Here is a 143,837-nt window from a genome sequence, read left to right as displayed (position 1 = left end):
TACACGGGAAGTCAGAAGCACACCCAGATTTGAAGGACCAGCACGCACACGTCACCTCTTCATAAGAGGACCATCAAGGTCCTGTTGTGAGTCGCGTGTGAGATGGAGACTGTTGTGCCGCCATGGTTGTTCAAACTGGGAACAGTGACACACACAGTCTACCCTGACTCGAGGAGCTTGTTCCAAGTGTCATCTGTAAGACGCTGTACTTCTCAAGGTGAACGTTTCCACAACCTCCGCCTGGCGGCATTTTCTAAGCCTCAGAATAAAGAGAAAGGAACGAATCGGGTAACAAGTGGGCCTAGAAAGGCTCCCACTCCAAATAATGGCTCAGTTGTTGAAGTTAGATCCCTCATGACACAACAAAGACCCCATATGCCACAAGTGAGACCCGACACAGTCAAATAAATAAGTAAATATTTAACAAAATGACGTCTGATGGCACTGGAATGGGAGAGCTCCCTCAGAGAAGACTCTGGTGGGAAGAATGCGATCCACACATAACCGGTGTAATCTATGCAACACTACAGAAAATCCAAGACCACCCTCAACAGAAGTCATCCGGCCAAGGGGCCTCATTGAGTAGAGTCGGAAAATATCCAATGCCATCTGGACACCCTAATTGAATTTTGTAAGTACTCCACTGATTTAATAACACACTAAACAGATTTTTAAAAAATAAGAAAATGTTGCATGACAGTTCAATAAATAAAAATGCCCAATCATCTTGAATACTCTCTATCATAGTTTGAAAAGAAAAAACCTCCAATAAGGGAGCAGAGGAGGAATAGATTGGGAGTTTGGGGTTAGTAGATATGAACTATTACATACAGAATGGATAAACGATAAGGTCCTTCTGTATAGTACAGGGAACTGTTCAATGCCCTGTGAGAATCATAGTGGAACAGAGCATAAAACATGTATATATGTATAAAACCGTGTCACTTTGCAGTACAGCTGACATGAGCACAACATTGTAAATCAACTACACTTCAGTAAAAAATAAATTTAAAAATAATAGAAAAATAACCTACAATAATTTTTCCTGGGGTGGGGTGAAGAAAGCAAAACCATCAGGCACAAAATATAGCTCTAGGGCTTCCCTGGTGGCTCGGTGGTGAAGATTCCACCTGCTAATGCAGGAGACGCGGGTTTAATCCCTGATCCGGGAAGATCCCACATGTCGCAGAGCAACTATACCCATGGGCCTCAACTACTGAGCCTGCACTCTAGAGTCCGCTTGGCCGCCACGAAGAACTGCAGCACCTCACCCCCTCTCCAGTTACTGGATCGGGCCACGGGCTAACAAGGGCTCCCCCGCACAGTGAAGCTGGGGAACCCGGCCCTCTGCTAGCGGAAGCAGAGACTTTGCAGCAGAAGCGCTCTCCGTAGGGACGGGGTAGGCAGCCTTCTAAGTCCCCAGTGATCCCTGCCTCCGGGTATTTACCTCCTTATGTAATCCAACCTCCCCGTCCAGTACTGTGAACTGGACGGAGTGACTTGCTTCTAAAAATAGAATACGGTGGGAATTCCCTGAAGGTCCAGTGGGTCAAGACTTCTTCCAATGCAGGGGGTGTGGGTTTAATCCTTGGTTGGGGAGCTAAGATCCTGCATGCCTCAAGCCCCCCAAAACTGAAACATGACAGGGAAACAATGTTGTAACAAGTTTAATAAGGCCTTTTAAAATGGTCCACATAAAAAAAAATCTTAAAAAAAAATTAAAATAGAATACAGAGGAGGGATAAGTTGGGAATTTGGGGTTAACATACAAACACTACTATATAAAAAGCAGATAGCCAACCTACTATATATAGCACAGGGAACTCTGCTCAATATTCTGTAATAACCAAAATGGGAAAAGAAACTTAAAAAGAAAAAAATGAGTAGACACATGTATATGTGTAACTGAATTGCTTTATTGTACACCTGAAACTACCACAGCATTGTAAATCAACTGTACTTCACTATAAAATAAAAATAAAAGTAAGAATAGAATATGACAAAGCGATGGATGCCGCCGCTGAGATTCTGTCATGCAAGACTAACATATCTTCCTCACACTCTCTCTTTCCAGCTCTTCTTATCTGGTCACCCTGATCAATGGTTAGCTATGTTAGGAGCTGCCCTGTGGAGAGACACTCCTGTGGTCAAGAACTTGCTGTCTGAACAACAACCAGCAAGGAACTGGATCCTGCCAACAAGCAGTGCATGAGGTCAGAGCGGATCTTTCCCCCAGCTGTGCCTGGAGATGACTTCAACCACACCCGGCACCTTGACTGCAGCCCATGGAGACCCTGACGCAGAGAACCCGCCTAAGCTGCATGCAGATGTCTGACCCACAGAAATGTGAGATAATAAATGTCGTCATTTAAGCTGGTAAATTTTACGGTAATTGGCTACTCAGCAGTTGATGACTGACTAATAAAGGGGACAATCAGCAGATCGGGACACTGAAAATTCATACCTGTCCAAATTCCCCCAACGTCATAGGGACCTAACAGACCTGTGGATAAATAAACACCAGCCAGTAGAGCCAACAGGCTTCCCAGGTGGCGCTAGTGGTGAAGAACCCGCCTGCCAGTCCAGGAGACATAGGAGAGAGACTGTGCTCCAGTCCCTGGGTGGAGAAGGTCCCCCAGAGAAGGAAATGGCAACCCACTCCAGTATTCTTGCCTGGAGAATCCCATGGACAGAGGAGCCTGGAGGACTACAGTCCACGGGGTCGCACAGAGTCAGACACGACTGAACGCACACACTGTGAGCAGTAGAACCGACAGCTGGGAATTTCCAAAGGAAATCTTTGAGTCCACGGTGAGTATGAAGCTGAAAACAATGGGATTGATTCAACGTTTGCATAAGTGAAGCAGTAGGTCCCACCCAGATCCCACCCTCCAGCGAGGCTTTATAATAATCAGTGCCGCTCCCTAGAGCGTCCCAACACACACACACACACACACACACCCCTCCAGTCAGCTTTCTAATACTTCACTCAGATATAAACAGAGAACAGTGGATCACTAGACTTTTGAGGGAAGAGGCTACCATATGGAAAGGAAACAGAAACTAAGAACAATACAAGACGCAAGAAAAGCACTTTATAATAGGAGAGAGAAGAGAAGATAGAGCACCCATGAACTAGGATGCTACAAAAAAGAAACAGAAAAAGCAAGAATTACTGAGTAATAAAGACAATGTATGAAATTGTATTGGAAAAATTAGAAAGCAAAGAAACAATTATGCAGAACAGAAATACAAAAAAAAAAAAAAAAAAAAGACTTTACAAGCAGTTTTTTTAAAAAAAAACTTCGAGATTAATCCAGGAGGGACTTCTCCAGCTGTCCAGAGGCTCAGACTTCACTTTCCCATGCAAGAGTTTGTCCCTGGTTGGAGATCCAAGATCCCAAATGCCTCGCAGCCAAAAAACCAAAACATGAAACAGAGCAATATTGTAATAAATTAAATACAGACTTTAAAAATAGTCCACATCGTTTGGCAGAAACCAACACAATACTGTAAAAGAATTATGCTTCAATTTAAAAAAATCTTAAAAAAAAAAAAAGATTAATCCAGGAGATATAGTAGGAGTTCTGGAAAGAAAATGATCAAAGAAATAATTCCAGAGAATTTTCCTGGAATTAAATGAAAGAGTTTCCAGATTAGAATACTCTCAGATTATGCTGCACAGGTAATAAAAAAAAAATTAATTTCAAGACACATCATGGTGAAATTTCAAAGCATCAGGGACAAAGAAAGAATAATAAAAAACATCCAGAAAGAAAGATCAGATCACAGGCAATATGATCACATAGAAATCAGACCATCATGAGACTTCTCAACAGTGGCAGTGAACGCCTGGGAATGCCTTCCAATTTTTGAAATAAAAATACTTCACCACAAAACCCAACTGAACCATCAGTCACGTGCAAGGGTAGGATAAAGATAATTTAAGACAGATAAAGTTTCCAAAAACTCCCTGTCTAGACATCTTCTCCAGAAGGTTACTAAGGTGATGTAACATAGATTAGAAAGATGGAGGGAAGAGGAGTGTATGACGTGTATGTTGCAGGGGGAGGAGTAGACCCAGACATGTCAAGGTACGGGAGGAAGACATGTATGTGATAGAGAAGTGTTATTTATTTCATTCTCGTCCTTACAGGAAAAAAAAAAAAAAAACTGTACAAACTTTTTGGCCAATTCAATAGAAAGTCGATAGATAATGCCTGAAACTTGTGAGTAAAAGCAATAGCATTATAAGGAAATCATTTAGAAATACTGAGATACTATACAATGTCACGAACCTCCGTCCATAGATCATCAGGCACTCTGTCTATCAGATCTAGTCCCTGAAATCTATTTCTCACTTCCACTGTATAATCATAAGGGATTTGATTTAGGTCATACCTGAACGTACCTTAGGTCTAGTGGTTTTCCCTACTTTCTTCAATTTAAGTCTGAATTTGGCAATAAGGAGTTCATGGTCTGAGCCACAGTCAGCTCCCAGTCTTGTTTTTGCTGACTGTATAGAGCTTCTCCATCTTTGGCTGCAAAAAATATAATCAATCTGATTTCAGTGTTGACCATCTGGTGATGTCCATGTATAGAGTCTTCTCTTGTGTTGTTGGAAGAGGGTGTTTGCTATGACCAGTGCATTTTCTTGGCAAAACTCTATTACTCTTTGCCCTGCTTCATTCCGTATTCCAAGGCCAAATTTGCCTGTTACTCCAGGTGTTTCTTGACTTCCTACTTTTGCATTCCAGTCCCCTATAATGAAAAGGACATCTTTTTTGGGTGTTAGTTCTAAAAAGTCTTGTAGGTCTTCATAGAACCATTCAACTTCAGCTCCTTCAGCATTACTGGTTGAGGCATAGGCTTGGACTACTGTGATATTGAATGGTTTGCCTTGGAAACGAACAGAGATCGTTCTGTCGTTTTTGAGATTGCATCCAAGTACTGCATTTTGGACTCATTATGGCTACTCCATTTCTTCTGAGGGATTCCTGTCCACAGTAGTAGATATAATGGTCATCTGAGTTAAATTCACCCATTCCAGATTACTGTCACTCTGCTTATTTAACTTACATGCAGAGTACATCATGCGAAACGCTGGGCTAGAAGAAGCACAAGCTGGAATCAAGATTGCCGGGAGAAATATCAATAACCTCAGATATGCAGATGACACGACCCTTCTGGCAGAAAGTGAAGAGGAACTAAAAGCCTCTTGATGAAAGTGAAAGTGGAGAGTGAAAAAGTTGGCTTAAAGCTCAACATTCAGAAAACAAAGATCATGGCATCTGGTCCCATCACTTCATGGGAAATAGATGGGCAAACAGTGGAAACAGTGTCAGACTTTATTTTGGGGGGCTCCAAAATCACTGTAGATGGTGATTGCAGCCATGAAATTAAAAGACGCTTACTCCTTGGAATGAAAGTTATGACCAACCTAGACAGCATATTGAAAAGCAGAGATATTACTTTGCCAACAAAGGTCCATCTAGTCAAGGCTATGGTTTTTCCAGTGGTCATGTATGGATGTGAGAGTTGGACTATGAAGAAAGCTGAGCGCCAAATAATTGATTCTTTTGAACTGTGGTGTTGGAGAAGACTCTTGAAAGTCCCTTGGACTGCAAGGAGATCCAACCAGTCAATCCTAAAGGAGATCAGTCCTGGGTGTTCATTGGAAGGACTGATGCTAAAGCTGAAACTCCAGTACTTTGGCCACCTCATGTGAAGAGTTGACTCATTGGAAAAGACTCTGATGCTGGGAGGGATTGGGAGCAGGAGGAGAAGGGGACGACAGAGGATGCGATGGCTGGATGGCATCACCAACTCAATGGACATGAGTTTGAGTAAACTCCGGGAGTTGGTGATGGACAGGGAAGCCTGGCATGCTGTGATTCATGGGGTCACAAAGAGTCAGACATGACTTAGCGACTGAACTGAAGGAGATACCGAGAGGCTGAAAGCTGGGGACTGAAGGATGGGGAGGATAGGGCAGGGTATTTCTGTTATTTATCATAAGCCACGTAGGGCCATGTGATTTCTTAAAATAGGTGAATTCATTAGTTTGATGAAAATAAAAGTTGCTTTAAAAACAAGAACTTTCATTAGCGGATGTAAACTATTATACACTATTATAATATTTACATGTATATTATATACATATAAACCCACACAACTGAGTGGGTGGACAACAGGTCCCACTGAACAGCACCGGGAACACTGTTCAGTATCTTATGATGGACCATCATGGAGAAGAATATGAAAAAGGATAAATATGTGTGTACGACTGAGTCACTTTGCTGGACAGCAGTAATTAACACAGCACTGTGAATCAACTACACTTCAGTTAAAACAAACTGAGGAAAAAACTGTCCAATTCCCCTTAAACACCACAATCTTTCAAGGATTAAATAATACAAGCATCTGAATTATTCGATGTTTGAGTTGCTTTCTCACTGTCTCCATTTATGGACAGGGTATCACTGGTGAAAATCAGTCTCTTTCTTCCAAATTGAAAGAATAAAGAAGCCTTGGCACTAAACTCCATTTCTGGCACTCAAGCCTAGCGAAATTATTCTAAAAATAGAAAAATCTTTATGTGAAATGATGTATAGCACTGTTTATATATTACTATATAATAATGCCAACAAAGGTCCATATAGTCAAAGCTATGGCTTTCCCAGTAGTCATGTATGGATGTGAGAGTTGGACCATAAAGAAGGCTGAGTGCCAAAGAATTGATGCTTTTGAACTGCAATGTTGGAGGACTCTTGAGAGTCCCTTGGACTGCAAGGAGATCCAACCAGTCCATCCTAAAGGAAATCAGTCCTGAATATTCATTGGAAGGACTGATGCTGAAGCTGAAACTCCAATACTTTGGCTACCTGATGTGAAGAACTGACTCATTGGAGAAGACCCTGATGCTGGGAAAGATTGAAGGCAGGGGGAGAAGGGGACGACAGAGGATGAGGTGGTTGGATGGCATCAGGACTCAATGGACATGAGTTTGACTAAGCTCTGGGAGTTGGTGATGGACAGGGAGGCCTGGCGTGCTGCAGTCCATGGGGTCGCAAAAAGTCGGGCACAACTGAGCGAGTGAATGACAACAATATATTACTGTAAATCTGGCAAATCTTTAACTGCCCAAACATAAGAAAATTTGAATTCTCCTCAGTCTTTAAAAAGAATGTTTATGAAGGTGAAGTAATAACATGAAAATATTGATAATTTACTGTTAAGTGACAAAATCAGTGCAAAAATTGCATATGAAATAGTATTACAACTATTTTTTTAAATATCTGTACATAAAAAGATTGGGAAAATATATCAAAAGATTTACAATAGTCTTGTTTCAATGATATTATGGATAATTTTTTATTTTTACTTTGTATATTTTCAAAAATGTTTCAGAATTTTTATTACTACTATAACAAAAATATGAATTAAAAATACTTTAAAATATGAATTAAAATCAATTTTTATATTTTTAAAACTTTGGAGCTTACCATTTTGATTTTGCCAGTTAAAGTTTATTGAAGTACAGTTAATTTGCAATGTTGTGTTAGCTTCAGGTGTACGGCAAAGTGTTTCAGTTATACATATACACGTATCCACTCTTTTTAAGATTCTTTTCCATATAGGTCATTACAGAGTATTGAGTAGAGTTCACTGTGCTATAGAGTAAGTCATTTTTAGTTGTATGTTTTATTTATAGTACTAAAACCTATGGACTTTTTAAAAAGTCTTATTGGAGTATAGTTAATTCACAATGCTGTATGAGTTTCAGGTGTACAGAAAATGATTCACTATACATATACATATATCCACTCTCTTTTTTAAAAAAGTTTTTCTCATATAGGCCATAACGGAGTAATGAGTAGAATTCCCTGTACTACACAGCAGATGCCTATTAGTTATCTATTTTATACATCAACATCAGTTCAGTTCAGTTCAGTCGCTCAGTCGTGTCCGACTCTTTTCGACCCCATGGACTGCAGCACGACAGGTTTCCCTGTCCATCACCAACTCCTGGAGTTTACTCAAACCCATGTCCATTGAGTAGGTGATGCCATCCAACCATCTCATCCTCAGTCATCCCCTTCTCCTCCTGCCTTCAGTCTTTCCCAGCATCAGGGTCTTTTCCAATGAGTCAGTTCTTCACATCAAGTGGCCAAAGTATTGGAGTTTCAGCTTCAGCATCAGTCCTTCCAATGAATATTCAGGACTGATTCTCTTTAGGATGGACTGGTTGGATCTCCTTGCAGTCCAAAGGACTCTCAAGAGCCTTCACCAACACCATAGTTCAAAAGCATCAATTCTTCAGTGCTCAGTGTTCTTTATAGTCTAACTCTCACACTCATACATGACTACTGGGAAAACCATAGCTTTGACTAGACAGACCTTTTTGGCAAAGTAACGTCTCTGGTTTTTAATATTCTGTCCAGGTTGGTCATAACTTTTCTTCCAAGGAGCAAGTGTCTTTTAATTTCATGGCTGCAGTCTCCATCTGCAGTGATTTTGGAGCCCCCCAAAATAAAGTCTGTCACTGCTTCCATTGTTTCCCCATCTATTTGCCATGAAATGATGGGACCAGATGCCATGATCTTAGTTTTATGAATGTTGAGCTTTAAGCCAATTTTTTCACTCTCCTCTTTCACTCTCATCAAGAGGCTCTTTAGTTCTTCTTTGCTTTCTGCCATAAGGGTGATATCATCTGCATATCTGAGGTTATTGATATTTCTCCCAGCAATCTTGATTCCAGCTTGTGCCTCTTCCAGCCCAGCATTTCTCATGATGTACTCTGCATATAAGTTAAATAAGCAGGGTGACCTTATGCAGCCTTGATGTATTCCTTTCCCGATTTGGAACCAGTCTGTTGTTCCATGTCCAGTTCTAACTGTTGCTTTTTGACCTGCATACAGATTTCTCAAGAGGCAGGTCAGGTGGTCTGGTATTCCCATCTCTTGAAGAATTTTCCACAGTTTATTGTGATCCACACAGTCAAAGGCTTTGAAAGTGAAAGTGAAGTCACTCAGTCGTGTTGGACTCTGCAACCCCTTGGACGGTAACCTACCAGGCTCCGAGGTCCATGGGATTTTCCAGGCAAGAATACTGGAGTAGGCTGCCATTTCCTTCTCCAGGGGATCTTCCCAACCCAGGGACTGAACCCCGGTCTCCTGCATTGCAGACAGATGCGTTACCGTCTGAGCCACCAGGGAAGCCCTCAGCAGAGGCTTTGGTGTGGTCAGTAAAGCAGATGTTTTCCTGGAACTCTTTTGCTTTTTCTATGATCCAACGGATGTTGGCAATTTGATCTCTGGTTCCTCTGCCTTTTCTAAAACCAGCTTGAACATCTAGAATTCACGATTCATGTACTGCTGAAGCCTGGCTTGGAGACTTTTGAGCATTACCCTGCTAGCATGTGAGATGAGTGCGATTGTACAGTAGTTTGAGCATTCTTTGGCATTACCTTTCTTTGGGATTGGAATGAAAACTGACCTTTTCCAGTCCTGTAGGCACTGCTGAGTTTTTCAAATTTGCTAGCATATTGAGTGCAGCACTTTCACAGCATCATCTTTTAGGACTTGAAATAGCTCAACTGGAATTCCATCACCTCCACTAGCCCTGTTGGTAGCGATGCTCCCTAAGGCCCACTTGACTTCGCATCCCAGGATGTCTGGCTCTGGGTGAGTGATCACGCCATCTACATGCAGCAGTGTGTGTATGTCCATCCCAGCCTCCCGAATCACCCCTCCATCCTTGCCCCCTCTCCTTTGGGAACCATAGGAGTGTCCTCATGTCTGTGAGTCTGTCCCTGTTCTTTAAATAAGTTCATCCATATCATTTATTTGAGATTCCACATAGGAGTGACATTTTTTCTCTGTGTGACTCACTTCACCCAGCACGATTCCATAGGATTTTTTAATGGCAGTCATTTCAAACCCATAGACAGTTGATTCTCTGACAAGCTTATGAATACATTTTAGTCAGAATTATCTTGACATGGATACATTTTCAGCAGGAAAGTATTGACTGGACAAATCCAGTTTTGAGTAATTTATTGCTGAACTAATCAATAATTGACCAGTTTTGGGTATGGTGAAGTTGAACTATTTCAAATAGTTCCCATTTTCACTTTGTTTGCTGGAACTGTTTTCATAAAAATCCAATTTCTCCCTGAAAATCTTAAAAGAGTTGATTCATTGATTATTTTTTTTCCCAATCAGAGTTTCAACTATTAAGATTTCTGTCAATGACTTATTTTGTCCGTCTGCCTTATCAAGTTTTGCAGATTTTCCTTTTGCCAAGATTTAATTCTGTTATTTTTGAGTCAACAATAAATCTTACCATGTTTAGTTTTAGCCATTGTCAGTTTTATTTTAAAGTCATTATGAATTTTTTTTTTTTTGTAGCCTACTGATTATCTATTTTTTAAAAATCTAGGGAATTCCCTGGCAGTCCAGTGGTTAGGACTCCTAGCTTCCACTGCAGGAGACAAGGGTTTGATCCCTGGCCAGGAAACTAAGATCCCATATACCATGGAGCATGGCCAAAATGTTAAAAATAAAAATTAAAAAAATACCTCGCCTTCCGCTCTCTCTGACTTCCTGCTTCCCTGGCTTCCTTTCCTCATCACCAACCTCCCAAGCTCATTCCCAACTCAGGGCATTTGCATCTGCTGTTCCTTCTGCCTGGAATACTTTTCCCTCAAATCATCATAAGCTGACTCCTGTCCTCCACATGGCACCTCAACATCCTCTCCTTCTGGAGAAAGGCCCGATTTCTATTTAATTCCACCCTTGCTGCACCATTCTTGTCCCTGCCTGAAACTGTTTCTCTTATTTACCTGTGTATTATCTCCACTACTAAATACAGAATACATGGGAGCAGGGACATTTCATTCTTCTGACACATGTGTATTCCTCAATACATCTTTTTTTCTTAATAAATACTTGTGGAATAGACGAATGATGTATAGAAAGACCAGCGACGGAACAAGGAACAAATGTCATGGAAGAGTCAGAAATGCCATCACTAAAGAGGTGTCTTGTGATTGAAGGATGAGGAGAAATTCAGGTGGTGGGGGCAGGCAGTTCAGAAGGGGAGCTAGTGCATGAACAGAGATGAGAGAAAGGAACACGAGGTCTGGGAAGGTGAGGTCTGTGCAGATGTGTCTAAATGAGAAAGAAGGGAGAGCTTTACTGAGCACTGAGACAGCAATATGGTTGAAGCTTAAATGGTTTCATTACTGCCTGACAGTCACGGCAGCAAGCAGAACAACACACCCAAAGGCATGCTCAACTGTGCCATAATTCCCCGGAAACTCGGAGCATCTTACAGCTCACGAGAGCAGGGATTAAGCTTGCAGATAGCATTCAATTTGCACATCAGCTGACCTTAAACCTAAGAGGTTAGCCTGGGTTATGCAAGTGGACCAGTGTAATCACCAGAGTTCTTTAAATGAGGAATTACGGGGCAGGCTGAGAAAGACCTGGCTGGCCGTTGCTGGCTTTGAAGATGGAAGCGAACCACCAACGAGGAATGGGGGCAATCTCTGGAAGGTGGAAACGACAAAAAAAGTCTTCCCCTAGATGCTCTGGAAAGAAACACAGCCTTGCCAATACCTGGATTTTCACCTCTCAAGACCCTCTTTGGACTTCTGACCTCTGAAACTGGAAGATCATAAATTTGTATTGTGTTACGACACCGAGTTGTGGTTCCTCATTACAGAAGCAGCAGAGAACAAATAGAGACACCAAACACAGATGCTTCATCACTGCAGTCAGATGAGGAAGGGAGAAGCAATGCTCACGGCTCATTTGAGCCCACATTCTGGGGGATGGAAAGTCTTCAGTAGCAACAGAGAAGCAGAATCCCACTACTAGAATGCTGACTTTACCCCGTTCACCTGTGCTTGCATAAGCTGCAAGAACAACCTACAGGGCCTGGGAATCTCAGATCACCTTGCAAGGGTCAAGAGAAAAAGTGAACCAGTGAGCCTGGATGGAGTCCTTGGGGGCAGTCAGCACCGTTTAACCTTACAGTTTCCCCAAGATTTAGAAATCACTTATTACATGCATCCCTTAAGCAATCTTTTATCAATTTTTATCTATCAAATCTATCAACATTAGATAATAAGTCTTCTGATAGTCTGAGTTTGTTTTGTTTTTTTAAAATGAGAGAACAAGAGTGGATGCTTTCATTGAAAGAAGAGGAATACAATCTCTGAGGACTGTTTTATTCTCTCAGGAAGATGGGCAAACTGGGACTGATCACCATTTTGCACTAATTCTGCAGAGTTGGTCCTTATAGATCCACCGGATCCCTCTCTTTTGCTCTGTAAATTGAGCCAAAATTGTTCCTGCGACTGGAGAGTGCTGGCTGCCTGCCCAGAAGGGTTGCCTCTGCAGGCTCTGTATAACGAGGCAACCCACACGGCTGACCTCAGCATAAATAAAAGTTCAAGCTGGGACCTAAATTGTTAGCACATTTGCAGTATGAAAGCCAAATAGCCAGAGGAACTGCAGCAGGATGACATCATTCGAACAACTCGCATGATCCTTCAGTCATTCAGAGAACCAGCTTCACAGGTGGCGTTCCGCGCTTGGGAATGACAGCGCGGACCACAGCTGCCCAAGGGCAGGCTTCCTTCTCACTGCAGACCCAGGACAAAACGTTAAGAACGCAGCCACGCTTGCTGTTTGCTTTTGGTCTGTTGGAATGGCTTGTCTGGAGGTGAGGAAAGGTACAAAGATGTTTCATTTCTCTTCGTGAAAAAAGGTTTCTGCAGGTGAATGTGGCAGGAAGAAAGCCCAGATGATACGCTGCTTGCTGCACGACAGACCTAATCGAGAGACAAATTATTGGGGCAGGGAAGAGCCACTTACATATGTCTTTATTTTTGATTATTTATTTGACTGTGCCATCTTAGTTGTGGCACTCGGAATCTTTGATCGTCATTGCAACATGCAGGGTCTTTGGTTGCGGCATGCGAACTCTTAGTTACAGCATGAGGGGTCTAGTTCCCTGACCAGGGATCGAACCCTGGCCCCCTGCATTGGGAGCTTGGAGTCTTAGCCACTGGACCACCAGGGAGGTGGCCCAGGAATAGTGACTTTATCCGGAAGCCAGCTGACAGAGAAGATGGTAGACTCATGCCCCCAAAGACCCATCCTTCCTGAGTTAGAATTCAGGGTCCTTCTATACCAAAAGGGAAGGGAGTCAAGTCAAACACTTCCTGGTTTCATCAGCCTCTACAGGGACCGTGGTAAATTTTTCTGCCCTGCAGTCATTCACAGACGGCCCTGTTAGGATGTTTCATGCTCATGACCAGGAGGCAGGATTCCCAGAGATGGGCCTCTGTGTATAATTTAAGTTTATAGGCACATCCCTTTTGTAGCAAAAGCAATGGAAAGGCTAAAGTAAAAGAAGTGGATCCAATATGGAGTCAGATTTGTTCTTCCTTATTGCACACAAGTACAAACCCTCCACATTTCTTCTGGGCTAATAGAGAGTTCTGGTCATTACTTTGCCTTATCTTGAGCTAACTTTAGAAACCTCTGTTAACCTCTATCCATTCAACTACTAATGTCACTGAAAAAAAAAAGAAGGAAACCTTTCTTAACCATGTTAATAAATGTTATATAAATAGGTAAATTTTGAAGTATTCTTAACGGAAAACAACAGTATATTGTGGTGTGAAACTGAAAATATTCTATTTTAGAATGTCTAGTATTTGTGATTATATTCATTACTGTGGCATTCTACTAGATTTTCCTTCTTCAAATTAATGACCTGTCCTAGAAGAAGAGGTGAAAAAACAGTAGAAAACACCTTAAATTAGATGTTAGAATTTGAACGGCATGTTTGTATATCTTTATGTCCATTTTTTAAAAATCCATAAGCATACATATTTTAAACAATTTGCTAGCTTGCAAAAACATTTATTCATGTTCTTCGCTACACAATACAGCAACTATTCTAAAAGCTTATGGCTACATTTCCCCGGAACCTAACAAAAAACAAAAGATCAGAAGAAAAGAACATTGCTGGAGAAGACTGATGGCACACTTCAGTGGAAGGCAGTGTTTCCCAACACTTTTTTTTATTGTCATTCACCTACAGGGAAAAAACTAAATATTTAAATTGTCTGTAATGGAAACAATGAAATACCAAGGAATAAGATTTTGTCACGTGGGCTTGAGTTTCAGAGGGCCACAAACCATTGTAATATTTGTATCTTTTTTGCCCCTCAAAAACCAATTTTCATCCCCTTGGAGGCACTATTTCCTTCCCCACTTGGGAATGCATGGAATAATCAAAGCAAGACAACATTCTTGCTCCACCTACCCACCCACTCAAAAAAAGGCAGGGGGAAGGATGAAGGAAGGGATTTGAATGTAGGCCCTTCTCCCCCAACCCCATCTATTCTGTGTATAAGCTGATGTGTGTGTTGAGCTGGGTTTTCCAGGAGTGATGCTATGGACATTTGGGGCTGGATAATTCTTGGGTGAGGGTGGGGGTGGGGGGGGTGGAGAGCTGTCCTGTGCATTATAGGGTGTTTAGCAGCATCCCAGGCTTCTACCCTCTAGAGATGCCAGTAGCAAACTCCCAACTCCCAAGCGTGACAAAAATATCTCTGGTGGCTCAGATGGTAAAGAATCTGCCTGCAATGCAGGAGACCGGGGTTCGATCCCTGCTTTGGGAAGATCCCCTGAAGAAGGGAAAGGCTACCCACTCCAGTATTCTGGCCTAGGGAATTCCATGGACTGTATAGTCCATGGGATCGCAAAGAATTGGACACAACAGAGCAAATTTCACTCAATCATGCATCCAAAATATCTCTCAGTTCAGTTCAGTCACTCAGTCGTGTCCAACTCTTTGCAAGCCCATGAATCCCAGCGCTCCAGGCCTCCCTGTTTATCACCAACTTCCGGAGTTCACTCAGACTCACATCCATCAAGTCAGTGATGCCATCCAGCCATCTCATCCTCTGTCGTCTCCTTTTCCTCCTGCCCCCAATCCCTCCCAGCATCAGAGTCTTTTCCAATGAGTCAACTCTTCGCATGAGGTGGCCAAAGTACTGGAGTTTCAGCTTTAGCATCATTCCTTCCAAAGAAATCCCAGGGCTGATCTCCTTCAGAATGGACTGGTTGGATCTCTTTGCAGTCCAAGGGACTCTCAAGAGTCTTCTCCAACACCACAGTTCAAAAGCATCAACTCTTTGGCGCTCAGCCTTCTTCACAGTCCAACTCTCACATCCATACTAACTGTTGCCAAATGTCCCCTGGCAGGGGGGTAGGGGGCAAAATGACCCCCATCGAGAAACACTGGCCTAGAGTGACTCACAGAGCGGCCACAGTGGGCAGAAGCAGAGCTATGGGGTCTGGAGCGGGAGAGAGACCCGGGGACATATGCAAACGGCAGGACCACTCTGTGGAATGCCTGCCGCCACTGGAACCAGGGGCTGCGACTTGGTGGCTTACCAAAAGGCACGCTTGCTGTCTTACAGTTCTGTAGGTCAGAAGTCTAGCATGGCTCTCCCCAAATTTAAAATCAAGGCGTCAATGGGGCTGCGGGCCTTTCCAGGGCCTTGAGTGGGGAACCTGTTTTCTGGCCTCCCCCAGCTTCCAGAGGCTGCCCAAGGGCCTTAGCTCATGCTCTGTCCATCTTCAGAACCAACAATGTCCGGTCAAGTCCGTCTCATGTGCCATCTCTCTGCCTCTGAGGCTCGTTGCCCTCCCTCTCATATTAAACAGACCCTTGTGACCACACCGGGCCCACCCAGGTCATCGCCCCATCGCCAGGTCAGCCGATCAGCAAACTTATTCCACCTGCACCCTTAATCCCCCTTTGCTTTGTGACTTAACATACGCGCGGGATTCAGGCATTAGAAGGAGAAATCTCTGTTACTGTTGTTTGCTTATGTACTGGGGGCTTTTCTGGGTCTTGGTTGCTACATGCGGGTTTTCTCTAGTTGTGGCAAGTGGGGGCCGCTCTCTAGTTGGGGTGCATGAACTTCTCACTGTGGTGGTTTCTCTCGTTGCAGAGCACGGGCTCGGTCTTTGGGGTGCACAGGCTTAGTTGCTCCTAGGTATGTTGGGACCTTCCTGGAGCAGGAATTGAACCCATGGCCCCCACAATGGCAGGAAGATTCTCACCCACTGCAGTGCCAGGGATGCCCAGGATGGGATGTCGCTGGGAGAGGGCATGAGCCTGCCCGCCACAAGTAAGTCTGCAACGTCCCCACAGACAGCGACCTTCCTGACACTCAGCCCAGAAATGCACGCCGTTTTGAAGGAAAGAGTCCGAGTAAAACACACACTGATTCCTGCTCTTCCTGGTAAGAGACTCTCTGCCCCTTTCTTTATAAAACAACAGAAGTCATTTTTCATCAGGTGATAATATATGGGCCTCGTGTGGACTGTTTCACTAGGGTGTACCCTTCAGCTTGGGAAGTCTCAGGTTAAGGCAAAGACCACTAGACAGAGGGGTGGATAAAGAAGATGTGTTACGTATGTACAACGGAATACTACTCAGCCATAACAAAGAACAAAATAATGCCATTTGCAGCAATATGGATGGACCTAGAGATGATCATAATTGAAGTAAGTCAGACAGAGAAAGACAGGTATCATATGATATCGCTTATATGTGAAATAAAAAAAAAAGGATACCAACAAACTTATTTACGAAACAGAGTCACAGATGTAGAAAACAAATCTATGGTTACCAAAGAGGAAGGGGAGGGAGGGATAAACTAGGAGGTCAGGATTAACATGTATACACTGGTGTGTGTGTGTATTATAGTATATAACATATATACACTGTATATAAAATAGGTAATCAACAAGGACCTCTACCCACTACTCTGTAATGACCTCTATGGGACAAGAATCTAAAAAAAACCCAGTGGCTATATATATATGTGTGTATATATATGTGTGTATATATATGCATAACTGAATCACTTTGCTGTACACCCAAAACTACACAACATAGTAAGTCAACTACAGTCCATTTAAAAATAAAAAGATGGAGCCCTCCAGGCATCGTTTAGTATAGTATGGAAATGGCTGGAGTTTCACTGTGTAATTTCTTTAGTTGTTGAATACCCCTTAATTAAGCCCGATTTAATAAGCATTCTCACAATAGCTGTTATTGGAAGGCTGCCTCCCTCAAAACACCCCTCAAAGCTGTGCCAGGTCTGTGATGACTTCTGACACTTCTATTTAGCTGTGGGGTTCGGGGGTCCATAAACCCCTCACATTGCAAAGAGAATCGAGGGCTTTAAGCCGTTCTGACTTCTAAGCACCTGCCATCAATTGGCTATGTGGTGATATAACTTACAGAGGTTCTTCCCTGTCTCTCCCCTCAAAATTAACCTCTCCACTTACAAAAACCACAGAGTCCAGCGGCAGGCCCCACCGACCAATAATAAACAACACTGTGGTTAGTCGCTCAGTCGTGTCCGACTCTGTGACCCCCCTGGACTGTAGCCCACCAGGCTCCTCTGTCCATGGATTCTCCAGGCAAGAGTACTGGAGAGGGTTGCCATGCCCTCCTCCAGGGGATCTTCTCGACCCAGGGATCGAACCCAGGTCTCCTGCATTGCCGGAGGATTCTTTATCAGCTGAGCTCCTAGGAAGGTTCTCTATTTACATATGTATACTTTTTCATATTCTTTTTTATTATGGTTTATTACAAGATATTGAATATAGTTCCCTGTGCTGTACAATACGGTTTTGTTTTTTATTTGCTTTGTATATAGTAGTTTGCATGTGCTAATTCCAAGTTCCTAGTTTAACCCTCCACATCCTCTCCCCATCAGTAACCATACATTTATTTTCTATGCCTGTGAGTCTGTTTCTGTTTTGTAGAGAAGACCACTTGTATCGTATTTTAGATCCCACATATGAGAGATTTCTGTGGTATTTGTCCCAAGTGTTTCTGAACTCACTGGTTGGCTGAGGGCAAGAAGATGAATCTGAGTCTGGTGACCCTCTGTCGCTTCCTGAAGCCCACCCTTCTTTCCCTTCCCCGAGTCCCTCTCCTTGCTTCTTCTTGGCCATCCCTCTCTTTTCTTTTTTTTACTTTTTGAAAGACACTATATTTAAAAAAAAGGTAAGCCACAGACCAGGAGAAAATATTTATAATACATAGTATCTAGGGAAGGACTTGTATCAAGGATATACAAAGAGCTCTTCCAACTCAACAATAAAAAGACAAACAACTCCATAAAAAATAGGCAAAATTTTGAGCATTCAAAGACACGTGAATGCCAAATGGACTCGTTAATATATGCTCGTAGCATTAAGGAAACACGGATGGAAACAGGATGTTCTCCTGGTGCTGGGGGTGAGTCACAGCATCCTTGGGATCTGTTGGAGAAAGTCAGATATCCAAACACGTTTGGGGCTCCGTTAGGAAGGAAGAGACGGGGAATGGCTGAGACCTGGCAGTGTCCCCGTGCTTGCCAAACTCACAGTCTAGTTGGTGGTAAAGTCTACAGTCTTATTTCATAATCAATCACCACCTCCACAAACATGACACCCAGCTTCCTCATAAAGAAGGAGACAAAAGCTATGCTATCTTTTTTCTGAACAACTCTGACTTTTTCGAATGAAATTTTCTTTATTATAAGTAGTTATGTGGATTGCCTACTGTGTTTCAAGTTCTAGGCGTAGGTCCATTTGGCTTGTGCTGTGCTCAGTGGTGTCCGACTCTTTGTCACCTCGGGAACTATAGACCGCCAGGCTGCCCTGTCTAAGAGTTTTCCAGGCAAGAATACTGGAGTGGGTTGTGATTTCTTCCTCCAGGGGATCTTCCTGACCCAGGGATGGAACCCACAGCTCCTGAACTGGCAGGCAGATTCTTTACCCCTGAGACACGTGGGAGGCCCGTGGGTCCATGCCTCTGTGTGTTTATTGCAGGAGCACATGCGTAAACTCTGCAGCCCCTCTCCTTCTGTAACACTCACTGAGCTTCGTAGTGGACCAAACAGGACTCCAGGCTGCACCAGGCCTAGAGCCTCTGGGGGTGGAGGGTGGCCAGATAGACAATAAATAAGCAAAACAAAGAGAATGTCAGGCGTGCCTGCCGAGGGGGAGAATAAAGACAGGGGAGGAGAGGGAAGGCCAAGGTGCAGGGTGAGGGGATTTTATATGAAGCGTCCAGGAGGGCCTCGCTGAGAAGGTGACGTTTAAGCAAAGACCTGAAGGTGAGGGAGGGAGTCATGTCTGCATTTGCAGGAGGGGTGTTCCGGGTGAAGAGAAGACGGCACGACCACTGCAAAGACCCGAAGGTGGAGTGTGTGTCATCGATTTAAGGAACAGCAAGGAGCCCAGGAGGCACAATGGTAAAGAATTTCTGCCTGCCAATGCAGGAGACACAAGAGACACAGGTTCAATCCCTGGGCTAGGACGATCCCCTGAAGAAGGAAATGGCAACCGACTCCAGTATTCTTGCCTGGGAACTTCCATGGACAGAGGAGCCTGGTGGGCTACCATCCATGGGGTCACAAGAGTTGGACACGACTTAGTGACTAAACACACACACACACACACACACACACACACATGAGGAGGCCAGGCTCAGAGGCAGGAGCAAGGGAGAATGCAGTGAGAAATTAGGTCAGGGAGATAACTGTGCCCCGGGTCACTCTCAGAGCAGCTCTCAAAGACAGTTGTCCCTCCATCTCAGGGGTTTTCTTTTAATTAAAAAAACTTTTCTGGCCACACCACGAGGCATGCAGTCCCCATGGAACCCCACGGATCCCAGCAGGATCCAGCCCTTGCCCCCTGCAGTGGAAGCACGGAGTCTCAACCACCAGACCTCCAGGGACGTCCCATCTCAAGGACACTTTGAAAATTGGTGGGAGTGTTTTATGAAAAACATTTTGTCACCATGATGACAAAGACGCTCCTGGTATTTTATGCGGAGGGGCCAGGGAAGACAGAAGCCCTGCCAATATGTGGGACAGTCCCACTCCTTGGGGAACTGTTTTGTGTTTAACAACTTTCAAATATCTTGCTACATTTTAAAAGGGGAAAGACAAATCAATTTTGTTGTATTTTAAAAGTTTTTATTGGAGTGCAGTTGATTTACAATGTTGTGTTAATTTCATGTGTACAGCAAAGTGATTCAGTTATGCACACACATATCCCCTGGTTTCTAGATTTTTTTCCCACATAGGTCATTATGGAGTATTGAGTAGACTTCCCGGTGCCATACAGTAGGTCTGTATTGGTTATCTATTGTGTACGTAGCAATGTGTGTATGTCAATCCCAGTCTCCCAGTTTATCCCTCCCCCCTTTCTCCCTGGTCACCATTATATTGTTTTCTACATCTGTGACTCTATTTCTGTTTTGTAGATAAGTTGAAAAATCTGTCTTATTATATGAGCCTGGGACTTAACTTCATTTCACGTATAAACACAAACTGCTTTTTGCACAGTTTGAATGTATACTGTGTTTTCTAGGAGTGTGACTTCCTTGTGAAGCCAGTGAAGCTCCCTGTGGGTTTTGTTTGGAACTTCACTGAGAGTTTTTTTTAATGAATTAATTTATTTGTTTGTGGCTGTGCTGGGTCTTCATTTTGAGCGCGTGGGCTCTTCATTGCTGCGCGTGGACTTTCTGGTTGCAGGGAGCGGGGTCTGCTCTCCGGGTGGGTGAGTGGGGGCCGCTCTCTGGTTGCGGTGCAGGGGGCTCTCACTGCAGGGGCTTCTCTTGTTGTGGGGCACGAGCTCTCGAGTGCAGGCTCAGTACTTGTGGTGCTTGAGCTTAGTTGCTCCTAGCAATGTGGGATTTTCCTGGACCAGGGATCAAACCCACGTCCTTTGCATTGGCAGGTGGATTCCTAACCACTGGGCCACCAGGGAAGTCCTTACCAAGAATTTTGAAACCGTTCAAAAATCAGAGCACCGGAGGCAACACTTTTCTATGGTATCTGAGCAGCTTAAGATACCTGTATCAGCTTATAGTCACAGGAATTCTGTACAAAGGAATGCATACCTTCTTAGTGTTTCATAGTACATCCTGATCGAGCTGTATGCAGAAATCTATATTTTGCAATACATATTGTTTTATTATACCTTTATTTTTCCTCTTATTACAGCTTGGGCACTATATTGATTTTTCTGAAATTACATTTGTAGATTAGTTGTCATACATAAATTTTATGATAGTCAAGAGGGCACTATAAATCCCTATTACAAAAGAGGGTGTTGAGTCCTTTGGACACAAAAATAGGGTTGAAAACTGCTAGTGTAGGAGTCCTGAAGTCCTTTAAAAATTTTTTTTCTTATATTTTCCTCTGAGAATTAAAGTTACTGGTGAGTTTCAAGCCCAAGAGTGCCGTAGTCCGCGAGTGTCAGCAAGGCCACTCTTGCTGCTTCTGTGGAGAGCAGATGTGGGGGACGCCCAGCGCATCGAGTCGCACACGACTGAAGCGACTTAGCAGCAGCAGCAGCAGCGCTAGTGTGGACGGACTGTCGGCCTCCTGCTCCCGTCGTGCCTGGCCTGGGGCTCTCCACCTTTCCCCTGTCACCCAGCAAGCGTGTCAGAGCGCCGCTCAGCCTCTCTGCCCCTCAGCTGCCCCTTCCAGAAGCAGCTCTGTGTGCTCCCCGCTTTCTCAGCTCCCTCGGTCGTCCTGGGTCTGGGCTCTGTGATTCTCCATGGCTTCTGAGCTCATATATATGTGTGTGTGTATAGCATATATATGCACATATATTTACTTTGTCTATGTGCTTATATTTATTTTACATACTTATGTGTGTGTGTGTGTGTGTGTGTGTGTGTGGATGTGTGTGTGTGTGTGTGTGTGCATAAATATATCCTGGAGAAGGAAGTGGCAACCCACTCCAGTATTCTTGCCTAGAGTTCCAGGGACAGAGGAGCCTGGTGGGTTACAGTCCATGGTGTCACAAAGAGTCAGACATGACTTAGTTACTGAACATGGATATATATAGAGAGAGAATATTATATACATGTAAAATGTACTCTACTTCTCTTAATTGTCCTCAGAGAGAGAGCTTGTCCAGATTACCTATTCCACCAATTACTGACTGTCATCATGACAGGTGGCAATTTTATAATTATTTTTTTTTATAATTATTTTTTAATTTACAAAAAAGAAGCTAGAAGAAAAGAAACCAAAATAACATGGTTCTCTCTGAAGAATGGCATTCACAAAATTTTTAATTTTCTATACTTTGCATATTTTCTATAATTAAGAAAAACACTTGCTTGTTTTAGCATTAAATTTAAGAAGTTTGAGAGTCCCACACATTGTAAGCATATTTAAAAATAGAAATAATTTTATAGATAATCTAGAACATGGTTTTTGAAGTTAATTTACATTTTAAATATTCCCTTAAATATTCATGTGAAAAATTTAAAGCAACTGAACTATTCCTTAGAATATTCTCCACACTTGATTGGCCAGTAAGTCAAACATATGTTTACCACTTACTCAAAATTAAAAGTGATTTATGGTAAGCTTGTTAAGAATGCTTTCATTCATTTTGAGATATGTGAGAGCTTCGTGAACATCCTTGGCTTAGAAATTACAATATTTAGTTGACTAGAAACTTACTGTATAGATAAACAACAAGGTCCTCCTGGATAGCACAGAGAAGTATATATTCAATATCCTATAATAAACCATAATGGAAAATGACACAAAAAAGAATACGTATACATGCATAACTAAATCACTTTGCTGTACACCAGAAACTAACACATTATAAATCAACTGCACTCCATTAAAAAAAAATAAAAATTCATCGTATGTAGGAGAGACTGCTGCTGCTGCTGCTGCTGCTTCTGCTGCTGCTAAGTTGCTTCAGTCGTGTCCCACTCTGTGCAACCCCATAGACAGCAGCCCACCAGGCTCCCCCATTCCTGGGTTTCTCAAGGCAAAAACACTGGAGTGTGTTGCCATTGCCTTCTCCAATTCATGAAAGTGAAAAGTGAAAGTGAAGTTGCTCAGTCGACTTCCACTCCTCAGTCCATAGGATTTTCCAGTCAAGAGTACTGGAATGGGGTTTGCCTTCTCTGTAGGAGAGACTACATGTACCTAAAAAATTTTACTCCCCCACTGGAGGCAGGAATGTAAACATATTTGTGGAAACACCACATTCAAATATTTACCTAAAACTGGTTACTTTTACAAACAGCTTCAAAACACCCAAAGCTAGTTAATTCATGCAGGACTGTTTGCTGATTTTATTATACTTGAAATGTTGGCCAAAGAACTTGTTGATCATGACAATGCTTTCTTTAAGAACAAAAACAAAAGCAGCTACCAAGGGGGCAATGGAATCCCTGTGTTGCTGGGGGTGGAGTTGTGGGTGCTGCGCCAGAGGCGTCTGGATCTCGCTGATGCCCGCCCCCCAGCTTCTGGGCACCTGTGACCCTCAGCGAGGCTGCCTTGGACTTACAGGGGCCGCTTGGCCTCCTGGGTCTCCTTGCCCGGGGTAACCCCAGCCCGTGACCGGCTGGTGCAGGGAAAAGTGTGAAAGCCCAGTTTCCCTGCCATGTGTCAGGATGCACTCTGAGGCACATTCCAGTGCTCCCCATGGAATCGGGCAGAACCCCCGCTGTGAGACTGAGACCCCTGGGACTTGGCTTCTCTCTTTCTGTCCACTTCCCGGACAGTACACACATCTGTGATAAACCACACACAGGGACTCCCAAGCTGGAATCCGCTTCTGTCTCAAAGTTCAGCTTCTTTAGGGAAAAATGTTAGTATAAAAATTTCTTCTGATTGTACTGAGGACACAACAGGATTTATTTTTATACCAAGTTGATTATGACATACGCTGGAGTTAGAGACATTTTACATATCTAGAAACGATGCTAGGTCACTGAGGAACTATTAGGATTAGGGGCTACTGAGAACTAACAACGTTTGGATGAGAGCATTTTATACCAGTGACCCATAAATTGACAATCCAGGTCTTTGGTCTGCAGAAAAAGGGCTCTTGGGACCCACTCTTGGGGGCTTCCCTCGTAGCTCAGTCAGTAAAGAATCTGCCCGCAATTCAGGAGACAACCTGCAGGAGACCTGCAGAAAAAGGGCTCTTCCTGGTCCACTTGGAAGACTCAGTATTTGACGAAGTGGTAACCTGGGGAAAACCATAGTCAGGGGAAAGGGAATCGGCTCTTAAGAGAAGTTTCACACAGGTCGTCATGACGTAATAGACCCCTTTGTTCGCCTACAGAAATGCTTCTCTCTACCAAGTCTCACTAGACACCCAGACTCTTGGAGTATTCCTTCTCCCCAGGTGGCACTGAGAAATGCTGACTGACCCTGGGTGGACTTTTACCTACTTGACAAATGACAGGGTTTATACTGAAAGACGCGAAGCCACTTCCCCAGGATGATTTGTCCAGGAAATGGGAGTGCAGGGGGTGAACTCAAGCAGTCTGACTCTGGCGTCCTTGTCTTTAACCGCTGCCCCCAAAACTCACAGCGTTGTCTCATGTTTATCATGAGAGGTGCACGCACAAGGCTGAGCAAAGAAGCTTGCCGAAGGCATCGGTGATTTAGTTGCTCAGTCGTGTCCGACTCTTTGTGACCCCATGGACTGTAGCCCTCCAGACTCCTCTGTCCATTGGATTCTCCAGGCCAGAATACTGGAGTGGGTTGCCATTTCCCTCTCCAGGGAATCTTCCCGACCCAGGGATCAAACCCGAGTCTCCTGCATTGCAGGCAGATTCTTTACCGACTGAGCTACCAGGGAAACCCTCAAGAGTGGGTCCCAAAAAGTATTCTTTGTCTTGTAAAACTAGTTGGGTGTATGCCTTTCCTTCCTCTAATTAATTAATCCCTCATAATTAAACCCTCTTGGAGAAGGAAATGGCAACCCACTCCAGTATTCTTGCCTGGAGAATCTTGTGGATTGAGCAGCCTGGTGGGCTACAGTCCATGCGGTCTCGAGTGTCAGACACGACTTAGTGACTAAACCAAACCAATTAAACCCTCTAGATTCAATAAAAGTCTTCTTTAAATAATTTCTCCTGGTCCCATCTACACTACAGAGTATTATCAGGGTGGGTGGGGGGGTGTCAAGGAGGTGGCCATGGTGACCACTAAAAGCCCTCAAAAGTCAAAGGAATCTCGGCTAGTCCAGCCTCCCGATCCTACTTAAAATCTGTTACAAGTCTGCCAGACCTCGAGATGAGAGTTTTATTTTATTAAAAAAGGCAGCGGCTTTCCTAACACCTCATGATATTCATGAAGACCAAAGGCACCATTTTGAAACAATGAGAATGCTGTTACTCAAAGCATTTCCAGAACTTCAGACGTATTTTACAAATCACAGAAAAATAATCAATGAGGGACTTCCCTGGTGGGCCAGTGGTTAAGGCTCTGTGATTCCAATGCAGGGGGCACTGGTTCCATCCCTGGTCAGGGAACTAAATCCCACATGCTGCATGGTGGGGCAAAAAAATGAAAGAAAAAAACCCACCAAAAACACCCAAATAGAAAAAAAAAAAATCAATGATATTGTTGCATAACTAAACATACCAATTTCTACTGTTCCATTAGGAAAGCGTAAAGCTTTTCTGTTGGCAGCTAACAGCTTTGTATGGTGGTTTCTAGCTTTGGGTTTGGCCCTTCCTAGTCTTGCCCTAGGCTTTTTTGTTGATCTGACTCTGGAGGCCTCCAGTTCTCCACTGACGGACTATTTAAAAAAAAAAAAAGAGAAGAGAAGAAAAGAACGGAGCATAGAGGCGCAAAATCTGTGAACAGTCACTGTGCCAACATATCTCATACAAAAACGAAACAAGAATGAACACATCAGAGAACTACTAAACTGGGAGGAAGGCAGAGAATTTACACATTTTTCGTTCTGGTCTCAATGTTACACTAGACGTGTTGACAGCAATGGATTCTAACAGGTCCTCCCCACAGAATCTACCTACCTAGAAGCCGACGGGCTGCAGATAATCAGTTCTTCAATTTTCCTTTCTGATAAGTGAAATTTCCTCACTCAGCTAATAATCAACCTCTGGAACCTAAATAGTATGTTTGTTGTCTCTGCAGAAAGAAGTTTAGTGATTAGATAATTATATTACCCATCAATTACTGTTTCTAAACCAACTAGGACTGCCAAATAATGAAGCTTTCTCTAAATGACAATGAGAATTGCAAGCGCCTGAGTTCAGATGTTCCTAGCATACCAATTATATTAAATGATTAATCAATTTCTGTGGGTGGGGGCAGGGAAGTGCCCTTTCTGAGGATTTGAGAGCGAGCTGTGAGCTGCGTGTTTTAGCTGCTTCATTAAATCTGAGTGCTTTGACGATGTGTTTTAAAGGTACAGGCTAACTGTGCCACCTCTGCAGCAGATTTTGTTTTTTAGGAAACTTGATCAGTGTTTCCTAGCAGGCTCTAAGTTTATTTTTCCTGTATGGAAATGGTTGAAAACTACATATATACTGATTATTTTCACTGCAGCATGAATAGCAACAGCTAAAAATCTATGAACAGGCTAAACATCCAACCCACATTCCCAAGGCTGAACTGGAGGAGGATGGTGGAGAAAGGATTCCTGGGTAAAAACCACCACTGTGGGTGAGTCTGTGGGGTGGTCAAGACGTAGCTGGTGGCATACAGATGTCGCATGTCACCTCACTGCTGGTATGTCAGGCTGTTTGATGCTTCCAGGACAAATCCAAATAATGCAAAATTTTCTCCAAATGATGGATATTTATAAAAGCTCAACTGTTCACAAATATTCGGTTCTCTCTCTTACCTGGTGAAATCTCACTTCCCTACATCGAACTCAGGTAGAGCCATGGAACTTGCTTCAGATGACTTCCTGAGAAAAAGCTCTAAAGGCTGGGGTATGCTGTACCACGCTCCCTTTGCCCTTTGCCATGGAAGGCTGGTGATGTGCTAGAGTGGCTATTCCAATAGCCTGGTTTCTGAGATGAGGACCATGACCAGCCCTCCATGAGCATGTAGGTTGTTCAAGAAAGAAACCTTTTTATTTATTTATTTATTTATTTTTTGCTTGTTTTTTGTGTTTTTTTTTTTAATTTTATTTTATTTTTAAACTTTACATAACTGTATTAGTTTTGCCAAATATCAAAATGAATCCGCCACAGGTATACATGTGTTCCCCATCCTGAACCCTCCTCCCTCCTCCCTCCCCATACCATCCCTCTGGGTCGTCCCAGTGCACCAGCCCCAAGCATCCAGTATCGTGCATTGAACCTGGACTGGTGACTCGTTTCATACATGATATTTTACATGTTTCAATGCCATTCTCCCAAATCTTCCCACCCTCTCCCTCTCTCACAGAGTCCATAAGACTGTTCTATACATCAGTGTCTCTTTTGCCGTCTCGTACACAGGGTTATTGTTACCATCTTTCTAAATTCCATATATCTGCGTTAGTATACTGTATTGGTGTTTTTCTTTCTGGCTTACTTCACTCTGTATAATAGGCTCCAGTTTCATCCACCTCATTAGAACTGATTCAAATGTATTCTTTTTAATGGCTGAATAATACTCCATTGTGTATATGTACCACCGCTTTCTTATCCATTCCTCTGCTGATGGACATCTAGGTTGCTTCCATGTCCTGGCTATTATAAACAGTGCTGCGATGAACACTGGGGTACACGTGTCTCTTTCCCTTCTGGTTTCCTCAGTGTGTATGCCCAGCAGTGGGATTGCTGGATCATAAGGCAGTTCTATTTCCAGTTTTTTTAAGGAATCTCCACACTGTTCTCCATAGTGGCTGTACTAGTTTGCATTCCCACCAACAGTGTAAGAGGGTTCCCTTTTCTCCACACCCTCTCCAGCATTTATTGCTTGTAGACTTTTGGATCACAGCCATTCTGACTGGTGTGAAATGGTACCTTGTAGTGGTTTTGATTTGCATTTCTCTGATAATGAGTGATGTTGAGCATCTTTTCATGTGTTTGTTAGCCAGAAAGAAACCTTTTTAATTTTAAGCCACTGAGATATAGAGGTTGTTACTGTAGCCTAATCTAGTCTACCTGACTGATGCAATATACCTAACTAATTTCCCTTAGGGATTTCAGAATTTGGAGATGGAATGAGAGCTTAGAATTGAAAGCATAAAACAAACAGTTGAACTTTTGAGAACTTACTCTACATAAGTGAAGTAAAATGAAGGGAAAGTAGCTCAGTTGTGTCCAACTCTTTGAGACACCATGGACTATACAGTGCATGGAACTCTCCAGGCCAGAATACTGGAGTGGGTCACCTTTCCCTTCTCTAGGGGATCTTCCCAACCCAGGGATCGAACCCAGGTCTCCCGCATTGCAGGCAGATTCTTTACCAGCTAAGCCACCAGGAATACTGGAGTGGGTAGCCTAACTCCTCTTCAGCGCACCTTGCTAACCCAGGAATTGAACCTGGATCTCCTGCATCACAGGTGGATTCTTTACCAACTGAGCTCTCAGGGAAGCTCATTATGTAAAGTCACCCTCAAGAAACTTAAGAGCAGAGAAATGATGCAACATAGCAACAGTAAGGTAGCAGCCAGCCTACAATTCATTTAATATAGCATCATGGTACTTAAAGGTGTATGGATTTTAATAGAAAAATGGCCAAAGGATTACAACAGGTCACCATAAGACAAAGTAAGACAAACATAAAAAGCAGGCTCGACTTCCTTTATTCGTCAGCGTCAAAAGAGGCTATGCTATCATAAGAAAGAGTGCAATTAACAGTAGCTTAACGCAACAAAGCTTTCTGGTTCGTGCGGGCTGATGGGGTTGAGCAGCTTTTTCTACCACTTTCTAGCTACGAGATCAGAATCACTGGCTTTCATTGACTTACCAGCTCTTGATTGCCTTGGAAGATGTGTCATTTGTTTTCACGTGTTGGCAAGAATGTCACTAAGACCCCTACCTAAAGTAGGGCCACTGGGTGAAACATAGGTCAGCTGTATGCCCAGGAAAAAGCTATGGCGTGTGGCTTTGCTTCTGCCACACTCAGAAGAGTAAAAATAAAAGTAGATGACAATTCTATCAGACTGGACGAGATGTCTCTGTCAGTACATCTTTTTTTTTTTTTTTGCTTGCTTGCTATTTATGATAAACAGTTTTTTGAAGTTTTAAGTTCACAGTTAAATTTCTCATAAACCCTCTGCCCTTACATGCGTATAGCCTCCCCCATCATCAGTATCCTCTTCCAGCACGGCACACTTGTTACAGCTGATGAACCAGCATTACAATATTATCACTAAATACCATAGTTCCCAGTAGGGTTCGCTCTTGGAGCTGTACATTCTGGAGGCTTAGACAAACGTATAGTGATATTACAGAGCATCATACAGCGTGGCTTCCGGCCGTAAAATATCCTCGGTACTCTGCCTATTCCTTCCTTCCTCCCTCTGACCATTGGCAACTGCAGATACGCAGATGACACCACCCTTATGACATAAAGCAAAAAACCAAAGAACCTCTTGATGAAAGTGAAAGAGGAGAGTGAAAAAGTTGGCTTAAAGCTCAACGTTCAGAAAACTAAGATCATGGCATCCGGTCCCATCACTTCATGGGAAATAGATGGGGAAACAATGGAAACAGTGACAGACTTTATTTTGGGGGGGCTCCAAAATCACTGCAGATGGTGACGGCAGCCATGAAATTAAAAGACGCTTACTCCTTGGAAGAAAAGCCATGACCAACCTAGACAGCATATTAAAAAGCACAGACATTACTTTGCCAACAAAGGTTCGTCTAGTCAAAGCTATGGTTTCACCAGTGGTCACGTATGGATGTGAAGAAAGCTGAGTGCCGAAGAATTGATGCTTTGGAACTGTGGTGTTGGAGAGGACTCTTCTTGAAGAGTCCCTGGGACTGCAAGGAAATCAAACTAATCAATTAGTTCTGAATATTCATTGGAAGGAAATATTCAGGAAATATTTCAGGACGTGACTGAGTGACTGAACTGATCCTGTTTACTGTCTCTGTAATTTTGCCTTTTCCAGAATGTCATATAGATGGAATCATACAGTAATATACATACTGTATATTAACTCTGCCATTGTGCTTCTAGGAATTAATCCTACAGATAAACGAAGATATATGCAAAAAACTTTCTGTAAAAGAGACTGGAAAAAATATTCATCAGTAGGGGCCACATTATGACAAAATACTGTGCACTCATAAAAAGAACAAGGAAGCTCTTGATGAACCGGTGTAGAATAAGCTCAGATATGTTGTTGTTCAGTCGCTCGGTCATGTCCAACTCTTTACGACCCCATGGACTGTAGCACGCCAAGCTTCCCTATCCTTCACCATCTACCAGAGCTTGCTCAGACTCACGTCCATTGAGTGATACCTTCAGAGATATAGAACTACATGAAAAAAAAAATCAACATGTATAACATCCTACCATTTGGGTAAAAAAGGAAAAACACATATATATTCTATTTATAGGAGTTATCTCCTGATGGGAAAAACATGCTGATCACACTACCTCCAGAATGGGAACTGGAGAGGCAGCGAGACTTCTACTGTAGTCCTTAATTTTATTTTGAATTTTTAGCCATATCAGTGTATTACATAACCAAACTAAATGTTTAAGAGGCTAGTAATTCAGACTGCCACCGGGCGACCTTGAGCAATTGCTTCATGTCTGCTTCCTTAATGACAAGTCTTCATCTTCTGGGGTTGTAAAAATCCAACTGCCCTACTGCTGAAGAAAATCCTAATAATCAATTGGGGTGTATCTGAACCAACACAACTTATGGGCTTATCAGGGAAAGCTTCTGAGGTGACATGTATTACCTGATGAGTGTTCCTGTATACAGGCATTAGAAAGGGCCTGAAGTGCCTGAGAAACTGCCAGGAGAGTGGGATGACCTATTACAGAATGAGGTCAGCTGTGAGAGCACAGGGTGGGGCAAGGAAGACCGTGGAAGCTATTCAGACTGTGATCTGAATATAGGGAACCCCGACCTTTGACCTCCCCTCCCCAAGTGGCAACCCGAATAGTTGGGAAAAAAACTTTCAAACAAGTTTTTCTAATTCATGCAAGGACCAAAGAGGTGTGAGAAAAACTAAGTACTATACATTTCCCCTGAAACTGTTGACTGTTTCTGCCATCATTTTGTGGTCTTCTTGCAGGCTGGTTTGCATTAAAGCCTACTAGTATTAAATGACAAAAGATAACAGAAGGTCCATTTGTTTTGGTTTAATAGACATTTATTCTGTTATTATGTAGTTGAACAACCTCTACACACAAAATAATATGGTTTAAGATTTTTTTGAGTTGGAAGGAATTCGGGTCTTAAAAGGTTTTGCAAGCCTGTTTTCTGGAAATCACTTAAGCGGGCCTTTTTAAAGACCCTTGAAGAAAAAAAGTTGGTTCAAGAAAACCACCGATTAAGTTTCAAAATCAAACTATTTATGCAGATAGCAAGCCAAGAATTGGGTTAATTCCTCTTCTGCATTTCCTACACTCACATCCATCCTGGGAAACAGACGCCTGGTCTACGGGAAGACATGACGGAACCAGCAGAAGGAGGCGGTAAGGGCAACCAGAGCTGGCGGCCCAGCAAGTCTGGACTGTGAGGCTGGTTTGCACAGGGATGGGAACTGTAGACAACATGCAGTTGGAGGCCAACTGAACTTGCATTGACACCAACCATGAGTTTTCTCAATAGCCTTTTAAGAATGGAGTGACTTGACCCTAGAGAACAGATTACACTTAGCAATGATACTTTTAAATATAACCACCCCAATTTCCCCCATCCCCTAATGTGGCTTAGAGAGTTCATGATGGTCACAACTAATACTACAGAGAAAACATTGAACTTTTGGATCCAAGTTTTTCCTATCGTCCTACACTTGAAGGGATCTGATGAACACCAAGCTCGCAATCCTATCACTACCTTACAAACCTTAGGGCTAATTAACTCCCCCCTCACTTATCTAATGTTCTATTTCCATCAGTTTTAATCAACACCAGTGTAAATACGACCATCTGCACGAAGTTCAGTATTCTACAGATCCCAAAGCCCGAACCAGGAGCTTTATATGAACTTCAGTGGTACCATGGAGGCCAAGGCCATTTAATTTAGGTAAACCAGGATTTGATTCGTCAGAACCCTCTTGCAACAGGTCTATTCAATTCTCTTAAAAATGGTGGCATTACTTTACTTTTTGCCTTTCAGAAGCAGCAGTTACACAAATGTAGTATTAGATTAAGCCTAAATGTGGGCCCTACTCACAAATATCATTATTTTTCTGCATATGATCATGAGAAAGGATCAGGACACCCTTCACATTTCCAATGAAAATCCAACTGAAAACGTTGTCCCTGCCAAACTCCGTAAAACTGCAGAGTGTTGCATCACCCCAATAAGCTGCAGGTCTCACCACATGCATCAACAAATCTACAGGGTTAAGCTTCTGCACTCCTCTTTTACAGAATTTTACACCTATTGTACCAAACAGCACTTTAAACACAGACACATCAACTCCCTAATAAAGCAAACACAAAGGCATTTCCCTTATTAAAAACAAGATACACCATCACTTCATATACACTTATATGTGTAAGTAACTTCAATAAGTCTTCAAACAGTATTGCACTTTAACTTTCATAATTTGACAATGCATTCAATGAAGCAATCTGCAGACAATTAGTTTTAACAGACAAATTAAAAACACTTTTAAGCAGACAAGAACGTCCTCAATTGTTTATTAGGTAAGAACTTTACAAACATTACGTGTATTAGCGGTAGCGGTGGAGCTGGAGAGTATTGCGCCTTCTCCACGCTGCACGGCGAGAGCCACCAATAGTGTGGTGGAACTTGTGGCCCTTGCCCAGGCCGCGGCTCTTTCTGCCTGCAGACGTCAGCCCCCGCATCTCCCTGTGCTTATGGACTGGTTTGGTGATCCACTGGGTGTCAGGGTTTCTTCTGATAGCTTTATGGAATGGATCAATGAGGATAACCTCAAAGAATTTGTACGTAGAATCTTCACCAACCCAGTAGGAATTCAGGACCCTCAGGGCCCCACAGTGGCGGCCAGCACGCTCCTAGGACAGGAAACAAAGGCCCAAGGTCAGCCTTCCACACATCCCAGGAACAAATCAGTCAGCAAATTCAGTAGACAAGAGACGAAGGCTTCTGACTTAAACTACTCAAATACTCAGCATCTCCCCTTAGGCTGGGACCCCAAGTAGAAGGAAGACTTACTAGAAAATAACACAACATGCTTATTTGAAACCTTTCTTATTACCTTCTTGCCAATTAAGGTGTGAAATATTAATATCTAGCTAACCAAACTTAGTATTCTGGAACCCTGCACTTTTCTAGTACAAGAAGGGTTAGCAAACTTGAGAGAATTCTGAAGGCTACAAAGGTCTCTTGCATGATCTTCTATGCCTTTTCTTTTAAACAAAATTCTTTTAGCTTATGGCGGGCAACAGGCCCATGTTGGCCAACCTCTTCAACAGAGCATAGCTTAATTTACTAGCCAAGAAAGACAATTCATAACCAGTAACACCTGGGGAGACTTCCTCTTTAAGATGTTTAATTGCCCTTTAAAAGTTTAGGCTCCACAGGTTCACATTAATTTATATGACCTATGAGAGATTCCCAAATGAAAACTAAACTCTGGTAGCAACTCAACTAGATTGCATGTTTGTGCTTAGTCCTTGTCTTTGCAACTTTTTTGTGGCCCCAACTGTAGCCGACCAGGTTCCTCTGTCCACAGGATTTTTCACGCAAGAATACTGGAGAGAGTTGCCATTTCATCCTCCAGGGGATCTTCCCCACCCAAGGATCAAACCTGTATCTCCTGCACTGCAGGCAGATTTGTTTACCACTTAAGCTGGGAGGAGGGTCGGGGGAGATGGGCGAGAAACCCTTTTCTGTATCATGTCAGAACCTAATTCCACCTACTCATTTATGTGTTAGAAAATGGGAATTCTATCATTACAAACCAAACTGGATGACACCTAACACAATGTTATGTATCTCTCTTCCCCTTACAAAAGGCTTTATCTCCCCACGTGTCCAATTTTAATGTTGATGGAGAGTTGTCTTAAAAAAAATACTGCATCTATAAAGATCTGCACTTTTTTCCCTAAGTAGGTGTTGGAAAAAATTTACTGAGGTTATCAAGAATAAAACTCACCAAGCCACGTTTCAAACACAACAGGGCTCACCTAGGTACAAATAAACCACCGAACAGCGGCCCAGATCCTTCTCCATCACCTCCAGCAGGTGACCAGCACTCAAAGTCTCTTACCTCCGCAACCGACTGCAGGCTTCGAGCAAACTTGAGCTGGTTGACACCATGGTGGACAGGCTTGCCGTAGGTGGCACCCTTAGGAACTGGGCGTTTGCGGCCCCCGCGGCGCACACGGATCCGGTATATGACATAGCCTATTTGAGTGGAGGGCACGGAGGCCGTGAGGGTGGAGGCCTCGGGGCGGGTTTCCCACGCCGCCCCCTCAGGCGCGTCCCCGGCCGCCGGACGGTCAGCGCCCCCCGCCCCGGGGCCCCTCACCTTGTTTGGCCTTGTAGCCCAGCCTGCGCGCCTTGTCGGGCCGGGTGGGGCGCGGGGCGCGGTGTAGCGCCGAGAGCTGGCGGTACTGCCAGCAGCGCACCCGCAGCAGGAAGCGCATCACGTCCGACTGCTTCTTCCTCCACAGCTCCTGGATGTACTTGTAGGCGCCCATGTCGGCTGACCCTGGGGACACGCGGGTGTCAGCACGCGCGGCGCGGACAGCCGCCCGCCTCAGCGCCCGCAGACACAAGGCAGGCGCGGTGACGGCGCGGCGCGGATCAAGACGCCTGCTCCTCCCGGCCCGCCGGCCTCGCCTTCGGACGCCCGAGGCCCGGCTTCCCGGACCTCAGCCCCCGCGCGTCCCTCTCCTCCGCGCCCCGGGCCCAGCTCGGGTCCGCGCCGCCATCACCGCATCCCCCCCAGCCCGCTCCGGGGGGCCGCCTTTCCGCGTCCGCGCTGCCCCGCGTCGCAATCGAACCCGCGCCGCGCAGGGGGCAGGAGAAACTCCCAGGACGCAGGGCCCCCAAGCCTGGATGGCCGACGCGAAGGGAGATCGGCGGCGGATGAAGCGGCGAATATCCTGACGCTGCCTACCTGATGGCTGCCGCCTGACGGAAAGGACTGAACCTTTCTCCCACAATCCCTTTGGCGCTCCGCCCCCTCACGACAGGGAGCCTCCTTCCGTTGGAAAGCGGCGGTGGCGCAGGGCCTCTTGGGATATGTAGTTCCGGCAGCGAGCCCGGGTGGGCGGAGTTCGGCCAGGATTGGGCGCGACCTGCCTCAGGGTCCCGCCCCCTGCTGCCCGGGACGCGCGCCTCAGAGCCGGCGGCGACCGTCCGCGGCGAGGTTCGGGCAGCCGAGCATCTGCGGCTGAGAGGCAGGTTGGGGGCGGGGCTCCCGGGGCCGCGGCGCTCCCGGGCGGGTTTGCTGGGGGCTGCCGGCGCCCCCTCTCCCTGGACGGACGCGCGCACAGGCCGGGGGTCCCGCCGGGTGGGTCGCTGGAGGCGCGGGGGCTTCGCGGCGGCGGCTTCGCCCCTCCCGGAGCAGTTGGGGTCGCACACCCCGCTCTGAGGGGTTTCCTCCAGATGGGGTTGCGGGGGCGCGGGGCGGGGACGGGGCCCGCCCGGGTGGCGCTTTTCCTGCGTGCAGGTTTGGCCCTGGGTTTGCTCCGTCAGAACCACGGGTTTGGTTTTTTGGGTTTTTTTTTTAACCTATTTATATACCACAATCTGGTCGGCAGGTGCGAGCGTTTTCGAGGGTGGGGAGAAGCCGAGAAAATGCAGACATTTTGTGTTGCGTTCTTCATTGACAGTTTATATACTGGCTTTTCTTTTTTTTTTTTTTTTTTGCACCTCCAGAATATTTTCATTTTAGAGAAATGAAGTGGTTTAACTCTTTTACACATTCTAAGTTGAAATGGGGCGAAGGTGTAGGAGACTCCTTTGTCGTCTAAATTAACGGGTTTGCTTGGTCTCCAGCCCCGTTCCCGATCTTGCTTGTTTTCTTGCCTGGTTGCAGTGGTGCCCTTGGAAAAGTCCTGACAGGGGCTGATTTACGAAGTGCCTCGTGTGCGCCCAGCTGCTGGGAAGGTGGCTGGGGTCGTGGCAAAGACTCTAGCTTCTTGGAATAGGGCAATCAACATACATATATTGTATTCTGTGGTAAGTGCTAAGGACAGACGTTGACAGGAGCGAAGCGGTAGGGAGTATTGGGATGGGGGTAGAAATTTCGGCCGGAATCTTCAGGGTGACATTTGAGGAAAGACTTGAGCCCCGGGCCCTATCTCGGTCAGAGGGAACAGTGCCAAGCTGGCGAGTGCCTGCGTTAATAAAACAGCCGTGTGGCTGGAATCGAGCCACGGGGGAAACGAGCAAGCGACATCAAAGAGGTGGAGCTCCTTATGAGGACTGTGGGTTTGCAGGCTTTCTGAGATTGGAAACCGCTGGAAGCGTTTGAGCAGAAGGGTGACTTCATGTGACCTACATTTTAAAAAGGATCGTTTGGGGGAATTCTCTGGCTCTGCAGTGCTTTCAATGCTATGGCCCGGGTTCAGTCCCTGACTGGGGGGAATTACTAGAAGATCCCACAAGCAAGCGCAGCCAAAAAAAAGAAGATCATTTGAGGCTAAAAGGAAGAAGGAAAAAAGTGGCCAGTTAGGAAGTTGTGTTCATTTTTCTATTGTTGCTGAAACAAATTACAGCAGCTTCACAGACTTAAAACGGTACCTATTTGTTGTCTTACAGTTCTGTAGGTCAGAAATCTCACTAGGCTAAAATCGGGTTGTCTCTTTGGCTGTGTTTTCTCTTAGAGGCTCTAGGGGAGAATCCATTTCCTTTCTTTTCCAGCTTCTAAAGGCCACCTGCATTCCTTGGCTCCTTACTTCTTCATTGGCAAAACCAGCATTGTAGCATCTTCAAATCTCTGTCTCTTTCTTTCTGACCCTCTTGTCCCTCCTTGTAGAGACACTTGTGATGATGTTGGGCCCACTCAGATAATCCGGGGTGAACTCCCCCTCTCAGGTTCCTAATGTAGTCACAGCCTCAGAAGTCTTGTAACCTAGAAGTCCATGTAAAGAACACTCACGGACTTGGGGAATATGACACGGGCATCTTTGAGAGACCACGTGAGAGAAGATGGTGCCTTCGGCTACTTCATTAGTGATGGAGGCGCTAACTGGTCCAGCCATGGATGTGTTCCAAAGATAGACGGTTTACTGATCAGATGTGGGGTGTGAGAAACATTAGTCAAGAACTATGGCAACCCACTCCAGTACTCTTGCCTGGAGAATCCCATGGACGGAGGAGCTTGGTGGGCTACAGTCCACGGGTCACAAAGAGTTGGACGCGACTGAGCGACTTCACTTTCACTATTGATTGCAAAGTTGGAATCATCATTTGGAAAGAGGATTCTGGCAATGTAATTAATCACCGCTAATTTCTTAATTAGGTTTTGCAGTTTTGTTTCTTAATTTGCAGTGTCTCATGTAGTAATTTTGCAAGATTTGGATTGGTATTTTCAATTGATTTTGAAACTTCTGGGGGCAGTGATCATTTCTGGTTTTGTGCTCTGCTTTATCCCTAATGCTTGTCATTATGGTGTTAAGTGTTAGTGGCTCAGTTGTATCCGACTCTTTGCAATCCCATGGGCTGTAGCCCGCCAGGTTCCTCTGTCCATGGAATTTTCCAGACAAGAATACTGGAGTGGGTTGCCATTCCCTTCTCCAGAGGATCTTCCCAATCCAGGAATTATGGCAATCCCTCAGTAAATATTTACTGAATGAGTAGAAGAATGGTAAGCTGGAATGTGCTTATTGTATTTACTATGTGTAATGTTGTTTGCAAAACCCTTAAGTATATATTTATGTAAGTAAAATGTATTCATATGTGGCTAAGTGCAAGTGCTGCACACAGTCCATTACATTTACATAAACCAGTGCGCGGGAGTAGAAAGTTTCCTCCTGCTATGCTTACATGGTAAGATCCCTAACATCTCTTTATGAAGTCAGCAGTGTTTCAGTGTTAATATTTTTCTGGTTACATAAAAAGTTGTATTTTACTTTAAAACTGGAATGATTTCCTTAGAACAGCGGTACTGACAATTTGGGGTCGTCAGCTGTCTCCAATGGCTCTTCAGAGAGAATACTGACAGGGCTCAGTGTTTTCAACAGGATGGATTAGATCACATTTTTATTCTCTAGCCATGTTATTGAAGCCTGGAAGACAAACCAATATGTATTTAAGACTATCGGACTTTGTCTGTTAAGCACATTTTCTTAGTCATTTATTAATCCATCAGAGTATTAGGGGTGCATAGATCCCAGATTGAATTTTATTGTCCAGCAGTTTCTTAGGGTAGGGACTGTACAAGCATCCTTAGCTACCGCTTTGGGTGTTAACCTCGTGTTGACATGGTTTCTGGGTAAGAAGTATCCGCGCTTGTAGCTTCAGTGTTAGAAGGAGCCTTGGAGGTCAGCTGTCTAGTCTGGAGCCTTTCAGACTTTTCAAAACCTGGTTTTAGTAAGCAGCTTGGCCACCCTGTCTCTTCCTGTGACTCCCGGCCCATTTAGGGCATTGAAGACGACCTCCTTTTATATTTGGAAGGAAATGGTGCATATTTATTATGTTTGGGAATTATGAAATATTATAATGCTTAGAGAACTAAGCTTTTAGTAATTTTTGTTTGTAAATATGAGTATATATAAATAAGTGTGAGAACAGGTTCCTTGTATGTCATGAGAGTCCCTGCCATCATCATGCATAGAAAATGAAGTGTTTTTGTGTGTATTTAATGTTATTCATTCAGAATCTTACCTTAGATGTTAATTTTTTTGAAGGATTCATACTTTTAAGAAATGAATTTTATAGAGGCATGGTTGACGTACAATATTATATGAGTTTCAGGTGTACAACAGTGATTTGCAGTTTTAAATTATATTCCATTTATAATTATTAGAAAATATTGGCTATATTCCCTGTGCTGTACAATGTAGCCTTATAACTTATTTATTTTACACACAATAGTTTGTACCTCAGAATTCATGTTTTTTTATTTGATGATAAAGCAGGTCACTGATCTTCAGGTTTATGTAGTATTATTGTTTTCCACGTGAAGACAGCTAAGAACCTGGACTGTTTCAGGTATGTTTTAAGTAATCACACTCTCATCTTTGTTTTGTTTTTGGTGTAAAATATTTACCATGGTCTGTTCTGTTCTCTTTCTTTCCTTCTCTCCTTCCTAAAAAACCTTAAAATCCTTATCTAGTGTCTGAATTACCTCTTTTTCAGTTCCTTTTGCTGTTTGCCCTTGATAAAGTTTCCTCTGAGGTATTGAAATAACTCCTGCAATTTCTTATACACAAATACAAAATAATGCATATTTTTAACATACTTTATCTGCCAGTCACAAGTGATTAAAGTACAATTGTAGTGTACCACTTTTAAAGCAGATAATTAAGACTACTTCCAAAGAGTCTCAGGAATATTTGATTTCTGGATTTCTCAGGAGTCTGTCGATTTCAGCATTTTCTCAGTTTTGTACAGTCCCTAGCACTCATACCCACCTCCCTTTCACAGAGTCTATTGCTGTTAATCATTGGACTTTTTTTTTCTTCTTAAAACAGCGGCTTCCCTCAACTACAGTATGTACCTACCCTTTTAAAGCACTTGAATTTTTTTTGAAGGTTGGTATAGTATGTGGTAATGGGGGACTTTTTTGATTGAACAGTAAGGGGAGAAGAGGTGAGGATTGGTATTTACAAATTCTGTGGGACTGAGATGTTTTGGAGCAAGGGAAGTAACAGTAGAAAATAGTAGAAAAATCAGAATTTAGATTCCAACGGCAAACTTTTCTGACAACAGAAATAGTTTGTGCTGCCATCAATTTCTTGTTCTCTTCTCTCATAGGTGGCAACTTTATTTAAATTTTAACTATTACTATTATTTTTTTTTAATAATTCTCACTTGGCATGCAAATCCCATTAAAAAAAAACTTATTTGGCTGCACCAGCTCTTAGCTGCAGTATGTGGGATCTTTAGTTGTGGCATGCAGGTTCTAATTCCCTGACCAGGGATCAAACCCAGGGCTCCTGCATTGGGAGCACAGAGTCTTAGCCACTAGACCACCAGGGAAGTCCCAAATTTTAACTAATACTAAAAACCCTTTGAAAGAAAGATTCAGTAGTATAACTTACAGAAGACCACAATATGGAAAGAGGGTAGAATCCTATGATAAAGGAAATGACATTAATCACAAATTCAGAAGTATCTGTAGAAAACTTAATATAGGCCATAGTCGCTGACATAGGTGTTACCATACCATAGACGATTAGTGTTACACCAAACCCTGCCCTTATAAAGACAGACTGAGAATTTTTCTGTTGCAAGTACTCTGAAACTGAAAAGAAAGTCCCCTAAGAGAAGTGGTTCTCCTGGAAGTAGGTGATAAATATTCTTGGGAAGATTTCTCAGAAAGATTGAGAGCATGCCACCTAAGAAATAATGGTTATATCACGTAAGTGATGATTATTTATCTACTGGTAAAATGTAGCATACCGCTCTGGAAATGAGTACTGTGTTCTTACTGCACTATAATAATATTAGCTTTAAAATGTTCCATGTGGTTAGTGTTGTGGCTGATTTGGGTTATACATAGTTGTAGACTTTGACAATCTATGACAAAAGAAAGAATATATACAATGGAGGAAAAAAAAGTCTCTTCAGTAAGTGGTGCTGGGAAAACTGGATAGTTGCATATAATAGAGTGAAATTAAAACATTCCCTAACATAATATACAAAAATAAACTCTAAACAGACTAAAGATGCAAGATTGAAAACTATAAAACTCTTACAAAACATAGGCAGAACACACATAGGCAGAACACTGACATAAATGTTAGCAATGTTTGTTTGAATCTGTTTCCTAAGGCAGAGGAAACAAAAGGAAACAAACAAACGGAAGCTGTTTAAACCTGAAAGATTCTGCTCAGCAAAGAAAACCATTGACAAAATGAAACAACGTACTGAATGGGAGAAAATATTTGCAAATAATATGACTGATAAGGGTTAACATCCAAAATATAACAGTTCATTATCAAAAGACCCACACAATCCAATTTAAAAATGAGTGACGGATCTGAATAGACAGTTTTTCAAAGAAGACACAGGTGGCCAACAGGCACATGAAAAGATGCTCAGCGTCATTCATCATCAGAGAAATGCAAATCGGAGCCCCAGTGGGGGATCACCTCTCATCTGTCAGAATGGCTGTCATCAGGAGGTCTCCAGATGGCACGCGGTGGTGAGGAACTGGGGAAAAGAGGACCCTCCTCCACTGCTGACGGGAGTGTAAATCAGCGCGGCCACTGTGCAGAACGACACGGCGGCGTCTCAGACCTAAAAGCAGAGCTAGCACGTGAGGCAGCACTGCCACTGCTGGGTCCCCTTCTGAGAAAACAAAACCACGCGTGTGAAAAGACACACACACCACAGTGTCCACTGCAGCGTTACTACAACAGCCGAAACACGGAAGCAACCGAAGTGTTCATCCACAGGTGAGTGGATAAAGTAGACACGGTACACACACGCAATGGAATGTTACTCAGCCAGAAAAAAAGAAGGACGTTTTGCCATTTACCACAACGTGGGTGGACCTGGAGGGTATAAGAGACAAGGACAAATACTGTATGTTATCACTTACGTGCAGAATTAAAAAAAAAGACTAGTGAGTGTAACAGGAATGAACTCACAGATCCAGACAACAAGCTAGTGGTTGCCATAGGGAGAAGGAAGGAGGGGGCAATGCAGGAGGAGGGGGTTAAGAGGAACAACTGTTATACAACTTACGTAAATATAATCCAAAAGGGTATATTGTACAGTACAGGGAATATAGCCAATCGTTCATAATAACTTGATGGAGTATAATCCATAAAAATTTCGAATCACTCTGTACACTTGACACTAATGTTGGAAATCCGTTCCGCACCTCGTGCGTGCTCGGTTGTGTCTGACTGCAGCCCTGTGGACTGTAGCCTGCCAGGCTCTTTGCGTGGAATTTCCCAGGCAAGAATACCACAGAGGGATCTTCCGGACTCAGGGATTGAACCCTCACCTCTTGTGTTTCCTACATTGTCAGGTGGATTCTTTACCACGAGTGCCACTTGGGAAGGCCCAAGGAAATCGGCTATACCTCAGTTTAAAAAAATTACAGACTTTGAGAAAGTAGAGAAGGCTGATGGAAAGTTCGTTTTCGCTTAGTGTTTTAGATCTTGGTTAAAAACGAGTGGTGTGCGACATGCACATATAGAAAGATGTCCATGGATCTCCCTTATCGGATGCTTATTTGAACACGTTTGTTGTTTTCTGCCTTGGAGTTGTGGCATCCTTTTTAAGTCAGAGTTGCCGCATGCTCCACACTTCTGATTTTGTTGTTATTTAGTCACTCAGTCATGCCCAACTCTTGTGACCCCACGGGCTCTATCCCTCTAGGTTTCTCTGTCCATGGGATTCCCAGGCAGGGATACTGGGGTAGGTTGCATTTCCTGCTCCAGGGGATCTTCCCAACCCAGGGATCGAACCCATGTCTCCTGTGGTGGCAGGTGGGTTCTTTACCACGGAGCCCCCTGGGAAGCCCCTCCACACTTCTAGGTAAGGGAACTGGAGGACATGATGATTAAGGTTTGTGTTGGAAGGTGACAGCAGGCAATGTGGAATCTGAATTCTCTTGGCTGTTTTGTTGTAGTTAATGAGTCTTTTTTCCGTTTCTGCCTTGTCTTCTGTTACCTTGCCTTCTGGAAGATAAAAAAAAAAAACCTTGAGGAAAATTCAATAAAATGTTTGTTACCTGATCTCTCTCTTCCTTGGATATGTGAGGAAGCAAAGAGGAATGAGTTTTCCTTTTCTTTCGGTTTAAAGTGCCTGAGCAGTTTTTCTAGCATGAAGAACCGTGACTCAGAAAGAGTTGTGACTAAGACAGCCCCAATCCAGTGTCTTCCTCTCCTGAGAAAAGGCCTACGCTGGCGTTGATGGTGTTAATGCTTCCTGTAAAAAATGACGTCCATTCTCTATCCAAATTTTTAATGATGTCCATTCTCTATCCAAATTGTTATCTTCATGGCTCCTTAAAGTTTTACTTAAATGCTTGTTTCTCCAGGTAGACATTGATGAGCAGGCAGTCTTTCAAGGATTGGATTTATCTAGGATTCTGTTTGGATTGCTGTAGACTTAATTAATATTAAAATAGTCTTTAAGATGTCTCTATTCTTTTTGAAAACAAGCGTGTTTATATGTGTATTCTTGCATTTCTCTAGGTTACCTCTGCAGGGATATATACTGAACCATAGCACTGATTGCTCTAAGGGAGCATGTGGGAACCAGGGAATGGGGTTTGGAAGAATAAACTTTATTCTGTATTTCTTTTTTATACTTGAAATACCCAGTATCCCCCTATGTACATATTACTAATTACATTGAAACATAGAAAAAGGAAAGGATTTTTTTTTCTTTTAAAGATCTTCTCTTCTCTTCACAGCGATCTCTGAAGAGAAGATGGGGAAAGGCTGCAAGGTGGTGGTCTGTGGCTTGCTATCTGTGGGGAAGACGGCGATTTTGGAGCAGCTCCTTTATGGGAATCATACTATTGGTAAGATTTTTTTTCTCTAGTTTCTCTGTAGGCTCTGGGAACTGGTTGGGGTCTTTGGTTGGCCGCGCTGACCTAGAGATGGGTGAGCTGTCGTCTAGAGGGACCAGGAAGGTTGTAGAAGTCGACAGAGACTGAAGGGGGACGTAGGGGCAAGGAGAAAACGTTTTTGTATTGTCGACATTCAAGAGTGCTCGCACTTACTCTATTAAAACAGGAGTTATAATAGGCAAGACAGTGTTGTCTGTGGTTTCCAGTAGAGTATTTACATCATGAATAGCAGTCTTGGAGTCACAGACTACTGACTTCAGGATACACTGATCCCTCATTCTCATTTCATACACGACTTTCCAATACCGCTGAATGGGTTTTAAGAATGGAAGAGACAGCTGTTTGCTGCAATATGACCTACTTTTGTGAATTGGATTATCTCATTCATCTATGCGTTCATTGAGTTAAAAATTGTTCTGTATTTCCTCTGTGATCCAGCCCATGATGAGGCCTCTCTGGCTTTAAGGAGGTCACAGACACAGCTGAAGGAAATGAGGCTTCTCTTAGGTAGAATCATGGATCTTTGAAGTGTTTGTCAGTGGCAAGAACCCTGGAGCACTTTTCTATCTTATTTTTATTGACCATTTTGATGAGGTCTGATTCTCTTCTACCTTCTTCCCAAAATAATATTTAACAACTCTGGTTAACTCCACATTCGGTTTTTATCATGATGTGCCTGCGTCAGAAATTCCGAAAACCTTTTGATTTCCCCAAAACCATCGCTCCTGTCATAAATGCTGCATTAACGGTTCTGAATTTTTTACCCTCAGATTCTAATTTGTACAAAAAACAAATTATGCCCAAGGGGGAAAAAAGAATCCCTTTATCCTGTCAAAACCCCCACAGCTTTTGTTTATGTAGGCTATGTCTTACGACATTTCTATTACATTAGAAATTAAAACTGAGGAAAATTTTAAATGTACTACTTAGAGTAAGAACAATAAATTTATTACATGCTAAGGGAACACATTTTTATGAAAAATAATTATATTTTCAAAAGCAGTTTAGTGAGAAGATGATTGTGGATTTACACTTCTGAAAATCGAATGTCCAGCCTAGTAGGAGGCGGCTGGGTTAGCGTAACCGATTGTGTCTGCATTCAGCCTGCTGTTGTGTGCTGGTTTAGTCGAGATAGGTGAAGAGCATCTGGCCCCACACAAGTATGACTGAAAAAGATAGGAGTATCTCAATAGCTTTGCAGATAGTTCAGGATTTGCTTGGTATGTCACTGAAGCTCGGCGGTGGTTATGCAGTGTGAGCCCCGGAAGCACATCAGTGAGCTTGTGTTACATTAGAATCACGTTGCTCTGTCTTGCACATCAAATGGGTTTTTTACCCAAGCATGGTTTTTTATCATGAACGGGTCATTTGGAAAATACTGGTTAACCTAGATAAGCAGATCTTCCGAATAACATTTGTTAATGTCATCACCAATGTCATTGCCATTGGGAGGCTATCAAGTTTATGCCAATGGATAGAATTCTCCTTTTTGCTTGAAAGCTCACAAATCTTATCATTAACCACATATATTGTCAGTTATTTTTCTTGAAACAATAGATTCCATTTATTCATCTTTGAGAAAATGTCTGTCAGATACCCAAAAACCCATGGTTTTTTGTGTGTCATTTAAAAACAAAAAAGCCTGGTTCAGCTTGCAACTCGGACACAAGAACTTTTCCTCCAGTCACCGTTATTCATTAAGTGAACTACTTAATGCAGACTTCCCATTAATCACATAGAATACTGAAAAGATAAAGATACGTACTCAAAGATTGGGATTTAATAAATTTGGTAATTCTTCCTGCTTTCTCAAGGACACTCTTAAATGCAATTGGCTTTTTCTCTTTAGAGCAATAGGAGGTGGTGAGGAACGCAGCCACTAACACCGTTGGTGCCCCTGCCTGAATTGGTACTAAAGCCAACACTGGTTTTACCCACCGTTACTTCTGCATCATCAGCAAATGTCAACATAGTGCAAAAGGTGAACGCCTTAGTATTGTTACGAAAGAAGTTTTGCCCATGTTGTTGTGTGTGGTTGCTCACTCGTGTCTGACCCTTGGCCCGTGTGGGTTCCCTGGAGGGAGGCCTCGAGGGATCCCTGGCAGACCACACTTTGAGCTGCTGGCACCCGTGGGTGTTCTCAGCTGAGCAGCATCATGCACCGTGTCTCCTTTCTTCTTTTTCTGTTGATGGAGGCTAACATTTGCCCTGTTTATTTCTTCAGTTTGTTTACACCTTTCCTAACTCTTATGCATGTCCTGATGTCTCTGTCTCCTGTGAGGTCTGCTGTGTCAGATAGCGCCCACCACGCGCACGCGCGCTCTTTGCTGAGGCCTCTGGGACCTGGCACCTCTCGGCCTGTTGCACAGCTCTCACCGCACGACTTCCCTTGGCTTCTTTCTTCTCTCTGGGTTTCAGTTCCCGTTTCTAGACCTGTTGTCATCTTTTGTTTACGCCCTTCTTCTGCTGGAGCACATCTTCCAGTCCTTTCTTTGGGTGAAGAATGTTTCACGATGAAGTGGGGCCCTGGGCGGTGACAGCCTCAGACGGCCCTCTGTGCCCAGGCACAGTCGCGACCCTGGGGCTTCCGAGCACAGCTGTTTACTGTTGTCCCTGTGGCTGTCTCTGCTGGAGACGAGGCTTCGGTCCCGGGGTCGGGACGATCCCCTGGAGAAGGAAATGGCAGCCCACCCCAGTACCCTGGTCTGGAGAATCCCATGGACAGAGGAGCCTGGCGGGCTACAGTCCATGGGGTCGCAGAGTTGCACACGACCGAGCGCATACACGCTGAGGTGGTTTTCCGAATCTAACGTCTTTCTGTGATCACATGCTGTCTTTTAAATGCTTTGGCTACACCGCATGGCGTGTGGGGTCTTAGTTCCTGACCAGGGATCGAACCCTCACCCCCTGCGTTGCACGTGCCGAGTCTTAAGCCACGGGACCTCCATGGAAGTCCCAGAACTCTCTTTTTGGATGCTGGATCTTCTGGCCTAACCCTCTGATGTTAGTTTCTCCTCTCCTGTTTTCTGTCTCGGTGTTTGGTTGTACTTTATGGGGATTTTCCTCATCTTTACGTTTTGGCCCTTATATTCAGTTTTCACTTCTTCGTATCCTGTTCTTATTTCATGAATGCACCATCTTATCTCTCTAAGTGTGGTATTTGGTAGTTTTTGGTTTGTTTTCTTCTCTTTGCACAGTCTCTTTCTTTCCAGGCTCTCTTTCCTGCTTTTTGGTCTCTTTCTCAGGGGTCTGGTAACCCTTGGTTGTCTGCTTAGTAATTAACAATGGCGAACTGAAAAGCTAATTTAAAGCTCTGAGCACGTGGGTAGGATTTGTGACTTTGCTTCATAATAAGGTGACCTGGGTGGGGCATTTGTTATTAATAGTTAACCCTAGAGGTTAGCATATTTAGGGTTTTTAACTTTTTCAGTGGTCAGATTCCCCAGATCCCTCTGCCTAGAGGGTGTAGAGCTGGACCCACAGTGTGGGAGCAGGCCACGGACTTGCCCGTTCTCACTCTGCCCTGTTTCCATCCTAGCAGCCTCTGTTTTGTGCTTTCCAGGAGTGCAGCTTAGTCTCCTGCTGGGATGGGGCAACATGGAGTGGGAGAGGCGATCAGAGAGCTGGCGAGGAGTCTGACTTCACACGCTTTATAGGATGACAAAATCTCAGAAAGTCTAAGCCTAATGGGAGGAAGGGAACCAGACTGGCTTTTGGTGGATAAAACATCCACCATGACCAAAGTCTTGGTAGTTTTTGTTTTAAAATTTTTTTGTAATCAAAGCCCTGCCAAGTTTGTGTCTTCATGGACTTCCTATCACACTAGTCACTGAAATTCAGAGTGTTCATCTTCTCATCTTAACCTCCTTGTCAGCAAACTGTTGTTGAATACTTGCCGTGTACACCAAATGGGTGTTTCTCTCAAGGAAGTTATGGACGAGTTGCAGAGACAGAACGCACCCAGATGGAGCAGAGTAAGATGCCCGTTTCAAGGCTCATCATTCCCGGGAGCAGGGGGTTGAAATCAGGGCGCCAGGCATGAGCTCACTCACTCATTCATTCCACTCAGATGATCTCTGAGGACTTTCTACATCCGTAAGTCAATTTGTTGGTCCTCAGAACTAGAGAGAGATTAGCCACAGTCCTGGCTCTCGAGGAGTTTACCCTCCAGTTTTGGAGGGGACAGATATGAAAAGATGGACGGGTGAAATGGTCTTACTGTGCAAGACACAGGAAGCACAGGATGGAGAATAGAGGATAATCCAAAGAAAACCTACAGAGCTGACATTTCAGCAGAGTCTGGAGAGGATGAGGTGTTGACCAGGTGTTTCCTGAGCTGTTGGCATTGGTTTAGGAGAAGGGCACAAGCCAGGGGAGTGGGAGCAGGCGGTGGATTGAGCAGAGCTCGTAGCAGCCGAGGGGCTGGTCTGGGACCATATTCACCTGTACTTCCATCCGTGTTCACCAGGCTTCCCTGGTGGCTCAGTCAGTAGAGTCTGCCTGCAATGCGGGTGACCTGGGTTTGATCCCTGGGTTGGGAAGATCCACTGGAGAAGGAAATGGCAGCCCACTCCAGTATTCTTGCCTGGAGGATCCCATGGACAGAGGAGCCTGGTGGGCTACAGTCCATGGGGTCGCAAAGAGTCGGACATGACTGAGTGACTAACTTTCACTTTCACCCATACTTGCTTCATTCAGAGAGAACACTCAGGACTGAGCAGATGGATGGCGATCACGGGACAAAGCGGGGAGGAGCGACAGGTGTGGGCGGGAGGGTAACAAGTCTTGTCAGTGTGAAGGACATGCAAGACGTCACACAAAAGTGCACAGTAGGTACCTGGGAATTAAGGCCTGGTGCTTAGACCCAGACTGGACATATGCATTTTTGAGTCCTTTAAACAGACCCTGGAAATGGTGGACGTTGTACAGAGAAAAATCAAGATTACCCAAGTCCTGTCCTTGACTCTGATGAAGAAGAAAACAGGGCCACTTAGTTGAAACTACTTTAAAAGTCAGACTTTAATTACCATTTTAGACATTAAGTTCTCTGACTCTTGTAAGTTACTTTTTAAAAATAATAGTAAATCTCATTGCCAAATTTTTATCTGTTATTCCTATATGGAGATATATATTTTATAGATATATATATCTTTTTATCTTTTATTCCTAAATATTCCTATATGGAAGAAAGAATCTTAACTACTTTTCATTTTAAATAAGTTATTAAGTGGAAATATGATTCTTGGGTGTAGTAAATAAGGAACCTAGAAAGCCAACTTGTACATGATGACAAAATACTCAAAAATTGGTAGAGTTGTCCAAAAACTAATAGCTTTTTCAAAAAATGGGGATAAAGTTGACATAACATTATTCGTTTCAGATGAATAACGTGATGATTTGATACTGGTATATACAAAAGTAATTTCCAGGGACTTCCTGGTGGTCCAGTGGTTGCGACTCCGCCTTCTGGTGCAGGGGCTGCGAGTTCAGTCCCTGGCCGGGGAGCTGAGATCTTGCACGCCAGGCAGCCAAACAGCAGAGGCAGCGGGGTAACGGGTGCAGTAAAGGCTTAAAAGAGAACGACTGGCCTCTCGCCCAGGACTGGGGGACTGCGAGACGCTGGAGGATGTGTACATGGCATCGGTGGAGACGGACCGAGGCGTCAAGGAGCAGCTGCACCTCTATGACACCCGAGGCCTGCAGGAAGGCGTGGAGCTGCCCAAGCACTACTTCTCATTTGCCGACGGCTTTGTTCTTGTGTACAGCGTGAACAACCTGGAATCCTTTCAAAGAGTGGAGCTTCTGAAGAAGGAAATTGATAAGTTCAAAGATAAAAAAGAGGTAAGTGGGGCTGTTAAAAAAAAAAAAGCCAACTGTGAATTCTGTTTAAATTGTAGCATGGACTTCCGGGCAATTAAAATGTTTTAAAAGCATTCAGTTGTATTCATAATATCTGTAATCGTCATGACTTTTTTATTCCTAGCCCAGGAAATACAGGACTGACTGGGTTCAACCAGGACCAGAGCTTAACTCTCTGCCTTTGCTTGTTTACATGTAAAGTTGAACTTTAATGACTCCATATCTCACATACATCGTTCATTTCATATCATTTAGGACCACTGTTTCCTAGGACTTTTTATTTTTTTATTGTCTTCTTGGATAAATAGGATTGTCTTCAGCCTTAAAAAGAAAAAAAAAAAGGAAAGAAATGGAAAAAAATGAATAATTACTGGGTTCTATTGACGTACCACTTGAAAATAAGATTCTTACTACGGACTGTGAAGCCCTTGATGATCTGGCCCATGTCTGTTCCTCTGTCCTGGTACCCAGGGCCGCTCCAGGGGCCTGCTTTCTGCACTTTGTCAGCAGGATGGTTCTGTCCCCTTGGCAGTCCTCCTCAGCCACTGGCTCCCCGCCTGGAGCTCTCTTGTTGCAGGCTTTTCTCCAGGTCAAGACCACCTTCTCAGTGCCTAGGGAACTGTGTCATGAACCTGTTAACACCACTGGATGGTCTTAACCTAATTTTCATATATTTTTTCATGTCAAACTTTTAATTTTGAGATGATTGTAGACTCACATGCAATTTTAAGAAACAGCAGAGATCCCTCACCAGTTTCCCCCAATGCTGGTAACACCCTCCAAAACTATTGTAGTCCCTGCTGGCTCAGTGGTCAAGAATCTGCCTGAAATGGCAGGAGACACGGGTTTGATCCCCGAGTCGGGAAGATCCCCTGAAGAAGGAAATGGTAACCCACTCCAGTATTGTCGTCTGGATAATTCCATGGACATCCTGGTGGGCTGCAAATAACAGGGTCACAGGAAGTCAGATACGACTTAGTGACTAAACGGCAGCAGCAGCATCGTAGATGACACAGCTGAGACACTGACGCTGATACAGCTGGGGGGCTTCCCAGCACTGCAGGGGGTCCCTCAGGAGAAGGAAACGGCAGCCCACTCCAGTGTTCTTGCCTAGAGAATCCCAGGGACAGAGCAGCCTGGTGGGCTGCTGTCTGTGGGGTCGCACAGAGTTGGGACACGACTGACACGACTTACCATGCATGCATGCATTGGAGAAGGGATGGCACCCCACTCCAGTACCCTTGCCTGGCAAGTCCCATGGTCAGAGGAGCTGGTGGGCTGCAGTCCACGGGGTCGCTGAGGGTTGGACATGACTAAGCGACTTCACTTTCACTTTTCACTTTCATGCATTGGAGTCGGAAATGGCAACCCACTCCAGTGTTCTTGCCTGGAGAATCCCAGGGATGGGGGAGCCTGGTGGGCTGCCATCTATGGGGTCGCACAGTCGGAGATGGCTGAAGTGACTTAGCAGCAGCAGCAGCTGGACCTCTTACGTCCACATGCGTTCCCCACCCAGCCCTCCCTCCTTAGTCACTGACTCACCTGTGCTCCATTTCAGTAACCTTGTCATTTCAAGAATGCTGACATAGGTGGAGCTGTAGTTTGTAACAAACTGCTGTATGCCAGGACCTTATTTCTCTGATCTGTGCATGAAGGCTGACCCCTTCTATCTGCTGACCCCGCCCCCCACCCGGCTCCTTCCCCAGTCGTCTCCCCTCGACAGCCGCAGGTCTGTTCTCCAGGTCTGTTCTCCGAGAGTCTGCTTCTGTGTCAGGTCATGTGTTATATTTTAGATTTCACATATAAATGATTTCCTGTGGTATTTGTTTTCTTCAGACTTCAGTTATGACAATCTCTAGGTCCATCCATGTTGCTGCAGATGGCATTATTTTGTCCTTTTTATCTATTTATTCCTGCCCGTACTGGGTCTTGCTGCTGCATGGGTTTGCTGTAGTCGCAGCGAGCCGGGCGCTCTGTAGTTGCGGCGCGCGACCTTCTCCCTACACTTCTCCTCCTGCGGAGCCGGCTCTGGGGCGCGCGGGCATAGCTGCTCTGTGGCGGGTGGGATTTGCCTGGGTGGGGGGGGTGGAACGCGTGTCTCCCGCGCTGGCAGGCGGACTGTACCGCCGAGCCGCCAGGGAAGCCCATCTACAGACTTTTAGTGACAGCCCTTCTGCCCTGGCCGAGGTGGTAGCTCCGTGTAGGCGAGTTTGGACCGCAGACGTTTCCCGGGCTGTGGGCCGGCACTGTTCTGGTGAGGGGCCGGGGACACGGGAGACATGAAACAGTCTGCTCCCACAGAGCTGCTGGCGGGAGGCGGGAGGCGGGAGGCCACGCGGGAAGGCCTCCCTCCTGCGGAGACTGTTCGCTGAGATCCAGGACCGGAGGGGCTGCTCCGGGGGGGCGGGGATGGGGTGGGGGTGCCGGCTGAGGCCCCGGGGAGGGGTGGCGGGGAGACGGGTCGGGGGGGAGGCGCCTGTCACGCTGGGGGCGGGCGGGCGGGAGGGGAGGGTGGCTGCAAAAGGAGGACAGGGTGTAGCCTGGGTTAGATGACTTATTTTCATGTTTTTAAGAAAATGAATGTTTGCACATGGTTCATAAAAAGGACTCCAGTGAACTCTGGTTCCCACCTATCCACAGCCATCCATTTCTGGTACCCAAGTGTGTTTTTTAAATATTTTCCCACCTTCCTAGTCGAGGGGCACCCGTGCAGAGTTTCTTCATATAAATACAAGCAAATAGAAATGTACATATTTTTTTCTTATTCTTCTGTTATACCTGAGGTGGCTTATTGTTCTACACCTTGTATTTTTCACGTAATACATCTTGGAGTCCTTTCCCTAGGAGTACTCAGGATTCCTTTAAGTTTGCCTCGTATTCATTGTGTGACTATAGATGTATCATATGTAATTAGCCTCCGGTTGATGGGACACGGGTTATCTCGGGTTATGTGCTATTATGAATCATGCTACAGTGAATAATCTTAGACTTTTATTTTTTTGTGCATACATTTTAGCCGATAGTTGAAGATCCACCAGCACGTTAGGATCTTGAGTTGAGGGTAAAGACAGTGCGGAGTTGCCCTCTGTAGGAATACAGTGAGAGCGCCTGTTGTGCAGCCTTGACAACCCTGGGCTTAAATGTCTGGATTTCGTGACTCTTCTAGGTGAAGGGTGTTTTCGTAGCTTCGTTTTTGCTTCATGTGAAGGAAGCTGAACCTCCTTTTGACTTAGTTTTAAACTGACCGCTCTGTGCTGACTCTGACCGTGGGGGACAAGCTGCAAAGCCGTGCTTTAGTGCAATAGCTCGCTCTCAAGCACACTGACTTTTGGTGGTTAGCACTGAGGAGACCGCGGCTGAGGAGTCTGCACAGGAAGTGGCCTCTGAAGCAGGAGGAAGACAGGAATGAGGGCAAAGAGACAGGAAGGCAAGTGAAGTCGGCGCTTTAAAAAGGAGGGAGTGACCAGGCTGTCAGATGCTGAAGGCAAATCAACAAAGCCGAGAAGTCGTGTTTAAACGCGGAGCACTTCAAAGTCTGCTGGACTGGCTGAGGGGGCTGAGCACAGCAAACACAGCTCGTCAAGAGCCTGGAGTCAGAGGGTAAATGTTCTGTCCCATAGAGGGGGCAGGGCTTCCCAGGGGCACAGTGGTCAAGAACCTGCCTTCCAGTGCAGGAGACACAGGAGACCCGGGTTCGATCCCTGGGTGGGGAAGATCCCCTGGAGAAGGACATGGCAGCCCACTCCAGTATTCTTGCCTGGAGACCACCATGGACAGAGTAGCCTGGCAGGCTGCAGTCCGTAGGGGTGCAGAGAGTCAGGACTGAAACGACTTGGCACACAGCACAAAGCGGGACTGGAGCTGGAGAAGGATGTTGAGAAGGTTTGTTTCTGAGACAGTTGTTTGTGTGCAGGATGGCTCAGTGGAGAGGTGCAGGAGCGAGGGGATGGTTGGTGGAGCGACACCCGATCCTAAAGGGTGGACGTGGGCTTAGAGGATGCGGAGGGCGGTTAGGTGCGGTGGTGGAAGTACACATAAGTTCCCTTCCCGTTGCTTCTGTCTTCTTGCTGGAAGCATGCCGACGGGTCATCCACCGGGCTGAACGCATCCCGACGGGCGGCGCGTGGGGTGACCATGGGCCGCTCGGCGATGAGCGGTGGGGACGGATCGGGGAAGGACGCGGGCGGGGGCGGCGCGGAGCCGAGGGGACCGCCTCCCCACCGCCGGCACCACAGGGCAGGGCCTGTCCCACTGGCCGCAGGGGAGGCCTCTGTGCAGACGCCGGCCGCGGGGACGTCTGCGGGCAAAGTGCGCCGCCTCTGCTGTCGGGAAGAGCAGACAACAAGGATAGGCGCAGGTGAAGCTGGGGGGCGGGGAGCGCGCCCGGAGGGCGGCTCCTGCTGAGAGGCAGGCGTTACAGACCAGCCAGGAAGACCGGGCTCCGGGCGCTGCTCCGTCCAGGCTGGACGGCCAGAGCGCCTCTGATGGTGGGACGGGCCGGGCCGCCCAGGGCTCCGAGCTGTGCCCCCGCCGCCTCCCCACCTCCGGCTTGAGTCAGCTTGGCAGGCGCCTCAATACCCAGATGCCATTTCCTCCCCCGGGCTTTGGCTGCCCTGTGACTGCTGCCTGCGTCGCCCAGCGTAGCGAGTGTTCAGAGAGAAGGCTCACTCGCCCTGCCTTTAACGCACAATGCTCCCGTTGGGGCACGCGCTCAGCAGGTACTTCAGTGCGTGCCTCAGGCACTTTGCTGTGATTTGGATGAACCTGAGTGGAGAGTAAGCTCCCCCGAGTGCAGACCTCTCCTGGTCCGGGCGCCCTGTTGTGTTTTCAAGGACATCTCGCCGATTTCCCAGACAGCAGGTAAGAGCTCAACTGAGACGCAGGCACGCTTGTCAGACCGTGATCTGTACCCCAGGCATTGATTTCCCGTCTCCCTTCCATTCACACCCCAGGCATTTCACAGGTTACAGCATTCCTGTTTTTAACAAAATGCACCGAGGTGGCAGTGAGGTGCTGCCCCGCCGTCTTACCACGCAGGTCACGTCTGAGAAGCGGCCTGTTACACGGTACAGTCTTCCTTCTCCGTTTGGTCTAGGAGCTCCTAAGTGTGACCTCTCCCTCCGTCCCTCCTCCAGGTGGCGATCGTTGTTCTAGGGAACAAGATCGACCTTTCTGAGCAGAGACAGGTGGACGCCGAGGTGGCACAGCAGTGGGCCAGGAGCGAGAAGGTGCGCCTGTGGGAGGTGACGGTCACCGACCGCAAGACCCTCATTGAGCCCTTCACCCTGCTGGCCAGCAAGCTCTCGCAGCCCCAGAGCAAATCCAGCTTCCCTCTGCCCGGCAGGAAGAACAAAGGGAACTCGAGCTCGGAGAACTAGGACTTGAGGCCGCCAGCGTCCTTCAGTCGGGACTGCCTCTAGGTACCTGTGAACGTGTTCAAGCCAGGCCGTTTGTGTCTGCCTTGGTCCTTAGGAAGCCTCTGATGCACTTTCAGTTATCATCAAGTTACTTGGGCTAAGTTGTATTGCCTGATTTGAAATCATGTATTTGCACCCTCATTGTTTGAAACTTGTCCCTGAATTGAGCACCTGTGCCATTACATCACGTTGTACTTGAATAAAGCTTGGCTGTATGCAGAGGACCCGAGTAGCTCTGCTCACCTTTAACCTTTCTCAGAAGCGGTCATCCTGTGTCACTTTATGCAGACTTCGAATCGTCTCATGTCTAGGGTTCTAAAATGACACCTCACATGTGTCCAGATTGGATCACAAACAGTAAACAATTGGAGTACTGAGTTAAGCTAAACTTCATCTGGTGGAGATCTTGCTGAACAGAACAAAATGCATGATTTAACTCTGTCGAAATTATGTTTAGCATGAATTGAGTAGGTGGTGTAAATACGTTCAAACTGGTTCTTCCTTCTTTAGGAAGCTGCTAAACACTAGTAAAGCTTCCGCTGTGAACAAGTCAAAGTTACCATATAACTACTTGGAAAGTAAGCAGCAAGCCACTCAAGTCATTTCAACCATGAGAGCAGTTAACTATTGGTTTTAAATGTGAGATAAGTGGTCCAACAACAAAATAATAATTTAAAAGGTCTAGTAAACAGTAGTTATCTTGAATACTTTCTAAGATGATGAAGCTAAGGGAATTTAAACTCAATTGGCTGTTAAGTGACTGGAAGGCAAGAACTACAGCATATAAGATACAAAACTTACACGATGGCAGCTCTGGCCGATTTATAATTACTATTTCTCATCACTTATTTTTGGTTAAAGAACTATCACTCGGATGGTTAAATTATTCCCTGCCTTCTCTTGTAGTTACTGAGTGTTGAACCTCTAGTTCCCTCCCCCCCAACACAAATACTTTTACAATTATTTAAAGCTGAGACGGTAAAGAATCCGCCTGTAATGTGGGAGACCTGGGTTCAACCCCTGGATCGGGAAGATCCCCTGGAGACTGGAAAGGCTACCCACTGCAGTATTATTCTTGCCTGAAGAATCCCACAGACAGAGCTGCCTGGTGGGATACAGCCCATGGGTCACAGAGAATCAAACTGAGCGACTAAGCACAGCACACAGCATTTACAAGGAATATATGGGGGTAGGGGGCTTCCCTGGTGGTCCAGTGGTTAAGACTCCACGCTCCCCCATGCAGGGGGCACAGGTTCAAGTTCGGGAACTAAGATCCCTCATGCCACAGTGTGGCGAAGAAACCCACAAAAAACCATCCTGCAGTTTGCTCCTCTGCTGAACTCGGCTTGGCTGTTAGTGTCAGCGTGACTATGTTCTTTTTAAACATGTAGTGAATGGATATGAACCTCCACTCTGGACCCTACAGCTCCTCCCACTGTGGCTGTAGTTACTTCTCCACGAGAGCCACTTCTCATGTGGAGATACCAGGTTGGTGCAAATGTGATTCGGACTTGTCACCCCAACAAAACAATGAGCTCTTTGAAGGCAGTGACTATCTTAAATCATTTTATATATATATATATATAGCTTTATATTCTCCCTAATCTAAAGAGGGGAGGGGACGTCTCAGGTGGCCCAGTGGCTGAGACTCTGCTCCCAATAGAGGGGATCCGGGTTCGATCCCTGGTCGGGGAACTAGCTCCCACATGGAACAACTAAAGATCCAGAGCAAACAAATAAATATCAAAAAGGAGATGCTGCCAGCAAGGGGACAGACGGACACGGCGCCCTGAGAAGGACGCGTCAGCTCAGGGGTTCCTGCCCAAGGTGCGCAGCCGGAATCAAGGCACAAGGCAACGTGAGACACTCACATCAAGAGAAAAGCTACAAAAACCCAGATCGAGGCTCTTCAGAAATGGCGATGTCAGCCAAGACCACACACAGAGAAAAAAGGAGCTATCGATTATCACACCAAGTGAAGTGACTCAGAGACAATCTAGTGTCACTAACATGAGGAATCTGAACATGACACAAACGAACTTACAAAACAGGAACAGACTCACAGACTTAGAAAACAAACTACGGTTACCAAAGGGGAAACGTGGGGAGGGATAGGTTAAAAGTTTAGCGTGAACAGACACTCCTACATGTAGAATAGGTAACCGACAAGGACCTACCCTCTAGCACAGGGAACTGTATTCAATACCTTGTATTAGGTTGGTGCCAATGTAACTGTGGTTTTGGACCGTGGATTTTAAATCATTGTAACTAGGCTCAAACACATCCTTATCAATCAAAATAGAAGCCAGTACAATCAACAGATTTTTGCCAACAAAAAATAACTTTGTTTATTCCCCAGAGCATAAAAATCTGTGCTTCAGGATTCCGTGAACCCTTGGAAATCATTTTCTTCCTCCTGCTGATTGTGAAAGAGTTTTCCCTGCAAGAAGTTGTCGCGATGCTTGAAGTGATAGTCGGTTGGCGAGAGTGCAGGTGAATGTGGTGGATGAGGCAAGAATGTGGGCCACTCTGTGCTACGTGCGGTGAGTGTCGGATGGAGAGAATCGGGCCCTCTCTGAGGACCAGTGCCGGCTGCAGGCATCACCATTTTCGGTGCATCTCACCAATTGCTGAGCGTACTTCTCAGACGGAATGGTTTCACCAGGATTCAGAAAGCTGTAGTCGGTCAGGCCGGCAGTAGACCACCGAACAGTGACCAGGACCTTCTTTTGGTGCAAGTCTGGCTTTGGAAGTGCTTTGCAGCTTCTCCGTCCAGCCACTGAGCTGGTCATCGCCAGTTGTGTAAAATCCACTTTTTGTTGCACGTCACTGTTGCACTGGATTGAGAAATTGAGTTTTTGTTTGCAGTCAGCTCATAAGGCACCCACTTACAGAGCTTTTTCACCTTTCCAGTTTGTTTCAAGTGCCAAATCACCATAGAAAGGTTGACATTGAGTTCTTCGGAAATTTCTTGTGTAGCTGTAAGAGCATCAGCCTCGAAGATCTTCCCAGTTGGCTGTGGTCAGCCTCCGCTGGCCGCCCACCTTGCTCATCTTCAAGGCCCTTGTCTCCTTTGCAAGACTTCTTGATCCACCCCTGCACTGTGTTAGCAGTTCCTGGGCCAAGTGTGTCATTGATGTTGCGAGTTGTCTCTGCTGCTTACAACTCATTTTGAGATCGAGTAAGAAAATTGATTTTATTTTTTGTCTAGCATCATTTTGTTAGCAAGTAATAAGTCATTCGCAAAAAAAAAAAAAAAAGTAAATTGAGACATGCACATTAAAATGATGTATCACATAACCACATTTAAGAATGTGTTCCAGTATCAAATGGCAAAGCTCAACACTGCAAAACCACAGTTACTTTTGCACCAACCTAATTCTACCACTGCATCTACAAACTGGAAAATGCTTTTAAAAAGATGTAGCAGAACTCTTATCTTTGGAAGAAAATGACTTAGATTATCTAACCTTTTCTAAGGCACCTCAGTAGTTATCCTGCAAGGCTGTTGGATTAATTAAGAGTAACATACCAAGCCCAGTTGGTGCTGGGTAAATGAAACCAACGTGTTCAGTCTGCATTACCTCTAGATTGTTTTAATAGTAAAAGATCTAGCAAGAAGAAAAACTACCAAAAAAGGCAAAAGAAAGGAATGATGCAGCAGTGTTGGTGGTTGTTTTAATATTGTTTATTAGCACAGTAACAAATGCAGACTTGAGTAGTCCACAACATAGAACCAATCCACTGAGCAACCTACTCCACGCCTGACAGTTAACAGCTTAAGGTATTTTACTACAGGTTTTCAAAAGTCCTGATTCAAACCTCTCTCTCTTCACAATAAAGTAGATTGGCATATAAAATAAAATACATAACTACTCATTTTCTATATTGGTGTCCTATAGCCACGTGTCCATTTTATATATGAGATGACAGTCTCTAAAAGCTGTTAAATATCAATGTTCCCTTTCAAGGAGGGAAAACAAATTCCAATTTTTCAAAACAAAAAAGTGTGTAGTCTTGGAAGGACTTTACATAAATGGCCATGTGTAACCTGTACGAAATTAAGCTGTTTTAAATTTATAGTCTACAAGCAACTGAACCCAAATGTCTATTCTTCTCTGTACTGCATTTCAGCTAATATTGCAGAACTAATGACGGTTTTTAAAAGTTGCTATTACCAATTCTGTCTACTGTAGCAAGATACCTTAAGTTACAACAAAATCTTAAGAAATAAGACTGAATAATATCTGTTATAGAAATACCCTACTCTTTACCAATTCCCACCCTCCCCCCCACCCCTTCAAAATCATAAGCAGCTCTCTCTGTGACAGACAAATAATGTAAAGAACTGTGAAAACCCAGTTTATGTAGCGTATCTCTTGGTCCACTGTCTGGCCATTCTGTCATGCTCTGCTCTGTTGGTCATATACTGAGTGGCAATACTTCCCACCAAGGGGTCGGCTGGAAGAGAAGAATGCACATTACTTTGAGGGAAGGAAAAGGACATTTCAATCTTAGCCAGTAGGTCAGTGCCAGCCTGGGAGAATGTGGACAGGTGGCTGTCATCAAACCCCTCCTCCATTCTGGATGCCTTTCCTTCCAGACTTTCCTCTCCCCCCACCACAGGGTTTGCTCCTCCGTGTCAGGGTCCGGGAGGCTCACGGCCCTGACTGCCCTCAACACCCAGCTCCGTTCACAGGACCACCTTCTGCTCAACGGCACCACAGTCTCGACACTGAACACGGTGAGGCCCTCGAGGCTACTGCAACATCAAACTATTGACCTCTCCACTGTTTACCCAGAAAGGGCCAAAGCTGCCAGGTCGAAACCTGTACTTTCAGTTAAGCAGTGCTTCTCTGAAACCTAAACAGAATCTTTAGTAATTAAATTTGTATTTGGCTTATCTAGAAAAAAATTTAGTTAGAGGAAATGAAGGTTCAGAAAGCACCAGAGTCTGGTCATCACTAAGTATACAGCAGGGAACCACTGTGCAGTTAGGGGCAGCCGCAGTGGACCTGCAGGCAGAGGGCAGGTCAGACGCAAAGACACAAGCATGTCGTTTCAGGAGAACTTCGTGGGAAATATGCAAAAGCAGAATAGAAATAAATAAAGGAGGGAATGACTAAAAATGTAAAAATCTAAGGCAATCTGATATGAAGCCTGCAGATTAAAACACCTTGTTCCTAGAGCACATCAGCTGGGGAAGCAGCTGCGTTTTTCAACAACTGTTGACTAGAGATTTCTTTGAAAAACAATTAAGTTTTTCTCCTTTGAAAGCTTGTACAAAAATAAAATCTGAACTTTAGAAAACCTTAGTTTAAATGGAAAAACCACTATTTCCCAGGTGAGGAGGAATAAAACAAGGTAAACGGCCATAAGCTTACCAGGATTACAGTCTGTGAGAAGTGAGCAGATAGAAAGAAGGACTTTAGAAATGGTTAGTGCTGGGCTCCAATTATCTTTCAAAATGTCCAAGCAAATAACTCCTTGACTGTTAATATTACAGTGATAGATTCTTGTCCGAAATGTAACCTAAAAAATAAGGTAGTGTTAAATGAAATTTAAACAGCAAACAATGAAACTTTACTAAAAAACCTTTTCAATGAAATGGCTCTAATTAAAACTTTTAAAGAAATAGACATTGGTTTAAAAAAAAAAAGTGAATAAAGTAACAACTTAAAAAGGCCAGTAAGTGTTAAGAGACTATTTAATAAAATTGAGATTAGAAAGTATTCACAGATACAATCTCATTTAAGAAGTAATCACCAACAAAAAGCAAGGTAACTTCAAATTTTCCTTTTTTTCCTCTTAAACTGAACTATAGTTGATCTACAATTTTGTGTTAATCTCCGCTTTTCAGCAGTGACTCAATTATACATACATACACACAGACACATATAAACAGTCTTTTTTTTTTTTTTTTTAAATATTCTTTTCCATTATGGTTTACCCCTGGAGGCTGGATATAGTTCCCTGTATGTTTCTTGAATTCATCTTTAGCAGTTTTAATGTACATATTTTCCTAACGTTTTAGAGTTTGAATAGCTAGTCGTTTGCTGACCTCTTGTGTTAGCTGGTAGAACTACATGGCCTCAAAGCAAACTTCAGCACCTTATTCAAACACCGTAGTGGGAACATGAAGACAAACAGCTTAGCAAACACTGATCACACACCCAAAAGGCTGAAAAATGGATCAGCAGATGCGGTTTGTTTCTGCTCATTTCTGACCTTTACATCCGATCCTGCAGCTGTCTTGCAGGCCTACATCACAGAATCCACTTTAACCGTTTCCGGGGGTGGAGCCAGAGACGGGCAAGAACCACAGCGGCAGGCAAAGCAACATCAGCCACTCGAGGGTTGTTTTGTCCGCTCTCTTAGTTTTCACTTGTGAAATACAATGGCTCTGCTTCGGACTCTGAAGAGGCCCTGAGCCTCCCAGGGGACAGTGACTGGCAGCCCCACCCTGGAGGAGAGCCCGCGCCGGGGTCTGAAGGGCCCGAGGGAGTCCGAGGCTTGGTCGGTAGGAGCGTCTCCAGCTGCCTTGCTCTAAATATGGAGCACTTCAGGGATCTGCATGTCATCCGCGCCCTGGGGCCACGCTAACAGGCCCTGTACTAGTCCGTGTGTGGAGACCGTGACCCTGTTTTTATTGGTTAGAAACTTTTCTTGATGAGTGGGGAGTGGGGAAATAGGAGATTACTTATGGGGAGATGTGCAGGATTTTAAGCCCCATGGAAACACACTCAGAAATGGTCTTTGCCAGAAGAGGCAGTCAACCCAAAGACGTGTTTTATGTTCAAATGTACTTAAGAGATTTGTCAGAAACTGCTTTTTGTGGTTAAAACCCTCATTTTAAAAGCCGGATTCATCTTTCATAGGAATATCTGAACTTCAGCGTCAAGTCGGGGGAGCCCCTTACCTTTGGAGGCTTGAAGGGGTACTCCGGTGTAAAGGTGATATCGAGGAAGAACACGCCGCCCTCGTACACGGAGCCCGGGGGCCCGAGGATGGTGGACCTCCACTCGTAGATGTTGTCGCCTTTGGGGCCAGCGCTGCGGACAACACACGGCGGTGAGAGGGCGCCGGCAGCCCGGCTCCGGCGGCGCAGCCCGTGAGGGCCCGTCACTGCGCCCGCTCCCGGTAACGTGGGCGCTCCCGGCCTCGCCGGTAACGTGGGCGCTCCCGGCCTCCCGGGTAACGTGGGCGCTCCCGGCCTCCCCGCTAACGTGGGCGCGCTCCGCAGAGCACAGGCCCCCGTCCTCCAGACCCGCGGGCGCGGGCCTCCAACAGGTCTCCGTCCAGGAACACGGGGAGGGGCGCCGAAGCCTCCACACCGGCCCGGCTGGGAAGGAGCCAGAAACCCTCTCCTCCGTGCACTGCAGGAAACGCAAACCACACTTAAAAGAGAGAAACGCCTCTAAGCACACAGAGCTCTTCAGAGCCGCGTCACCTCTGGTGAAAGCGTCATTTCTGACCCTCTGAAGGGGGCTCTTCCCCATTTCTTCATAATATTAAACAGAAAGGAGTCCCACAGGTCGCAGTTCTCTGAACAGCGTCAACCATGCATGGGCGGCGGGGGACACGACGACCCAACACGCATGCCGCAGCCGGGCAGCCGGGCGTGGGGCGCACGGGCAGGCCGGCAGGCGGGTCCCGGGACGGCCCGGCGCGGCGCGTGCTTCCCAGAAGCCCCCGCGGACCCGCGGGGTCGCCCCACAGGACAGTGACCCGTGTTTCAGAAGGACAGGCGCCTGGAGGCACCCACACCCCCGGGAAACGCGAAGACCGGACGGGCTGGTCCCGTCTCTCCTCCTCTTCCCCGCAGAAGGCGCGTGACAGGAACGAGTTCCGCATACAGGCCGCGGAGCCCACACCCGAGGGGAGCCTGAGAGCCGCGCTCTCCGCGGGTGACGCCGTCTGAGGAGGGTTCTGCATGTCGCAGCCGGACAGGAGTGTGCGCGTTAGTGGGAAAGAGAACCGCGTCTGTCTGCAGCCCCACGCGCTGTTACACGCCACCACCATTCCCGATCACTGTTCTGCTGCTCAGTGCCCGGTACAGAGAAAGCAGGCGAAATGCGATCCAGATGGCTGTTATCAATCACAGTTGGATTGAGGAGTTCCCTGGAGGTCTAGTGTTTAGGATTTGGTGTTTTTACTGCCACGGCCTGGGTTCCATTCCTGGTTGGAAAACTGAGATCCCAAAAAAGTAGATTTGCACACGCCCCAGAGTTCTATAGACCCCTGCTACTCAAAATGGGGTCCCTGAACAAAAGCAACACCAGCATCCCCCAAGTGTCTGTTAAAAAAGCAGACTCTGAGGCCCCAGACCTACGGCAACAGAATCTGCATCTTAACACAGTCCCCGAACAATGCCTGAGCACATCAGAGTCTGAGAAGGCGGCTGTGGAGAACACAAATGGCAACAAATATCAACTCCACTTTCCAATCTTCTGTAACAGATTCAAATGACCTGTTATCTAGGTCTCTCCTCCTCCATCTGTACTTCTTTGCAGTAAAAAAACAAGTATCAACACTGGTGATGCTTAGCTCTGTTCAGTCTGTAAGATCAATAACCAAACACAGAACTGAGCAAGTGCTTACAGGAAGAGATCTGCCATCAAATCTATGTTCCCTACAAACATATGACTCAAAGTCCATTCGTAATTTACTGTCCTTATGCTAAGAAATTCAAGATGAATATGAGAGAAGAGCAGGAATCTTTTCTCAGTTGACCAGAGGGACGCCTCATCCCCCACGATCACTCGCAATAGACATCGCTCCAGGGACGAAAGCAACCTTCTTGGTGACAGCTACTGAACACATCAGAGGAGTTTTATAAAAACAGACCCAAACCATGCCGTGCTGCGCCCCTTCGGAAAACAGTGACCTTCTAGACGCAGGGCGCCAGGCCGATCTCCTCACGGGCTCACACGGTGGGGCTGCCTGGGGTGCCCTTCAGCACCGTCCCTCGGGAAGAACTTCCAGACCAAGGACCCACCTAAAGGACTGCCCAGGAGAGCCGGGGTCCATGCAGGAGCTCACGTCTGTGTACCCAGGCAGTCACTCTGGAACAGGAAGTCCAAGCAGGGGGCACGCTGTCCTGCACAGGAAGGGGAACTCACTCAGACAAACGCACATGGAAAACACCACGGTCCACGTCCACCAGGGGAGGGGCCTTCCCGCAAAGCCCCCAAGGCTGGCTGCACCCACACTGAGGACACAGACCTCCCATCTTCCGCAGGAGAGAGCAGCCTGTCAAAGGCACTTCTTGACACACTCTTCATGGAGCATGGGGCTGATCTGGGGCCTGCAGGGGCCTGCAGAAGCTGGAGAGCTCATTTTTGAAACGTGTTTCCAATCAGAAAAGCCTTGTCTGTGGATTAAACTGCTACAAGCTACGTGGGTGCACAACCTCTCTCACATCAGACTCTAAGTCTCTAGAGAGTAATTTCCTACATACAGTACAGGTTTGTTGGCCTGATAGCAATGAACACCTAATTAGCTGGTCAAAATATATACCACTGTTCAGGATTATATGACAGTGTTTCCAAGTTAGGTGAAATAACAAAATCCCACAAAAGCTCAATCTTGCCCACCTAGCCATCAGCTGTAGTTTTATCTTACATGCTACTGCTTTAGGAAAAAGCAACATCCAGTCCTTCCAGAAATTCACATTCCAATATCAAAAAAACTTAGACACCGAATAAGGACACAACTTTTTAAAGAAAACTATTTTAAGACAATTTGAAAGAGACTCCAGCAGGGACACTGAAAGAACTGCAGGCCTCAGAAATCAAGGCCCTCAGAGGTCCCTTCCTCTCAATGAGGGGCAGCTGAGTTTTTAGAGCTTTTGGTTAACTGAGCCCAGAATCGGGCTTTAACCTCTGAACTACCGAGTAAAGAGTGACGGCAGGCATCAAGCATGTGAAATGACAAATTAGCCCCAAATGAAGGGCCTAAAAAAAATCGGATTGCAGAGGACAGGGGGGACAACACATTGGAAGGATCACGGAGAATTAGACAATCAGCAGGCCCAGAGTCTCAGAGGCCGTGTTCCTATACGGTGTCAAACAGGTAGCTATTCAGGATTAAGGTGGACCAGACAATAGCTCTTTTCTGCAGGAACCAGACAAGCCTAATTTGTTTTATTTTTCCCAGAGAAATTGAGAGAAATGGTCTGAGCAGGTCAGGCTCTCAGGCCGTTACCCCTCTATTCCCACTGAAGCAGCCAGAGCCAGGGATCAGCCTTGGAGACCTGAGTTTTCAGGTGCAGTGTTCACATCAGCATCTAGAAAACTGCTATTTGAGTGAGGACTCCTGACCCCCGGAACAACACGAGTTTCAACTATGGGGGTCCACTTATGCACAGATTTTTTTCAATAGATACATTGGGAAATCTTGGGCGGATCTCTAACTATCTGAAAAAACTCACAGCCTAATTGCATAGCCTAGAAATATCAAAAAATTAAGAAACAGGTATGTCATGAAGGCATAAAACCACTGTAGGCACACATACCACGGGCCTCCCGGGTGGCGCTAGTGGTGAGAGCCCGCGCCACTGCCAGCGCTGGAAGGCCTAAGGGGCGTGGGTGCAATCCCTGGGTCAGGAAGATCCCCTGGAGGAGGCAACGGAACCCACTCTGCTGTTCTTGCCTGGAGAATCCCGTGGACAGAGGGGCCTGGCAGGCTACAGTCCAGAGGGTCGCGAAGAGTCAGACTCGACTGAGCCACCTCTATGTATGTATGTATGTATGTATGTATGACTGAGCAGACATACAATATACAAAATACATGTTAATCGATGGTTGTTATTGGTAAGGCTTCCGGTCAACAGTAGGCTGTTAGAAGTTTTGGAAAGAGTCCAAAGTTGTACTTGGGACCCCCGATCCCTGCACTGTTCAGGGGCTACTGTAAGTAGAAACCAGCGATTAGTCGGGCTCTCCCTGGGGCAGTGGAGCATAGCCCGCTTGTCCATGGAGACGATAAGCACCCTGCAGGTCAGTGAGAGGCAGCCGGTGGAGACAGAGCCCCCTGTTTAGACTTCGGTGGGTGGGGGTAAGGCACACCTGTTAATACGTGCACCCTCCAGACATTCAGTGCTGACCCTCAACAGCAACAGGGCCACAAGGAGAAGCTACTTACTTACAGACACCAACATCTTCAAAAAGGAACTTCCCGGGCTCTACTCGGTTCCAAGACAAGACTCTAGAACATACCTCTGGCTACAGAGCCCTCAATGAGGTTTCCCACCACTCACACTGGCCGTCTGTGCCACCTCCACACTGCAGGCGGGCGAGCAGGGAGCCGTGGGCAGGGGGCACAAGTCCCAGCCTTGCCCTTCCAGAGTCAGAGGGAGACCTGCCTCAACTGTCTCGCAGCAGCGGACTTTCTGGGTCACTTATTATGTGGTGTGAATTCTACAATTATTTTAATTGCATTGTTTAATAAAGCATTTATTTAATATTTAAAATTTTTCACTGCCCTTGAAAGTACTCCAGTTTGGCTCGTTTGTGGCTAATCCACACAGAGGGGATCTGAGACCGCATGCCCGCACCAGGCTGGGGCTGGCCGGCCAGGCTACTGATTCCTCTCCTGCGTGCCCTCCTGGGCTCTGAGCAAACGCCCCATGCAGCTGCTGCACGTCCACGGTCCAGGCCCTACCGCTTTCCTCAGCACAGACCCAGGGGGATTTGGAGGACAAACTCGCCCTCAGCTCGAGCTGGCTCTGACACCATCAGGGAAGTAAGCAGACGAGCAGTATCCCGAGTCCATGCGGCAGTCCACAGGTCAGAGCTACCCACAGCCCTGAACCACCATCCGCCTCTTCCCCCTGCAGCTCTCACACCTGCACCGTGGAGCTTTCCTGACAGGATGATCTGAGGACAGTCAGTGCAGAAGCAGAGAGAATAATACAGCTGCTGCCTTAAGTCTGACACTGAAGCAATCTGCAAATATATAAAACAGTGCCACTCATCTAGGTTTTTTGGATTTGGAAAATCAGAGTTGCATGTTAACATGTCCTGGGTTATTTCTAAATGAACTATTTTTTTTTTTAATGTTTCAGCTCTAATCCTGAATGCAATAAAAATCCGTAATTATTAACCACATGAACAAAAGCTCTTGCTTATAATAATTTTTAAAGGTATAATGGGGTCCTGAAACTTCTTTAAAAACTTGAGAACTGCTGGGTAAATTATTTTAAAATCATATTAACACAACTGGCTAACCATTAAAACAAGTGTTTGATCTTTAATTTCATCAGGTATTTAATACAAACAAAACCTTAGAAGTTTGAACAGGAACTGGAAGAAAATATGCGTGAGGGTTTTCTACCTGAGGGTGGGGACATGTCATGCCAAGCCCTGCACAGAGGCCGCCGGCGCCTCCGGGCAGCCCTCAAGCCTCGTCTGGGTCAGCTCCCAGCGCCGCGTGGTGCCTGAGAGAGGTTCCTCGTGACTGTCACAGGCAGGAGGTGCGGCAGACGCTCCCTGCAGCGAGCTCACCGCACAATCCACAGACCCCCACACTCCTCCCCCAGGCGTCTGGTTCCCACCCCTCTGAAAGTGGACCGGGGGCAGTCTGCGGGACTCCCCAAGCTAGGGCCTTTTTAGAGGAGGGGGTCCTGCCCTCCCCCGCTGCCGCCTCACTGCGGCAGAGACCCTACGGCAGGTGCGGGGGGACCCTGTGCAGAGACCGCAGGGCAGGCGCAGGGCAGGGGGACCCTATGCAGAGACCGCACAGCAGGTGCAGGGGGACCCTGGGCAGAGACCGCAGGGCAGGCGCAGGGCAGGGGGACCCTATGCAGAGACCGCACAGCAGGTGCAGGGGGACCCTGGGCAGAGACCACACAGCAGGCGCGGTGGGGGGGACCCTGTGCAGAGACCGTATGGCTGGCGCGGGGTGGTGGGGGGGACCCTGTGTAGAGACCGCACGGCTGGTGCGGGGGGCCCGGGCAGCCCCGGCACCCCGCTCTGCCCTTGGTCCCCGACGGGTGGTGACAGGGAGCCTCAGACAACTCCAGCCCCAGACACACTGCGTGGCGGAGGTGGTTTTGCACCCTTTAGGATGTTCCTGTCAGGCAGGGATAAACTGCGGAAACACCCTCCAACAGCCGCCTCACCACCAGCTGACGGCTGGGTGGGTCGTGTCCCCGGCGCATCCCGAGACTCTCGCCTGGTGGGCTCTGGCCAGGAGGCATCCTTCGTGGACAGCCCTTCCTTCCCAGGCTGACTCCCGCCTCTCCCTCCATTCCTAACACTACAGAAACAGCTTGCGTTCCAATTCTCAAGGGCCTCCTTCTCGGGGAACCAAAGCTGAGACACCAACGAAGTTACACAGGGAAAGACGAACAGATGTGATGACGGCAAAGCTGAAGACCCTTCGGAGAAGGAAGTCATGACAGCTTATCAAGGGTGGGCACAGAGAGCCCGGTACAAGACAGGGTTAGTACCTCGACTTCAGAAGAACGTTCAAAGTACACAGGCGCTAAAAGAAACCCGTGAGGCCAATAAGCAGATTCCCAATCTTATTTAGACTCAAGGAAATGCAAATTCAACACGAGGCACATCTCAGCCTGTAAGGACTGGCAAAGATTCAAATGACTGACCGGCTCCGTGTTAACTGCAGGAGGAACAGGCGCTCTCCTCCACTGCTGTGGACAGCGAGTTGGCAGTCTGTGATCAGATGCACCTTATTCAAATATAAATCCAGGATACCCTTTGACACAGAAATTCTGCTTCTCAGAAATTAACCTAAGGGAATGAGTGGACACGTGTGCATGGCTATAATATTAGGATATTTATAAGGACCTTATGTGTGATAGAAAAATACTTGTAATGAACTAAATTATCACTAGGAGAGACGTTAGAGAGACCACGGTACAACCGTATAAAGGTAGACTCCACAGCTCTTAATAGAGATGAAGCACACATCCTGCGTAAGATTGAAAGAAACCCATAGTGTAGTGTTAACTGAAAAAGCAGGTATGTAATGGTATGTAAAGCAATCTCATTTTTGTAAGACATACCATACAACCAAACTATAACAGTGGTTATACCTGAAGGATGAGGCAGGGGATTTACCTTCTCCTTCAAACAGATCTAAATTACTGGGATTTAAAAAACAATCATGTTTAACTTTCACAATAACGTGTGTTTCCATTTTACAAAGAGTAGACGACACGGAATCAAACCCACTGATGAGAGAGAAAGTATCAGAGAAGGTGAGTCATGTGGAGGTCCTGGGTAAACAGGATTTCTGAGCAGAAAACCAGCGCTTTAAGGGTTTCAGGGGTGGGGGTACTCAATCCAGGCTACGGAAGCCCAGTTTTCATAGACCGTGGTTTAGAACAGAGTCACCAAGGGGTGGAGAGAAGATTTTGACAAGCTCATTCCTGTGCCAAAACCTAAATACATTTTCCTTGGGGACCTCCTGACTCGCTGCATCTTTGGGTGACAACGTGAAACGGTCTTTCACACGAAGTGACTGTGGCCACTGCCACCTCTGGCCCTGTGACGAGGCCTCATGACTCTCAACACGGAGCCTGGGGAAGCCTGGGACTCTCCCCCTTCAGCCTGGGGCTCCTTACCGCTCCCTTCCCCACCCTGCCCCCTGTGTGGAGTGGAGAGAAGGCTCAGTGCCATGCCAACCCAGGAGGCTCCAAGAGCAGGAAGCGAATCCTTTTCAAATCAAGGCAGGGGACCTGACAGGCCACTCAGCAGACACGTTAAAAACGTCAACTGCCAGCTGAGACGATCTGCTCACATCACCGAAATACCTATCTACTCGATTCAGCTGAAGAGTCAAAACATGCAAGACTTGGAAGCGGGTGCATTTAATTTTATGTAATGTTATGCCTCAATAAATTAGATAAAAATTTCTCCAAGTATAATAAGCAAAATAAAGTTTGAATTCAATTCTCCAGGATTTATTAGGTATCAGTTTGTTCTGACCTAACATATGCACATTTAAAATATAGTTCTAAGAACCAACCGAAATCAAAAGCAGAACAATACCCAACATTTGCAGAGGAGCGTATCATTTCATAAACTTTGAATTCTCTGATCTTCACCCAAATCTTTCAGATCAGGAAAAGTCACATTATCCCCATCTTAAAGATGGGGAAACAGATTCCAGAGGTGAAGTAATGTGCCTGAATGACGAAGTCCTAAACGGGAAAGTCCCGGCTCTGGAAACGGCAGCCTAGGCTTTCCTGCTAACACGTTTCCTACTGCGTGTTTTCTTTCCGCTATAATCATGGAGCTTCTGATAAAACTGCCTCCAGACTCACACCACTTTCATCTAATCACACTTACCAGCCTGCCTCTGCTACCTGCTGCTGCTGCTGTTAAGTCGCTTCAGTCATGTGTGACTCTGGGTGACCCCACAGACGGCAGCCCACCAGGCTCCCCCGTCCCTGGGATTCTCCAGGCAAGAACACTGGAGTGGGTTGCCATTTCCTTCTCCAATGCATGAGAGTGAAAAGTGAAAGTGAAGTCGCTCAGTCGCGTCTGACTCTTCGCGACCCCATGGACTGCAGCCCACCAGGCTCCTCCATCCATGGGATTTTCCAGGCAAGAGTACTGGAGTGGGGTGCCATTGCCTTCTTCTGCTACCTAATTATCTCATTTCTCTTCCACGTTGGGATGGACACTGGAACTAAACAGGAACAAGAAAATCTTGTCATCTGCTAAGAAGTGTTATTAAAATTTCTTAAAAAACGGATTCACTTTATTTGCAGAAATGAATTAACTGAAAATGCATATACCCACACAGTACACACTTCGTGAGGAGGACGGGGGGTTTCTAACAATGTGACAGCTCCAAACATGGCGAGAATCCTCAGTTTAATGAAAACCGAAGACGGTTTTGAGAAGCGAGCATCAGTTCAACCGAGTTAACAGTCTAAACGTTATGTTCCTCAATTGCAAAGAGAAAAAAAAAACACAATTCTTCAGGTGGAAATAGAAAAAGAACCCCAAAACTAAAAAGCAGGTGTGTTAGAACGCGACACCTATTTCTGCAGCTGAGAAGTGAGTTGGGTCCCAGGAGCTCAGATCCACTCCGGCTTCCGGCGGCCAGGGGGCTGGCAAGCGCGGAACTGACCTGCGATGAAACGCGGGGCAGCTCCGCCTGGGGCACAGTCTCCACCCTGCGCAGCGCTCTGTGAAGCCAGGCCTCTGAGGCCTTTTCTTCCCTCCCTCTCCATCGCCACTCAGAGCCACCAGGAAATCACAGGTCAGGAGGTGAACAGACCTATTTACTGCGCTGGGGAATCGCCGGCTTCCTTCTCAGCCCCAGCTGGTGAGGGGTGAACAGGGGAAGGCTGCTGATGTCTGCCAAGGGCTGAGAGACTGAACAGACAGGGCTGGGGGGAGCCCCTGGCTCCTTTCTCACTGCCAAACCTCATCGCCAGATCCGTCCTGCTATCTACACACGCCCTCCTGGATGAGCAGAGACAAGCTTCCTCGGGCTCAGGCGCTGCAGCGGCGGCCCAGGTGTGGCGTCCACATGTGACGTTTCACAGCTGCCCGAGACGCGCGCGGCCAGTGCTGCGGCAGGTGCCAGATACCCAGGGCTCTGCCCCGGGGCCACTGGCCAGCCACCATTCTGGCTCCCAAATCACCACAAGCAGCGCATACACATGTACCTCAGGCTAACATCAGTCGCCTCCGAAAAAGACTCTAATCGTTCAACACTGAAGTGCATTCTCCCCGAACAGAAAAGGGTCCTAACAGAAATGTCGGCTGGTGACTTCCAACTGTACATGGGATAAACTTTCAGAGAACTAACTACTGAAGGCCATGCCTATTCAGGATTAAATTTTAGAGAAAAGATCAAAAGGCAAGAGAAGTTCTGATGACGAGCAAAGGAGACTCCTGCGGCAAGCCCAAGGCTCAGAGCAGGATGCAGCTGAGAGCCCAGTATGCAGCTAGAAAGGAAGGCTAAAGAAGGGACAGACACAAAAAATGAAGGAGACATTTTCAATTTCTCCCTTTTAAGGAAAAAGAGAAAACCCAAACCTAACGTGAATACTGGACCAGAGGAGGGAAACAACCGTCTCGGAGCACGTGCGTGAGATGGCAGTGTGAACAGAGAGAGCCAGAGGCTCCTCCTCCTCCAGGCGCCACCTGCACAAGAGCAAGGGGATGCTCCAAAACAGCCGAACCTACAAAGATGGGACACAGGAGAGGAGACAACACCAAGGGGGAGCCAGTAGGCGAGCAGACAGTGGTCAAGGATGTGCCGTCCAGGACTGATCCCTACACGGCCATCACAAGAGGGTTCACACCACGCCCAGCGACCCCAGAGAGGCGGGCTGTCAGACCACGTCCACTCCCTGAAGACCCGGAGCCTACGCCTGGGGCAGTGCCAGGCCAGGCGGAAGGGCTGGCTCAGAGTGCGCCCATGGGAGCCGCGTCCCAGGGCCGTCTGTGAGGCTGCTGCTGAGCCGGGCAGGGCCGTCCCCGCCCGGACAGTCACCCCACAGGGTCAGGCCACGTGTGCCCAGCGCACGAGACCGAGGCTCAGCCAACCCGTGGGGCAGGAGCCCAGCTCTCCCCCCGCCTCTGAGTCAGAAGAGAACCGGGCCTGGACCGCGGCCTCCAGAGCCCAGCAGCCCCCTCACTGCAGAACAAGCACGTGCTCTTCCAGGCTGCTGACGCTGTGGTCACTGTCACACCGGACAGAAACCCCACTGGCTGGGGGTTCGCATTCTGGAGAGGTTAAAACTGAGGGTGCTCTGAAGCAGGGGCCTAGCCTAGCCGAGGGTGTCCGCACACCGTGGCGCCCCCGAGTCCCCAGCCCTCCTCCCTGGCACCAGAGGAGCACGGATGGCCCAGGAAGACCCTGATCACTGACCCCAGGGCTTGCTTGAGGAACTGTGACCGAGGGGCAGGCTCCTCCAACACTGCCAACAAAAAGCAAGACAGATGGGAAGAGGGAGAACCAGAGAACACAGAGATCACAAAGAAGCCCAGAGTAAACTCACCATCAACATCCAGAGACACAGAAGATGCGGCACCCAGCAAAGAACACTGCTCAGATGAGGCCGCTGGGAGAAGACGGGGGGGCGCAGACGGGTGAAGGTGGTCAGGTAGCACACACCTCAACAGTAAGCGAGCCACGGGGCATCACGGGCAGCAGGGCAACCACAGCCACCACCTCCGCACACCTGAGGGCCACTGGGAGGGCAGCCTCCCAAGGTTCTCCCCCCTCCCTCTGCGCGGTGGCGGGTGCTACCTGAACCTAGTGTAGTGACCATTACGCAGTGGACACATCTACCTGTCTAAGCTGGAGACCCGGGTTCCATCCCTGCTGGGGAAGATCCCCTGGAGAAGGAAACGGCAACCAGCTCCAGTCTTCTTTGCCCAGAGAATCCCCATGGACAGAGGAGCCTGCTGGGCTACCGTCCACAGGGTCGCAAAGAGACTCGATTTACCAACTAAACAGCAACCTAAAAACAGGGAGGTAAACAGCAAAACAACGAACTCAAAGAAGTGTGGGTAGCTGCCTCTGGGGGCGTCCTATCAGTGAGGAGCGTGCCTGCCGAGGCAGGAGAGCCGGGTCTGACCCCTGGTGGGCGAGACCCTGGAGGAGGCACGGCAACCGCCCCAGTGTTCTCGCCTGTGAATCCCGCGGACAGAGGAGCCCCGAGGGCTGCAGTCCACGGGCTCACCCAGAAGACGGACACGACTGTGCGCACAGGCAGCTGCCTCTGGAGAGCAAAACACGGGAAAGGTGCTGGGAACAGTCGTTCCTTTGAAACAAACCTTAAAGAAATACTAGATCCTTTAAATTATGCTGGTGTATAGTTTTAATAAAAACAAAAACCAAGAAAAGATGGAAAGGGAAAACAAAGTTAACATTTTAAAACCATGTGACACAAGCCTGTTTTTACCAATTCAAGTTCCTCCAAGTACAAGACGGTATGTATTAGCTATTTTTCCAGGGGATCATCCACTTAGTTCCCAGAAAATAAGCATAAGATACTGGCCCAAGAGTATGCATTATAGTTTAATGCACACTGAACCACTGCAGTACAGCATAAACTGGCTACGAAAACAGAGAACTGGAACAGACGTGGAGCAGAAGCTCGTCCCAGAGTGAAATGGGAAGGCTTGTGGTGACGCGCCATCCAAGTCGTGCTTGGAGGGCCAAGAGGCTTTTTCGAGGGGAAGGGGCGACTGAACACAGGTACAACGTGTGTGTGACGGGCGTCTCCTGCAGCGATATAGTTGAAAATGGAACTGGAGAAACAAAGAGAACAGATCCCAGAGAACCTTAAATGCCTGGCGAGCTGTTTAGATTTTAATGGCTTTGTACTGCCTACGGGAGTACAGTGAAGACACCGTCACGGTTTTAAGAAGTGGAAAACCCCAAACAGGGAAAACGTCAGCCCATCCAGAAGCTGGAAGCTACACTTTCAACGTTCAATGACCAGAGCAGAGCGCCTAATCAAGAGATGATGGAAACCGAACAACCTGGATTAGAGCAGGCACAGGGAGAAGAGAACCGTTCCTGGGAAAATCACAGCTACTGCATGGCGGCGACCCCGAAGGGTTATCAGTAAAGCAGAGAGCCTCGGATACATCAATACACACACACACAAACCCCAGCTGTCTCCCCAGCGTGCCCAGCACAAATCCCAGGTGCCTGCCCCAGCACATGCAGGCGCATCATTATTTTATCTGCGAAAAAACGAAATGCTGAGTTTATGTATATAATCCAGCATGCTTCAGACAGTAACATTTCAGAAAACTATATACCCTGATTTTAGCTCAGAAAATGTCATTAGGTATATGCTTGATTTGTTTGCTATTTATGCAATAGTTATAAACATGTTATCGTCTATTTCAAGAAGTTAAAAATATCAGGTTTTGATTCATGTTGACATTTGACAAAACAGCAAGATTCTGTAAAGCAACTATCCTTCAATAAAAAATAAATTAATTTTAAAACACATCAGGTTTAACATTTTTTAAAAACACTTATTTAAATGGGTTTATGCCTTACCGCAGGTAAAGCAATACTGGAAGGAAATACTTTTGAGCAAAATGGATCCTTTTAATCAGTTTATCTGGCAGCATGGTTTGGCTGGACTGGGCCTTGATGAAGAACCAAGACAGCAGGTGTAAGAGACCCGTAGACAGGCACAGTCCACACCACGTGCGCACGAGGCACAATGAACTGCAGCAGCAACCAGGACGCTCTGCCCGTGCAGCGACGCACACGCGGCTGAGAAAGCAGAAGCAGTCAGAGCCGTCGGCAGGCTCAGCCAGAGGCAGGCGCAGTGGCGGCCCTGGAGCGCCAAGAAGCCCACAGAAACCCGATCGGGGACGGCTGCTGGAGCAGAGGCTGCACCCGAGCCTGAGCCCCCAGAGCCACCCTCCTCTTCAGGGGATGGGCACACGGCCAAGCAGAGCTCGCTCAGAGGCCTCGGTCTGGGAGGACGGCTGACTTCTCAGGGAGGAAGGAGAGCTTCAGCAGCAGCAGGGGCTGCTCAGCACGGGGCAAGGGAACCTGACAAGATAAACCCCTGTGTGCTCACATATCAGCCACTTAGAAACTACTTATTTAGACAGGAGTATCTGTTCAAAATTCTTACAAGATTGACAAAAGTGTCAAAGTGGGTGCCTGCTCCCATGACAGTGCCAGCCAAGAGAAGGGCCAACAAGTGATTAAAACACAAGGCCGGGCCTCCCCTGGGGGCCCAGGGCTGAGGACCCCACGCTTCCACTGCAGGGGTCACAGGCTCCAGCCTCGGTCCTGGTCGGGGAATGAAGATCCCACATGCCACGAGGCACAGCCAGAGGAAAAAAATCCCGTTCAAACTTCCCGAGAAAGAAAAACAACTCTTTGGACAAAGGCTGAAATAGTCCCCCACGAGCTACAGTGCAGCGTTCTCCTGTCCTCAGTGCCGACTTCTAATTCTGCCCTCCCCACACTCACCCTCCTGCCCAAGATGCAACCCCACCTCGCCCTCAGGATTCCATGGTAAACCCTCTTAACGGTGAACAACGAGCTGCCAGTCTCAAAACTAAAGGGCGCTTCTCACTGTCTTCCTCTTGCCCATCACAACGTGACTTATCTGTTCTCCTCTGACCTTTGAACTCCCTGCCGCTCTTTCCAAAGCCCCGTCCCTGCTAATCTGTGGGGGCCCCGGGGCCCAGCCAGCAGGACCTCCCCAGGCAATGGTCTAATAAAGCGGCGGTGCGCATCTATGAGGTGCAGAGCGGCTCCAGCGGGCGTCAACGGAAGCAGAGAGGAGAAGGCAGCTCAGAATCTGGCCCAAATTCAGTAAGGAGTCCCAGGCTGCTGTCCTACAAGAGCAAGTCAGTGGGCCTCGGTAACGTGCGGGGAATACCTACTGCAAGCAATGGTGTTCCAACTGTACCCCAAGGGGAGAGAAGGCTTCACTGCTCTAAATGGTTTACTTCCCTGAAATCTGTCTCAAGAAAGGGTTGCGCTGCTTTCAAAAGCTTTGCAAATACCCTTCACAGTATGATACAACCAAGCACTCAAGGGATCTGAAAGCCAGAGCCCCGTGCCAATCCCAGGCGGCCCTCATCTGGAGGGTGTGGCTGAGACACAGCCCTGAACTGAGCCTTGAGAAGAAAAGGAAAACTACGTCAAGGGGCTCTGGGCCTTTAACCACTACTGAACCCACACAAGCATTTTAAAAGCAGTAAAGTGATCAAATTTCCACAGAAATAGTGGCTGCTCACTTGCTTACTTGAGTATCAGTTAACGGCTGCCATAAAAATCTAAAGCTACATTTTGGCTTTCCAATAATCAAGTTAATCTTTTCACTTCAAAGGTCAAAATTACAGTAAAATCCCACATAATTCATGAAGGCATTATATTGAAATCAAATAAATAAAAGCTACCTTCAGTTCAGTCGCTCAGTCATGTCCGACTCTTTGCGACCCCATGAAGCACACCAGGCCTTCCTGTCCATCACCAACTCCCGGAATTTACTCAAACTCAAGTCCATCAAGTCGGTGATGCCATCCAGCAAGCTCATCCTCTGTCGTCCCCTTTTCCTCCTGCCCCCAGTCCCTCCCAGCATCAGAGTCTTTTCCAATGAGACAACTCTTCGCATGAGGTGGCCAAAGTATTGGAGTTTCAGCTTTAGCATCAGTCCTTCCAATGAACACGCAGGACTGATCTCCTTTAGGATGGACTGGCTGGATCTTCTTGCAGTCCAAGGGCCTCTCAAGAGTCTTCTCCAGCACCACAGTTCAAAAGCATCAATTCTTCAGCACTCAGTTTTCTTCACAGTCCAACTCTCACATCTATACATGACCACTGGAAAAACCACAGCCTTGACCATCTCACATCAATTATTAAGATATGCACTAATTCAATAAAATTTAAAATAAAAGACAAACTAGTAAGAACATAGAACTGACTGCTGTAGAGAGGGCTACACATCACACCCTTTAGCTACCCAAACACAGGAAAGGAGATGTTTCAGAGATCAACCTTTTTAAGCCCAAAGACTGCTTTAAGCACGTTTGATTTTTACCACCACATGATGATGCTGTGAAAGTGCTGCATTCAATATGCCAGCAAATTTGGAAAACTCAACAGTGCCAAAGAAAAGAAAGAAAAGCAATGACAAAGAATGTCCAAACTACTGTGCAATTGCACTAATCTCACACACTAGTAAAGCAATGCTCAAATTTTTCTACGACCGGCTTTTAACAGTACGTGAACCGTGAACTTCCAGATGTCAAGCTAGATTCAGAAAAGGCAGAGGAACCAGAGATCAAATTGCCAACATCTATTGGATTATCGAAAAAGCAAGAGAGCTCCAAAAAAAATCTACTTCTGCATCTTTATTGACTATGCCAAAGCCTCTGACTGTGGATCACAGCAAACTGTGGAAAATTCTTCAAGACATGGGAATACCAGACCACCTTACCTGCCTCCTGAGCAATCTGTATACAGGTCAAGAATCAACAGTTAGAACTGGACACGGAACAACAGACTGGTTCCAAATCGGGAAAGGAGTATGTCAAGGCTGTATATTGTCACCCTGCTTATTTAACTTATATGCAGAGTACACCATGAGAAACGCTGGACTGAATGAAGTACAAAGTAGAATCAAGATTTCTGGAAGAAGTATCAATAACCTCAGATACACAGATGATACCACCCTTATGGAAGAAAGTGAAGAACTAAAGAGGCTGTTCATGAAAGTTAAAGAGGTGAGTGAAAAGGTTGGCTTGAAACTCAACATTCAGAAAACTAAGATCATGGCATCTGGTCCTGTCACTTCATAGCAAAAAGATGGGGAAACAATGGAAACAGTGAGAGACTTTATTTTCTTGGGCTCCAAAAATCACTGCAGATGGTGACTGCAGCCATGAAATTAAAAGACGCTTACTCCTTGGAAGAAAAGCCATGATCAACCTAGATAGCATATTAAAAAGCACAGACATTACTTTGTCCACAAAGGTTCATCTAGTCAAAGCTATGGTTTTTCCAATAGTCATGTGTGGATATGAGAGTTGGACTATAAAGAAAGCTGAGCGCTGAAGAATTGATGCTTTTGAACTGTGGTATTGGAGAAGACTCTTGAGAGTCCCTTGGAATGCAAGGAGATCCAACCAGTCCTTCCTAAAGAAAATCAGTCATGAATATTCATTGGAAGGACTGATGCTGAAGCTGAAACTCCAATACTTTGGCCACCTCATGCGAGGAACTGACTCACTGGAAAATACCCTGATGCTGGGAAAGATTGAAGGCAGGAGGAGAGGGGGACGACAAAGGATGAGATGGTTGGATGGCGTCACCGACTCAATGGACATGGGTTTGAGTAAACTCTGGGAGTTGGTGATGGACAGGGAAGCCTGGCGTGCTGCAGTCTATGGGGTCACAAAAAGTCGGACACGACTGAGCAACTAAACGGAACTGAATGAACACTCCAATCATGCATGCACTAGCTACATACCCCCAATAACTGCTCTGTGAATCTGTACGTTGAAAAAGAGTATTCCTCATTTTAATTTCAAGCTATTATCTCACAAAATAATTAAAGTAGTAAAAATTACACTCAAAAACTCTAACCTGTTCAGGCAACACTGCTTTCATAAATGTGAGGCATCTATTAAGCATATAACTCTCCCATAAAATACCATCAAGAGGTTGGTCAAATGAATAATTAACCCATATAGTCATTAAAAGCAGATACTTAAAAGATGTACTTCTCAGTTAATTCTCATTTAACCTTGGGACTTAATTCAGTCTTCCACAAAAGCAGTACCACAAGTCTACGTATTTAATAGGATTCGTAGCTTTTGAAAAAACCACCAGAACTGGCTTCAGCCCACACACAGCACACACACAAATTACAGTTCCTTTGCTGCTACCGCTGCTGTTCAGTCACTTAAATTGTGTCCAACTCTTTGCGACCCCATGGACTGTAGCCCACCATGGGATTCTCCAGGCAAGAATACTGGAGTGGGCTGCCATTTCCTTCTTCAGGGCATCTTCTGGACCTGGGGATCAAACCCACGTCTCCCGCTTCCGCTTTATACTATGGGTAAGAACTGAATAGTTTTAACACAGCCTCCAAGTCCTAAAATACTTACCATTTGGACCTTTTCTTCAAGTTTTGCCATCACTGCTCTGAGGCTTTCAGAAAAATGACAGATCCTTTCCACTCCACATACTGAGACAACAGGGGAGGGAGACACGGAGAAAAAAGGAATATTTCTTTTAAACAGCCACCACAAGTAATTCTGCTGCAGACCTTGTACTGTTCAGAAGGCTGATCTGGACTAGTCCTCCACAGGTGCTCAGGGGAAGGGGAACACGCCACGTGCAGGATTCTAGGCCCAGAGCCGCGCAGGATGGCAGAACTGAGCGCAGAGGCTGCCACCTGCTGAGCACAGTATGGCCGCGCTCTGCCAACCCGGGCCCTCCCCCAAGGGTCTTGCCGTGCACCCCGCCTGGCGTCGGAGCCTGGGGCAAGGAGCGGTCCACGACCCGGAACATTTTACTTTCATGTGATAACCTTATTTCATTTCACCTTAAGGTCTGCGCTTTTGAATATATGCTGGAAAGGTGCTTCCTGGCCTGTGGGTCACACGCTCTTCTCTGGCTCTACAGCTTACCTCCCACCGCAGGCCTTTAATGCATCCAGATCTCCTCACACATGGTGCTGGGTAGGAACCCACTTTTATTTGCCTTCACAGGGTGAGTTAGTCTCCCCCACATCACCTATTAAACCAATCCACTGTTTCTCCCACTGTTTTCCTGTGTCGCTGTAACATATATTAAAATGCTATACACACACAGCTCTACCTTTTACTTATTTATTGATTTTTTGGCTGTACCGTGTGGCATGCAGGATCTTAAGTTTCTGACCAGGGATCAAACCTGTGCTCCCTGCATTGAAGCGCGGAGTCTTTAACTACTGGACCACCAGGGAAGTTCCTACACGTCTCTATCTCTAAGCACCCTAAATCCGCTTCATTTCCTTACCTTACCACAAGGCCAGGGCAATAAAACAGTTTAATATTGGGGCATGCCTTCCCCTCTGCCAAAACAACAGCTCCTGCCCTCCACCCAACGTCTTTTTTTTCTAAGACTGACCTAGCTGCCTGGATATATTCCCCATGTGTAAGTTTAGAGTAAGTTTACAGGGTTGCCTCACAAACAAAAAAACACAATTAGAATTCAGATTGAGATAGATTTAAACTTATAATGGGGAAGAATAGATATAAGAGATATACTGTATTATAAAGTTATTAGTGGTCAGAGAGAAGACATTTGCAAAGTCTAGAACAAAGGTCTAATATCTAAGATATCAAATAGCACTTCAGTAGAAAAGTGGACAAATGCCAATCAGACAACATACAGCACAGGACACACAGGAATCTGAGGAAGATGTGCTGAGAGGCCAACAAGTGGCCTAACCTGAGAAACACACGCCAAACTGCAGACACCACGTTCTGCTTGCAGACTGGCAAAATCCACAGGGATATGTGGATGTGAAGACCCCTACACCCTGAGCCAGGGGGCGTGGAGATGGTACAGCTGTTCTGCAGTACTCCTGGCACAACTGAAATTTAAGCGACCCCCACGACCCCCACAGTCTCGCTCAACTCTTACACAGGGCCATCCGCATGCGGACACTCACTGGAATGCTGGCGGGGCTCGGCCAGTGGCGATGGAGCCGCAGGGAGGCTGGGCCTGTGCAGAGGGGCATGCCCTACGGTGGAGCGCTGCGCAGCAGACCAAATCAAGGACTAGAGCTGAAAACACTGTGCTTAGGAAAGATGGAGGGATGGGCGTCTACGCAAGCAAAACAAATAAACAAACTGAGTGACAGAGCACGCACTGATGATGCAGTGAGACACACCAGGACAGGCGCTCTGGGAGCCAACAGGAGGGGAATGGGGCTAAAACAAGCGAGACAGGAAGAGGGGAGAGGAACCTGGTTTACACAAACTCTTGACTTGGGGGGGGGGGTGCTGTTGGGAGTGGAGGGAACGCTCACACACACCACACTAGCTACTGGAGCAGGAACCCGGAGAGCCCACCCCAAGTGCAGCACACGTGCACACACTACAGCTCGAGCGCTGTTCTCAAATCCTCCAGGTTTACGTCTAAAGGACTTTTGATAAAGGAGCCCAAGCATAAGGAACCATAAAGGGTAAAAATACCAAAAAGCCATCTTGCACTGGCACTGGAACAACCAGCACGCAGGAAAAGATGGCAGTCCCGGCTAACCCGGGTAAACACACGGCACCAGCGGAGAGAGAGAGGAGTGTGGGGAGCAGCCGGGCAAGTACTGTTTGACACGTGCTGCTTTTAAGTTCCGATGTTTTGGTTGGAAGCACTAACTCCAGAGGGCAGTCCAGGATGGCTGGACATGGATTCTGAGAATCATCTGGATGGACCACTGTTCTAACTGCCAGAGTTATGAGAGATGACCACAGCATAGAAGACATACGGGGAGCTAAGGATACGGATGCTCTGGGGGGCATGGACAGGCGCGAGAGGCGGCAGGGAGCAAATAACTATGGCTCCCAGGTACTCAATAAAAACTGAGTCCATGCGCCACTGCATGCCACTCCAACAGCAGAAGGCACCAAAAGACTGAAGGAGTTTCTGCAAACAAAGAACTGAGAAGACCTGCAGTGTCATGACATGAATGATGCTCCACAGAGGTGTGCAACGAGTTCCCTAACATTCCTTGAGTCACAGCGAGCACTGTGAACCGCTCAGTGTCAGTCAGTAAACGTCTAACACCCACTGTGTGACAGACAGGCCTTCCTGGCAGCTCAGTGGTGAAGAACGCGCCTGCAATGCAAGAGACCCAGGTTCCATCCCTGGTCAGGAAGATCCCCGGAGGAGCAGGGCATGGCAACCCACTCCAGGATTCTTGCCTGGAGAATCCCATGGACGGAGGAGCCTTGGGCTACGGTCCCTGGGGTCACAAGAGTCACACACGACTGAAGGGACTTAGCACGCGCACACGTGCTAGACAGCACCTTAGGGATTACAGATGACAAGACTGGCCTCACAACTCCCAGACTAAGTCAAGGTGTCACGAAAAGCCCTCTGGTCCCTCTCCCCACCCGCAACAAAACCTGCCCTGGGGTGACAGAAAGAAAGTCAATCTTAGAAATCTGAAGAAAGTTGTCCTCAAATTACGCTTCTGCCAGGAAAAAAGCTTTATACCATACTTTATATTTCAATAAAGCATTTTAAAATATAGATATTCATATACAGCATATATACTATGGTATACTGGAGCGGTAAGTATTATACCCACATCTTTATAGACTGGATATATGCTATGTTGTAACAGTGACGGCACACTCTACGGTTCTCGCTGTGACCACAGATCAGAAGGGCTGCTCAGTAAAGCAAGCCCCTGCTCTCCTCAGAGGTCCTAACTACCAAGAATGGAAAACGAAAGCTTTGAGCACCTACCCCAGAAGCGTAAGCTGTAGGCAGGCGTCTGTCCCATTCAGCCCTCTGCGATAAGGGATCTTCCTCCCTCAAAAAGTATAAATCTTACACATGACTTTAAGAACCAAAATTTTGAAAATCTAAAATATATACAATGGAATATACTATTCAGCCATCAAAAAGAATGAAATAATGCCATTTGCAGCAACATAGATGGACCTAGCGATTATCATATTGAGCGCAGTCAAAGAAGCAGATATATTTTATGACATCCCTTATACACAGAATCTAAAGAGACATGAAACAAATGAACTTATTTACAAAACAGAAACAGATCGATAGAGAAATTGACGGTCGCCAGATCAGGGGAGCACGGGAGAAGGGACGCTGGGGAGTCTGGGAAGGACGTGCACACACTGCTGCATCTACAGTGGACCACCAGCAAGGACCTGCTCCACAGCACACGGGGCTCTGCTCACTGTTACGTGGCTGCCTGGATGGGAGGGGGGTGTGGGAGACAATGGATACACGCGTAAGAATAGCTGAGTCCCTTCACTGTTCACCTGAAACCATCCTAACACTGTTAACTGGCTATACTCCAACATAAAATGAAAAGTTCAGAAAACAAGTAAAAATGTACTTACAATTTTTTCAACTTCATGTCATAAAAACTGCTATTCACCCCAAACCAAAAAAAACCCCCAATGAGCCATGAAAGGTGACCACAAAAGGAAATCCAGAATGAGCTCCCAAAAGGAGCGCGAATCCATCTTCTTAGCTGATCCTAGAAACAGAGCCTACTACATCTGAGATTTACCGCCTGTTACAGCCAAACTGCAAGTCACACCATCCTTACTTTTATCTAGTTACACGTTCCAAGGTAAACTAACTTTCTGGTCCAGGGTAACAATCTCTAGAGTAATCACAACATGAAGTCTTCTTTTTTGCCCCCGACAGCAGCTCTCCCTCAAAATGCCCTCAGCCCTCTCCTACCAGAACTCCAAACCACCACCCACAAACACACCGCCACAAAACAAGCAGATCTAGCACGGTGATATAAAACTGGGACTCTTGGCTCCATGCGGTTCTTTCACTCACCAGCCCATAGGATTTCAAATTTGAGTCAGAAGAGTACGGCGCAACACTGTGTTCAAAGCAGAAGTCGTGTGGCTTCTGGGCTACTGGGGACCACAGCAGGAGCTCCAGAACCCCATGCTGACGGCGCTGGCTCAGGAGAGACAAGTTTTAGAAGCGAAAGAAGTGCGCGAGTTGAGTATCTGACATTCACATCTCCTATCGGATTCAGAACACTTCATCTGCAAATCCAACAGAAATTCGTGGAAAACAGAACTGTAATCTCCAACACTGTAGCCATTTACAATGTCTTATTATAATCAGCACACATTTCCTGATGTGATCTGACCTACAGTCATATTAGAACTAGTATACTCTCAAAGCACACTTAATCTTAAGTCAGTAAGAGGAGGAGTAAACAAGAAACCAACAGTCCAAAATAACTAAAAATTCTCCAAGTGCAACATGCAGTGGATCGGCCAGAACCAGTACTAGTCTCCAAATGTCAAGATAAATTTTAAATAAAATCTTTTATTCATTTATAGCAGATAAAATCTGAAACACAAGCCACTTAAGATGAACTTAATTCCCATCCCTCCATCATTGCAACAAGAATCCAGTAACTTTGTATCTTTTCAAAACGGTTCACCTTCATTTCTAAAAGTATTACTATAATAAATGTATAAAAACTGGAACAACATAAAAAGTACTGCTTTCTACTGACTTTTATTCATGAAAAAAATATCCCAGCCTTTGTATGTCACTTCAGCTTCTGGTCAACATGGATGAGACAAGGACCAAATGTTCCCAAACACTGTGAACAACAAAGAAAAAAATACATGAACAAGGAGTTTTAAACACTGGCCATCAGGCAGCTCAGGGCAGTATTTCCAGAGAAAGAAACACACACACACACACACACACACACACACGTGTTCCCTATGGCACAGACCCAGAATGAACGAATGCACACACACACACACACACACAGACACCTGTGTTTCCTATGGTGCAGAGACAGAACTCAGGTAGCTAGGGCACACGAGTGCTGGAAGGCAGAGAGCTGCCCGGGTAGAGAACCTGGAGGTCTGGCACACGCACCAGAGGCGCCGCCTTACACCACCAGGGAGAGCACACACAGGGAATGAGGGGCAGCTCCAGGCTCCCTCAAGGCTGAGAGGAGTCTGTGTTTCCACTTGTCAGAGAAGAAAAACCTCCTAATCCCCAGGGCACTCAGAAGGGTGCTGCCTCTGCAGAGGCGACAGAAAGTTAAACCTTCAGCTGTTCTTACCACTTTAAAGTAAAGTAAAGTGAAGTCTGACACAATGTGGTCCACTGGAGAAGGGAATGGCAAACCACTTCAGTATTCTTGCCTTGAGAATCCCATGAACAGTATGAAAAGTCAAAATGATAGGATACTGAAAGAGGAACTCCCCGGGTCAGTAGGTGCCCAATATGCTACTGGAGATCAGTGGAGAAATAACTCCAGAAAGAAAGAAGGGATGGAGCCAAAGCAAAAACAATACCTAGTTGTGGATATGACTGGTGGCAGAAGCAAGGTCCGATGCTGTAAAGAGCAATATTGCATAGGAACCTGGAATGTCAGGTCCATGAATCAAGGCAAATTGGAAGTGGTCAAACAAGAGATAGCAAGAGTGAACATCGACATTCTAGGAATCAGCGAACTAAAATGGACTGGAATGGGTGAATTTAACTCAGATGACCATTGTATCTACTACTGTGGGCAGGAATCCCTCAGAAGAAATGGAGTAGCCATCATGGTCAACAAAAGAGTCCGAAATGCAGTACTTGGATGCAATCTCAAAAATGACAGAATGATCTCTGTTCGTTTCCAAGGCAAACCATTCAATATCACAGTAAGCCAAGTCTATGCCCCAACCAGCAACGCTGAAGAAGCTGAAGTTGAACAGTTCTATGAAGACCTACAAGACCTTTTAGAACTAACACCCAAAAAAGATGTCCTTTTCATTATAGGGGACTGGAATGCAAAAGTAGAAAGTCAAGAAACACCTGGAGTAACAGGCAAATTTGGCCTTGGAATACAGAATGAAGCAGGGCAAAGACTAACCGAGTTTTGTCAAGAAAATGCACAGGTCATAGCAAACACCTTCTTCCAACAACACAAGAGAAGACTCTACACATGGACATCACCAGATGGTCAACACCAAAATCAGATTGATTATATTCTTTGCAGCCAAAGATGTAGAAGTTCTATACAGTCAACAAAAACAAGACCAGGAGCTGACTGTGGCTCAGGCCATGAACTCCTTATTGCCAAATTCAGACTGAAAGTGAAGAAAGTAGGGAAAACCATTAGACCATTCAGGTATGACCTAAATCACATCCCTTATGATTATACAGTGGAAGTGAGAAATAGATTTCAGGGACTAGATCTGATAGATAGAGTGCCTGATGAACTATGGACTGAGGTTCGTGACACTGTACAGGAGACAGGGATCAAGACCATCCCCATGGAAAAGAAATGTGAAAAACCAAAATGGCTGTCTGGGGAGGCCTTACAAATAGCTGTGAAAAGAAGAGAAGCGAAAAGCAAAGGAGAAAAGGAAAGATAAGCATCTGAATGCAGAGTTCCAAAGAATAGCAAGAAGAGATAAGAAAGCCTTCCTCAGCAATCAATGCAAAGAAACAGAGGAAAACAACAGAATGGGAAAGACTAGAAATCTCTTCAAGAAAATCAGAGATACCAAGGGAACATTTCATGCAAAGATGGGCTCGATAAAGGACAGAAATGGTATGGACCTAACAGAAGCAGAAAATAAGAAGAAGAGGTGGCAAGAATACACAGAAGAACTGTACAAAAAAGATCTTCACGACCCAGATAATCATGATGGTGTGATCACTGACCTAGAGCCAGACATCCTGGAATGTGAAGTCAAGTGGGCCTTAGAAAGCATCACTACGAACAAAGCTAGTAGAGGTGATGGAATTCCAGTTGAGCTATTTCAAATCCTGAAAGATAATGCTGTGAAAGTGCTGCACTCAATATGCCAGCAAATTTGGAAAACTCAGCAGTGGCCACAGGACTGGAAAAGGTCAGTTTTCATTCCAATCCCAAAGAAAGGCAATGCCAAAGAATGCTCAAACTACCACACAATTGCACTCACCTCACACACTAGCAAAATAATGCTCAAAATTCTCCAAGCCAGGCTTCAGCAATATGCGAACCGTGAACCTCCAGATGTTCAAGCTGGTTTTAGAAAAGGCAGAGGAACCAGAGACCAAATTGCCAACATCCGCTGGATCATTGAAAAAGCAAGAGAGTTTCAGAAAAACATCTATTTCTGCTTTATTGACTATGCCAAAGCCCTTGACTGTGTGGATCACAATAAACTGTGGAAAATTCTGAAAGAGATGGGAATACCAGACCACCTGATCTGCCTATTGAGAAATTTGTACGCAGGTCAGGAAGCAACAGTTAGAACTGGACATGGAACAACAGACTGGTTCCAAATAGGAAAAGGAGGACGTCAAGGCTGTATATTGTCACCCTGCTTATTTAACTTATATGCAAAGTACATCATGAGAAACGCTGGGCTGGAAGAAGCACAAGCTGGAATCAAGATTGCCGGGAGAAATATCAATAACCTCAGATATGCAGATGACACCACCCTTATGGCAGAAAGTGAAAAGGAACTAAATAGCCTCTTGATGAAAGTGAAAGAGGAGAGTGAAAAAGTTGGCTTAAAGCTCAACATTCAGAAAACGAAGATCATAGCATCTAGTCCCATCACTTCATGGCAAATAGATGGGCAAACAGTGGAAACAGTGTCAGACTTTATTTTTCTGGGCTCCAAAATCACTGCAGATGGTGACTGCACCCATGAAATTAAAAGATGCTTACTCCTTGGAGGGAAAGTTATGACCAACCTAGATAGCATATTGAAAAGCAGAGACATTGCTTTGCCAACAAAGGTCCGTCTAGTCAAGGCTATGGTTTTTCCTGTCGTCATGTATGGATGTGAGAGTTGGACTATGAAGAAAGCTGAGCGCTGAAGAATTGATGCTTTTGAACTGTGGTGTTAAAGACTCTTGAGAGTCCCTTGGACTGCAAGGAGATCCAACCAGTCCATTCTGAAGGAGATCAGCCCTGGGATTTCTTTGGAAGGAATGATGCTAAAGCTGAAACTCCAGTACTTTGGCCACCTGATGCGAAGAGTTGACTCATTGGAAAACACTCTGATGCTGGGAGGGATTGGGGGCAGGAGGAGAAGGGGACGACAGAGGATGAGATGGCTGGATGGCATCACTGACTGATGGACGTTGAGTGTGAGTGCACTCTGGAAGCTGGTGATGGACAGGGAGGCCTGGCGCGCTGCGATTCATGGGGTCACAAAGAGTCGGACATGACTGAGCGACTGAACTGAACTGAACTGAACTGAAAGTGAAGTCACTCAGTCGTCTCCGACTCTTTGCGACCCCATGGACTGTAGCCTATCAGGTTCCTCCGTCTATGGGATTTTCCAGGCAAGAGTGCTGGAGTGGATTGCCATTTCCTTCTCCAGGGGATCTTCTCAACCCAGGAATCGAACCCAAGTCTCCCGCATTGCAGGCAGATGCTTTACTGTCTGAGCCACCAGGGAAGCCCTGTCAGTTTAAACAAAGTTTGAAAGGATCAGTTTATTTCCAAGTAACTTAATTGTACGACAACATAAAGCTCAAAATATATTTAAGGGCTTTCTGAATGTCCCAGTGGTTAAGGATCCATGTGCCAAGGCAGGGGACGTAGGTTCAATCCGTGGCCCAGAAGATTCCGCATGCCATGGGGAACTGAGGCTGTGAGCCACAGCTGCTGAGCCCACATGCCCGAGCCCGTGCACTGCAACAGGAGTAGCCACCACAATGAGAAACCGGAGCACAACTAGAGGAAGTCCGCGCACAGCAACGAAGACTCGAGACAGCCAAAATAAATACTTAAGAAAGAAAAACCAGACTCTGCTTAATAGTACAAAAATATCCAGCACCCAAAACGGTAAATTCACAATGTCTGGCATTCAACAGAAAACTACCAGATACAGAAAAGTCTGAAAATGCAAGGAGAGAAACCCATCACCAGAAACAAACCCAGCAACGACACAGACAGCAAAGCTGAGAGACAGTGCGCTGTCTCGGCCATCCTCCAAGCTCGGGGTGACTGTGCTCAGCACCGAGCGTGTGCTGGGGAGGCACGGGGCCGGCTCACGAGGACACTGGCGGACTGCTCACCGGAGACAAAGCCAGACGGAAGCAGAGGAGCCACAGTGTAATACGTGAAGAGAAAACTGTCCCACAGAGTTCCATACCCAGCAAAAATGTTTCAAGAACAAAGGCAAAACAAAGATTTTTTTCAGATATACAAAAGCTGAAAGAATTCATCACCAGCAAACCTGATTGTAAGAGATGTTAAAAGGCAATCTCTCAGCTGGAAGGAGATGATAGTAGGTGTGTACCTGGAATTATAAAAAGGAATAAACAACAGCAGAAACAGTAATATATTTGGAAAATATAAATTTTTAATTTCTTAAATCTCTTTAAAGGGTGATTATTTAAAGTGGAAATAGTAAGCAAGTATTATGGGGCTTATAACCTGCAGAAAGGAAGTTTATCACAGCGACAGCACGTCGGTAGGAGCGGTGAGCGTGGAAGGGCTCTGTGCCACACAGGGCGTGACGCCACGTGACGGCAGACTGACGCACGCTGAAGATGTGGCTCATCAACTCCAAGTGAAAGCGAAGTCGCTCAGTCCTGTCCAACTCTCTGCGACCCTGCGGACCGCAGCCCACCAGGCTCCTCCATCAATGGGATTTCCCAGGCAAGAGTACTACAGTGGGTTGCCATTTTCTTCTCCAAGGGATCTTCCCCCCGCAGGGAACTCAAGTCTGCTGAATTGTGGGCAGACTCTTTACCCTCTGCGCCACAAGGGAATCCTATAAACTCTACAACCACCACTAAAAAAACAGAGTTACAGCCAGTAACCCAACAAAGCATATATTGTCACTGAAAGATTAACTGAACCTAAAAGATGGCATAAAAAAGGAAACAGGCAATAAAGAACACATGGGATAAATTGAAAACAAATAGTAAGACAACAGATTTTAAACCCAATCACATCAACAATAACACTAAATGTAAATGGGCTAAACATTCCAATTTAAACACAAAGATTGTCAGATTAAAAAGGAAATCCCAACTCCGTCCTGCTTAAAGGGAACCCCTGAAAAGTGCGCGTTAGTCCCTTAGTTGTGTCCAACTCCTGTGGCTCCAGGTACTGCAGCCCACCAGGCTCCTCTGTCCAGAATAATACTGAAGTGGGTAGCTATTTCCTTCTCCAGGGGATCTTCCCAACCCAGGGATCAAACCCGGGTCTTCCGCATTGAGGGCGGACTCTCCTAACTGAGCCGCCAGGGGAGCCATCGGCTGCTTAAAAGAAAGCCTTATTGAATATTAAAAGTTATGCACCAACTGTCACTTACATACTAACAGTATGAAACACTTCACCCACAGAGACTTAAAAATATCAATGTGTAATATAAAGCAACACCAATTAATGGGTAGGTGGAAAGGAAGGGAAATTTACAAGAGATGGACAAAGATTTATAATTTTCAATTGTCCACATTATCAAGAGTCTGTCTTCTATTGAAACTACATACTATATACTATCAACATTTAATCATCAAGTCAAAAGTTCCTCAAAAAATAAATGCTATTTATCAAATAAACCATTCTCACTCAAATCAGATGTAGGTGACCCTATTAAAAACAAAACAAAACAAAACAAAAGCCAAAACCAAAACCAATCAACCAAATAGTTTCCTCGTATTGGTAGTAAGTCTGGAACACACTTTGGCCTGGGTCTACACAGAGAGCACTTGGTTAGATTCCCAGTTTGTAAGTCCTGGCTCCCCAAACTTCTAACTGTGTGATCATGGGCAACTTATCTAACTTTATGCTTCAACTTCTTCTTCTGTAAACTGGAGGAAAACCAGAATAGTATAGCTTTTAAAGAGAATGCTTTCATTAGTTATCTATTTAAGGTCTATTTATAGTACAGGGAACTCTACTCAAAAGTCTATAATGACATATCTGGGAAGAGTCTAGAAGAGTGGATATACGTATACGGAAAACTGATTCACTTTCTTGGACATCTAAAACACAACACTGTAAAATCAAGTATACTCTGATAAAAAAATGTTTTTAATTAAAAAAAAACAAAAACAAAAAAAACAACAGTGGGGACTTCCCTGGTGCTCCAGTGGTTAAGGATCTGCCTTGCAATGCAGGGGACACGGGTTCAGATTCCTGGTCAAGGAACAAAACTCCCACGTGCCATGGGGTAAGGAAGCCCAAGTCTGCCCACCCCAAAACCCCGTGCACTACCACCAGAGCTCCTGTACCACACTAAATGGTCCCTCGTGACACAGCCAAATCAAGAAATATCAAAGACAAAAGATCCCACGTGACAGAGGCAAATAAAGAAATAAATATTTTTTTAAAAAGTGGATATATGTGCATGATTAACTCACTTTGCTGTATACCTGAAATTAACACAACACTGTAAATCAACTATACTCCAATAAAATTTTCTTAAAATAATGCGTTTTCAGTATTAGTAGCTATTGCATGTTAAGGGCTCACTATGAATAGAGCACTGTTACAAGTGTTTTATGTACAATACATACTTAAATCCTAAAAACCTATGAGGTCATAAGCACTTTTATCTCCATTTGACAAATAAGGAAACTGAGGTGCAGAGATTTATGTTTCTCCCAAATTTACAGATCTACTAAGTGGGGAGCTACAACTTTAATTCGATCTAATTCAGAACCCATCATCTTAATCCATATGCTAAACAAATAGCTGCTTTATAAACCTGTTTTCAGTTGCCAGTCTTTCACTCTAGACTATGAACTATTTAACATAAGAGCTTTGCCTTTGTTCTGAGTAAACCAAGACTGGCACACAGAGAGCGTGAAGCCCGCCCGCAGCGGCGCGCTCGGTCCTGTCTGTCATGACTGGGGCGCAGGCAGCAAGCAGAAGCCTGGTGTTCGCTCCCAACACACCAGCCCCCGGCGCTGCCGCCGCAGGCAGATCACACCACCTCCCCAGATCCAGGTGTTCTCATCCATAAAGTGAGGAACTGGACTGAAAACACTGAACTCTAAAATCTCCAAGAAAAACCTGTATCATGCTTTGGCAGAAAGAACCAGAGTTGCCTCTGACCAGGAGAATCGAAACAGCTTAGTTTTCTGCGTAAAATTTACAGCCCTTTTATTTCTTGTTTAAAATTCCTTGCTCCTCCAGACTAAGACCTTCCACGGGGCCTCGGCCTCGCCTGTGTCATGTTACAGGGACGGTCTCTAATGTTCAGTGAGTGAATGCATTATCGGTGAAAATTTATGAGCAATAAGTGAAATGAAAAAATATTTTTATGGAGAACTCTAAATCAGCTGTTTCCAAAAATTTTTTGAATGGATGGCTACTTTTATTAGCTGAATGTTCACTTTAAATATATCTATTTAAGTTATAAAAACTGCTCTAAAAACTTGTTCACAAGACTTTAATAAAATGCTTCAGTTCTTGCTGTCTCAATATATTTCAACTATATCTAAGCAGCTTTTTTTCCAAAAGGCCTATGAACATAAAGCATAGTCTTATAACATCAGTAGTAAACTCTCAGAAACTTTTTCCTGAGATACATGTATCTTGTCTGTGCTACGACTAGATCACGAAAGCAGCAGCTGAAGTCATCAGACACAGCTCAGAACTCAGGGGGAACAGGTGCTGAACCCCTCTGCCCACCTTCTGCCGAATGCCTTTGAGTACAAAGCTACTACAAGCTGAAATAAACCGTTTACTTTGTGGATTGTTTCTGTTGATTATGCACAGAACCACACACTGAAATTTAACACAGTCTCAATTCACCAGGGTTCAATTATTTATGAACTGATTAAAGCTATACACATCGTTACCCTGAGGTTTTCCTTCTAAAAGTTCAAAAAGTGAAGACAAAAACGTTTCCCAAACTGACCAACTATCTTTATTTTGTTTAGTAATTTATTATGCCATGAAAATGGAAATTAGGACTGAAGTATATACTACAGGCAACATATACACTATCTGCCTTCTGGCGACTGGCCTGTGCACAGTCTTAACGCAAGTGTCTGAACACTTCCCTGGTGATGAGTCGTCACTGGGGTGGGCTGTGGCTTCTGAATATTTTTTAAAATGTTACATATAACTGAGACAGAAAACGGTTCGAGAACCAGGGCACTAAACACACACCACTCGGGACTTCCCGGGTGGCCCAGAAGCTGAGGCTCTGCATGCCCAGCGCAGAGCACCCAAGTTCGACCCCTGCTCAGGGAACTAGGTCCTGCATGCCTCAATTAAGCCCCAGCAGAGCCAAATAGATAAATATTAAAACAAAACACACACTTAATGCTCAGTTGCTTTGAGCAAGTAATTAACTTAGCATCTTCTAAATTTTAAGTATTATTGATTCAAACACTGATTCCTCATACTGATTCGTATGTATTCCAGGAAATACCACAAGTCCTAAAACAAAATTCAATATAAATTTACTTTAATTTTTAAAAGAAATTCCTCAACTTAAAAGAAGGGAAAGGGAACCATGTAGCTCCTTTTTAAAGTTCCGAGATATGGCAAACGTCAATGGCTTTAGTAAACCCAAAGCCAACTAATGACATCTGCCATAATTACCCTCCTAAAACTACGTTTCTGAAACATGTCCTCCTCATACAATACAAAGTTAGAAAAGAAATAGGTTCCAGCCTTGGTCTGTCTTTTCCACTTACCTATTAGGTAAAGACATGTGGACTCAAAAGGGCTTCCCCGGTGACTCAGCGGTAAAGATTCCGCCTGCAATGCAGGAGACGCACCTAGACGCGGGTTCTATCCCCGGGCCCAGGAGATCCCCTGGAGGAGGGCATGGCACCCCACTCCAGTGTTCTGGCCTAGAGAATCCCATGGACAGAGGAGCCTGGAGGGCTCCAAAGAGGGTCCACAGAGTCGCACACGCTTCAAGTGACTGAGCACACGCGCGCACGGACTCAAAACTGCGGGGCTCTGGGCACTGTGTGCAGTGAGCACCCAGGGCACATCCGGACTGAAGGTCCGTCCCTGAGGTGAATTCTCCATCATGAAAATAGTGTAGGTTAAAACATTCATAAAATAAAAATGTAAGAAAACAACATTATCCAGTTTCTCATCTCAAAGGGACCAGCAGACTAGGGGAAGGAGGTTAGCAGTGCCTCCAAGGGGCAGCTTGAGACGGGCCTGAGGTTCCCCAAGGGGAGAGGAAGGGCTCCAAGTGACAGAGTGAAGCGACCTGATATGTTTTAGAAAAACCACCCTGAACGGTGACGAATGCTTGCCCTCCGCATAACTAGGTAGGGGTTATTATCTCCAGTTCACAGATGAGCAAGCTGTAAGGCTTGAGTGGTCTGCCCCAGGTTAGAGCGCTAAGGGGCAGAGGTAAGATGTGAGTCCCACTTTGTGAGACTAGAAAGCCAGCTCTCCTCAGAGCGCAGACAACGGGTTGGCTTTGTAATAATGAGGCAGTGCGGCTTTTGCCCCAAGACATCGCAAAAGCCATCTGCACACAACAAGAGTTAAGCTGTTAGGTCGCCAACATCAAAAGTTGACAGCTTCTGATGTAAAACTTTCGGCATCTTAAGGCAGCCTCTTTCTTCACTCATGCCCGCAATTTCTTCCCACGGGCAGCAAAGTCTGTGGCTGCACGCAGAAGCTCACCCTCCCGCCAGCCCCGCTGACTCGGTCACTGCTCTGCAGCGCCTTCTCTACGGCTGACACTTTGTACTCGAACCACTGCTTCAGGATGGCTGTCAGAGCAGGCGCTGCCCGAATCACTGTTAATCACCTAAACATGGGGCAAACAAAGGTTCTCGAAAATAAGAAGTCAAATAAGTAATTTATGTATCGCATGTAAATGAATTACTATAGTTGCTTCCAAAGGTGTCTAGGAAACAAATTCTCCCACTGGGATAGTCTATTAAATTCTTACTTTTTAATATATGACAATCAAATGGTTCATTTTCAAGGGAAGCACACCCACGACTTTTTTTTTAGCTTAGGAACAACAGCACACAACTTCTCTTCAAGTAGTACAAAATAAAAAATAAACGTCTCCACTTTACACTAGGCAGTCCTGAGACACAAACTGAGGGAAAAGAGAGGAAGGGAAAGACGGGCACTGCTGCAGTTAAAACAAGTGCTCCCAGCCCAGGAGAAAGGGCCCTTCTCCCCGGCTGAGAACGCTCCAACAGGCTATTTGCATCCTCGGCACTCCCTGGACAGCCATCAGAAAACTGAAGTCTATTTTTAGACGTGCTCCTTTTTCAGGAAGATCATTCACTTATTCCTTTCCCCACTTGGTAAACATCTGAGCACCAACCATTTTCCAGGCACTGTGTGGCTGTGGCTGGCACGGTCCCATCCTCAGAGGGCGCAGAGTGCCCAGGAACCTCAACGGCCAGTTATTAGGAACCAAATGGACAGGTTCCTTCCATTTTCTTAAATTAATCATCAACACTAGTGTTATTTGGACCAGTGACCAAATTAGCTGGTTGGTCCAGGAGTCAATCAAACAGCACTAACCAGGCCCTCACCCAGAAGTTTTGGAACTGGCTAAAAAAAAAAAAAAAGAAAAAAAAAGGCAGCTTCTCCCTGAGCCCCGTGGCGCTGCTGCTGCAGGCAGGGGGGCGGGCAGCAGCGACTGCAGCCTGAGAAAGACGAGGCCCGCGTGCGGAGAGCAGCGCAGATGAGACGGAGGGCAAGGACCCTGCCTCCGCCGTCACCCAGAACGTCTCAGGTCAGACTGGTTAAGTCACACACCTGTGTGTCCTTATAACAACCCCTTTTTATTTGAATGCATTAAAACTGAATTCTCGTTACCTGCAACATAGAGAGCCTTAGGCAGTAACAAAGCGGAATGGTGGAGAACACAGGTCCTGAGCCGGAGGGCCTGGGCTCCTCTTCAGCCCTCCACTCACTCGCCACGTGGAGCCTGTGCCTTCACCTTATCATCTGTAAAATGGGCCTGACAGCACCCCCAGTACAGACGCTTCACATTTCAGATGGTGTCTCTACATTTGAAGCAAAGCTTGCCCCACAGCAACCGCCTCACAGGACTTCCTGCTTCTGCTGTTCCAGTGGCACAGCCCTATGGGGCAGCCAGTGCTCCAACCGGGGCCCGCACCACACACCCCTGCAGCTCTCCGGGGCTGGGGGGCTGGGGCCGCGCGCAAAGGCAGGGCCACATTCATGCAGGGGCAGGTTCCACGCTAATGAATGGAGTGGAGCAGTGAGGGGTGATCCACAGCCCCAGGTAACACACAACCAGAACCCAAACTGCCCCACCCCAACGTTCAGTCACACGGCCCTTTCTTACGTTCTGTTCATTTTCTAAACCTAAAGATTTCAGCACATTTTCAGATTCAACAGATGATTTCAGCTTGCCAAAAACAAATTATCCCTGACTGGTATAAACTTTACTTCATTATTTGTGATTTTGTTTTTGCATATATAATGGGAACTGGGCAATTAGACTACCGACATCTGTGAAACGTAAATCTATTTACAGTATCTAACAACTGAGATGCTACACCCATCCGTGGTCCTGTCAAGGGGATATCAGAAGACCTGACGCAAAGAGTTGAGAATAAAATTGAATATCATCCTGCAGGGCTCACTGAACTAGACTAAAGCATGGCCCAAGCATGGTCCAGAGATCAAGCATTTAAGAAACAGACAGCACTAATAAACAAACAGCTAATACAACTCAGTATCAAAAAATGCTATTAAGAAATGAGCAGAAGACCTGAGCAGAAATTTTTCCAAAGACATACAGATGACCAACGGGAACATTAAAAGATGCTCAACATTACTAATCATCAGAGAAATGCAAATCAAACCTACAATGAAACAGTACCTCACACCCATCAGAATGGCCACATTCTGAAAGTCTACAAGTAACAAGTGCTGGTGAGGGTGTGGAAGAAGGCAATGCTCACGCACAGTGGGTGGGTGTAAACTGGGGCAGCCACTGCAGACAGCAGAGTGGAGAGTCCCTGAAAAACTAAGAACTACTACAGGACCCAACAACCCCACTCCCGGGCACAGACCCAGAGTAAGCCACAATTCAAAAAGATACATGCACCCCAGTGCTCCCTGCAGCATTATTCACAAGAGTCAAGATATGGAAGCAACCTCAGGGTCCATCAACAGAGGAATGGATAAAGATGTACAATACACAACGGAATTATTACTGAGCCATAAGAAAGAATGAAATTCTGCCATTTGCAACAACATGGATAGACCACAGGGTATTATGCTTAGTGAAATAAGTCAGACAGAAAAAGGCAAATATTCTACATTATCACTTTCATGTGAAATCTAAAAAAAAAAAAAAAAAAAAGAATGCATGTAACAAAACAGAAACAGACCCACAGGTACTGAGAACTAGTGAGGGGTTACCAGTTGGGAGGGGCATATGGGGGAAATTAGAGGTGTGGGATTAAGATACAGATCACCATGTATAAAAGAGATAAGCACCAAGGATATACTGGGCAGCACAGGAAACAAGCTATTACATGTAGTAACTTTCAATGCAATATAATTTATAAAAATATTGAACTACTATACCTGAAACATAGTATTGTGAATAACCACACTTCAATTTAAAAAAAAAAAAAGGAATAAAGGGTCCCACCTTGTGTACTGTTGGTGGGAAGGAAGACAGTTGTTGAGGATGGAACTTCCTCAAAAAACTAAAAATAGAACTATCCTATGATCTGGGAATTCCACTTCTGGGATTGTCTAAATGTACGCCAGGTCCACTGCAGCGTTATTCACAACAGCCAGGATACAGAAACACCTAAGTGCCCCCTTGAGAGATGCACGAAGATGCGTCAGCGCACAGAGAGGAACGTTACTCTGCCGTGAAAAGACTGCAGTCCTGTGAATGGACCTGAGCACACGATGCTGAGCCAAGTCAGACAGAGCAAGACAGACAGCGCGTGACCTCACTGACACGTGGAATCGAACACCCCAACACCAAGCTCACAGACACAACAGACTGGGTGAGGGCGTCAGAAAGCACAAGTTCTCAGCAAGAATGCACAGGGGGTCACAGACAGCATGGAGGCTGCAGCCACCACCGCCGCACGCTGAGAGCTGCTAGGAGAGTGCATCTCAGAAGTCCTCACCCCAGGGAGACTCACCGGGAACCACGCACGCTACCACGTTAACTGGACTTGCTGCGCTGATCATTTCAGAGCACACACCAACATCCAGTCACTGTGCTGCCTTCCTGAAGCTAATATGCTGCGTGTCAATTACGCCCCAGAAAGAAATCAGGAGAGAGACCAAGAGCAGGGAGGGGAAGGAAAGCGCAGAAAACAAAGGCTTCTGAAGGGCCAGAGAACGAGTTTAACGATACACGATTTTTTCCAAAGGTATTTTCTTGGCAAAACTGTTTTCAAAATTACTCTACAGCCCAAACCCCAGGTGGGCCGCCACGGAGGGAGCACAGGGGAGGGCAGGCCAGGTGTGTCCGGAGTGATGGCAAAGTCCAGGGCGCCTCTTCCACCCAGCTCCGCAGTTTCTCCTGCGCCTTTTTCTGCTTCTCTTTCAGATGATCTTATTTATACAAAAGAGCACATGTGGGGATGTAAATGTAGTCTGTGGGGAGAACAAGCGAGGCCCCATTTCTAACCTCAAGAAACAGGTCAGCCTCTTCAGACCCCTTCCCTTCTCAGGGCAGAGCCTTCCAGAGCCCCAGCCTCCCTCCACGGACGCCCCCAGCCCGTGAACCCTCCACCCCCCCATCCTCCCTGTTGGCCCCTAGCAGCGAGGCTGGGGCTACCCCTCAGGCCGCCGGCCGACCCCCTCCGCCCCGGCTCAGGCTGTGGGACTGCTGGGGCTTTTCCCTCCTTTCCACCCTCAGCTCTGAAGGCGGGCTCCCCACCTCCCGGGTGTGCTTGGCTAGAGGCACGGCTGGGAATCACTGCCGTCACTGGACAGAAAGCTTAGACGGAAGGGAGGCACGATGAAGAAAAAACACTGAACACGGCTCTGTCCTATGAACCTTATATACAGTGTCCAGCTCACTACCTGCTTTATGCCATTTTATGCTGAGAACATCCATCTCCACACAATCTAACTCAGCGCTATATGTACAGAGACACAAATAAATGCTCAGTTTATAATTTTAGTCAAATAACTTTCAGGACTTCCCTGGTGGCACAGTGGTTAAGAATCTACCCGCCAAAGCAGAGGATACAGATGGGATCCCCCCGTGCCACGGGGCAACTGAGCCCGTGCCCCACACTGAGCCCACGGGCCGCAGCTGCTGAAGTGCGCACCCCGAGAAGCCACCGCTCAGCAGTGAAGACGGGCCTCCACTCGGCCAACTCGAGAAAGCCCACAGAGAAGCAACGAAGACGCGGCGCAGCCAAGGAAATGTCGTTCTTAATTTTTTTTCAAATTTTTTTTCCTGATGGTGCCTGCTACTCTTTACATTTTATTGCAAAAAGTAATTTACATCTACCTCTTTTAACATAATGCAGCAACTTCGATGCCTTCACCAGCAAATGCTTTGACCAGCACTGCTAAGTATCCAAGTCATGATCCCATTTTCGCATTTTGATCTGAATTTTAAATCACTGGATACACTGTATATTTTATTAAAAACCAAACCTATGTTTAAAATCTTAGGGATATATATTACATTTATGTGAAGTAGCAGAAATAGTCCTATTTCCATCCATGAAAGATTAAAATTGACTGTGGTTTCATCACTTCAACTTGACTATAATCTCTTCAGTGACTAAAGGAACACTTATACAATTACTGCTAACCAGCATTTTGTTTCAGAATCAACCTTTTAGGCATCTCCTGGTGTTAGGCTCAAGAAATAAAAAGGCATGCGTGTTCAGTTGCACCCTACTCTCAGCAACCTCACGGACTGTAGCCCTCCTCCAGGGGATCTTCCCGACTCAGGGATCAAACCCTTGTCTCTGTCACTGGCAGGTGGGTTCTTTACCCCCGCGCCACCTGAGGAGCCCAAGAAATAAAGCAATCAGGTCTTAAAGAAAACATCAACGGCGGTAACTGAGTGTGATCCATGTTGTAAAGAGGAGAGTGTACAGTGCCACAGGGCACGGATGAGAGCGCCGCACGGGATGAATCACCTCCGTCTGGGCTGTAAGAACAGTAAGGATGGAAACTGGAGCGGGAATGCACCAGGGAGTGAGATGAACATGGCTAAGTTACAGAGGGGAGTAAAGAATAGGAGCCAAGCCTCCTGGAGTCAGCCCGTGAGGGACTTCTATATAGCTCAGTCGGTAAAGAATCTGCCTGCAAAGCAGGAGACCCAGGCTCCATCCCTGGGTTGGAAAGACCCCCTGGAGGAGGAAATGACAACCCACTCCAGTATTCCTGCCTGGAGACTCCCCATGGAAAGAGGAGCCTGGCAGACTGCAGCCCATAGGGTCAAGAGCGGGACACGACTTGGGACTAAACCACCACCAAGCATCACAACTACGGAGCCAGGCGCTCCAGAGCCCACACTCAGAAACAAAGAGATGCCCACACGACGCAACAAAGAACCAGCATGGGGGGTACTTAATCTGAAGGGCAACTGGAGTCCTTCAGGTTTTTAAAGAGGAATGCACTGGTGATTAAACCTATGCTGGAGAACGCACAGAGGGGTAAATGGCCAGCCTGATGAAACAAAGTCAGGGGCTAACTTGTGAATAACCCCATCTTTTTAAACCTCCACAGTTTAGCTGAGTAAAAACTGAATGGACAGTATCGTGAAGTGAGGTCTAACTCAGAGGACGGTTAGGGAGGAGGCTCTAATGGGCCAGGGCCTAAACACCAGCTCCCCCAGTTAAGAGCCAAGTGATCTTGGGCTAGCTACCTGACCATTTTAAGTTTCTCTTTCCTCATCTTTAAAGTGGGAATAAAAATCATACTGATGTGTTAGCTGCTATCATCACTAAATTTTAAGCTATTTTCAAAATTTCCACAGCACAGAGTATGAGGCAGAAAGAAGCTGAACTAAGATATGATATGTATGTGAACTCTAAAGAGTTGTCCAGGGGACTTCTCCTGGTGGTCCCAATGCAGGGAGCCTGGGGTCCGATTCCTGAACAGGGTAGCTAGATCCCACGTGCCACAACTAAAACCAGGCACAGTCAAAAACATAAATATTAAAAAAAAAAAAGAGCTGTCCAGAGTATCACGAATCAGGCTTTCCCACTGTTCCTTCATTATTTTCCATAAAGTGAATGCCCAAAATATTGGACACATTCATTCATTTTACAGTATAATTACTACAGTTCATTTAAAAGTCAAACATAATTACTTGATGCATTTTTGTATTGATTATTTTGTATTACTGGTGTAGCTTCCCTTAGAGCAAAATACCCATGTTTCATTTGCACTGAAATTGTGCCCCCTTTTAAGAATTTTGGATGACATGCATAAATTTTAAGTGTGTAATTTTTTCTTTAACAGTAAATAAGTGAAGAACAATTTCCTAGAGGCCCTTAACTTAGCTGTTATTAGGTCAGTCGAAAAAAATAATGAGAACCATTTCTTCAGTAAGAAAACCTACTCTTCTGTAAGAAATTATGTAATTTCTTACCAATGCAACTCCAAACCTCCCGGAATCATTTATTAAGATAGGCTAGAATTACATTTCACAGGTCATATCTATAACATCAGAATTTCAGTAGCTAAAGCCTCAAACACACACCTGAGAATGATTTTAACTCTAATCAATTTATTAGCAATATTCCCTGGGTTTGGCCTACATGTCCCTTTTAGTCCAAGTATTTCCACTTTCATTAACTAAAGGTAGGGCAAGCTATCACTCCACTAAAGAGTCTACCGAATCAAGGACACCCCACACTCCCATCGCACAGACGCGGGGCCTCCGGCTGCGGAGATCGAGCCTGGAAGGGCCGCTGGGAGACCAGCAGGCTGCACCCAGCCCACTGGGGCCACCGCACCGCCTGCCGGCCCAGCTCTGTCCACGGCCCCTGCTCTGCTGGGGAGAGAGGCCGAGGTCCTGAGGCTTCCCCCCAGCAGCCCTGGACCACCTGCCCTTCAGCTGGAAGCTGGGCAAGCAGGAGAGACCCAACCAGGAAGCTGCTTCTGTCAGCTACGTAGACGTCACAGGGCAGTCACACTCTCGCCCACCCGGTACGTCAGACAGGCAAGCGGAGCGCGGTGACACGTCCCCTCACGGGTTCAGACACAGACTCTGGGCGGCACATCTTTAACTTTTATAAAATTTCTAGATACAAGATATCTAGATACAGCAGGTATGACAGATCTATCCTATCCAGATGTAATAGAAAGCTATATAAAGAAATGTCAGTGAATCTGTTCATAAGGCAAAAAAAAAAAAAAAAACAAAAAACAACAGGGATATTTATATTTACAAAGAGTAACTCCATAAGCTCTCTTTTTATGAGCTGGAAATTCTGTGAGACTAGGCCAATCACGGTGGTACAGATCATTCCTCTATTTAAAACTTTCCAATGGGAGAGGGAAATGGCAACCCACTCCAGTGTTCTTGCCTGGAGAATCCCAGTGACGGGGGAGCCTGATGGGCTGCCGTCAATGGGGTCGCAGAGTCGGACACGACTGAAGCAACTTAGCAGTAGCAGCAGCAGCTTTTGTTCTATCTTGTACAGAAAACAGTAATAGTATCATTGAATATGTTTTTTTCAGAACCATATATGTTTGTAACATTAATACTTCCTTTTAAGACAAATATAAATTCAAAAAGATTTTATTTAGAGAAACTGTTCTAATTAAAATTGTTTTCCTTCACGCTAAGTGTATATTTAGATTCATAATTGTTGAGAGAAAAGAATTCACTGTAAAATAATGCCAACCTATATAATGCTGTAATAAATTATTTTGTACTTAAAAAAAATAAATAAATAAAACTTTCCAATGGCCTTCTGAAATCAGTACAATCTGACGGCTGCCCATCCCACCTCCTACTGCTCTAGACCCTCACGCATAATGTCTAGTCTTCTATTTGTTGTCTCTGGGCTTAAAAATGTCCTCTGGTGGCTGGCTCCTTGTCATCACTCAGGGCCCTCTCTCCCAACTGGCATCAACCAATGCTCCCACTGGCCCTGTCATTCGCTACGCCATTACTCTAATTTCTTAGTGCTGCTACCTGAAATTACTCTTTTGTACACTTGTCCTTTCAGTTTTATTGAAAAGTAATAGGCATACAGCACTGCATAAGTTTAAGGTGTACAGCATAATGTTTTGACATATGAATACATCACAGAATGATGATCACAGTAAGTGAATATCCATCATCTCATACCGGACACAAAATTAAAGAAAGAGAAAAATTTTTTTTCTCGTGATGAGAACAATTTTATACGTTTTTAAAATTGTTCCTCCCTCCACATGCACGTAAGCTCCATGAGCGCTTTTCCACTGCTCTATCTCATGTACCTGGCACAACAGGAAATGCCCAGTAAATGTTAGGACGAGCAACTGAGTGTGGTGTAGAGCAGCCTGACACAGCTGTGTTTTAAGTCAAAGGGCCGCCAGCTAGTACGCCACGGCAGACGCGAAGCAGAGACTTGCAGAGCGCTCCATGGGCCCCAGGGCAACAGGCAGGCGGGGTGCACCCCGCGCACCCCAGCCAGTCACTGATAACCGTGCCAGGCCTCAAGACACTTGCAAAACTAGGAGTAAGATTAAACTGGAACAAACAAAAATCTGTCATCATCACAGACAATTCTTCTGATGCAAATCACATGTATTCAGGATGTCATATGTTTTAAAAAGTCATTCAAGGAACATTTACTAACCTACTGGGCCTGGTGAACATCTGTTGGGGAACGAACCACACTTTCCAAGTTCTGGCTGACAGCGACTCACAGAGTCTGGAGACTCACAATCACATCTCTTCCTCAGCAAGTCCAGTGTCACAAACCTTCCTGGTTCAAGTGCACGTGTTCAGAACAAACAGAGAACTTCCCCCAACTGGCTAACTTTTTTGTTCTGAAGGGAGGGGGACGGCAGGGAGGGAGAGTGCACAGCAAGGAATAAGGAAGCCAGAAATGCCAGAGCAAAGCGACAAAGATTTCAGCCCGAAAGGAAGTGGCAGACTAAGCCTGCGTCATGTCATTAAGACTCAAGATTTGACTTAGCCCTTTAATCAACAAGACAGCATGTCTTTTCCTGCACCTCCAGATCAAACGACAAGTGTTATCATCGCACTGCATGGGCTGGTCCGACTGGAGGGGCTTACTACCAGGTTCCAAAGTTTAACCTTTGGAAAGCCACGGGAGTTGGACTATAACCTCTAACTGTAGAAAGGTTTCAAGAGGAGCCCTGGAAAAAGACACACATAGTGCCTGTCACCTGTGAATGAAGCATCGCTCATCTCACAGTAAACAGGACACAGAAACTCAGAGAAGGGAACGTCCAACCCTCCAAGCTACAGAACTTCCATCATAACAACTGACCGGGGCTCCAAGAGCCTAATAACTATTTAGGGTTTCTTTCGTAACCATGGATTTTAACTTGCAGGCCCTGTAAGACAGGGGTTCCTCCCAGTATGTCTAAATGCAAACAGTTACAGTACACGGCAGTAAAAGAAATTCTTATATCTACACAGCATCCCGCAGCCATGGCCAGGAAGAGCAAAAAGCAATTTCAAATTTTGGTTCTAACAAGAACTGTGTCCTTCATGTACGGTTTAAGACTGGCCCAAATTATTTGCCAGTCTGCCGTTCAGTTACTCAGTTGTATCTGACTCTACGACCCAATGAATGCTTCCCTGATGGCTCAGACGATAAAGCGTCGGCCTGCGGTGCGGGAGGCCTCGGTTCGATCCCTGGGTCAGGAAGATCCCCTGGAGAAGGAAATGGCAACCCACTCCAGTATTCTTACCTGGAGAATCCCCTGGATGGAGGAGTCTGGTGGGCTATAGCCCACAGGGTCGCAAAGAGTCGGACACGACTGAGCGATTTCACTTTCATTTTCTTTCACTACGACCCCATGGACTGTAGGCCAGGCTCCTCTGTCCATGTGATTCTCCAGAGAAGAATACTGGAACGGGTTGTCATTTCCTTCTCCAGAGAATCTTCCCTACCCAGGGATCAAACCCATTATCTCCTGCAATGGCAGGTGAACTCTTTACCACCTAGCCACCTGTGAAGCTCTTGGCAATGTTTACTATGTGATAAATAAATTTTGGATGTGAAAACATCTCAGTATTCTGAGCTACAAATCAGCAGCACTTTCTGGGGGCCTGCCAATCAGGCTGAAGAATAAACGTATGCATTCTGAGGGTTTTCCTTAAAAGGGTTACTCAGGAAAAGGACCAAGGCCAAAGCAGAATCACATACTATCAGTAATACAAGGCACTGATGCCTTTACTGCCAGTCTCTGCTCACACATTACTATCACCACTTAAGGCACATTTGCTGAACTGTTTACTTAGGTTAGAGGAAAAGTTCGCTCTCGTGTTTTTATATATATATATATATATATATATATATATATATATAAAATCCTCCTGGGTGCTTGTTATAAAACAAATGTTTTCTTTCAGAATCTTTGATGGACACCACTTTAACCATCTTCTTTTCTTTAGGATAAATGTGTTCTAGCAGAGTCAGCTAAGAAATAAAATTTCACAAAGCCAATTCCAGTAAACTTTCCTAACACTGACATACATTTCCATAAAGGAGGAAGGGTTATGATGGTGGCAGGAGAAATTTAAGTTATCTGGGGAGCAAAGTGCCATGTAACCCTAACCCCTTGTGGTTCCACAGTCCCTGTCGGTCTTCCTCTGCCAGTATCTAATGCTTCTGTGACACCAACAAATCCTCTCAACTAGCTGAATGTCTCCCAACCCAGAAAATTTCTTTATTCTGTCGTCAACTCCCAGACCTTTGCTCTGACTCTTCCAGGTGGTCTAAGCCACTAACTTATCCAAACGACCCCATCTACTGTAGGCCAGGCTCTTCTGTCCCTGTGATTCTCCAGAGAAGAATACTGGAACAGGTTGTCATTTCCTTCTCTGGTTCAACCCAGGAATCGAACCGAGGCCTCCCGCCTTGCAGACAGACGCTTTACCATCTGAGCCACCAGGGAAGCATGGGGTCGTAGCGTCAGATACAACTGAGTAACTGAACAGCAGACTGGCAAGTAATCTGGGCCGGTGTTAAATGAGACGCCTGCATCTCCCACGTGGGCCAGGAGCGGGACTGAGGCCGGAAGCCCCGCCTCACGAGGGACGGTCGTCGCCCTGTGTCGCCAGTGGCACCTTACAAACTCGTCAAAAGTATCTGAATAAGAAGCTCATAAACAATTTCTCCTCCAAACACTCACTGACTATAATGACCTCTGACTGTTTTAAAAAGTGAAAAATAGCAATCATAATCCAAAATTCCACTTTTGAACTAAGTGGAATAATGTCAATGAAATACAGTGTATTTTGGAGCTAAAAACGTAGTGCTTTGACTGACAACTTTTGTGAGGTGAGTAACCAGACACCAACTAGATCCCTTAGGACAGCTGTGCAACCCCCCACCCCTGCCCCCACCTGGAATGGGAAGCTGGCATCTGCTTCTCTGAGTGACTGCTGCGTGAACACGTGGCTCTGATGGGAGGAGCCAGGGGAGACCAACCTATCGCCCACGCGCAGCAGTAACCCCAGGCGCCTTACTGTCCGGGCATATGGTGTGCAACTTACAAGTACGTGTCTGGAGAATCAACCTCAGAAAAAGGGTCGGTTTCAATTATCAAGTTACACAGCCCCAAGAGTGCCTGGGATAATCTGAAACAAATTAATAAAATGGGACTGGAAGATGATTGGAAAGGTGATGCCTATAAGATCTTTACGAGTTCCAGGTACATTCAATGTAAAACAACGTAACAGTCAACCTTAAAAGGCTGAAAAAAATCAACTATGATGAATAACTTCCGGTGTGTTAAAAGTAAACACATAAACCCATATATTCTAGGGCATTCACAAGTGTGAAAAGCACAAACCACTGCAAATCAAAGCAGGTAAAAAAGTTGAAGGATGCAAGCAGCAATTTACTGATTTTCCAATTTATCCACTGCCTAGTATTTTCAAACCAAGTCCGGCAGAAGGGATTTATCAAAATACAACATATGAACCTCTGCACTGTTTACGTACGGCATCCACGCCACAGCTGTTAGCTGCAACGATCACAAAGGCCTTGAATCGAGGAAAGCGGGAACTTCTCTAGTGGAGGGAGGGAAAAGGACCCCCCCCCAATCCTTTTGAGAATTCACTGAAAATGACAGACCCCCTCCCAAGAGAAATAATCTACACAATGTTAAGAACAATTACACTAGTGTAAAAATCTGGCAACACCGAATCACTTCCCTGGATAAACACAATGAAATCTGCTAGTTGGGAAAAATAACACACATAAACACCCTTTCCTTCTCCACAGTCAGCCCCTCTACTGGCTCTGTCTCGTGGAGGTCACCGACAACGAGAAGGTGTAAAACCCGACACACACCTGCCAGTCTCCGCGCCTCCCACCTCAGCAGCACTGCTTCAGACCTGATGGCCACTCCACTCAAAACTCTTCCCACTCGCTGCTTCCTGACCCCCGGCTCTTCCTTTTCCTCCTTTCTCTCTGTGTCCTCCTCTGGCTTCTCCTTCAGCCTCCACCACCTCTGTCTAGAAGGCGTTCCAGTCTTCAGCCTGACCCTCTTCTCGCGCCTTCCTCTCCAGATGAGCTGGAGGCCTCTGAGAGCCTCTACAAGCTGGCCTCTCCCAAGTGCACACATCTCAACTCTCTGTGTCTCGAGTCCACTCTCCTCCTCAGGAAAAGGAAAGGGAAGTCACTCAGTCGTGTCTGACTCTTTGTGACCCCTCTGTCCATGGGATTTTCCAGGCAGGGATACTGGAGTGGGTTGCCATTTCTTTCTCCAGGGAACCTTTCCGACCAAGGGATCAAATCCAGGTCTCCCATGTTGCAGGCAGGCACTTTACTGTCTGAGCCACCAGGGAAGGTGACTGATGCGCCGAACTACCAAAAAAACAGCTTAGGCCTGGCCCAGGAGAGCTCTGCACCCCCTGTAATTACAGTATTAATGAATAGTATGCTGCCCAGGTAACAAAACCCAGTGATAACTTCAGTTCAGTTCAGTTCAGTCCAGTTCAGTCGCTCAGTCGTGTCCGACTCCTTGCGACCCTATGAATCCCAGCACTCCAGGCCTCCCTGTCCATCACCAACTCCCAGAGTTCACTCAGACTCACATCCATCAAGTCAGTGATGCCATCCAGCCATCTCATCCTCTGTCGTCCCCTTCTCCTCCTGTCCCCAATCCCTCCCAGCATCAGAACCTTTTCCAATGAGTCAACTCTTCGCATGAGGTGGCCAAAGTACTGGAATTTCAGCTTTAGCATCACTCCTTCCAAAGAAATCCCAGGGCTGATCTCCTTCAGAATGGACTGGTTGGATCTCCTTGCAGGCCAAGGGACTCTCAAGAGTCTTCTCCAACACCACAGCTCAAAAGCATCAATTCTCTGGCGCTCAGTTATGCAAAGTCAACAGGACCTTCCTGACGGAAACATCACCTTGGCCTCCTTCAAGTTTATCATAAGCTGCGTAGCGTGGCACAGGGCTTCCCTGGTGGCTTAGTGGTAAAGAGTCCACCCAGAACGCAGGAGACGTGGTTTCGATTCCCTGTCAGGAAGATCCCCTGGAGAAGGAAATGGCAGCCCACTCCAGTATGCTTGTCTAGAGAATCCCACGGACAGAGGAGCCTGGCGGGCTGCAGTCCACAGAGTCACAAGCAGTGGGACATGACTCCTCGATTAAATGACAACAAAGCGTGGCCGGGACTCTACAACAGCCCACCATCACTGGCATGCTCCAGCAAGGAGCCCTGCTGAGTGCCTCCGCCTCTGGAGGAGGAGGTTTCCCAGGGGTGAGGAGCACACTCTGACAGCAGGTACTAGGCCTGCTGTTTCACTCAGGGCACGACTGCATAGGAGAGGCGGAACAAGCACGGGCTCACCACGCAGCCCTGCCTCACTCGCTGGTGGTGGGGAATCTGTCAGATGCCTCCAGCGGGGGCCAGCACCTCCACGTACCCCACTCTGGAAAGGCTCTGGGCACAGGGAGCCGCTCAGGGAAGCCCAATTTACTCAGCACCCCTAAACCCATGCTCACTTCTTGGCAAACAGTAATCTTTTGAAGTCAAAACCCGTGAACAAAGGTACTGGTCTTTTCTGCATACATCTTCCCAAACTAGCCGTAGCACCGTCTTTCGTACCACAAAGAGTTCCTCTGTGATGCCGGGAAGGTGAAAATTGCCAAGAGAGACTGCATGCCACCTCGGAAAGACAGCCAGCAATGGACAGCTGTAAACTGCGAGGGCCGTTTCTCCAGCTCTTTCCAGTAATTTCTGAAGAGGGTAATAAGGGCATCCCATTAAACTATCAGACTCAAATTGGGTTTCTGTGCTTGTATTTTAATTTAACAAACATATATTGTTGTTTATCTACTCTCTCTTGGACAATGTAGGGATGCAAAGACGTAATCCCTGCTCTCAAGGAACTTCAAGTCTCCCAGGAAAGAACGAACGGAAGGACACGGGGGCGGGAGCTGCTTTTCCAGCAGCTGGAGTGGAGTGTTCCTCGAGGGCCACAGAGGCTTCAGTCCCCTAGACACGGTCACTCCACCATCAAGTTGGGTGCAGCAGCCTTCCAAAACACACGCTTTTCCACTCACCATCTCCCAGGTGGCGCCAGTGGCAAAGAACCCACCTGCCCATGCAGGAGACAGGAGACAGGGGTTTGACCCCTGGGCCCAGAAGAGCCCCTGGAGAGGGGCACGGCCACCCACCCCAGTGTCGGTACCTGGAGAAGCCTGTGGACAGGAGGGCCTGGCAGGCTGCGGTCCATGGGGTTCAAAGAGTTGGGCGCGACCAGCACTCACTTTCCCATTTCAGTTCTGACCCTATTGTCTTCCCTACAAACTGTGTTCAAAGAACCCTGCCGCTCCCTCTCCTGCCTTCTCACTCTTTTCCTCTGCGTCTACAGAGCGCGCTTTATACTTCACGTCCACAGGAAAAACTTCCGTGCCCTCCCCTACAGCTCAGAGCTCTCCCCTACTTGGCATCTGTGTTGGCCAGGGCCTCGCTGCTCCCCCATCCCTCAGAGTGCAAATCTCAACTCTCCTCCTCCCGGGGCCATTGGGTGGATTTCATCACCCACCTTCGTATCTACCGGAGTCGCCCACGGCCAGCCCCAGCCTCGGCACCCCGCCAGCCCACACACACAATGCACAGAAACCCACACACAGGCATCCCAACTCACTTCCAAATGGTTCTGCAAAATAAATATATGGAGATGTTGCTGCTGTTGCTAAGTCGCTTCAGTCGTGTCCGACTCTGTGCAACCCCATAGACAGCAGCCCACCAGGCTCCCCTGTCCCTGGGATTCTCTAGGCAAGAACACTGGAGTGGGTTGCCATTGCCTTCTCCATGGATGAAATTGAAAAGTGAAAGTGAAGTCGCTCAGTCATGTCCGACCCTCAGCGACCCCATGGACTGCAGCCTACCAGGCTCCTCCGTCCATGGGATTTTCCAGGCAAGAGTACTGGAGTGGGGTGCCACTGCCTTCTCCGTATATAGAGATGAGATGGAGGCAAAGCACAGGTACAGTTTTAACAGTTGATGTATGGGGGTGAAGGCTGGTGCTCCCTGTAATATTCTTTCAACTCTTCTGTAGTTTGAAAGTTTCCAGATTTAAAAAGTCGGGGGAAAAGAATATGTAGGATCAGAATACAAACAGGAATCGTGGTTGCTGTCCTTTGGGCAGTTTGTAAGTCTAACTTGTCTAATCTCAATAGGTGAGGTAGATCTGAGAGCTCGATGACTGATAATAATAAGCCTAAGTGTACCATCAACATGGAAGTCCTGACTGACGGCCTGCCAAGGAGCAGCAAGGCGCTCAGCACTGTGTGTACGGGGTCCACAAAGCACTCGCCCCGGGAGCGGGAGCCCGTCTCCCAGCCTCCCCCGCCTGTGCTCACGGCACCACCGTCTTCCCCGGACCCCTGAGCCCTCTCAAGCAGCCCACACCTCAATCAGTGGCCAAGGTCTCTGCTTCCAGTACTCTCCACCGCTCTCCCCTCTTCACTCTGAGGCCACCACCTGCCCCCATCCCAGGCCCACCTGCCCTCCCACCTGGACTCTGCGGCAGGAGTTCCACGCAGCCCTTGCTTCTCTGTCTGGATGCTCAGCTCTAACTGGATCACACTTCCGGTTTGAAGGGTTTCTGGAGACCCTCCAGCACCAGGAAGTCACACCCGAAGCCTGCCGGTGACCCCGAGGAGCATGCGTTTCATCGCTGCTTCTCCCACTCCTTCTCACTGCCTCGTTTGCTGTTGTCTAGTTGTCAAGTTGTGTCCAAGTCTTTGCAACCCTATGGACCATAGCCCACCAGGCTCCTCTGTCCATGGGTGCTCCCAGGCAAGAATACTGGAGTGGGTTGCCATTTCCTCCTCCAGGGGATCTTCCCCACCCAGGGATGGAACCCACGGCTCCTGCTTGTCGGGCAAGTTCTTCATCACTGAGCCACCCGGGAAGCCCCTGGCCACACACTGGCTCCCTGGCGCCCAGCAGTGCCCTGGCTGCTTTCCTGTGACCCTGTGGCCTGCACAGGCGCCCCCTCTCCCCCAGCAGGCTCCCTCACTCTCTCCACTCACTTCTGCTCTCCTGCGCGGCCCCAGACACGAACCCTCATGCCAGGTAATATCGCACTCCTCCGAACCTTTAAAATAACGTCACATGCACTTCCTACTTTGCAAGCACTACTGACACTTCCGAGTACAACCCGAGACCTGTCTGTGCGTTTCTTACCAGGATTCCCAAACAGTGAAGTCCCTGAAGACAACGGCTTTTCACATGTGACAGCCACTAAAGGTTTATGACAGGAACCTAACATTCCTTTACACAAATCCAAACAAACTATAGTGTTGCCTCCTAAACCACAAGCAATTTTCCCTTAAGATGCCAACAACATTTTAACAGCAGTATAGTCTTTTTCTTTTTCCCTCTTTTAGTGTGGTAAAATATATAATACAAAATTTGCCATTTTAAACCACTTGAAAATGTAAGATTCAGTACCATCAATTACAACGACAACATTGTGCAACTATCACCACGATCTGTTGGCAAAATTTTCATCACCCCCAAACAGAAACTGCCCCTGTTAAGAAATAACTACCCATTCTCCCTTCCTCCTGCCCCTGGGAACCCTCCAATCTGCCTGTTCTAATTAGTTCACCATGTAAACGGAATCATGTAATAATGTCTGTCCTGCTGTCTAGCTTATTTTCCAACTCATTCATGGTGTAGAGCGTGAATCAGAACTTCACTCCACGGGGCTTCCTTGGCAGTCCAGTGGCTGACTCTCACTTCCACTGCGGGGGGGTGAGGGTTCAATCACCCCTCACTCCCCCAGGGGAACTAAGATCCCACGTGCTGTGTGCGCAGTGCAGCGGCAGGTGGGGACAGCTTTTCGGGGCTGAAAAATACTCCATTATACGGACAGGCCACATTTTGTGTATCCACTCATCTGCTGATGGACACCTGGTTATTTGCACTTTTTGACTACTCTGAGCAGCTATGAACACTGACTCAATGCAGAGTCCCTGCTTTCAATCCTTTTGGGACAACACTTAGGAGTAGAATTGCTGGGTCACACAGGAATTCTTTTCCGCTTTATGGGAAACAACAGCAGTATAGTTTTACAATTTACAAATGTGGTCCTTTTGGGAAGCACAACACCCACAAGAGTTCCTACTCATCTAGGAAACAATTCACTTTAAGACAGGTAACAGATAAATGAAAGATATATACAAGGAAGGCTATTTTTCAGCAGGTAAGGTGAGACAGGGTTTTGTACAGGAAGACTTCTGTTGAACCTGTTTCTTAAACCCAAGCAAGCATACAAAACATGCTTGGACGAAATGATCAGCCTTTACTACTCAAAGAGGATCATCTCTTTTCAGTCCAAGGTTAGCAGCCTGGGATTTCTAAACTGACATCTCACTATTATTACCACCAATGCCAGGAGATTTTATATAAAACCACAGAATACAAAAATGTAAAGTCGCAGACACAATCAGTGCTGACCCAGAGCACCTCTCTAAGGGCAAGGTCAGATGAGACCACCAGGAGTATCTTTCACTCTTTACCCCAAAACTTCTGCATCTCAGCCTCTCAAAAACATACATTCTTATAATCATGTAACAGCCTAAAATTGTACTTAAAATACAAGCAATAAAATACAAGCAATGTTAGGAAAAATGATGAGCTGTTAAAGGCAGCTAAATGGGCAGCTCTAACAGTATCACCGTCTAACACGTCAGGAAGCTCTTACTCTCCTGTGAGCTTCACAACACTGCAAGGCCGGCCGGCCAGGTGCTCAGCCCTTTCAGTCAATGAGGAAAAGAAGGTTGAGAAAACTGCTTTACATTTGTTTTTAATGCTCCTGACATTAGCCTTTGTATCATACTAAAAAAAGGGTAAGTGTAGCTGTAAAACTTTAAAACCACTGTATCTGGTTTCATTCTAGGTCTCCCCCCAAATTAAAAAGCACTGACTTAGTTGGGTTCATATATTTAGAAAACAGAAAAATAATGCTCAAAATGTAATAAAGTCATCTCATATAAAAGGAAATTTTATTTTTATTATTCTCACCCATGCCTGAAATGTTTAATGACGTCTCTAAGACACTTTGTCCTAAATAGCACCCTGCCTCAAACCTTAATTTTTAGGTTTTGAGGCACTAAATGAGTATTTACTCAAAATTCTGATATATCTAATAAAAGAAATCTGAAGTTTAAAGGACTTGTGCAAAATGTGTCATTTATTATGTGCAGACATACAGGCTACAGACATTTATGGCTACAGGTTAGTTATATAGCTATAACTAGTCAATTTAGCAAAGCTTGAGCCTCAAGCTGTAAATAACAGCTACAAAACTGACTCCAGGGGCCCAGAGTTCACCAGCTATCTAAAAGGCATAGTTTTACAATCCAATGCTTTAGGAAATCATTACAGTAGTTAAGACAGCACTCTTCTCCTAAACGAGTGAGAGCCAAAATGCAGTGGAAAAAGCCTAACCGAAAGCACAGTACATGAACTGGGAGACTAGTTATGATCATATTTATATGCACAAATATAATAGTTCAGAGATACCAAGGAATTTTATTTAAATGGCAATACACAGTAATTTTAAAATTACAGTTTAAAATACTTTTGAGGTCACTGAATGTATGAAAGAAGAGAATGAAAAAGCTGGCTTAAAACTCAACATTCAAAAAACTAAGACCGTGGCATCCCATCCCATCCCTTCATGGCAAATAGATGGCGAAAAAGTGGCAACAGTGACATTTTATTTTCTGGGCTCCAAAATCACTGCAGACGGTTACTGCGGCCGTGAAATTAGAAAACGCTCGCTCCCTGGAAGAAAAACTGTAACACATCTAGACAGCATCTTAAAAAACAGAGACAGAGGTCCATCTAGTCAAAGCTATCTATGGTTCTCCCAGCAGTCATACACAGATGTGAGAGCTAAACCACAAAGAAGGCTGAGCACCAAAGAATTGATGCCTTCGAACTGTGGCGCAAGAGAAGACTCTTGAGAGTCCCTTGGACAGCAAGGAGATCAAACCACTCAATCCTAAAGGAAACCAACCCTGAACATTCACTGGAAAGACTGATGCTGAAGTGCCAATACTTTGGCCACCAAATGCGAAAAGCCGACTGATTGGAAAAGACCCTGATGGCGGGAAAGACTGAGGGCAGGAGGAGAAGGAGGTGACAGAGGATGAGATAGTTGGATGGCATCACCGACTCAATGAACATGAATTTGAACAAAATCAGGGAGACAGTGAAGGACAGAGAAGCTGGGGTGCTGCAGTCCATGGGGTCGCACAGTAGCACACAAGTGAACAACAACTGAATCTATTCCTCATTTTGTTCTTCAAAATAACATCTACTCAATATAAAACGCTGAGAATTTAACTTGATGTGCTCAAACGTAACTGTTAGAAACTGCATTTCACACAGGTTTGGAAACTCAGTAAGTTCACATATATTTGTCAAGTGCTAAAAATACTCAACACATCCAGTGCACCTTCAGGAGAAGCAATTCTCCCACTGATCTGCAATAATCAATGGTTTACTGAGAGGTTACTATGCGCCAACTACTATACTTTAATAAAGTAATGTAGCTAAATTTAAAGCCACACACTCAATAGTGACTGAAGAAAGGCAGTTCTACAAAAGTTTAATATACATTAATTGAAAGCTAATTATTTAACTCACTCAAAATATAGTTTACAATTGTTGAAATTAAAAATTTGTAAGAACCAAGCTATCAAGTTTTCATGCTGAATAACACTAAGAAAATTATAAAGAAATAAACATGCATACATTCAATGTATCATTTAATTCACACATTTTAATTGGAAGCTAGCTTCCCTGGTGGCTCAGAAGGTAAAGAATCTGCCTGCAATGTGGGAGACATGGTTTGGATCCCTGGGTGGGGAAGATCCCCTGGAGAAGGGAAAGGTTATCCACTCCAGTATTCTTGCCTGGAGAATCTCATGGACAGAGCCTGGTGAGCTACAGTCCACGGGATCACAAAGAGCTGAACACGAACTTCAAAAAGTAGCTTCAAATTATCCATTTCCATCTCAAATAACAATATACATTAAAATAGTAAATGATTCAATCCTATAAGGTACCAACACAAAACCTAAAACCAAACTCGTTTACGTTAGCTGACTATTGGGGTACTGTATAACACTCTGTCAGTAACACTAGTAAACCAACCAAAAATAGAAATCACAGTTCACAGCACTTAAACAGCTCTACTGAAAAATGTCTTCAGAAAAATAAGACAGTCTTTACTTTTGAAAGTCAACATAATACACATTTCCCTCCCAAAATAAAAATGTCTTGTGTTTTCTCTGAAACTGAAGAAAAATTTTTTCAAAATGTTTATGTTAAAGCTTGTGTCCCCACCGTCCAGAACCCAACAACCCATCCAGTTTCAGGCGATTGATGGTCAGAGGTTTCACCTTGAAGGGTCTTTAGGAGGGTTTTCCAAGGATAAGAAGTTCTACATGTGAGCAATACAAATCTCTCACATGGGAGCTCAGCTAAAATGCTAGGAAACTCAAGTGTACTGACAACTGGTTTCTTAAAGAAAATGATTAATCCCATGAAAACCTTCAAACTGTTTAAAATTTTATACTGTAAATTTAAGAAAGAAGTTTATGCCTTGATAAACATTATTAGTTTTGAAACCATGCTTTAAAAGCTTGGTTTTAAAACCTAGATCAGCTAAAGCTGTCTGAACCCACAAGACATGCATGGAAGAGACGTGATATCAAATATGTGGTGATAAGGACAGGCAGCAGACATACCTCGGGGAATGCCCATGGGTTCAATACAACCAACCAAGGGAGCCACAGGCCTCCAGCCGAACGAAGCTGCCACCAAGATGAAAAAGGAAAATATCCTAGGCCTAAGCCTGGCCCATTTCTCAACTGTTCAGAAAGACAGTCTGAAAAGATTCTTAAAAGCCAAGAGAGAAATCCTCCAGAACAATTAACTGGCTACAAACTATAGTTTAAGGGCATTTAAACTCAGAAAACAGGACAAGATTTTACCAAGCAACACCCCACACTTGACCGAACATAAGAACATGTTACGAAAATGGCAGTATTAAAGCTTTCCCCACTTAATCCATTAACCATAGCTTAGAAAGTTCAGTGTTCATAAGCAAAATATTCCCTTTAGTTTTTCAACCTGAATATTCCCACAGGCACATTTTAAATTCTGTTTATCACCACTGCTACTTGCTAGTAACAACTTCTTCCTATGCTATAAGTTTAGTACACTTCTAAAACACCACACCCTATTCCAATTATCAATCCTGAGAACTAAGAATTAGCTTAACTGTTACAGTTAATTTTCAGACTGTGGGAGTAATAGAATGGAATAATTAACCTCTCTCAAACGACGCTATTGTAGTACCTAAGTCCTTCAGCGGAGAAGGCGATGGCACCCCACTCCAGTACTCCTGCCTGGAAAATCCCATGGATGGAGGAGCCTGGTGGGCTGCAGTCCATGGAGTCGCAAAGAGTCGGACACGACTGAGCAACTTCACTTTCCCTTTTCACTTTCATGCATTGGAGAAGGAAATGGCAACCCACTGCAGTGTTCTGGCCTGGAGAATCCCAGGGACGGGGGAGCCTGGTGGGCTGCCGTCTATGGGGTCGCACAGACTCGGACACGACTTGAAGCGACGTAGCAGCAGCAGCAAGTCCTTCGTCACTTCACGTTGATTTAGTAAAATCATCCATTCTTCCGCCTTGACCCAACAAAAGCCAAGCGGCTATTTTAAATAAAATCAAGTCATCACCAAATCCTTCAAAAGCGTGTATCAAGTTGTTTTGAAACTGAAACACGCATGATATACACACAGTTCGAGTAAAAAACGTCTTTATCAAAGCCACAAACTACATCCTGAATCGGTCAGCCCAAAGTCCAACACAAAAATGCATACAACGTAACTTGTGTGATGCAGTGTTACCGCTGCATTAGCTTGAAGAACAAAGACGGCAGTTTTCTGAACTGAAATGTCCCTAAGCGTCTGGGTCCCACAGCACCCTCGGGAGCCCTGAGGGGGTGTCCCAGACAAGCACGCGGACAGGCGTCCCTCAGAGGACCCTCCGCACGGCGGCCGCAGACTCGGCGGAGCCTCAGGCCCAGGCCGGATTCCAGCGTGAGCTCGGGGTCAGCGCCCCACAATCGCCGGCCAAAGAACAAAAGCAAAACTTTGTAACAAGAAGAGAAGACTTCTACAGTTCAGAAGAGGGACCAGGGGAGAGGCGCTCACCTGCAGTTGGGCGGAGGGTCTAGAGTGATGTCCGCCAGCTCCTTCTGAATCCTGGATCGGGAGGCGAGGGGAGAGAAAGACAGCGCGTCAGGGTGGCCGCGCGCAGGGCTGACAACCCCCGCCCGGGTTCGAGGCCCGCCTCGCGCACCGCCTCTCGGCTCCGCTCGGCGCCGCCGCCGCGACCCTTCCGGAGCGCCTCGCCCGCGGCCGGTTTCCCGACCCGCAGCGGACCGCGCGGGGCGCAGCCCGCCCGCCCGCCGCCCCGCGTCTCCCCCGCCCCGCACGGCGCCCCCCTCAGGCCGCCCGCGTCCCCGGGACGCAGCCAACATGGCCGCTCCCCGCGCGGCTCCGCGGGCGCTGACCGCCCTGCCGCCTGACCGTCGGCCGGGGGCGGCGCAGGCCGCGCGGTGCCCTCGGGAGGGCCCCGCCCGCGGCGCACGAAGCCGCGGCCCGGCCGAGGACCCCCGCGGCCCGCCCCCGCCCCCCGCCCGGACACCCCGCAAGGTGCACCGGCCGCCCGGCCCCAGCCCAGCCCCGCTGGCCCGCACACCCCGGCGGCCCCCGCCCGCACCCCGCACGGGCTCTGAACCCGGGACCCCCCCCCCCACACACACACCCGCGAGCTCCCGTCCCCGCAGCGCCCCGCCACTGCACGGAGCCCATCCCCCGCCCCGGGCCGACGCCGCCCGGCCTTCACGCCAGGCCCGGCCTTTGTCTTGGGCCTACCTAGGTGCCCAGAGCATCAGTTCAGACCAAAGTTTGCGGCCATGAAGCCTTCGCCACCTTCCAGACCCAGCCTGGTGTCTTTATCACCTTTCCTGACCCTATCGTATCAAGCAAGCCCTAAGGGGCTGTGCTACAATTTAAAAATCCCACATAGGCAGTACAGGAATAAAAAACATACACACAGTCTAAAAGCAATCAATCCCAATGGATGCTCTTCTCTTCCCAAAGATTTTCTGAGGATAGGATGACAGGACTAGCTAGCTGCGATTGCAAAAGGTTTTATGAAGGCAGTTTTTTTTTTCATTTATAAGTCAAGAGAAATTTACTTCGGATTGGGGTGGTGATTAGCGAAGTTCCTTAAACTTTCCAATTGGAGGACATTTCTTGTCCCCTGCAAATCTGGTTAACTGTAGAAAGGGCTTTGCTATCTCTGGTATCTACTTATCTGTGTCCTGCTCAATTCTTTCGTCAATTCTTTTGCGATCATCCTATCAGCTCTGGGGCCTTGGCATCCCCGGTGTTTGACTCATTATTGTATGTCAGGCAATCGCGGGCTTCCTGATTCTTTACCTGCATCTACTAGAATGGCTGTGTATGTTAAGGCCTATGTACAGGGGCAAAAATCACCTCCCTCTAAGCACAACTGGTATAAATTCTCCTTGTCAATCCAATCTCTCTGATAAAATATTCACTGAAAAGGGAGCTGTTTCTTTAATACCTAAAAAAGATAATACCAGACAGCTTTATCCACTTCACTTCTACAGCAAACATGCACACTACTTCCAGAATACTGGGAAAAGATTTGTAAGAGTAATCCACACATGTTCCACAGAGTATTTCTTATCCAGGCCACCTGCAGTGGGGGCTTTCCCTTCAGCTGTGGACTAAAAACCAACAAGTGGTTTCCTTCTAATGTGCAGTTAAGTAACCTCTTGTCAGCCAACTCAGGCTTGTCTTTCTTCCCATCTCCTAGTATATGTGCCCGCCCCAATTCTATTCCTACCTTCCAGATCAATTTCCCAGAGCAGCATCTACAGGGTCCCAGCGACCTCCCTTTTCCCCTTGTTCTTTCGTGGATACGAGGCCCCCTCTGTTTTTTCACCTTTACTATTAACCACAGCTCTGCTTTATGGTAACAGCCACTCCTTCAGCAAGATTCCCAGGGAGCTAAAGCTGATGTTAACCTGATAAAATTACTGTTGGAAGCTTCCCGCCTTTCATTTATTTTACACCTACCATCTCTTTCCCAGGCATTTCCAAATGAGTTTTTAACTTCCTTAGCATAAATGGACAAATTGTGTCTAATGAAGAAAAAGAAACCGTCTCTAATTTGCTTACATAAAGCAGACAATTTTATATTTGACACCTGTGCCTTTATCCCCAAATATATTCCTGTACACTAGGGTAATCCAGCAAAATATAAAAATGCTAATGAACTAACACAAATATTCTGCCTTAGGTCGGGCCAAAAGCTGCCCTCAGCTTGAATCAGAGAGCCCAGAGAAAGGGAGGGGGAATAAAGAGAAGGCTCCATCCGAAGAGGGCAGGGGAGACTCCAGGCTCGGGGAGAACCAGCACAGGGCTGACCGTGGAGGGCCGCTCAGGACTCCTGGGAAGCTGAGATGCGATCAAACGACCTCTCTGAAATGAGAATCTTGCCAAGGCACCTTGCCACTTAACTCTACACCTCTACACTGTTTACAGCAGCCAGAGCCTTTTCTTCCTCTCCTGTGCTTAGGTCACCAAAGCATTTCATCAACTTTCCAAATTTCAAGTCAGGGAAAATGACAGGACAAACTTTCTAACTCAAAGTTTTGGCTCACTACTCAGTGGAAAAACCTAAAGCCTCCTTTTCCTTTTTTTTACGTTCTTTTAAGACAGACATCTTTATCTAAGCTACCATTTCGATTCCTTACTATCTTCCTGGTTTGCCACTTTCAAGTTTAATGACTGTACACCGGACAGCAGGATTTATGAAAAGGAATGGGGGCTCCAAGGAATCTGCTGTAGACTAAGGCTCGTGAGGATCAGAGGATACTACTCAAGGATGATGGAGGTTAAAAGTAACTTCTATCAGAGACATAAGAGGGAGAGAAAAAAGAAAAAGAGCTACTGCGTGAATTCAACTTGTGTTGACCAAAGTGTTTTTGTTTTGTTTATAGCATAAAAGAAAATAGCATGAAAAAAAATTTGAGCGTCCCTGAAATTTAAGTGGAGGTTCTCAAAAAGAACAAAGAATCCCCAAAACAGCCTAGAATAACTAATTTACATCATTTATTGATTCATTAATTTGCTTCAACTCTCTAAATCAGAAAAACCTCTTTAAATCCCATTTGAAAACGTCCATCTCCATCTATTAAATTTTTTACTCTGCTAATGTGAGTTAGTTATTCCTTATGCAATTTGTGGAGAAAGCACTATTCAAAGAAAGATCCTATGTGCAACAGGTGAGAAGAAGTAAGACAGTGATAGAAATCGTCGTGATAGAGCTGTCCGGGCAGGTATTAGTAATTAAGTGGGATGACAGTCTTGGGGAGGGTCACAGATTAGTGATTAACAGGACAAATAATTTGAAATCAGATTTGGAGGTCACTAGCAACACTCATGCGGATTCTTACAAACTGCAGCAAGATACGGGGAAGGCAAGCCACAACAGCTGCATGGAGACAATGATCAGAAGAAAAAACAGAAGCAGCAACAGAGAGAAATAATTCGGGCTTTCAAGGTCCTTTTTTCCCTTTTTATGAACACATAAGCCCTGAGGAGCGTGTAAGCTACCCTCACTGGAGGCGGACCCAATGCAGCCGGAGGCCGTGCGGGCAATAGGAAGCCTGCTTTGGGGGGCGGGGGTGGGGTTCGGTACCTCTTGGCGCTGGTGGAGAGTAGTTTGGAGTTTTTGCTCATGCTGACTTTGCTCTCCTTCTTCTTGGGGGTGTTTGCTTCTTTCTCAGTTTGCTGGTTGGAGGACGAAGACGAGGAGGAGCTGGTGCTGGCCCTCGAATCGTCATCCGACATAGCGAACCCCCCGCCCCACCCCGCAAACAGCCCCTGCAGGGTGAGGGAGACAAAATAGAAAGGCCGGTGTAGACACGGAACTCGGGCGCTGTCAGGAGGGCTCGGGCCCCCGCCGCCCCCCGCCCTCCACGCGCTTTCCCGAGTCTCCAGGCCCATCACGGCCTCCGCGAGTCGGACGCGGGCTGTTTGTATTCCCGGCCCCGAGTGGGGGCCGCGGTGGGGACCGGCCGGGAGCGCGGCGCGCCGCCCCTCCGCCGCCCCCGAGGCTCCCCTCCGGGAGGGGGCCGGGCCCGCCGGCCTCGAGCGGTGTGCAGCGGCCCCCGGGGGTCGCGGGGGCCGGGAGCGGAGTTCGGCGAGGTGGCGGGGCGGGGAGGTCGGAGAGGGGCGAGGGAGGAAGCCGAAAGGGGGGACGGGGGCGGGAGGGGGCGCCGGTGGGTGGGGGTAGCGGGCGGCGGGCGGGGGCGCCGAGGCCGGCCCCCCCCCCAGCCCCGGGCCGGCCCCCGGGCGGGGGTCCCAGCACTCGCGCGGGCGCCGCCGGGGTGGGGGTGCGGGGCCTCCCCGGCGGAGGGGTAACAATAAGCACGGCCGCCCCGGGGGGCTAGCCCCACGGGCCCCCGCCCCGGGGACACGGGGGGCCCCTCCCCTCCCCCTCCGCGGGCCTTGGCGGCCACGGGGGGCTCCCGGGGCCGCGCTGACAGTTCGAGCCCCGGCGGCCCCCCCTGACCCCCGCCGCGGGCGGCCCCCGCGCCCCACGCGGCCCGGGGTCCCCGCCCATCCCCCCGCGGGCGGGCCCGGCCCCCCGCCGCCCCCCAATCCCGGCCCCGCGCCCAGCTGCCGCCCGGGCGGCGAGGGGCGGCCCCGAGGCCCAGCGGCGCAGCCGGGGACCGGCGGGCGGCTGGGGGGATCCCCGTACCTCTCTTTGTGTCTGGCTGCTCCGTGCCGCCGCGGCGGCTGCTGCTGCGGCTGCGGCTGGGCCTGGCCACTCGTGTCTCTCTCTCGCCGGGAGAGAAGCGGAAGTGCAGCAGCAGCAACTATTAAACAGGCAATGGCTTCCCCCGCCACACACGCTCGCCCGCGCCCCGCCCCGCCCCGCGCAGGCCCCGCCCCCGCCCGCGCAGGCCCCGCCCCGCGCCCCTCCCCCCGCACGCGCGCCCTCCCCCCCAGCGCGCACCTCAGCACCTCGGGCGCCGGGCCGGGGGCCGAGGCCTCGCGTGGCCTGGGGACCCCGCCCCGCCCGCGCCGGGAGGGGGTGGGGGTGCAGAGAACTGCCCGGAGTGGGGAGGTGACCTGAGGAAGTCCTCTCCCAAGGGGCTTTTGCCAAGGGGACTCGAGGGTGGCCGACTGGTTTAAAAAAAAAAAAGGTGATCCGGTAGCCAGGACTTTGGACGAGAGAATGCCCCCGGGAGCTGCTCCTAAAAAGTGATCAGCCTAGGGGGAAATGAGGAACCCCACGACAGGCTGTTCTGTGGGCTGACCTGGCTTCTCCCTCTGACGGTTTACCTGCTAAGGAGCAGAGGTCGGTGCAGGCTCCCCTGTGAGAAACGGGACTTTTCTGCCCAGACACGTGCCATTTTACAATGTTAAATATTCCCAGTGATTTTTATAGACAGAGGTGGTGTTTTCTAAAAGTGATACAAAGGATTTCGTGACAGGTAAAACCAACCAACGTGCGACAGTCTCATGAATATGAGAAATCAATGGGAATAAACTCTGTACTACATTAGACTGGATTTAGAATTTGGTGTCAGAATTTGGATTAAAAGTTTGGGGGACCGCTGTACATTCTTCAGCTACAATACAAATGCCATTCAAATAATCATACTATTTTTATAAAAGTCCCTCTAATTCTGAATTGTTCATTTAGTATTCTTACCAATATTAATTTTTTTAAGCCATCAAATTACAGTTATGTTTCTCATTTATTCCTCATTTCAATTGAAGGAAATTGAAGAAATACATATGAGGTTACACGTACTAGGTGTAGTACATTAAGCGACTGTCCAGTCAGATTTCCTTGGGCCACTCTAAATTATCTCATTCAAATTGCCATCCTTTTCCATGGCAACAGTGTGGCTTCAGTTACCACAGTACAACACCGTTTATAAAGCCCATGGCATATCCACTAACCAGGAAAACAAGCATGCTTACCACCCACCTAAACCCCTCCTAGCCCTCAACATGAAACTCCAACTTTACTAAGACTCATAAAGTAATTGTGAGGTACCAGAAAACATGTACCTACCAAGAATTGTCATGGTATCAAGGGGTCTAAAAGCTGAGAAAGAAAATATATATAGGGCATCATTTCAGCCTCCTATCTCCAGACAGAGCAATCCCTTAGTCACTCAGATGCTTAGAAATTTTGAAAAGATCCCACATGTCTGTTTGATTTCAGGAGTCCTGGTAGAGCATATAAGAATAACATTCTCTGTTGTATGTTATACGAAAACAATCCTAAAGAATCTGCTTAAAACCAGGCCGTAAACATGTACTTTGGATGTAAAAGATATAAATTTAAGGGAAAACAGTAAACAAACATGAACTCAGTAGGGATGAAAAAAATAATCTGAAGACAGTTATTAAAATTGAGACTTCCTCTTAACTAAAATTTGGGTTCCTGATTATTTAAAATACATGTTTACACTGCCAGTGTCATCGACTCGATGGACATGTGTTTGAGCAAATTCCAAGAGTTTTGGTAATGGACGTCGAAGCCTGGCCTTCTGTAGTCCACGGGGTCACAGAGTCAGACACGACTGAGCAGCTGAACTGAACTGAACAGTGTGAGTACAACCAGTGAAGAATGCAGGAAAAGAAAAGGTTTGATTTGCTCATATGACTAGGATGGTAGCTGAGTTTTTTCTTTAATTTTGGTTTGCGTAAATCGTATGTTTGGATACTAACTATAATAATATTTTTTTAAAAAAACTGAACGTGGTATTTTGTGTTTCGTTGATGCTTGAATTAGACTGGTCCCTGGGGAAATAAATCATGACATGGAAGGGCCGCTCCTCTGTAGGGGAGTGCCTTCCCAACCACAGTCCGGAGGGACACTGGCTCGCGTTTGTGTCCTAGTCTTTCTTATCTCTAACCCTGGTTAGCGCTGTATGGTTCAGGAGTGACCTGCCTGCCGAGGGGGGAATAAAAACCTCAAAATGTTAAGAAAAGAATCTGCTGCTCTCGGAAGACTATTCTTTATGTCAGATTATTTTAAATCAACAGTTGTCTCTGTCATAAAAAAATAATAATAATTCATTTATAACCTTCTAGCTCTTCTGCTTATTAGCTGCAAGGCCTAAGGAGCCAAACTGACCTCTCTAAGCCTCCCTTTCCTCATCTATGAAGGGCCATACCTGTGCCGTACTGACTGGTGAGTTGTCAGAAAGAACAAATATGTATCTATAATTAGATGGTTTGTTAACTCTTGCTTAAAGTAAAGTATTCATAATCCCACCCTGATCCTACTTCTCAGGAATTTTGTTAGGACACGGGGTCTTTATGACTCGGAATTGATGATAGTATAAGAAACCTCCTCAGGAGAAAGATAAGAGTGGGGGAATCAGAGGATTTTATTTACCAAATGGGGCCTAAGATATCATATCTTTGAGTTCAAACTCCTTATGTTGCAGATGAAGAAATTCAGGCCAAGAAACCCAGTGTCTTATCCAAGGTCAAGCAGAAAGTCGGTGGCAGAATTACGGCTGTGGTTCATGGTATCTGGAGATGATTTTGTTTCTTCTGGCAATGTTTGGTAGGGGGAAGAAGGGAGAGTCTCAATTATGTTAAAGAACAACATATTAAATATATTCAATATGTAAAGAACTCTGATAATATTTTAAAGAACATAAACAATCAGCATAGTTGGGAAAGTGGAAAAAAGTGGAAGCAAGTGAAGGGAATCGCTGAATTTATAACATGTATTGTACTTGAACCAATTAATGATCACTATTGAAGTTCCCTGCTCCCCACTCTGAGAATAATCCTTATTATGTCTTTATTTCATATTGATTGGCATATTTTAAGTAGGTACTACATTGTCATGCTATATTATCCTGAAGAAACCAAAGGGTGTGCCAGGAAAATCTCCCTCCACCCCTCCCCCCAACTCTGAAAGTCAAGGGTAGGCAAATGCACATATATATAGTGGCTGCTTTGATAAGAAGGCTCAATCTACATTTAAAAGATGCATTCAGCCAAAAGGCCCACGTGGTGCAGCCCTCGGCCATCCCTGGGCTTTGAAAATTTGGGCTCCAGTTTAGTAATGCCTCTTTCTGATTCTCAAAATGATCCAATTCTCTTTCTCAAGCCAAATTCTCTTCCTCAAGCCATCTTTAGAGTATCAAGTATCTTTAAGTAGAAGCACTTGAAGTTCAATGTACTGACTGATCCCTAGGAGGTGAAATGACATAGTTGATTCAAAAGAAAGAGACCCCATCGAACTTTCGAGTACTCCTGTTTTTGGTTTGTTGCTTGCACGGAACTTCAAATATTTCATGAAGCTGATCGTTCTCTTTGGCCAATGTCACATCCAAAGAATTGTCAAACAAATTAACGTTTGTTAATACGACTTTTTAAAGCTACCTTATGACTTGATAGAAAGACTTCCTTTTTTTTTTTTTTTTTTTTGGTCAAAAGGAAAAAGCTCTTCTGTTGGGAATGTAAAAAGAATTTCTTTAAAGGTTTTCCGAAAAGATGGACTCACTGCAGATTTCATTCAACTTGTTTTATTTTATGTTGCTCCTTTGCTTGAAAAAGTCATTCCTTATATAGAAGGATAGAAGGATAAAGAAGGTTTGCAAAGAAGATCAATTCCATGAGGCCTAATGAGATCTGGGGGTTTTTATCTTCAATTTGGGTTGTTTTTTCCACAGGCTTTTTTTTTTTTTTCCCCAAAAAAAACACTAATTCCTTTGAAGGACTCTATTGGTCCTGAAGGTTGCTATCACAAAGCTAGGACAGAGCTAAATTATTTTTTCTACCACATGGAGGCATTGAACAACCATGTGATTTTCAAAATTTACCAAGATTTGATAAGAGTTGAAAGGTTTCTCAGGCAACAGCAAAAAGGTGGGTTTGATGTCGACAAATGACTGGCACTTAGTATGGAAGCATTCTTCCCCGTTTATAATTTAGCATCTCCTCTGAGGAGCCTGTTCTCTAAACACACTAGCCTTCAGCCTCCTACACATTGATAACATAAGGACACACTGTATTTGAACATACTGGATTGCAGCTTGAGCAGGTTGGTCCATTAGTTTCTGAAACCTTTTCTTGAATGGAACACATTTTCAGTTTCCTGAAATTTGGAAGGATGAAAGAGTATGGGAAAATTATTTTTTATTTCACGCTCTTAAGTAGCTATTGTGAAACTTTTTTAAAAAGATCAACTCCCCCTCGGTTCCCTGGTGTGGCAAATCTCAAGTCAAGGATCCAGTTTTGAATCCAAAAGTTACCTCAGTAACTGCAAGGCCCAGAAGCAGTTGGCAACAAAGATACCAAAGTGGACTTGCTAAGCCTACTTGATGAGTTCTGTCTTTGCAGCAGACAGGACTCAAGTCTCAGCCCCAAATCAGTCAAACAGCAAATACGTATTAACTGCCTGTGTGTGCTGAGCACAGCGCCTGGTGTCGTGGCAGAAATGAAGTCTGAGAGGCGTTCTCTGTGTGCTTCGGTTGCGTTGCCTCTTTGGGATACCTTGGACTGTAGCTCGCCAGGCTCTTCTGCTCCTGGGGTTCTTTCTCCAGGCAACGACACTGGAGGGGGTTGCCATTTCCTCCTCTAGGGGATCTTCCCAACCGAGGGATCAAACCCCAGTCTCCTGCTTTGGCAGGCGGAATCTTTACCACTGAGCCACCTGAGAAGCCCGTGTCTTCTTTTAGTACATTGTAAAAATCAAACCACTATATCTTTAAATAACAAAAACAATATATAGAGGCAGAAAAACTCCGGAAGTTACAGGAGAGACCACGAGTAGACAAATTTGTTCAAAAGAAGTGAGTGGTGGCTGGAAGGGTGAAAAGAAGTCACCTGGCTTTTGCAGAGGGCTCCACGGTGAGCATGGATGGAGGAGCCTGGTGGGCTGCAGTCCATGGGGTCGCGAAGAGTCGGACACGACTGAGCGACTTCACTTTCACTTGTCACTTTCATGCATTGGAGAAGGAAATGGCAGCCCACTCCGGTGTTCTTGCCTGGAGAATCCCAGGGATGGGGGAGCCTGGTGGGCTGCCGTCTATGGGGTCACACAGAGTCAGACACGACTGAAGCGACTTAGCAGCAGCGGCCACGGTGAGCTGAGAAGCCCGGACTTCACACAGGATCAAAGTACAAGAGAAAGACACTAGAGGCATTTTAGCCTAAGGGGTGTCTTAAGAAGATTAGTTTGCTAGGAAAGCCAGGAAAAAGAGGAAAAAGTCTGCAAACCAGGAGGAAGCCACTGGGGGAGCTTAGGCTTAGGGAAGCTGCTCCTGAGTCCTAATTCTCTGCGCTCATTTTAATTAATCACGTTTAATGCCGAAGCTCTGGGAATTTAAAGCCCGCGATAGCCGAGAACACGTCTGCTTAGAAGTATTCTAGAACAGTGCTTGGCACTTAGTAGGCGTGCAGTACACAGCCATAGGAGAAGGGACAACAGAGGATGAGGCGGCTGGATGGCATCACTGACTCGATGCACATGAGTTTGAGTAAACTCCAGGAGTTGGTGGTGGACAGGGAGGCCTGGTGTGCTGCAGTCCATGGGGTCGCAAAGAGTTAGACATGACTAGCGGCTGAACTGAACTGACACAGTCATAGACGGCAGGGGATGGACATCATCCTTGGCGTTGATAGTGTCCTCTTTCCCTTCTCCCACCTCCTCCAGTGGCCCATGGTTCACAGGTGTGGGATGACGCCATCCAACTCTCAATAAGGCACATGAGGGGTCTGTGTTGCTTTTCCCAGGAAAGCACCCGTGGCCAGAAGATGAGGCCTAAAATGACGCCTAGCCACCCTCCGGAAATGCTGGATGAGTTTTCTAAGGTCAGGCAACTGGTTAGCTGCAGAACTTTCCCTTGAAGGAATCCAAGTGGACTGTGGGGTCTGGTGGCATCCACATGGCTGCGCCTCAAACGTGGGGTGCCCATGGGGACACTCGCAGCCAGAGGGAACCTCCAAGGGTTGAGTGTGCCGTTGTCCTAGCCAGTCGGCACTGCTCTCCATAGACTGGGCCGAGTCATCCGCTTCACAGACCCTCCGCCGCAGACATCAGGCCAGGCACAGACTCACCTCTCCCCTGCGTGTGCGTGCCCACACACACCACTTGCTTCCTGAATTACACTCACGGAATGGAACACAATCTGTAATCTCACGGTGGAGTGGGGATGGATGTTGGCCCTGCATGACTGTGAAGCTAGAAGCAAATATCCCGGTTTGCCTTGCCTCATCCCTGACTTCAGTCTCCTTGAAAAGTCTCTTTAGGAACAGACTTGTGGTTGCCAAGAGGGATGGAGTGGGAAGTTGGGGTCAGCAGATGGAAGTTTTAAAGTGTGGGATGAATGGACAACAAGATCCGCTGGATAGCACGGAGAATCTTCAAAGTCCTATGCGTGTGTCAGTCGCTCAGTCATCTCCAACTCGTTGTGACCCCATGGACTGTAGCCCACCAGGCTCTTCTGTCCATGGGATTCTCCAGACAAGAATACTGGAGTGAGTTGCCATTTCCTCCCCCAGGGGATCTTCCTGACCCAGGGATCGAACCCAGGTCTCCCGCACTGCAGGCAGACTCTTTACCTTCTGAGCCACCATGGAAGTCCTACGATAAACCATCATAGAAAAGAATATATTTCTTAAAAAAGGAATGTGTATGTATGAATACCTGAATCACTGTTCTGTTCAGCAGCAATAAACGCAGCATTGTAAGTCAGCCACGCCAGGTTTCCCCGTGGCCCCCACCTTCCCCGAAACTCCATCCCAGGAAGGAACACAGTTAAGCAACAGGCAGGCCTCTTCCCAGACCCACACTCCCTCTGACAGACAGTGTCGTCTGGAAACTTCTTCAACCTGCCCAACTTTTGCTGCTGCCTAAGTAAAACTGGGATAATAAACCTGATTTCTTTTTTTTTTTTTTTCATTTTTTATAGAAGTATAGTTGATGATTAGAAAAGACCCTGATGCTGGGAAAGATTGAGGGCAGGAAGAGAAGAGGATGACAGGGCAGGAGGAGAAGGGGGTGAGATGGTTGGATGGCATCACCGACTCAATGGACATGCGTTTGACCAAGCTCCAGGAGACGGTGAAGGACAGGGAAGCCTGGCGCGCTGTCGTCCATGGGGTCGCAAAGAGCTGGACACGATGGAGCGACTGAGCAATAGCATAGTTGATTTATAATGGGTTACTTTCTGCTGTACAGCAAAGTGATTCAGATATATACATTCTTTTTCATATTCTTTTTCATGATGGTTTATTGTAGAATCTTGAATATAGCTCCCTGTGCTGTACGGTAGGACCTTGTTGCTTATCCATATAAGATTTTTTTTTAAAGGTTAAATAAGAAACGTCTATAAACTGCTTAGTCCAGGGCCTGGCATGACCAGAGCTATCATTGTTGAATCTAACACATTATTCTGGTCTAATTAGTATTTTTCAGGACTTAATCCAGCGACCTCAGACTTCCTTTGGCTGTTCCAGAGTTAATAAATTAGAAGCACACGCAGCCAACCCTGTACTTGTACACTATTTTGGTTGCTTCCTGTCACCAGGAGACACTGCCGTGGGGACCTCTGCCCCATTCTAGCTCGAGCCCAAGGCCGCATCCAGGGAGCTGCGTGGCCACCTGCTGAGTGAGGGTCATTGTAGCACGAGTCTGAGAGGCCAAACAAACAGATAAGTCAGAAATCATCCGAGTTTGCCCAGAAGCGCTCCTCTCTCTCAGTGAGTGAGTCAGAACAGCCGAGTATGTGACGCTTTCACTTCAATTGTTTGGAGAACTGTCAGGTGAAGGATCATTCCAGAGGATTTGTGTCTCTCAGGCGGAATTCATTCTCTTTCTCTGTAGATGGCAGGTTAGTCCAGCCTCTTCAAAGTGTTAAATCAAGAGGTCTGAAAGGAAACTGGCGGTGGGCAAGCTGGGGTTTTCAAAGATGCTTGAAACGCAAGGAAGTGTCTCTGGGCAGTCTGTGGATCACAGTGTGGATGAGTGTGGAAAATGGTGGTGAAACCATCTCACTGTTTACATGCTTCTCTGCTGTCAGATTCTCACACTGGATTCCCAGAAGCAATTACACCATCAGCAGCAGCAGTTTGGGTTTGTAAAGGTCGTTTTTTGCACTGTCTATAAGCTATTTAGGTTCCATCTGTTCTAAGACAGAGATTTAGAACTGGGTAACTGGGGGGAATATTTGTCCTCTTTGAGTTCTAAATTTTTATATTACAGAGTTGAGAACATAACATTTTTTGAAAACAGATTTTTTTTATATAATTGTATAGAAATTTGTATTCGGAAACCCTTCAACAGTGGAAAAGCTCATTACTCACAACCCTGGGTCACCCCTCGGCACTGCTGTGTCCTTCAGCGACAGAGGCGGGAAAACGAGAAGGATCCTTTCTAAGCCTGAGATTTATGTTCCGATATTTAGAGTTTATTTAGTTCCAGTTGTGTCTTAGCTTAAAATAAATCCTTGGGATGGTGGTTGGTCTAAAGAGGTATATATTTAAGATGTTATTTTTGGAAGCTGCTAGAGAATGAAATGAAAACTTGTGATTTTCCTTGAACTTGGCTTGAGAGTAAGATCAAGATTTTATGAACTTGGAGGTGCATACATTTACTCTGCTCAGACTTTCTAACGTGTAAACGAATGGCTTAGAGCAGAGCCCAGCCAGAATAGGGAGCTCAAATTCTATAGAGATTTTCTTAGTTCTGTCCCCATTTATGGATCCATCGTTACCAAAATCGTCTGTCATCCTCTTATTTAAAGAAAATAATTATTGGCACTCCAATATATTTGCATCATAAACACATATTATTGATACATCCCATTGTTTATTTATTGTACATAAATGCTACACAGATAATTTAGGTTTGGCCCTTTATAGGAATGGCTGGAGAGGTTTTCCTTAGGAGTATAGGGTGTTTTAGTTTAGTTTTTGAAATGGGACTTCTGTGTCCTCTCCTTATGAAACCTTCCCTGGGTCGGGATGATCCCCTGGAGAAGGAAATGGCAACCCACTCCAGTCTTCTTGCCTGGAGAGTCCCACGGACAGAGGAGCCTGGCGGGTTACAGTCCATGGGGTCGCACAGAGTCAGACAGGACTGAGCGACCAGCACTCATGAAACGTGCGTGATGTGGAAGACGTGGAAGGCAGAGCTGTGTGTGTGTGTGCGGTCGCTGAGTGGTGCTCATCTGGTCACGTGTGGCGCTAGGCCACCTCTGCAACATCTAACACACAGCTTCTGCTTTCTAGAAAAGTCCTTTTTTGTCTGTTTCATTCGTTTCCTTTTTATTATGAAAAATTTGAAACATTCATAAAAATAGAAAGCATAGCACAAGGGTCCCCCTACACTCACCTCAACACCCGCATTGAAGCATTGATAATATTTGTCTTTTAATTTACTAAAACAGTTTAAACCGATGTCAAGACGATTTACCCTAAATTCTTCAATCTGCTTCTTCAAAAAAAACAAAACAAAAAACACATGCCATCATTACACTTACAGTTACAGGAGACCCCGGCTCAGACCCCCTGCAGAAGGGATAGGCTGCCCACTCCAGTGTTCTTGGGCTTCCCTGGTGGCTCAGCTGGTAAAGAACCCGCCTGCGATGCAGGAGACCCCGGCTCAGACCCCCTGCAGAAGGGATAGGCTGCCCACTCCAGTGTTCTTGGGCTTCCCTGGTGGCTCAGCTGGTAAAGAACCCGCCTGCGATGCAGGAGACCCCGGCTCAGACCCCCTGCAGAAGGGATAGGCTGCCCACTCCAGTGTTCTTGGGCTTCCCTGGTGGCTCAGCTGGTAAAGAACCCGCCTGCGATGCAGGAGACCCCGGCTCAGTTCCTGGGTCGGGAAGATCCGCTGGAGGAGGGATAGGCTGCCCACTCCAGTGTTCTTGGGCTTCCCTGGTGGCTCAGCTGGTAAAGAATCCGCCTGCAATGCAGGAGACCTGGGTTGGGAAGATCCCCTGGAGGAGGGAAAGGCTACCCACTCCGGTATTCTGGCCTGGAGAATTCCATGGACTGTATAGCCCATGGGGTCAGAAAGAATTGAACTTGACTGAAGTGCTTTCACCCACTCCAGTGTTCTTTCCTGGAGAATCCCAGAGACAGCGGAGCCTGGTGGGCTGCCGTCTATTGGGGTCGCACAGATTCGGACACGACTGAAGCGACCGACTTAGCAGCAGCAGCAGCGGCAGAACCACTTTCACTTTCATTACTAACTAGCAATAATTCCCTAGTTTTGTCTAAATATTCTGTACATATTCAATTCTCTGATTTCCCTTTAGGATCAACTCAAAGTCCTCTTCAAGGCCACACATTCTGGGTTTGTTTCATCTCTTTTTACCCAGAGCCACGCCCAGCGGTCCCACGTCTCCTGCCTTCCCTGAACCGCAGCACTGGCTTGTTGAAAAGACTCAGCCAGTTTGTTTTGCAGAATGTGTTTTAGATTTGCTTGATTGTTTTTCTCGTGGTACTGTTTACATGACCCCTTTATCTCTTCTGTATCTTGTAAACCTGAGTTTCCCTAGAAAGGTGTGATTCATCCCAGTTAAACATGGAGAGCGAGACAGTCCAGACCTGGGTGACACCGGATCCTTCCTGCTGCGTGACATCAGGAGGCGAAGATTTCTTTCTTCAAAGGCATCTCTGGAGCAGCTGAAACACGTACCATTTCTCATGTGTCTTAAAAAACACCTCTGGACCTGAATCCAGAGCTGTGAAGGTCATTTAGCCTCTCTGACCTTCAGTTTTCTTGCAAGAGACAAAACCAATACATTTGGCACTCAGTGGCACGCGGCACAGCTGGGGGATTGGTCCCCCACTGATGCCAAAATCCAAGGATGCTCAAGTCTCTTTATGTAAAATGGCGTAGTATATACGTATAACCTACACATCCTCTCGTACTCTTGAAATCATCTTTAGATTACTTGTAATACCTAATGCAATGTAAATGCTATATAAATAATAAATAAATGCTATATAATTGTAAATGCTATGTAAATAATTGCCAGGATACAGCAAATTCAAGTTTTTAAAAACTTTTTTTTTAATTAAAAAAATTTTCACCTAGTATTTAGGCTTTTTTTTTTTTTAATTAACTTTTATTGGTGTGTAGTTGGTTTACAATGTTGTGGTAGTTTCAGGGGTACAGCAAAGTGAATTGGCAACGCATACACACATATCCCCTCTTTTCTGAATTTCCTTCTCATTCAGGTCACCACAGAGCATCGAGCAGAGTTCCCTGTGCTATGCAGTAGGTTCTCATTAGTGATCTATTTTATACATAATATCAATCGTGTGTGTATATAAGTCAACCCCAATCTTCCAGTTCATCCTCCCACCCCTCCCCCACTTCCTTGGTGTCCATCCATCAGGTTTTGCTTTTTGACATTTTTCCCCCCCCGAGTATTTCTGTTCTGCACTTGGTTGAATCCCCTGATTCAAAACCCAAGAGGTACTATTCTTATCATCTCCGTTGTATAGCTGAGAAACTGAGGCACAAAAAGTTTAAGCAATTTCAGTTCAGTTGCTCAGTCGTGTCTGACTCTGCAACCCCGTGGACTGCAGCACGCCAGGCTTCCCTGTCCATCACCAACTCCCAGAGCTTGCTCAAACTCAGTTTAGCTGTGGTCAAACTGCTGGTAAGAAGGGGAGATGAGTGTAAACTCAACCTGCCTGACTGCAAGGCCTGGGTGGGAAGTCACGCTATGAAAGTACCGTATAAGAGCGAAGCAGTGACCAGAAATACCATTAGGTGTTGCATTAGCAGATGGAGAAGATGTTTTTCTGTTTCTGCTTTTTTCTTTCTTTTTTTCAAGACTTTCACTGATGTTATCCAATTACTTGTATAACCACAGTATGAATAGGTATTTATGGAGGAAGACATACAGCATAGATATAAAATAACAATCAGAATCATATCTTACTTACCTGCACTCTGCTCGTGGTACAAAAAATGGAATAAAAAGAATCACATCAACAATAATAAAGAAACTTTGCCTAGAGGAAAACAGACATATTAAGTGATGCCATAAACAGACACTCTGTATTTTCTTCTTCCCAATTCTATTCCTTTTGTCCTTTCTCATTTGACATATGGCTCACTTCATAAAAACGTTTAAATATTGACTTCCAAATAGCTTCACGTGGTCCTAAAACAATATTGACACACCATGTGGGTTTTTGGAAGGATCTGTTCTGCTGTTTCTATAAAAGATGTTTAGGTTTTTCTTCCCCAGGATTTTTGAATCAAGAAAATTCGTTGGTCAATTATACCCAAACACAATGACCATGCAATTTCCCTTTTAAAGGCTGTGGTTGAGTCCATTTTAAAAGGCACGGCCGTCAGTGGGTCCTCTGGGTTAAACCTCTCAGATGGGCATCTGTCCTCTCCAAGGTGTGAAATCATACTTGGCAAAAGGCATCTCAAGCCCCAGAACCCTCAGTCAGAGCCGTCGCGTTTTTCGTCCACACACAGTAAAGATAGCTGTGAAAACCGCGCAGTCTTCACCGGATTTCTGCCGCTGAAATCGCTGGTAGGTTTTTTCCCTGCCCTTTTCATTCTGCTACAAACATCAGACATAACAGTATGTTTACTTTGATAACTGTAATAACCCCAATCCTGGAAATGTTTACTGTAACTTGTATAAAAGCCAATAAGATATCTGGGGGCATCCAGGTGGTGCTAGCGGTAAAGAACCCGCCTGCCAATGCAGGAGAAGTATGAGACGAGGGTTCCATCCCTGGGTCAGGAAGATCCCCTGGAGGAGGGCATGGCAACCCACTCCAGTATTCCTGCCTGGGGAATCCCAGGGACAGAGGAGCCTGGTGGGCTACAGTCCATGGGATCACAGAGTCGGACACAACTGAGCGACTTAGCATGCACACACACTCAAGATATTTGGAATAGATTTAAAATGTGTATACATCAGCCTAATATGGGAGAGAGACAACAAGAGCTCAGCAAGCTGTGGTTAAGATAACTATGTCACAAAATTGAAAGAGCATCTTTTATCATGCCTGGGTGTTTCCAAAAAGAAAAGTTTCCTGAAACTTTCACATAGCCTATTTCCACTCTAAAGCTACTAAAAATGATCTTTGGGGACTTCCCTGGTGGTCTAGTGGTTAAGAATCCGCCTGCCGATGCAGGGGACACAGGTTCAATCCCTGGTCCAAGAAGACTCTACATGCCTCAGGGCAACTAAGCCCATGAGCCATAACTACTAAGCCTGCCCTCCAGGCTCCTCTGTCCATGGGGATTCTCCAGATGAGAACACGGGAGTGGGTTGCCATGCCCTCTTCTAGGGGATCTTCCCAACCCAGGGATCGAACCCAGGTCTCCTGCACTGCAGGCTGATCTGTTACCGTCTGAAGACCAGAGTATAGATTTAACTAAACTTACTTCCCTGGTGGCTCAGACGGTAAAGCGTCTGCCTACAATGCGGGAGACCTGGGTTCGATCCCTAGGTCAGGAAGATCCCCTGGAGAAGGAAATGGCAACCCACTCCAGTACTCTTGCCTGGAGAAATCCATGGATGGGGGAGCCTGGTGGGCTACAGTCCATGGGGCCTCAAAGAGTCGGACATGACTGAGCAACTTCACTCTCACTTTCATATGAAATTGGGCAAGATTAATGTATTCTTTATTAGATATCATATTATTTACTCACACTGCATACTTGGCTGCCTCAACGTTACTCTTTTTTAAATTTCATTTATTTTTTTATTGGCTGTGCTGGGTCTTCGTTGCTGTACAACGACTTTCTCCAGTTGATGAGTGAGGGCTACTCTCCAGTTGCAGCGTGCGGGCTTCTCGCTGCGGTGGCTCCTCTCATTTTGGAGCACAGGCTCTAGGATGCTCAGGTTTCAAGCGTTGTGGCCCGTGGGCTCAGTGTTTCTCCTGGGCTCTAGGGCGCTGGCTCAGTAGTTGTGATGCCCAAGCCTAGTAGCTCCGCGGCGCGTGGCACCTTCCCTGACCAGGGATCGAACCAGTGTCCCTTGCATTGCAAGGTGGACTCTTAACCACTGGACCACGAGAGAAGCCCTCTATGTCATTCTGTATGTTACTTTCTGTGTGTTTGGGGCCAGACACTTAATCTCTCCTCCTTGTTTTCTGTTATAAAATGAGGTTGTGATTATTGTTTTTTAAAATATTTTCTTGGCTGTGCCACATGGCTTGTGGGATCTCAGCTCCCTGACCAGGGATTGAACTCTCGCCCCTTGCATTGGAAGCTGAGTCTTAACCATTGGACTGCCAGGGAGGTCCCCTAAAATGATGCTATTCAGTTATCCTTCCCAAAAATTAAAAAAAAAAAAAAAAAACACAAAACCCTGCTTTAAAAAAATGTACATTGTCATATTAAAAATACCTGGAATCATAAATACCAAGATAATGATGTTATTGTCTTTGATAACTGTGACTTATTTACTTTGTATCTCCAATATTTCCATAATAATATAAATAAAGCAAATAAACCATGTATCATAGAAAAAAGTTATCCTCCCCAGACTGCCCCGGTGGTCCCGTAAGGGCACGTGGGCCAGTGCGCTGATGCTGCCTGTCCTGTGTTCCCTGGCCCCCCCTCCCACCGCCGGCTCTCTGCAGCCTTTGTGCTTTCAGTGGGGGTGGGTGACCTGTCTGCCCGGGGGGGCAGTGCCTCGGAGAGAATTCAGGGCTCCCTGATGCCACTCACTGGAGCAAAACTAACTGGGGCCAGACTAGGACATCCCTGAAGCCAGGCCCTGCGTGTGCGTCCAGGAGCAGAGGAGGCCAGCAGCCCGCTCCCACCTGGAGGGGGCCCAGAAAACGGCGACTGGATGCCTCAGAGACCTCCGGAGTCCCCTTGCTCTTTCTCGTCTCCATCTCAGCCTTTGCCACCCTTGCTGTCTAGACGGAGCCAACAATCTGACTGTGTAATTAAGCCGTGCGGTCACCCTGGAGACAGCAAGGGCTGAGAGACACGCTGGGCTCCAGCCCAGCACCTGCCCAGGTGGGCGGTCCAGGAGCCATGAGGAGGCAGCGCCCCATCTTCCCCTCCCCATCCATCCTTTTTTTAAAAAAATGCATTTAATTAACATAGTTTAATTGGAGGATAATTACTCTACAATACTGTGATGGTTTCTGTCATACATTGACACAAATCAGCTGTGGGTACACATGTGTTCCCCCTCCCCTGCCCCGTCCTGAACCCCCTCCCACCTCCCTCCCCACCCCATCCCTCTGGGTTGACCCAGTGCACTGGCTTTGGGGGCCCTGCTTTATGCATCGAACTTGCACTGGTCATCTATTTCACCTAGGGCAATTCCATCCCTATAGAGCAAAAAGGGGGAAATAAGACTCAGATGGCTCCCATTCTAAGATGCTTTCCTCCTTGCTGGGTTTCCCCGCGCATGTGTGACCTCCAGCCTTGGCTCTGACCGGCAGACCTTAGAGAAAGGACAGCCCAGGGAGCAGGGAGCTTGTGCATAAGTGATACCTCTCCCTTGGGTCTTCTTTACCCCTCCCTGCACCCCCGTCCCGCCCGTGCTCCCTGTCACCACCCTCTGCTTCCATCTGTGTCAGAGGAAACCCCTTAAAGCATCTGCGAAACAAACAAAAAACCCACAAGTCTGTCTTCTTCCTCCAAGGTTCCTGGCACTCCTTTTCAAGACTGAGATTGTCACAGAAAATGATTTTGGTGGGTTCAGGAACATAAGTTTTAATTCTCAGCCCCCAAGCAAACATTTCAACCAAAGATCCCCTTACCTTTAAAAAAAAAAAAAAAGTGCCAAGTAAGTTTCTGCAGCAAAGAAAGACCTAGTATTTTCCCAAGCTTTCTTGCAAACAGAGGCCCCTTAGACAATATTTACATCTACGTGTGGGTGAGTGGAGACTGTGCTCCGGGCACTTTGAATAAGAGAGGCTTTGAGAGTTTCCAGTAAAGCTGGCGGGCATTGAGGCGTGAGGATGCTGTAACCCGGGGAGCAAGCCCTGAGTGGTGAGAAAGATCTCACAATCGTGGAGTGTGCCCGAGGGCCACGCCCTGTGCCAAGTGCCCTGCGTGCGTGCGTGTGCTCGGTTGTTCAGTCGTGTCCGACTCTTTGCGACCCCATGGACTGCAGCCCGACAGGCTCCTCTGTCCTTGGGATTCTCCAGGCAAGAATACCGGAGTGGGTTGCCATTTCCTGCTCCAGGGGATCTTCTCGACTCAAGGATCGATTCTGCGTCTCTTGTGTCTCCTGCATTGGCAGGCGGGTTCTTCACCACTGCAGTCTGGGAAGCCCGTAGACGTGAGCTTCCTGTTTGACCTTCATAACCGCCCTACGAGGCAGAAACGAATCTTCCTGATGTCCAGGTGAGGACACCGAGGCGCAGTCTTGGAGCGGGGCTCCTGACACGGGTCTCTGCCCCCAGGCCCTGCTTCTCCTGTGTGGTCCTGCCTCAGCCGTATTTGCAATCTGTGTTTTCACAAGCCCCCCAGGGAGATCCGTCTACACCTTCCCCTCTGGCGCTGAGCCCAGTTCTTATTCTGACCCTCTGGGGTTCTTAGAAAGCTCAGTTGCTTATCTCTAACATGAAGATGGGCTTACGACTGTCGTGGAGAATTCAGTGGGACTTAGCAGCCGCTTTCTAAAGGTTTCTGTGCAGCATTTTTGAAGTTTGAGTAAACGGCACTATGCAAATGGAAGCAATAATTTAAACCTGATTTTCAAAAAGCTACATTTGAATGACAATAGAAGTAACACACGCTCAGCATAGGAGATTTGGAAAATAACAATGGAGAAAACATAAATTCTCCCGTAAATCCACAATCCTGAGATCACCAAGGAAACATTTAGTTGACTTTCTTCCCAGTATTTTCTCTCCATGTATATGTTTATGATTAAATATATTATTTTTCCCAAATAGGGATCATTTTATATGTATACATTCATATCCTGAATTTATGTCTCTTCACATTTACATGATGAGCACTTAAAAATTACTTTAAGCTCGTGAATACAAAAACTGCCTTCCGGGGCCCAGACTCTGGGTCAGAAAGTTCTTTCCACCTAGTTTTGTTTGTTTTTGTAAGTTTTATTGAAGTGCAGTTGATTTACAATGTTGTGTTAATTTTCACTGTCCAGAAATATATATGCTTTTTCATATGCACAGGATATTGCCTCATATTATGGGTTGCTCTTAATTTTTGTTAAGTATACACAAAGTATGGCAAAATACTAACAACTGGTAAATCAAGACGGAATATTCTAGGCTTTTAACATTCTTGGATGCCTGAAAACTTTTGTAAGAAAATGTTAAGGGAAAACAAAAGCAAATGATTTAATCCAGCGCTTCTCACAAGTCAGATGGGCCGAGCCATCATCACCCTGAAAAAAAATTTTTTTAATAAAAAATTCTGAGTACTAAAAAAAAAAAAAGAATTAAATCCATCAATTCAAGAATTAAAATTGAGACTGCCCTGTGCTTGAATATTTCACAGATAAATCCATGGGTTTAGAGTGAAAAGCTCATGAAAAGGGGGTGAGGGCCTGGAGGCAGGTCCGGAGACTGTAGGACCCTGCGGGAGCCCACCCTTTTTCTGGGCATCGCAGCCCCTCCACCTGTCGGGTGAGGAATGAAATCTGGGGCTCCAACTGTGCGAATTCCTTCCAAGTAGGAATTGTCTGGTTTTTGTTTTTAAGTCTCTGTGTCCCAGTGCTCAGCACATGCCTGGCACATGGTAGGGATGGAATAAATCTGATGGATGAATGGATGGGTCAGTACATGAGTTGGTGAACGAATAAAGGAAGGAGGTGGAGAAGGTGGGCAGCTGCCTAAGGGTATACATGAGGCATCTCTTCTGCTCTCCCTTGGCCCTGCGTTGGGGCTTTCCAGATGGTTCAGTGGTAAGGAATCTGCCTGCAATGCAGGAGACCGAGTTCCATCCCCAGATAGGAAAGATCCCCTGGAGGAGGAGATGTCAACCCACTCCAGTATTCTCGCCTGGAGAATCCCATGGAGCCTGGTGGGCCTCTGTCCATGTGGTCACTAAAGAGTCAGACATGACTGAGCACACACACCAGTGTGGCCTGTCTATGCATCAAGCTCCACCACGAGATTACTTTCTTGCAGCAGTCTTCAAGGGTCTGCTTTCACAATGGAGCATCCCTGGGAGGACTCCCTTTACATTTATCAGCCTTTGCAAATATGTTGATGTGGGATTTTAGGAAAAAGCTTTCCTCCCATTTGCCATAGTCAATAACACTGTAGGTAAACCAGCTTCCTAAGCTGAGTACTCTGTTCTTTTGAATATTCATAAATTGTCTGCCCTTTAAGGGTATTGTCTCCAGGAGCAAGGAGAATTTGCCTTAGAAAGCTCAAGGAATGTCTGAAGCAGAGAGATCATAGAATCTTTGCACTGAAAGGTCTTAGGGTGTGACATTTTGTTCCCTGGTAAGGATGGAATCATCTGGTTAGGGCCATGTGGCCCCTACAACCTGGAGACTGTGTGTGTGTGTGTGTCTCTGTGTGTGTGTGTGCACCTGGAAATGGTATTTATTTATTTTTAAAATTTTTAAATGAATTTTTGTTGACGTATAGCTAACCTGGAGACTTTTGCTCTAGGAAGGACTAGTGGCAAGCAGAACTGAGCGAATACACGCCTGAACTGAGACAGGGCTCATGAACTTGGACTTGCCGCTTGTCATGTCTTTGTGGGAGAATCTTAAAGCTCTCAGCCGGCCCTTCAGTTGACAGCCAAGAGGAAGCAAGACGGGGACATCCCCCACCGCCTCCCCGCCACCCCTGCAGCCAGCAGCCAGCGGCGCACCCCCGTCACGAACCCCTCTGCTTCCACCCGCAGCCTCCGACCATTTGCACCTACAGATTCCGAGTCAGATCAGCTGGCGGCTCTGCCCCAAGCCCTGCAGTGGCCTCCCGCCTCTGAGCAGAATCTGACCCGACATCGACACGGTCCCGTGTGACGTGGCATTCTCTGCCAGCCTTCTGAGCCATCTCCTGCTTCTTTGCCCCCTGCTTTCTCTGCTCCTGCTGCCCTGTCCCCACCCCAGGCTCCGCCCCGCCTCACTCCTGCACTCCTCTCTGGTCTCTGCTCAGATGTCTTGCCTGGTCCACCCAAAAGCAGGAACCTTGCCCCACACCCTGTCCCACTTTCTACCCCATGCATGCATGCGTGCTAAGTCGCTTCAGTCGTGTCTGACTCTTTGCGACCCCATGGACTGTAGCCCACCAGGCACCTCTGTCCATGGGATTCTCCAGGTGTGAATACCGGGGTGGGTTGCTGTACCCTCCTCCAAGGGGGTCTTTCCGACCCAGGGATCGAACCTGCTATCTTAGTCTCTTGCACTGGCAGGCAGGTTCTTTACCACGAGTGCCACCTGGGAAGCCCTCTCTACCGCCAAACCTGCTTTCTTCTTCTTCATTGTATCTCTCACCACACGACACTTGACATATTTGTTTCTTTATCTTTTCCCAACTAGAACAGAAGCTCCCTGAGAACAAGGGTGCTTGCTTAGTTTACTGCTGTGGTCCAGGGCCTAGAACCTTGCCTGGATTCTAATTTTTTTTTTAAGTGAATATTAAATGAATCTTAAAGAACAACAATGGTATGATTTTATTTTATTTTTATACCATTTTTGTACCATTACCATTTTTCCAATTCAATGTTCCTCTCTATTATTTTTTCTTATGATGTTTTTTATTTCAAAGGAAAATCCAGACTCAGAAGGAGTAGGCAGTTGTAAATCGATTCCGAAATGTCATAAAACTTGAAATGAGTCTTTCCATTTGCTCCACAAACAAGGCTCAGGAACAGTGGCCATCTGACTCTGCCCTGTGCACCTGGGTTTCCTGGGTTATTTAAGGAAGGCCAAAGAGTCCGAGTTTGGGTTCAGGAGGGCATCTGGCATTGTTTTCCATGTTTAGCCGTGGGACTATAAGACCGGGTATGAGGCCTAAAGTTGACATGCAAAGGTTCAAAACATTCAGGGGGTTGAGAGATGACTTCTCTCAACTTGATTTAAAGAAAAAACTTTTTGAAAATTCACAAATTCGTGCAAAACTCAGTATAACAGATAGGTTGTGTTGTTTGGTTTTTGTGTGTGCTACGTCACTTCAGTTGTGTCCGACTCTTTGAGACCCTATGGACGGTAGCCCACCCGAGCCCTCTGTCCATGGGATTCTCCAGGCATGGATACTAGAGTGGGTTGCCAGGCCCTTCCCCGGAGGGTCTTCCCGCCCCAGGCATTAAACCTGTGGCTTTGTGTCTCTCCTGCACTGGCAGGCAGGTTCTTCCCCACTTGAGTCACCTGGAAGGCCCGCGGTTTGGTTTAGCCTATTTAAAAACCTTGTCTAGAACGTCCCTGGTGGCCCAGTGGCTAAGACGCCGAGCTCCCAGTGCAGGGGGCCGGGGTTCGATCCCCGGTCAGGGAACTAGATCCCACGTGCTGCAACTAACGCCCAGTGCAGCCGGATAAGTAAAAATAAATGCGTTAAAAAAACTGTCTAAGTTCACTGACAATGCAACAGTGCACTAGCCTGACAACTTCCGTCCCATCTTTATATGTGTTAAGTCTACCTTTTAATCTCATGAATGGCATCCGTCAAGCTAGAAGCCCAAGAAAAAGGGAGCGTGTTTATTTCACGAGCGGATGTTATGTCTCTGAAATGACCCTTCACAACCTCAGTCAAGCCCCTAGGTCAATATTTCTCAAACTTTATGAGGTGGAAAACATCACCTAGGGAGTCCTGTTCAATGTGTGTGGATTCCTGGGCACCACGCAGCGAGATCTGGGTCCCTTATGGTGGGGGGAGGCTGAGAGAGGGCTGGTAAAGCTGCTGCCCTGGAGTGGGGTGCAGCAGAGCTCCCAGAGAGCCCGGAACCCCTCGAGGCGAGGACTGCACCGCCTGATGCCAC

At 46.4% G+C, this 143,837-nt stretch overlaps 3 protein-coding genes across 9 annotated transcripts; 1 reads left to right on the top strand and 2 right to left on the bottom strand.

Annotated features, from left to right (window-relative positions):
* Positions 1-32,685: 32,685 nt before the first annotated feature.
* RPL15 (ribosomal protein L15) lies at positions 32,686-35,250 on the bottom strand. The gene is made up of 4 exons (XM_006074113.4): positions 35,113-35,250; positions 34,519-34,701; positions 34,258-34,394; positions 32,686-33,040 (listed from the first exon to the last, which is right to left on the bottom strand). Exons 2-4 carry the CDS (start codon positions 34,688-34,690, stop codon positions 32,735-32,737), a joined length of 615 nt encoding a protein of 204 aa, XP_006074175.1. The 5' UTR covers positions 34,691-34,701; positions 35,113-35,250; the 3' UTR covers positions 32,686-32,734.
* Positions 35,251-35,260: 10 nt separating this feature from the next.
* On the top strand, positions 35,261-55,238 carry NKIRAS1 (NFKB inhibitor interacting Ras like 1). Of its 5 annotated transcripts, none has more exons than XM_006074115.3 (4): positions 35,261-35,395; positions 43,543-43,653; positions 49,301-49,542; positions 54,696-55,238. In XM_006074115.3, exons 2-4 carry the CDS (start codon positions 43,560-43,562, stop codon positions 54,936-54,938), a joined length of 579 nt encoding a protein of 192 aa, XP_006074177.1. In that variant the 5' UTR covers positions 35,261-35,395; positions 43,543-43,559; the 3' UTR covers positions 54,939-55,238. The 5 variants fall into 5 exon arrangements, with proteins under 5 accessions (XP_006074177.1, XP_006074178.1, XP_025128347.1 ...); XM_006074116.3 differs by having other exon boundaries at positions 35,279-35,399; XM_025272562.2 differs by having other exon boundaries at positions 35,376-35,508.
* A 3,405-nt stretch (positions 55,239-58,643) lies between these two features.
* LOC102395276 (ubiquitin-conjugating enzyme E2 E1) lies at positions 58,644-122,846 on the bottom strand. 3 transcript variants are annotated; one of them, XM_025272140.3, is made up of 6 exons: positions 122,676-122,832; positions 121,611-121,795; positions 118,022-118,072; positions 61,897-62,029; positions 60,362-60,509; positions 58,644-59,438 (listed from the first exon to the last, which is right to left on the bottom strand). In XM_025272140.3, the coding sequence occupies exons 2-6, from the start codon at positions 121,760-121,762 to the stop codon at positions 59,341-59,343; spliced, it is 582 nt and encodes a 193-aa protein (XP_025127925.1). In that variant the 5' UTR covers positions 121,763-121,795; positions 122,676-122,832; the 3' UTR covers positions 58,644-59,340. The 3 variants fall into 3 exon arrangements, with proteins under 3 accessions (XP_025127925.1, XP_025127970.1, XP_025128019.1); XM_025272185.3 differs by lacking the exon at positions 118,022-118,072 and having other exon boundaries at positions 122,676-122,833; XM_025272234.3 differs by lacking the exons at positions 58,644-59,438; positions 60,362-60,509; positions 61,897-62,029 and adding an exon at positions 96,557-98,685 and having other exon boundaries at positions 122,676-122,846.
* Between the last annotated feature and the right edge of the window lie 20,991 nt (positions 122,847-143,837).

This window comes from Bubalus bubalis, chromosome 1 (assembly GCF_019923935.1).
Source record: "Bubalus bubalis isolate 160015118507 breed Murrah chromosome 1, NDDB_SH_1, whole genome shotgun sequence".
NCBI lineage: Eukaryota > Metazoa > Chordata > Mammalia > Artiodactyla > Bovidae > Bubalus > Bubalus bubalis.
Note: the sequence above shows the minus strand (reverse complement) of the source record. Positions and strands in the feature narration are given on the sequence as shown.

Bases quoted from the DNA above. Each gene is read 5' to 3' on its own strand.
- RPL15 (XM_006074113.4), bottom strand. From the start codon at position 34,690: ATGGGCGCCTACAAGTACATCCAGGAGCTGTGGAGGAAGAAGCAGTCG. The intron at 34,395-34,518 runs GTGAGGGGCCCC...CCACTCAAATAG, and splicing joins GGGCTACAAGGCCAAACAAG to GCTATGTCATATACCGGATC. The intron at 33,041-34,257 runs GTAAGAGACTTT...TTCCTGTCCTAG, and splicing joins GCCTGCAGTCGGTTGCGGAG to GAGCGTGCTGGCCGCCACTG.
- NKIRAS1 (XM_006074115.3), top strand. From the start codon at position 43,560: ATGGGGAAAGGCTGCAAGGTGGTGGTCTGTGGCTTGCTATCTGTGGGG. The intron at 43,654-49,300 runs GTAAGATTTTTT...CCTCTCGCCCAG, and splicing joins TTATGGGAATCATACTATTG to GACTGGGGGACTGCGAGACG. The intron at 49,543-54,695 runs GTAAGTGGGGCT...TCCCTCCTCCAG, and splicing joins AGTTCAAAGATAAAAAAGAG to GTGGCGATCGTTGTTCTAGG.
- LOC102395276 (XM_025272140.3), bottom strand. From the start codon at position 121,762: ATGTCGGATGACGATTCGAGGGCCAGCACCAGCTCCTCCTCGTCTTCG. The intron at 62,030-118,021 runs GTGAGCGCCTCT...TGTTGTCCGCAG, and splicing joins GACCCTCCGCCCAACTGCAG to CGCTGGCCCCAAAGGCGACA. The intron at 59,439-60,361 runs GTAAGCTTATGG...CTTCTCTTCCAG, and splicing joins TCTCACAGACTGTAATCCTG to CCGACCCCTTGGTGGGAAGT.